The sequence below is a fragment of the Dermacentor andersoni genome, chromosome 8 (genome assembly GCF_023375885.2).
Source record: "Dermacentor andersoni chromosome 8, qqDerAnde1_hic_scaffold, whole genome shotgun sequence".
In the NCBI taxonomy this organism is placed as follows: domain Eukaryota; kingdom Metazoa; phylum Arthropoda; class Arachnida; order Ixodida; family Ixodidae; genus Dermacentor; species Dermacentor andersoni.
In genome coordinates, this window is record NC_092821.1 from 99,672,556 (window position 1) to 99,816,734 (window position 144,179).

At 45.9% G+C, this 144,179-nt stretch overlaps 6 protein-coding genes across 7 annotated transcripts; 3 read left to right on the forward strand and 3 right to left on the reverse strand.

The window, feature by feature from the left end:
- Window positions 1–6,433: 6,433 nt before the first annotated feature.
- LOC126529281 (uncharacterized) lies at window positions 6,434–11,001 on the forward strand. The gene has a single exon (XM_050176882.3). It carries the CDS (start codon window positions 6,686–6,688, stop codon window positions 8,702–8,704), a length of 2,019 nt encoding a protein of 672 aa, XP_050032839.1. The 5' UTR covers window positions 6,434–6,685; the 3' UTR covers window positions 8,705–11,001.
- Window positions 11,002–12,781: 1,780 nt separating this feature from the next.
- On the reverse strand, window positions 12,782–44,389 carry ecd (ecdysoneless cell cycle regulator). The gene is made up of 13 exons (XM_050176881.2): window positions 44,102–44,389; window positions 43,893–44,010; window positions 41,651–41,738; window positions 38,426–38,550; window positions 35,444–35,647; window positions 30,572–30,734; window positions 27,367–27,501; window positions 26,852–27,059; window positions 24,981–25,077; window positions 22,396–22,610; window positions 21,715–21,789; window positions 17,884–18,122; window positions 12,782–14,931 (listed from the first exon to the last, which is right to left on the reverse strand). Exons 1-13 carry the CDS (start codon window positions 44,292–44,294, stop codon window positions 14,707–14,709), a joined length of 2,085 nt encoding a protein of 694 aa, XP_050032838.1. The 5' UTR covers window positions 44,295–44,389; the 3' UTR covers window positions 12,782–14,706.
- A 162-nt stretch (window positions 44,390–44,551) lies between these two features.
- Window positions 44,552–51,684, forward strand: Lamtor2 (Late endosomal/lysosomal adaptor, MAPK and MTOR activator 2). 2 transcript variants are annotated; one of them, XM_050176901.3, is made up of 3 exons: window positions 44,552–44,726; window positions 46,557–46,719; window positions 48,302–51,684. In XM_050176901.3, the coding sequence occupies exons 1-3, from the start codon at window positions 44,659–44,661 to the stop codon at window positions 48,449–48,451; spliced, it is 381 nt and encodes a 126-aa protein (XP_050032858.1). In that variant the 5' UTR covers window positions 44,552–44,658; the 3' UTR covers window positions 48,452–51,684. The 2 variants fall into 2 exon arrangements, with proteins under 2 accessions (XP_050032858.1, XP_050032859.1); XM_050176902.3 differs by having other exon boundaries at window positions 44,559–44,726; window positions 48,305–51,684.
- A 5,373-nt stretch (window positions 51,685–57,057) lies between these two features.
- Window positions 57,058–73,583, reverse strand: Amun (protein amun). Its single transcript, XM_050176887.3, has 4 exons — window positions 73,334–73,583; window positions 66,220–66,313; window positions 64,756–65,071; window positions 57,058–60,076 (listed from the first exon to the last, which is right to left on the reverse strand). Exons 1-4 carry the CDS (start codon window positions 73,489–73,491, stop codon window positions 59,589–59,591), a joined length of 1,056 nt encoding a protein of 351 aa, XP_050032844.1. The 5' UTR covers window positions 73,492–73,583; the 3' UTR covers window positions 57,058–59,588.
- Window positions 73,584–73,836: 253 nt separating this feature from the next.
- Window positions 73,837–117,531, forward strand: LOC126529284 (uncharacterized). Its single transcript, XM_050176884.3, has 11 exons — window positions 73,837–74,263; window positions 81,459–81,590; window positions 82,133–82,402; window positions 83,776–84,242; window positions 85,349–85,403; window positions 93,766–93,849; window positions 101,423–101,652; window positions 107,343–107,495; window positions 112,060–112,193; window positions 113,928–114,012; window positions 117,180–117,531. Exons 1-11 carry the CDS (start codon window positions 74,239–74,241, stop codon window positions 117,321–117,323), a joined length of 1,779 nt encoding a protein of 592 aa, XP_050032841.1. The 5' UTR covers window positions 73,837–74,238; the 3' UTR covers window positions 117,324–117,531.
- A 9,745-nt stretch (window positions 117,532–127,276) lies between these two features.
- On the reverse strand, window positions 127,277–130,624 carry LOC126529283 (nucleolar complex protein 4 homolog). The gene has a single exon (XM_050176883.2). The coding sequence runs from the start codon at window positions 130,501–130,503 to the stop codon at window positions 128,644–128,646; it is 1,860 nt and encodes a 619-aa protein (XP_050032840.1). The 5' UTR covers window positions 130,504–130,624; the 3' UTR covers window positions 127,277–128,643.
- Window positions 130,625–144,179: the final 13,555 nt, after the last annotated feature.

Below are 144,179 nucleotides of genomic sequence, written 5' to 3' on the forward strand. Positions count from 1 at the left end.
AACCAAATAATGATCGTCACCCACTCATGCTTGCGTGGCAGCGCAATTCAAAGCAAATTCAAGAAATTAAAAATAATGCAGGAACTGCGCTGGACTTTTCTAAATACGCGTAAGCATACCCCCAAATTTAAATCAGCGTACCCCTAGATTTCGAGTTGGCCCACCCCCAAGCTTTAGTTGATCCCCCTCCCCCAAACGTTAGGTTGACCCACGCCAGAATTTAAGTTGGAACACGTCCAAATTTCAAGTTGCCCCCCCCCCCCCCCAGATTTTAACTTGGCTTATCCCCAAATTATGTTGGCCCTACCCGAAATTTCAAGTTGGCCCACGTCCAAATTTCAAGTTGGTCCACGCCCATATTTCAACTTGGCTTGTGCCCGTATTTAAGTTGGCCAACACCCAAATTAAAGTTGGCCCTAGAATGGTGTCATTATTACTTACAGCGGGCACTAAAAACACGGATGAAGAAGAGAAACGGAACACGGGCGTGTTTTTAGAGCGCGCTGTAAACAATATTAATGCAGATGTACCGACTCACCCAGCTATAGCTACCGTGCTCTTGGGCTAGTTGGTTTGACATGATCTTGAGTTGGCCTGCCCCCAAATTTAGGTGGGCCCTTCCCCAGAGTTCAACTTGGCTGATCCCCAAGTTTAAGCAGGCCAACCCCCAAATTTAGGTTGCCCCCCCCCCCCCCCCCCACAAATTTAAGTTGCCCCACCCATACCATACGCTTTCCCACGCATTTTCTAAGGAGCACTGTGTATCTATCTCTATGGGTACCCTCCTTTCATATTTTTTGGCGGGGGGGGGGGGGGCTAAATTGTTGCTTATCGCTTATAAAACCACCAATCAGCTACAGTTACACTATTATAACAATTAAATGTCTTAAGTTTGAAAATTACGCACTTTTGTGCAGATACAAGGCATTACACTTTCCGCGTGACGGGGCTGGGGTACTTGCCAAAGAATGCTTACGCATTAAACACTCAACGTATAGAGTAGCTAGCGCTCATCACATGCAATGCCCCGGGCATGCTTGCCACTGATTCTTTGAGGGTCTGCATTCATTGTGTCTAAGTGACTGATGCACACATCTAAGTAAGCTGGAAAGAAAGCTCCTCTGCAAGCCTCTATATCGATTTTCAGTGAAACCGGCAACGGATCTTAACAAACACGAAAAGTGCGATCGAGAGGCTGTATCTTCGCGCATAATCGTTCGTAGCGGAAAGCAGAACCTATAGTGTTGCATTTGCGACTGAAAATCAGTTGACAACGTGCCGGGTGGTGAGTCCCAGCAGAATATTCAGCGTACTGTTGAAAACCCCATGTCGAGAAGTCGACTCTGCATTTCAATCATTCTCGTTTCAGAGATAGCCGGATTTGCCTGAACCTCGGCGATTCTCGACAGGACCTCTTTCTGGTTCGGGATAAAATTTGCAAACATCGCTTCCGTTACTAGTCCGGGATTTCCCTCTACGTCACCCGACAACTTAAGCAGCAAACCCGTTTAATGATATACACTCTGAAAAGCGGCGTAACACAGTGTGTGGGCACGGCAACACTATAAGACAAAGGTCGTCACTACGCAAGCAGCATTTTGTTTGACTAACCTGCACAAAGAGCGGTACGTGGGTGACATAGTCACGGCTGTGTTGCCGTGCCCATTCATGCCTCCGTCGCGCCAGAACGTACCTGAAGTCAACAATGGGACAAGCGTGGTTAATTCACATAGCGGTTCTCCACGGGCACAAAGGGCTCGCCCGCAAAGTAAATCTAAGTGATATCGCGGATGAGTTCATTCAGAGATGAACTGTGCGTAGAAACACATTCTCGATTGTGCGGTAGCGTTTGTGTAAAAGAAAAGTGAACTTCATCACAGTATAATGCGCCAGTTAAATTTATTCAAGCTGTCACAGCACCTGACCTTATTTTATGCCCTCCCATAAAATCTACGTTTTGCCGCTTCGTTATTACGACCTCTGCCTTTTGAGTACTGTTGTTGCCTTTTTGTGTTGTATAAAGTTTGGTAATTCATTTACTTTTTCTGAAAGGCGAATAGTTTATGACCTCTCTTTAGATATTATACCGTTAGCTTATTGTGGAAATGTTTGTAGTGCCCAGTGTTTCTTATAAACGAAGAGTTTAAAATCTCTTTTTAATTTTTGCATTGTTAGCTTATTGTGGAAACGTTTGTATAATGCAGTGGTTCTTACAAACGAAGGGTTTGTAATGAGTTTGTAGTATTTGAATTGTTAGGAATGGTTAGCTTGTTGAGAAAATGTTCGTGTTGCCCAGTTTCTTTCTCTCACTGACTACAAGGGCATTATGAACGTCTACCAAGAGCCTACGTCATTTTCAGTTTCTTTCTTCATTTATTTATTTAGTATCTCAAGAATCATGCGGTCATTCTTCTTAGCATATTCGCTCGACTTTAGAAACAAATAAAACTGATGTTTACATATATTACCTCTCTGCCATATCTCTTGCCAAGGAGCATGCGCGAGGGGGGGGGCGAATGAAAACAAAGAAAGGGTGCGAATTGGGCCCCAGCGTCCCCCCCACCCCAAGGCAGATTGAGAACTCGGCGTCAATGCCATCTGCAATCACGTCCAGTGACCTGCTTCATGTCAGCAGGCTCAAAGCCTACCACCTTCTCTCTGCTCAACATCTCTAGCTTACTCAGTGCTTACTCTTTCCCTTTTCCCCTTTCTATTCTCCTTTCCCCACGCCCAGTGTGGGGTAGCAAACCGGGTGCTCTTCTGGTTGACCTCCCTGCCTTTCCTGCCCTTGCTTTCTCTCTCTATATATATAGCTGCACAGGGACTGTGCTCCCTCCGCCTGGAGCCAAGCTACGCGTCTACTGAAGGCGAAAGGAAAGAGTCGTCGCTGGGAAAAGCCGACGAAGAGGATAGTGTGGTTCTGCTATGCTAGCTGTCCGCCATTTTGTTGAGGGCCTTGCATCTCAGTGTAAGTATATACCCTGTACGTAGATATACCCCGTCTTTTCTTTACGTAACAATATTGTGTTGCAGCGCAAAATTATGTACATTTTCGGCAGGAGTCATCGATGCGCCGATTGGCACCACACCTTGTCCGTGATCATTTTAATGTAAAAATAAAAATGAAATAGGCTTTAAACAAGTTCTTAAGAGTATTCAAACATAGTGTTGGTAAATAAATTTTGGAATATTCATCAACAAATTCATTTGCGAGTTAAGGCATTGTGAAAATCGCTACTGGTTTCCGTTATTTTTCTTCACTATTTGTTCAAGCGAGTTGAATATTCTGCCGTAGTTTATCGCACAATTAGTCTAACTAATTAAACTTAGACTTTCAAGTGTCCATTATTCTTAGAGAAACGCTTCAAGCCTACGCGGATGCTGCAGCAACTTTAGTGAGAGGGATGTGAAAACGAAAACTGAAAGCACAAAATTGTATTCTCTCAGTGCACGTTTCTTCTTCATGTTATTTTGACACCTTAATTGGCTCAACTCTCGTGTTCACTGTCTTTTACGTGTCTTTCCAGCATTAGGTGGGTTCCCTGCAAATTTGCATGGACAATCAATCATATCGGATTCCAATCTGACGAAAAAGAAAACCAAGTTGCCTACGCTGTACATGTACCATGCTTAATGCCCTATACGTCATACAACAGCAGTAGACAGCGTCCCAATGAGCTCATATTGCGAAACAATAATGCTTAAATCGTCGACTGAAAAACTGAGACCGTCATGATGAAGTTGACTGAAGGAATAATAAAAATCGCACGTTCCGTGGGACAATATGATTTCACATGAGTGTTACCCTTGCGGGTCACCAATTTCTGGTTAATGAAAAAGAGAGCTTGTAGTGGCTGTGTATTATGGTCCTTCTGAAACCCAATAGACCAACATATTTAAATTTACATTCGAGCCGAGTTTAAAGTCTTGAGTTCCATCACTGCGCATCGCAATAATTATATGCGATTCAAAAGTGAGATGAAGTGGCTGTGAAGGGTACAGGAGTGTTCTGATATATATGCCTTTGCTTTATGTATTGCCACAAAACTACTTGGAAAGCCTTGCACGGTCGTTCATATCACACTTTAAAGTACAAGGGTGGTGATCAAGGGATGTACTTTTCCTTTATTTTTTAAGCAGTGTCTTCAGCCGAGAACCTGCTGCCACGCTAAAATCTGCCTCTTGCAAATAATCTTCAACTTCTTTTTAACATTTTAGGTGGATGCGCGCGAATCCTGCACCTCAACCAATGAAATTACTTGAAATACAGACAGAAGGCCATTTACAAGGTATATTTACAGTGTTAGAGCAAGTAGGATCAAAATGGCGATCGACAGAGGTCGGTACCACTTTGTCTTACTCCTCCTCGCTGCAGCCATGCTAAGGCGGAATTTATCTGCGGCGGTCCCGTATATCGTCCTTCCTAAAGAGTAAGCAGGCGTTGTGCCACTCTTCGTGGCATTCGCCAGCCTGATATATCCCTGTTTTCCTCACCGTCTATTGGATATGTGTGTTTGCGCATGGAATAATCGAATAATAATCGGCGCATGTTTGGCTAGAAATAGAATGAAATGAAATTAAATGTTTTTGGCTCTCTCAGAGTAGCCAGGAAGAGGGGACGCAGGGAAAAAAAAAAAGCAAGAAGCTGCTCGGCGCAGCTTGAAGGCGGCCCAACGCCAGTTGACCACATGACAGTATTTTTCACAATAACCCAGAACTTGGCTTCTTACAGGCTCAAGGGCTAATGAATCGATTAGAACTGGGCCGAGCATGGGCCAGGTTTGAAATCCCGGGCCGGGCTGGGCCCGGGCCCGAAGGAACTGAAGAAACACACTTACAGTGCTTTAGTGTGTCTCAACTTATGTCCGTTCTGTCCCACTTTTGAGCGCTAAACACTACAAACCATATGATAAGTGCATTTTAAGGAAGTCCCATGTCATTTTTCATTGCCGAGTTAAAGTAAACTTAATAGTATCGTTTTCTGATTTTTGAAATATTTCGACAATTTTTATTCAAAACAAAAATGTCGAGTTAAATATATATAATCGCAGTTTCACCCGAAAAGCCAAGCACTGACTGCGATAGCTCACCATTTGACAGCTGTGCGAAGTAAGGTTGGTGGTTTTATGGTTTGTATAAATTGCGGTAAACATTCGCTTGCTAACTGAATAACAAGCATTGTGTCACGTTCGCACAGGCAAACACGAACAGACCTCACTCGATGGCTGCGTACGCGCGCTGTCAGAACAGTGGCGCGAAGAGGAGCCGCAGCCGGCGGCTAGCCAACGATTCGAGCGGCGTCTATAGCTTCTGCACATCTTGGAAACTTGAGATTACGCGACCTCCAACAACAAAATATAGAATATCTTCAAAATATCTGCTGTTTTTGCTCCTGCTAGAAAACTCATTTATTTTTATTAAATTGTGGGGTTTTACGTACCAAAACCGCGGTGTGAACATGAGGCACGCCGTAGAGGGTGGGTCTCCGCAAATTTGGACCACCAGGGGTTCGTTAACGTGCACCTAAATCTAAGTACACGCGTGCCTTCGCATTTCGCCCCCATCGAAATGCGGCCGCCGCGTGGCCGGAATTCGATCCCGCGACCTCGTTCTTAGCAGCCCAACGCCACAGCCACTAAGCAACCTGCCAGAAAACAAGTTATGGCGTAAATCTTATTTAGAAATAGCCTGAAAATTAAATGGACAATGTCGGAAGTGACACATGCCCTCCGAAAAGAATACTCTGCCTTCCCCCCCTCCCCAAACACACACATTAGACAGTGAGGGAGGGCAAGTGCTCCCCTGCACCCACCCCCTCCCAGTAACTACGCCACTGTGACTACTGGGTCACCAAAAAAAAAAATAAAAAAATAACCCGAGGACTTCTGTGTCACTACTTCTTTAAATTAATTACGGCGCCCTGACGCTTGTCACTGTTTCTTCTAAGGTTTAGAGCTTTAGGACCTTCATATACATAACGCAAAAAAATAACAATTGCCAAAAATAGTATGTCAGTGCTGCTTTAAAACTCTTATCAAATTTTGTATCAGTGACCTATTTAGACCAAGCTTTTTGCTTTCCGTTAGAGATCGAAATAGCGCATTACGCTTGAAATCTTTTTCCAATCATCATTTGAGCCCGTCGACAAGTCACAAGTAGATTTGTAGCTGCGCTTTCAATGGTTTATGGAATTGTGCAGTCAACCGTACTGCCACCGAGAGTTTTGAAGTAGCGCTGGCAATTAGACATTGAGACCAAATTTACGCCGCACAAGGTACTCACAGGTAAACATCGGTAGCTCCCTACTTGCCTGCAAACTTCGAAAAAGCCACATTTCCGTCTCAGCTTCTTACGTGTACTCTGGTCTGTTCTGTTGGTTTCTCTCCCATATTTTTAAGGTGGGTTGGAGGCAAGGTTAACGCTTGACGAAGAACCGAAACCGAAAGCAAATGATTTTTAACCCCGACTGGCGCGGCATCATGCGGTAAACATCGAGTAATCAGACCAGTCACGTGATTCCAAATTGTAACTTGCAACGCCCGTGGAAGAAGCCGCCGTTTACGAAAAGTAGCTGCCGCGTGTGGACTCGTAAACAAGTGACAACCGTTCGCGATGTTTGCAGATTTCACAGTGCCTGCCGCATACATTCCGTGTGAGGATTAGCGTCCATGATTAGCGTCCTGCCATGAGCCCGCCAAGACCAGGCGCCGGCGAAGGTTGCATCTTGCTGCGGAGCGACATCGTCTTCAAAGCCCTGCAACGGAAAGATTCGGTGCTGTTCGACAAGCTGGTGCGACATGGCTCGCTTTCCGGCTTCGTGCTGCCCGACTCGGACGACGACATGACCCTGCTGCACCTCGTCGTCAGCGTGGACGAGTTCTCGTTGGAGTTTCTCGACAAGCTGCTGAACAGTGGGGCCGACCCGAACGCGGCGAACGCGGACGGTGTAACCGCCCTGCACATCGCCGCGGCGTCGGGCAACGTGCACGCCCTGGAACGGCTCGTCGAGCGTGGTGGCGATCCTTCGCGTCGCGACCCCACCGGTAAGGACGTGTTCGAAATCCTCATCGAGAGCGAGCACTGGGACTGCCTCAGGAGAGTGAAGGAGCTGCTCGGCCCCACCGCCGAAGACCGCGACGATCCAGAGGGGGCTACTCAGGTGAACGGGTCGCCGCATCCCGCGCAGGACTCGAACGCTTCCATTATTTCCGACGTGGCGGGCGCCGGCGATGATGTGGACGTTTCGCCGCGCCTCTCTACTCCGTCCGACGGAAGCAGCGATACTGAGTGCCTTCTGAACACAGCTTACGTGTTCCCGCACCCTTACCTGTCCCCCGTGTACGTCGACGACAGGCGGGCCCGGGCCAGAAGACGTCAGCGAGGCAGCGACGGCTCTGATAGTGCAGCAGACGGCTGCGAGGCCAGCCATACGGACGAGTCCGCGTGGCCGCGGACGTCTGAATCTTCCTTTAATGGCGGCAGCAGGAGCTACGACGACGACGACGACGCCGACGTCGCCCCCACCGATTCCTCGTGGGCGTCTTCGAACTTGTCGCAGGAGCTGTTGCGACTTAGCGATGAGGAACTGCGCGAGCAGCTCGCCGCCTACTGCGGTCACGACGTCGGGCCGGTGCTCGACTCTAACCGCAACGTCCACCGGCACGCGCTGGCCCACTACCGTCTCGGCGCCCGTGCGCGCGTCAAGCTCGCGTCGACCGACTCGTCGTACGGTTCCGCGACGAAAGGAAACAAGGCCGTCTTAGTGCAGACTTGCGACTTCTGCGAGGTGGTCCACAGGGACCCCGAGTCCGGCGTCGTGCTCAAGGAAGAGCACTACCACTCGTCCTCGGAGGCCGATTCGAGCGCCACCGCAGGAGTGAGCAGCAGCGGTCCCGAGAACGACACCGTTGACGTGCCGCCGGAACTCGGGTGCCTCACGAACGAACAGATACTCGCGAAGCTGAGGAGCCTGGGCGACGCGCCTGGACCGGTGACCGACGGTACGCGGTTGGTATATTTGAACCGGCTCGCCAGACTGCACTTGGGCCTGGTGACCCTCCACAAGTCCCGCGACGTCTTGTCGCCGGACGTCCACACCCTGGTGCTCAACGCGGGCAACTTGGATGCCTACAGGGACTTGGAGGTCGCCATGATGAGCGATTTCGACACTCCCCATCCCAACAGCTACTGGAGAGAGGGCAACACAAAGGGTTCCTTCACGTATCTCCTCCTGGACACCAGAGTAACTCGAAACCTGCCTCTGAGGGCCCCCGGCTTGACACTGGCAGAGCGCATGTCTGACTTCCTGAAGGCAGTCTTTTACGTCGGTAAGGGCAAGAGGTCTAGGCCGTTCAGTCACCTCTGTGAGGCATTGCTCGTCCGTAAGGGTCTGGACAAGTCATTGCCGAAGAAGGAGGCTGAGAAGACCCGCAAGATCCTGCAGATCTGGGACTCCAGGCACGGCGTGGTCTCGCTGCACGTCTTCCAGAACACACTGGCCGTCGAAGCGTACACAAGGGAAGCATGCATGATCGACGCAATTGGCCTACGCCGACTGACAAATCAAAAGAAAGGAGACGTGTACGGCGTCGTTCGATCGTGGCATGAGAAGAAACGGCGAAAGCTAGGAGCGTACCTTGTGTACAAGGCACTGAACATATTCCTTAGCGAAGGTGAGCGGCATCTGGGACCGCTGGACCTGTGATGTATACTTTTTGGCAATCAGCTGGCATTCAGATGCAGGCTCCAGTACCAAGCTGAGAACACCAGTGCCTTTTAAATTCTCATGTGACTGTTGAAAACAACATGACGTATAACTTTGTGTTGGACGTGATTGTGTGCAACAGCACGAAGCAAGCTGCTGTCTTGGCATAGTTTTTTTTTTTTCTTGTTGCTTTGCGATTTTACCCTGGCATAGTTGTGAAGAAAAATATTTAAGCTTTATAATTCTTTTAGATTTTTATACTGATTTTAACATGGTTTGCTACTAGAAGGTGCAAATTCTGGCTGTTGTAGTCACATTAGCGCAAAATACCTTCGTCATGCCGTCCATTGTACAGTTTATCGCTGTTGTGGGATTTTTGAAGCCCATAGATGTGCACGCTGTAATGTGATCATCCTACCATGAACGTTTCGTGGCTGTTTCTGCAAGTCAGTTGCCATCAAGTGTTTTACTGTGGCCAACACACATTAAAGATTCATTTTACATGTTACCGGTTCATTGTATTGCTAAGTATGAGTTACAGCGCTACATTCTTTTAGTCTCAAACTTGGCAGATAAAAGTACTTATCAAATTAACTGCTAGTCGTTTGTGGTGTCTCCCAGGAGCTACTGTGAGAGTTACGCATCTTTTTGCATTGTTTCGCTTTTATTTAATGACCAAGACACAAAGCTTGTGCTTTGCACGGTGATTGTACATTAAAGAATTTCATTTTACATGTTACCGGTTCATTGTATTGCTAAGTATGAGTTGCATCGCTAACCTTAATATGGAGTTAGTAATTTTCGAAATCATATTGAAGTCAACTACGTATCAAACAGTGGTTGCACTGTATCTGCTTTCAAATGAGTTCATAATGGAAATCTAAGATTTACGCAATTACAGCAACTAGTCTACACCAAGCCATCTCTGATTTAACATAAAAAAACTCCCATTTGTTTCATATCTGCTGAAGGTCTGCACAGGACATACAGGAGTATTTGGGACACTAAAATAGCGGCTACCATTTGGGGGACTCAGAAGAATAGCACAATACTTGGTTCATCATTTGAAATCTTTCAATGTTCGCACGCCTACTCTGAATGTTTTAATATCTATGAATGCACAGTCCTCAATGAATGAGGTGAGACCCTAAAGACAGTTTCCTACAAAAATTACTGGAAGGAAACTTGGTGCTAATGTCTATGGGTAGCCATAAGTGTGGCACTTATTTTATATCTTATAAATACTGCAACCACCGTGCAGTATTATTAGCAGGGCGGTACAGGCTTAATACAATGGTATGTGCAGAAAATGCTCAGATTAATAAACTATTATATGGATAAGTACAAAGCATACAGGTAGGGCACACATAAGGTTGCAGCAAATAATAAACAGAATGGGAATAAAGGGTAGTATTACGTGGATTTGTCTTAACATCATCCTTCTGGCTTGAAGCGACTTTTGTGGCTTTATGAATTGTGAGAATTTTCAACAAACAATTCACGATGAATATGCATGCACACAGAGACTTGTTGCCTTGCTATGTTTAGAAAACCATAGTTTCTTGGAAATTTAGAAAGAGAAAACGTAATAAACTCAAGAATGTCTGAAGCCACCAGTGCGAATGTTAGGCAAATCCATCTCCTACCTGCCATTCCCCCGTTAGCTGAATGACCGCCAGCACCAGATCTTGTAACACGTAACTCTAAGCTTAATGGGACATTCATACGGAATACTAAGTTCAACTGTATTAGTAAATTCCGCTTACATAATAGCAAAACAGCAGATAGTACGGCAAGAGGAGGCTTTGTTAAGCAGAAAATACAAAATGTGGGGAGGGGGCACCTTTGTTGCTCGGGAGAGCTTGCCATATTTTTTTTCTTGATGCTTTACTTCCAATTACAATTGAGCCTTCAGAGAGTGTTTTCATGAAGGACTCCTATGTTACCTATATGCTATCGCCTTCTTCCCGATCTAAAACCTTATATTTGCTCATAAACAAGAAGCTGCTTCTCCTCAATGCCTTTCAACCTTTCTATGTTCAGCGGGACATATCAGCTTCACTTTTCATGGCATCTTCATTGCGTGGCAACAGTAAAATATAACAATGGCAACCGACCTTTTCTGTGCATCTTCGCTTGCAGACTTGATCAGAAAGCTTTCCTTTTTAGTTTTATATTTATCAACAAGGTGGAATGGTTGCTACGATTGTTTACTTCCTTTATTGCTGTGTTTCAACTTCCTTCAAGCCACCACAGTGATAAATGTGGACTCTGGAGCAAAATACTTGTAAGGCATATTTCCGTGGAAGTGCTTCTATGATTTTTGGCGAGGCTAGGCATCTGAATTTGCCGGGCCCACACCCACCAATAACAGATTGTCTATTTATTAGCCTCATACACACACACATCATAGCATTATGAGAAATATTATGAGAAATCATTATGAGAAATACAGAGCCTTCGATGCTTCCTATAGAGCACCTGATTTCTGAGAATTGTTGTGATAATGGGAATCCTTGAACGATGATGCTAGTGTAAAGGGTGTCCATGTTCAGTAAACATGATAGAAACATGCTACGAGGCATGCGGGTGCTGTGACGTTGCACTATACCCACAAGATTGGCTTGCATTACAAACCACATTAAGAGCCTTCCAAGAGCACATTTTGCGCACTGGTACGAGGATCGAGTCGTCACATCTGATTACGGTGTTCCCAGGGTCGGCCCAGCTCGATTACACTGTCTTCAAGATTGGCCCAGTTTAATCAGCCAGACAGCGGTTCGAGCAAGGTGGAGGTAGAGCCACAGAAAGTTCTGCATTAAAAGCACAGGGTGTTACAACTAGGTTAGCTTCAAAAAGCAGTGGTCGATACATGGTTTCAGCGAATGCGCGCTAAGTATTGCAAAAATCACATGCAGAGTACAAAAATACGACCACTTGGTATTGCACACAGTCCTCTTGAGTAACTCGGTCCATTTCTATAATTGGACAATGTAATACAGATTATTTACCCAACTTTATTTCGGTGCCAACTTAAATGCAAAAACCTTCAGTTATATGGCTTATTAAGAAAAGTTCCAACTTGCTTGTTTCTATGAAGATAGCTATTGCAGGTTTAATTGCTTGGGGCATCTAAGAAAGTGCGTGAAATAAGAAAAAATAGCATGTGGCAAGTCACATCTGCACACCAACGCTAGCGCTTTTTTGAGAACACTAGCACATGGTTCATTGGATGTGCAGTCAATATAACACACAAACAGAACATTACGAAAATTATACAGTTAAACCTCGATATAATGAACTTCAATATAACAAAATTCTCCATATAACAAAGTATTGACTTTTAATAACTTTTTGTCCATAGAAGACCATGTATTTTGAAGCTCAATATAACGAAGTGCATTTCCACACGATTTCAATATAACGAAATTTCACTGCTGCCATGGAGGAATACCGATACAATAAATGGAAACTTCCTTGGACACAGATGGGCAAACAGTTACATTGCATGCGGCTGTTTGCAAACGCACTTCTCAAACGGCATGCCGCATGACCAAAAGCGGAGCGGCATCATCTTCTGTATTAAGTCCAAGTGCAATAAGATCTTATTGCACCCTGCTGGCTGTATGCTTTAGGTGCGAGTGAAAGTGCGAGAGGGTGAGCCGAGAAGGATGATGGCTTGATGAGTGCGTCTTCCTACGTGAGCAAGAAGGGGAGAGGGGTGTGCTCATGGTAACGGCGATCACGCATGCAATCTCGAGTTTTGGAGAAGCGTTGAAGCGAGAGGTAGATGAAGCATTCGCTCCCTGCTGCCGCTCATTTTCACGATAACGTCGTCCCACTGCAGGCGACACTAGCAGCTGCGGGGGCAGAGCAGACGCAAAGGCGTGGCTGGCTTTGCTTAATGGCATAACATTGTTTGCATCGCCGACTATTCTACAAAATTTTTTCTCATTCAAATTTGTTCATTTCTGATTGCCCATTCGTTCGGAATACCTTATGGCCCCTTCCGTGTGCACAAATTGCACTCTTTCTGTGTAGACGAACCAGTCACCCAAGAGAGAACTCGCACGCACATACTATGTCATGTTTTTATTCAGACAGGAAAAAGCCCTATTATCCCCGTGTGCCAACACACACTTGGGTTGGGACAGATGTGGTGAACACTGCACATAATAACACAGCCGCTTGATGTAAAACAAATACTGACAGTTCCTTCCGTTCTCTTCGGAATTGCATAACTTTATACAAAACATTTCGAATGGGAAGAGCCAAAATTTGTAAGACCGCACAGCATAAATAATAATGTGGTTTCTCCACCAACGAATTTACTACCGGCAACGAATGTTAATAAATGTGTGACAATCCCCAATTATCTAATTACTTAAACAATAAGTGACAAGCAACATTTTAAACCATATCAGAACACATGTATTGGCAGAATTGAAGCCAGTCAATTGTAGAGCAAGTCAGAGCAAAGTGTACAACTTAGTAGGAATCCCAAGGCTAGCTTTAATATCAAGATGTCCCTCCTAAAACTTGTGAAAAAAGAACACTGACATTCCAGTTAACATTATTTTCTAAAGTATCTTGCATGCAAAGCAGGGCAAAGCTAGGCAAGACGGCAACATATTTTCTGACACAGTCTGAGGACGACTATATAAGAATCGTTGCCAGGTTGGACTCAAGAGTTCCAACTAAGTGGAGATTCGTTGTGCCCTAACAAAAATAATTAAACAAGAACATGAATAAAACATTTTCTTAAAACTGATAGAACTTGTGACTCTCTTACATTTGACGATGTAGATGTATTACCCTTCATGGAGTACCGTGTTACCAGGGAAGCAGACAGCAGTAACACATTGTAGTAAAGTTTTGCCCGACCACAATGCATTACACTTGTTTTGTGTGCATGGGTATTCTCACTGATCGAATCTTCTTTTTTTCAAAATGAAAGAACTGCACGTTAATTGCTTTTGTCACTGCTGACACTTTAGACCAGCCACCAAGTAGAATGTGCCTGGTCAGTAAAATAATAGCTACACGTTCACTCCGGTTAAGCTCTTAACCACAAGATGGCACCACCAATGCGGCTGCTCACGTCTACCTCTCAAGGAACCGGGTATTCTGTTAACAGTAATGCATATATGGACAAGGAAGAACTCTCTATTTAATACCCTTGTCAAACGGGCAAGTTAAGTGCACTTACGGAGAGTGCAATTGGTTTTGAGTGCACTTTCCCAAATCTAAACGTTGCAAGTGGAGTGTACTCGCAGAAGAGTGCACTCCGGTTGGAGTGCATTCACGGAACGCACTTTGGTGGTCGAGTGTGTAGCCTCACTGCTAGGGGTTTCAACGATGCAAAATGTAATGCGTAGAAAAAGGACAATGAAGTTCATTCTAGCTGTCGAACAGCTTTTTACAAAATAATCAGAACAGAACTCGCTGATATTCTGTTCTAGCAGGATCAAGTGCCACCTCGTCGCAGGCCACCATCTTGTTGTGGATTGGCTAGGCATTCGTCTTGGCCGGCCTTGACTTGTAACACTTGTAATGACTTGTAATGATAAAAGTATTGTTGTTTTTTGTTGAGTAAACATAGATTAAGATTGTTTTTTATTTATGATACAACTAAAGCAATCGCTTTTTAGAAGGTTTTTTTATTTTAATCTACATCTTCAAAAAACATTATTTGAGTCTGTCACCATTTTTCTTAGTGCAAGTGCACTCTGTTTTCCCGTTTAACACCGCGTAACCTGAAGTGTCACTTGAGGTCCCGAACTGCACTCCCCGTAAGTGCACTTAACTTGCCCGCTTGACAGGGGTATAATATGTCCACTTGAACATCTTCCAAAAAAACTTTGGCTCTTCCCATTTGAAATGCCCTGTACATCTCGCGTAGGTCGTAGCAGCTGGACTGGAAGCAATGGATAAAGCTGGACCACTTGTAGCATGTGACACGTAGCACAAATAGTCACTGATAAGTCACAACGATGCAATGTTCACTGATCGTCCTCGTTGCGTGGAACACTGATCCCCATGGCTGATAGCAGGTTACCGGCGGGACCCGGCAGCCCTTCCTGGGAGCTGTACGACTCGAGAATGTTCTTGAGTGCCGTCAAGTTGACGTCGACCGGCCGGTACCCATCGCCGCCCGCCGCCTCATCATCGTCATCGGAGTCGAGTTCATCGAGGCTCTCGGCTGTGGCTCGTGGTGCTTCTTTTTCCTGAAAAAGCGCATATACTCTACTATTTCTGCAGGCTGCTTATAAATGGCAGTGGTGTCGAATTCAACCCTGTAATGAATGAATGAGTTTTCAGGTTTTGCGTGCCAAAACCACGATTTGATTATGAGGCACCGCAGTAGTGGGGGGCTCCAGATTAATTTTGACCCCCTTGGGATCTTTAAAGTGCCCCCAACACAAGATGCCACAGGCGTTCTTGCATTTCGCCCCGACTGAAATGCGGCCGCCGGGGCTGGGATTCGATCCCACGACCTTGTGCTTAGCAGCGCAACACCAAAGCTGCTAATCCACCACGGCGGGTGCCCTGTAATGCCCAAACAATGACCAAGAAAAGCCGAAACAAATTGTTCACCTTTGTACATTAGTACAAAAGAAAAACACTTAGATCTCGTTTCTGTTACAACTTAATTAGTACATCAATTACAATTATTATTAAGTGGTTTCATGGAGCATCCACAGCTGAAACTTCCCTACAGCATATTAAAAACGCAACTGTGAGTTTTGCATTAGGTTAACTAAGCATAAATAGACATTTTGAGACATCAAGCTCAGTGTAGCATCCATGATATGTTGGGCATTGTGAATTTCCCGCCTGAACCACAGCTCTAGTATGTTACTATGACATCATGAATCTATAGTATTTTCCCACATTTAAAAATTTTTTTCAAAGGTATTCAAAGCTCAATGACGTTAAGCTACTGGTTCCTTCAGAATGCAATGTAATCTTTGTTTATTGATAAACTATTATTCTATAAACTAGCCCCCCAACAGATGCTGTCCAAATCTCAGCATCACGAGTAGCTGGCGCAGGAACTTGAGAATTAGGAATTAGGACTTTTATATCCTTAGTTTTTAGCTGACTTAGTTACCGAGTTGTAAGTGGCATGAACAAAATCAGGACGTGTGAGTGACCTGGAATTTACAGAGGGTGTGCTGAAGCAAAAATGGAAGTTTCAGACCAATTTGGACTAGTGTTAGAAAGCTCTTGAAGGGAATAACTTCTTTCTAGGTCTTTAGGAAACTATTTTTAATCTTGTCGTAATAAATATTCTAGTAGAAACCATTTCACAATGAATGTTGACATAAGTGTGATTAGCACTGAAGCAACGTAACAACACATCGTATTGCCAAACTGCTTACTCATACCCATACACATACCAATCAAAGGAATGTTAAAGGAATTTTTTGCCAGTGAAAAACAGCACATACTCAAGTCGCACATACCACGTGACCGAAATTGCCACGACAGGAAAAATGTTACATGCAGGCACAAACACTGGAAAGCACGTGACATATCTTAAGAGGGCTAATGGGATTAATATTTAGAAATATTTGGCCTGTTATACAGTCACCAACTGATTTTTCGAACTCCAAAAATTTGGACATGCTCGATTATTCGGTCTGCTTCGCGGTACTGCCATTCACCCCATAGACCACAATGTATAACAACTACCGAAAGTTCGGGCACCTTGCAACCTCTCGTCTGATTTTTTTAACACTCCTTGAGCCAACTCGATCTAGAGCACCATGCACCAATTGACCGGTGCGTGGTTCGACTTGCTGAACGCCATTTTTCTTTTGAACGGAGCCTCCTTGCTGCCCCACCAAGTGATGCTACTGGAAATCCCCGCTCATCATCGTTTCTGCCTGGCTTGATAGAGTTGCTACAGCAGTTCCGGTCTCAGCTTAGTAAGCCATGCCAAGACAATCCAGCAGCTGATTTGTTTGTTTCTTCGTGCACGACGCTGCGAGTAGGCCACATTTTTCGTTTGTGCGACTGGTGACGCCGTGGTGGTGTCTGCTTTGTGCGCTGTGTCGAGGTTGCAGTGATCCAACGCAGCATACGTAAGCATAGCGTCAAGTGTATAATGGCGACGACAGTGCCCGCGCAGACTGCGCTCAGGAATGCCGGCAAGCGAGTGCCGGGAGGCCTAGGATTTGTCGCCTTCCAACGTGCTCCCTACTGACGCCGAAAATGTCCTGCCAATACCTGCGCAGTGGTTGCATTGCGATTCCAGACACCGTCTCATTTGACAGTTTCACAGGTGCTGACACTGCTGTACTGACACGCGCAGAACTCAACGACGGCGAGATTATTCGTCAGGTTTCTGCTGCACCGCCGGACGATGACTCCGAGTCGGAAGATGACACACCATGTGCTACGCTGCCGTCGCATGCCGAGTGTGTACAAGCAGTGACTGTGCTTTCAGCCACCTATAGTGGCCTTACGACCCTCTCCGGGGTTCAGGCTTATCTGATTGCACGTAAACGGAACAGCGTGCAATGGCGCATTCACGATTTCTTCAAACCTACTGCCGAGCCTGAATAAATGCAGGGAAATAAAGATTTTCTTTTTTTCTTAATCTGCTTTTTTGGACACCTGTTTATTCGGAGATTTCCGCAGTCCCCATGAGGTCCGAATAAACAATCGGCGACTGTATTCTAAAAAGAGTCTGTGAAAAAAAAAAGACGATCCACTTTGGTGATAGTATCACCGAAGTGCATCGTTTCAGAATACGGCCCCTAATCACGGAGGTCACGCCTCGGCACCACTGCACTGGTTTTTAACGTTTTGGATCCTGTGTCATTTCTGGCAAGCGGCAATGGTGGCTTTTCCTTTAGTTTCGATATTAAAACATCTACTTATGCTAACTTTGCGAAATGCATCCACTCATAGTTGAAACTTTGCATAAAGGCTGCTCTATCTGCGCTATCTGAAACAACTTATTACACATGACAACATTTCACTGCAGTTGGCCCTTGAAAACTGACTGACACAGGGCACAGCAAATAGAACAAGAAGCTACGAGTGAAATGCCACCAATAAGCCTTGACATGAGCATGATCAGAGATTATACCAACACGATCAGGTAGCCCGTTGTGCATTCGTATTAAATCATTTCTTACAACAGCAACGAGTACTAGTCCCCTCACCTTGGACGGTGACGATGCGGCATCTGGACTGGCTTCCTTCTTGGCCGCCGTCGACTTGGCTGCTGGCTGCCGTTCGAAGCTCAGCCCAACATTGGTACCTGCCAGCTCCTGATCCATCAGCTCCATGTAGCTCTTCATGTCCAAGGCCAGGCGCGACAGGTCCACCCCGGGCCCGTCCAAATCGTCATCGTCACTGCCAAAGCTGTCGGTGCCACCATTGATGACGTCAGCCAGGCGATCTGACAGAGACGAGTTGCAGAAAAAAAAATCGTGTAGATCCCACGCACTGCGCAAATCGGTGTAACTGAAGCATTGTTTCATCCCACGCTACCACTAAACTTGTTGCTGCTTACTGCGTTACTAATGCTAGTGAGCATTTCAATCGTCTCAGCGGTAGCTGCCACAAGTGAAAAGTGTTAAAGCCGAGAACCAAGAGTGGCATTAAGAGCCTACACCTGCGGTCTAATGGTTGGAGTGTCGGCATACTATACTGCACCTGGAGACCCTGGTTCAAACAACCTCATCAGGCATGCAGTGCTTTTATTGCGTGACAGCTGACCCCACTGAGCCTCATTGACAGGAACCCAACCATTCGACCGACTCATGCTGAACCACGAGTAAGTAGGCAAATAAAGCTTCGCTTTAAAAGGAAAAGAATGCCGGGAGATCTGAGGTTACATGTTCTGAAAATGATTCTTTTTGCCCTTTGTCATTGGCTCGCACAAAGTTGTGCCTCCACTATCGCTGGGGTCGGCCACTTGGTAGGACAGCTGATAAGGAGTGAATAGAATTCCACAAACACAATCCTCACAAAATACAGCCCCTGTGCACTTTTCAGTAGCTGCACATCGCAGACAGCAAACAAATGTTATGCCATAGCCGATGTGATGACACAATGGAAATTAAACATTTGCACATGTGTGACAACTTACGCACAATTCCATGCTGTCAAGGGCTGAGCACTGAGAATACAGAGGCCCGGAAGTGTCGAGCAAAAAAGGAATGTGGGCACATATGCTGCCTCATATAATACGGTCACCATCGTCAACATCAGCCTATTTATGTATACTGCACAGCAAAGGACTCTCTTTCTTTCTTGAGCCAGCTGACACCATCCCATGCCTGCAAATTTCCTCATTTCACCACACCACCTAATTTGCTGTCATGCCAAATTACACTCTTCTTGTCTTGGCACGCATTCAACAACTCCTAATGGAATGTCACCTATCTACCCTGCATATTGCACGGCTCGTCCAGCTCCATTTCTTTAGGAAACTTCAGCTCGCCCCCCCCCCCCCCCAAAAAAAATGCAATGAATAAAATTTGTTGCATTTGAGAAAGAAAGTCATATTCCAGCAAATCTAAAAAGCAGAATCTTGATTTAGGACCTTGAATTTCTTTTTACGAAGGTTCCCATAAATTTGAAAGTTAAAAAAAAATAAAAGCATAAACCATGCAACTTCATAAGTCTGCACCAAAACCAGATACACGTCAAAGTTCTTTAAGGTGCATCTAGCAGATCATCTCAAATGGACGAATGTGAGAGTATGGATTTACAGTTTAGATGAATTTGTTACAGTGTTTACGAGAGTTTTGCAGAGGTCTTACAAATTAGCGATATACATGGTCATAGACTGATCCTTCAGACAGGCCTGATAATTTGGACACCTCCACGGCACCATCACGTACCCCATAGAGTCAATGTTTCAGCATCTGAAATTTCAGATGCTGAAACCCTTTGTGTCCCGATTTCTCCGACTTTCTGTCATTACTGCAGGTCTGGAATAGCATTACTCAAAGCTACCGCTGCCGCCATTTTGATTATCTAACAGCCTCAAACCAACATCCTCACACACCAATCCACTGGCAGCCATAGCCACCGCAATCACCGCAGCCATTTGTGTTTGGGCACATGGTGTTTTTTGCATGGTCGTTTTGTGCCATCGTGCCTTCTGCAACACTCGGCCTAGGTGCTCTGACATTTACTATCAAGCTTCCTGATGCTCAGTGCCATGTTTTTCATTGAATGGATTTACCACTGTCAGCAATGGTGCCGACTTCACCTTCATCATCGTCGCCGAGAGCTTCGAAGCACAGAAAGCATGTCAAGGATCTAAGTGTTGCACAGTGTCCAATTCCCAAAAGTCAGCCTCGCCACAGTACAGCGGTGTTACGCGGTCAAGCATACGCAATGTATTGCGGTGAAGCATACCAAAAGTGCAAAGGGAGCACTGTCACAGGACATAGTATGTGTTCCTCAATTATACAGGCACACACATGCTCTCTCCTGTCACAGTAAGAGCACCGAAGCACTTAATAATTGTACTGGTCGGCCTTCAGAGCTATTTAAGACGTGGCTGTGCCAATTTGAGACCTTGAGGGCAGTACAGCCTACGCTCGTTACAACGGACCCACGTACAACAGACTTTCGGATATAACAGACCATATTTCAGCCTTAGTTTGTTCCACTTATTTTATTAATGCACCGGAATTCACTTTTAATGGACTGCGCTACAACAGATTATCGGCTACAGTGTACGTAACTAGCGGCAGCTTTTCTAAATCGGGCGGGTAAAACATTCTTTTGCCGTGTCAATACGGGTGACAACTGACTTGCGAGGGTCAGCCGACGATTGCGGCTCAATATCGCATGCGCAAGGGAGGAACGAGGGGCAGAAACGCGCCATCTTCTTTCTCACGCGAGGCGGCGGCGAGAGAAAGGGGGTTCTACTCTGGCGGCTGCTGCTTACGGCGTGGTCACCATATCTTCAAAGCAATCTGTGATGTGGACAACGTGAACCCACTGCCGGTAGCTTCGTATGCACTGTGCGTGTGGTTGTGTTGAGCTGGTGAGAGACAGCATCAAGGTCAATTTGCTCGCTGCTGCGGCCGCGCTTATCTTGCTTAATTTGCCATCACAATCGATGCTTCCCCTTCCAGGCGAAACTGCGACTTCTTTAATTTGTTTCTTATTTTGGACGTTCTTTACTCACTCTTTGCAATTAAGTTTTTAGATGTCGCGATGAAAGTTTTGGAAGTGAGGTGTTTTGGATATTACAGATTTCGGGTAAAACAGAAGTTTTCTTGCCACATTATCACGGTACATTGTAACAAGAGTCAACTGTAAAAGGCACGCACTTTTTTTTTTTTCGACTACTCGATTTTGTCTGCATGGTGATTGAAAAATCCGACATTGACTGTTTGTATTTCAGAGCTGTGTATAATACATCAATTTTGCCAGTTTTAGATGCATTATTAGGTGCTGTTTATAGAATTGTGATTTCATATTTTATTGCTGAGCTGTAAATTGCTGGGCTGATTCAAATTTTACAATATTCAAGAATCTATCAAAAATAATTGACAAAAAGAATTGAAAATCTACTTGCAACTGTTCCTAGATTTTAACTTTTCTTTTTCAATTAAAATTTAATTATGGGGTTTGTGCCAAAATCAGATCCAATTATGAGGCACGCCATAGTGGGGGCTTCCGGATTAGTTTTGACCACCCAGGGTTCTTTATTGTGCACCTAAATCTAAGTATACAGGTGTCTTTGCATTTCACCCCCATCAAAATGCAGCCGCCGTGGCTGGGATTTGATCCCACCACCTCCAGGCTTAGCAACGCAACACTAAAAAACTTTTCTTTTTAAATGCAACAAACCACATCAATCTTGGTGCAGTAGTTGCCGAGAAAAACTATTTCTCCATTCCCACATACAGATGACTTCAGTTATTTCCACCCTTGCGGTACCGACGAAATTTTGTCAATTTATCTAGCGGGTCGAACTACCACGCGCTGCCTACCTCCTGCTTCCTCTGGATTCAACTCACCGTGAGAGTCAACTTCATCCCCGTAGCTGCTCATCGACGAGCTTGACTCATCATCTGATGTCGGAAGCTTGAAATCTAAGAAAAAAGAAAACAAACGGAGCAAGTGAATGAGCCACAATTATTGCTCGACCTCTAAAATTGGGCGCACATCAAGCCACCATCCTTCTCAGCTCACCCTCACACGCTTCCCATCGCACCCACAGCATACGATGTGTGGGGCACGATAAGATCTTATCGCACTTGCACTTTATACGGAGCCTCAAGGTGACGGCAACGCTGGCAATGAAAATATGCCTGAGCTGCCATGTAATTACTATCACAATAACATTCGATGTAATGAAGTTATTTTGGCTTCAGACCTAACTCCCATTATAACGAGGTTCAACTGTACTGTTTGAAACATTGCACTGCTTAACTGTACATGTCTGCTTCCCTAAGAAACGTTTCTTGTTCAACAAAAAAATTATGGGGTTAACATCACAATGCAGGTTTAATTGCATTGTATGTGGCCTTAGTAGGAGGGCCTCAAGATTATTTTGACCATCTGAACTTTAGCATGCGCCAAAAGCACAGCACATGAATGTTATTGCATTGTGGCCCCCTCACTGTGGCACCGAAACCAGGCACAGTAACAGTACGACACACAGCCACCGAGTCACAATGGCGGGCAACCGAACTCACCAAGAATGGCCCCGAGTGCCTCGACGAAACGGTCAGGATCAAAGTCAATTCCATCGCCCTTGGCTTGACTATTGGCTTCACTCGGCTGCAACTTCACTTTGGGTGCTGCATTCGATGGCACTTCTGCTCCTTCATAGTCCGAGACGTGACGCACAAACCGATCCAGGCTCTCTGCAATGGTCTTGCCAAGGGTTTCTTCATCCTTGTGCATGGCTCTGGCAAGAAAAATGTTCAAATTGCCAACTTTAAGAAAAGTGTCAAGGTGTCAACATAAATAACGACACTAAAGGCCCAACTTTAACCCCTTAAAGGAAGAGGCATATACAGTAAGACCTGGCTTAAACTGAACTCAAAGGGACAGAAAAATGTGTTCTGTTTATCCGAAGTTTAATTTACGCGACGGACGAAAAGATTACGAACACTGGTTTCATTTGAAAAGCGTCCAAGTGTTTTGACACTACAGTCTAACCCGACTAATCGACGGTCGACGAGTTTGCAAGTGCAGATGATGGTGTCGCAACCACGGGAGAGCCCGAAAACGAAGACTACAGGGCTTTTAGCAGGCGTACTGCCTGCAAAAAAGCGGGCAGTACACTTATGACGGCACTATGCCCCACGCGCCATGAAACAGATAAGTCAAGATGCTTATCACAATAGGGTTGGTGGCAATAGCTGTGAATGCAGCGTGCAACAACCCAGGAGGAGATTTACTGGCACCGGAATAGGATACTGAGTGCGCACCGGAGTTTTCGCATGAGACGATCGGGCAAGTATTGCAGGGAAGCTGCCGTGGCAGGTGGCTACTTTCCTCGATTGTGCACACCTCGTGCCTTTTCATATTTACGTGAAATCTAGCAGCAAGAAAATGTGTCATACGATTGCAGTTTGGTGACGTGCTGAACGTAGTGTTAACCAGGAACACATGAACTGGTAAAGAAGAAGCACAGTTGTAATGGGTCATTTTTTGTGTTCTCAGTCATGAATGTAGGCGCCGGGAAATTATACCTAACGGGATTGTATCAACAAGGTTCTACTGTACACGCAAAAAAGACGTTTATTTCCCATCTAAATGTGCAAAATACACCAAGAATAAGCATATTCAAATAAAAGAAATATTTTGTTTATGAACTTTCAGTTTTTCAGTAATAGGGTAAACACACCTATGGTGAGCTTCAACAGTAGCGGACTTCAATACAGCCCCCCTATGGCTTCATTTGCAGCTTCTAAAGATAGTACTTGTAATATGTGAACCATAGGAGTAGATTGCATTTGCTTTACATTACTTGTTATGACACCACACTGCCTGTGCGACACACCAAGTGAACAGAAACGGATATTCAACAATTTAAAATAGTCAATTTTTGAGCCAAATACAAATCGTACAGGAAGTACTACCGTAAAAACCGGACTATAGGCCGGACAGGAATATAGGTCGACCCCCCAACTAACCAATTCTAAAAATGAAAAAAAAAATCTTTTTCAATGCCAACAGTACCGAAAGACACCCTTACCTTGAAACAAATACGACTCCGCCGGTTGCACAATGGTGACAGTATTTATTTAAATGCTGGTCGCATGTGCACCCGGCCAAGTTTTTAACAGTATCGTGCGACCATCGACCCGCATGCTTGTCAGCACCTTATTAACGGTGCTGAGCGGCGAAACAAACGAGATACGCGCATGTGTACCCATGCACTCACTTTCGCTATTTCGCCGCTCCGTATCGTGAAGATAAGGTGCTGACAAAGACGCGGGTCGACGGTCGCACGATACTGCTAAAATTTGGCTGGGTGTACAGTACACAGAAGGGCAAAAAGTGCGCAAGTGCTACTCTGAATCAGAGCAACGCCTTTGATCAGAGTCGTCCGAACTAGAGTCGGATGACGAGTGCTTCTCGCTGCCCAGTCCAGAGGCAAGCGCGATCTCTACCGCTTTCACACGGCTGCATTCGACAGTCACAGGCAGCGATCTTACACGCAGCTCCCGGACGAACTCCGAAACCTTGTCTTCCAGTTCTGCGGTCCGCTGCGGAATGCCCACAAAGTGACGTTTTCTTTTGGTTACTGCAAGTTTTAATACACTGCTTCTGCCTCCGCCAGTACTGAATGCTCTTTTCGGATACTCCAAATTCGTGCTGTTCCGCCAGGTTGCCGTGGGCTTTCACATACTCATTGCCTTTTTCTTGAAGGCGATGGTGAATTGCCATCGGCTTCCGCTCATTTTAAAACAAAATGTGAAAAAGCAGCCTTTAACCAATATAACTTTGTGACAATGGAAACGCAAAATAGCGGTGCCACAATGTTGCCACGCCGCCATAGAATAAAGAACGCCGCGCTGCTGCTGATGGCGATGGCGGCTGTTTACTTCGTGCACCCATTGTTGCAAGACTTCCGTAGCTTTTCCGCCAATGTCCTGTATATAAGACGAGGGTCGACTTTTCACAAGGGTATCTTGAAAAAAAGTTCGACCTATATTCCGGTTTTTACGGTATTCTATTTGTATTAGAAATTTGTAATAATCTTTGTATGATGCTTTGTTACTGGAACCGACATCCCACAACCGACCATTTGAAAATGAGGACTCACCCTGTGTCTTTGCGCTTCTGCTCGCCAGGACCCCGCGACGAGTAGTCCTCGAGCAGGCGGTCCAAATCCTGCGGCGTGACCTCCATCCACTTTTCATCTGCCCCCGAGAAACGAGGCATTCGAGATATTTCCTCTCAATCCTACACACTCCAGGAATGGTATGACAAGTATTACATCAGGCAAGCCTTCATCAGAGGTCGCCTAAAACAGCCTGGCTGACGTGCACAAGATGCACACTTCCCGAAGCGATTACAGCGTGTCATGCTCTTGCAGCCCACCAGGGGGCATTTTGCTACATTATAAGACTGCCACTGGAAAGCAGGACTTCCACTCCTGGATGCTTTTGCTCCGCACTTAGTGGTTCTCATAACGAAGTCACATCTTGCAGGCGGTGGAAATGAGCGCAAGAAGAACAGGGATGAGAAAGGACACCAGACAGGCACTCACTTTCTGAGACATATAGTCCAAGGAATCGTGCAAGATGGGAAGTGACAGCAATAAGACTGAGAAGAAGTGAATGCTGGGGCACTGATGTGGAATAACACATAACAGGGCCCCACTGGTTGAGAAATGCATCTTAGCGACGTACGTTGTTGGGCAGGTTGGCCCATATTTTAGACGGTGAGAACAAACACAATATTGATAGGGACGAGCGAGGACAACAGACAAAGGCGATACCCATGGAATGAACTTCAAGGATGCGATCAGTTTCGGGATGTTGATTCCCAAAGTGCGGGACAAAAATCTTGAACGTTCCAGTTACTTTTCCACTTCAATGTGCAAAACAGCATTTCGTTAAAAAAGTAAGTGGAATAACAGTACATTTTTATGGCGAGCCTGATGCCACGTTTCTCGAAGCTGGTGTCATCCTGTAAATTCATTCCAAGTGAACACGCCATGCAAGCTCACTGGCTACAATTTGTAGACTGCAATATGTGCCATAAATAAGAACTTAATCAGTATTTTTGTTATTTAGTTGAATATGTGTCTTGATTTCTCATGCAAGTAACGTCTGCCTCTGAATAACACCGCTCAAGAACTAGAATGATGCTATCTGCCAAAGGCGATTTTGAAAAATTATGTAAACCTTAAAAACAATCACCCCGAATAAGTGACCGCATGTGTGGAGCAAAGTTCGGGATAAAAACCAGAATGGTACATTGTTACTTACTCGTGAAGAAACCCGCAAACTTAAAAAGCCAAACACACACGTGTGCTAACAATCGAGAAACTCAAATTGCTTATGATGCACCGTGACAGGAGGATGGTGAAAGGGGAAATTGTCATCCACCTGAAGGTAGCACGAAGCTACAAAGGAAACGCATACAGGTTCCACAGACAGAACACTTTGCAGCTAAGAAAAAATTCATCCTGGCCTGGAATTTGAACCCGAGACCAGCGCCTTTCCAGGGCTTGCCTGATGCAAGCATCCCCTCTTTTCTGATGCAAGGCCTCTGCTAATTCTCACAGGATACTTTGTAAAACCATCCGTTTCACTGAAAACGGGGTAGCAGCCACGGCTTCTGCAAAAAGCTGCCAGGTGCAACGGGCCAGATGATTTTGGTGACAGCCAATGCTCCCCTCAGATGTACGCCAATGCAACAGTAGGATAGTAAAAGACACCATAGTGCAGGAAGGGGGGGAGGAGATTAATTCTGACCCCTTGGTAAATCTTTAGCATGCACTCTAAGCTTGCTGCATAAGCCTGTATGGGCCACCTTGGTTGGAAAATGAACCCTTGACCTCACTCCGCCCGGAAGAATGCCACAGTGCCCTACTGTGCCACTGCAACTGCAGTGGGTGGGTATTCGTAGGAGTTCAGGGTCACATATTCAAGCACGCTTGTGGCCACGCAAGATGCGAAGGCTCACCATCTGGCTCTCCCAGCTTCTCGCCCTCTTCCCGGAGTTTCTCAATGTTGACATCGAGCTGCCGCAGAAGGCGTGACACCCGTGCGCGGGCTGAGCACCTTCCCTGGCGCTCGCTCTCGCCGTCAGCCCCCGCGCCGACCGTCTGCGCAAAGTACTCGCGTGCACGCTGAAGCAGGCTGTGGTACAACTTGGACCCTTCCAGTTCGCCCTGCAAAGGAAAGTGATCCTGTCAAAGTTGTTCGGTAACCATTCAGGCTTCTTGAGCACGAGGCTAGCTACATTCACAGCAAGTGTAACAGCTCAGAGAGAGAACGGTGCAAATGATTTTGGTGCCCAGACAACCTGCCAGTGGAGATACAGCCACTGATCGATAATTCTGAAAGTTACTATAGCCTCAAAGGTACTATTGATCAGCCACTGTTTCTCTTGCTAAGGGTGCAAAGAAGCTGGTGATAATAATGGTGACAGCAATGCCGGTGATCCCAATAATAATGACAATGATGACAATGAATTACCTGAAAGTAGCCCTTGGTGCTGAGGCTCTTGAGGAAGCGCTTCCACCGAACATCATCGCCAAGCTCAGCTAAGTCAGGTTCACCATTGGAGGCCATCTTGTCCGACCCGGCGGCCAGAATCTCCAGGCCACAAGCCTAACAAGGCAAAGGAAAGCATCCAGCACAGACATCTGTGAATCCTCTTCAATTATATAAAAACTTATCAAGTCATGAGACCGTTGGTCACAAGGCAGGTAAAGATGTAATGTATAGGTAGCAGGGTTCACAGCAATCGTCTTGCAAAAAGAATGCAAGAGCTTTTTAAGGATTGGCAAGGATGTGACAAAGCACTTTCCAAGGGCATTAGCAACGTCACGTTTGACAGCTTGAGAATAAGGCACTGTCTTCGTAAGCAAGCAACATTTTGTCTTATTGAACACAAAGCAAAATAAAAGGCACATAAGAAAGACTTAGTGTGCACACCTGCAGCAACCACCACAAAGCTGCCTAACCTAGATTTCACTTTTCAACCATACCAAACCTCTCAACGCAAGTCCAAACTACATCCGCTAAACCTTAGCAATGCCTCCAGCTGCTCTGAGCTCGTATTTACTGCAACAACAGTTATTTGTCCAACTTCCTCTGATGCACCCAACTTTGTGCAAAACCCCTGCAGTTCCACGTCAACTCCTCCAACCTACCCAACATTGACACAACTATCACAGACGTGGTGGCATGATGATCGTCACCAGCAAGAAGCAATATCACCATGATGGTGGCGATGACAAAGTGCAGACACCGTGGGCCTAACGATTGCACATTGACAAATCTTGCGTGCCGCTGATGCATAGATATTATGACATTGTAGTGACAAGGAAGAATCACAGCGGCACAACTGCAAGTTGGTGACGTAATCTAACTCATTATCGGGCAAACCTGTGCCCAGAAAAGCAAGTGTCGACTTCTGTAAGTTCAACCCTTATGGGATTGACAAAATAGATCAAATTATCCAGCAGGTCAAATTAAACAAGACGCAGAAAAAATGTAACGCTGATATTTTTTTCTACGCAGCCAAAGTAGAAAACTAATGCAGAAATGACATTAAACCTCCTTAAAAAGGCATAAATCTAACGCGCACCCGATCTTCTTGCAAAAACAAGAAAATTGGGCAAGGGTCTTACATGTGTTGCGCAAGGGCAGCCGGTTTCCAAAAGTCAGCTTTGCCGCAATGCACGTGTCATGCAGTAAAGTATTTACACGCCACGAATCCAGTGTCGGTATCATGTCCGACTGGCACCATGCAAGAAATATACGGCCCAACTTTCTTGAATAAAAAAGGTGCATGTTAGGATCGGGCAAGTACCATAATTAGCTATTGTGAGCTACGGTTCTCACAGCATTTAGCCATGCACGATCACTTAGGGGTCAGGCGCGTGCGTGCTGACTGGTCAAGTTCGAACCTTTCGGCAAAGGCCACGTTCAGGACCAAAATAACTAAGCTTTGGGACCACAGAAATGCATGGGTGCTGGCCGGAACCTTCGGTCTGGATCGAATTAACCGAAAGATTGAATTAACTGGAGTCGAATTAACGCAAGTGCAACTCAAGGGCAGCGAAAGCAGTGAGCGCAGTCATCGACCGTCAAAATCTGATCCAAGGGTTAGACATGTCGACTATTTATACATGACTTGCCACAGATTCCAGCATTATCGGTGGTGCTTGCGTGCATTCTAGAATTCACAACAATATCGCATAGTGCATGCACTCTGAATACACAAGGTTAGGTGACAACATCGACAACAGATGAAACCAGCAACAACATTCGAGAAAGTTCAGATATAGAAAGGCATTTATTGCACTCAGCGATAACTTTTAACATTTGTTAGATGGTGAGAAATGGTCACCGTAAGAAATAAATAAGCATGCATGTCAATATCTTGCAAAGACTATTGAAGTGCGGATGTGGCGCAGTGGCTTTGTTAAATCCAAAATGCAATGCAAAACTTGCCATGGTTATCGATTAAATGAATGGGAACAAACAAGTTCCCCAATTCTGCATTTTGGGTTAGATTGAGAGCCTCCGATCTATTAGTGAAGTTCAGAAAGAACTTAACATTTGATTCCTAATCTCATTTTGAATTGAAAGGGATACAATGAAACACCACTGCCTTCAATATGCAAACCTAGAATATTACAGTGTCTTCATGCAACACATAAACCATGTAATAACACTGATTAGAAGAGTGCCAGAGTTTAGAAAGGAGTATGAAAATATAAAGCATAAACGCTCACAATAAATTATCAGGACAATAAATTCAAGCTTCAAGTTTGGGCCGCTCTCATGGTGGCCATTTCCTCCGGCGACCATTAGGTGGGGACACACTGACGTTGATGGCAAACACCCATTTGTAGGTGCTGAAGTCCCATGATGGCCGAGCACCTGGCCGGGAGCACACTTGCACCTACTTTACCGGTAGGCATCCGGCAACAGCTCTAGTCTGCCTCCCACAAACCCAGCAGCTTCTCTGCACCAAGGCCACCAACCGAGGTTGCACAAAGGTCACCCAGAGATCGTGCGCGTAAACCCTGTGGGCCCCCTTGCGAGATGATAACTCCCACGAGTACCCAAGCCCCAGATCGGGGGACATCTCTACCAATTAGAAAAACCGGTGGGTTTCTGGCAGCACCGGGATTTGAACCCAGTACATCCCACATACGAGGCAGATGCTCTGCCACTAGGCCACTGATTTAGTTACCAATCTTTTTATTTATCAGCCTACACTGCTACACTGCACGAAGAGGCATTACAGCAGCTGCTATACCTAAGACGAAAGAAATGACAAAGGCATACCACAACTCGTTTTGTTTTCACCTGCATAAAAACATGGCTTACTGCCCGAAAGTGTCAAAACAAAGTCATTGGTAAGCTGCATCTTTTTGAACAGAGTTGCTGCGCAGGAAAAAAGAGCAGACAATCGCGCAGACACTTCTTTTCTTCGCTCTTTGTCCCTTTCAACAATTTATATCAATGAATCTTTTAAAGCATGGTCACATCCATCAATGTTCCCTTCTAATAAAATCCGCCCTAGTAGATTCTGGCAAAAAAATTTTTGCTTGCATGGAATGTGACAGCAGCACCCCTGCGCCTCTCCAACATCATGCTCTCCAGCTCGTCTGTAGGTGAAAACTCAAAACAACAAGTGTTGCCAATTGTGGCCACCACTTACCAGTTTAAGGCCAAGGTCGTGGGCGACGAATTCGGGAGCGTGAGGGGGCGGCATGTTCCAGCCTACGCGTCGATCAGGCATGAAGCGCTGCTGCCTCAGCTGTGCGTACAGGCAGCGGGTGAAGCGCACCTCCGCCATGACACGAGTCTCGGGTGGGAAGTGCCTGCATCGCAGATGAGAAAACGGAAAAGATGAAGCTTTTGCTCCATGCAAGCAATTGCGGTGGCAGTCAGTGGACACTGCAGTTTTTAGAGCAACGCACTGAGTCACAGCCTCCAAATCTGGGCAGTGATAGACGTTGCGCATCTCTGCAGTGCTGTCAAATCAAATCAAACTAGGGGTGTGCCATCCTAGAAAGATGCCCCATGAGGAATAATTTCAAGCATCCAAGTAGACCAGCATTTTTCAATTCCGTTACCATTGTTAGACAACCAGTGCAGCCACAAATCAAACCCACAACTTCATGGTGAGCAGAATGCAATGGCCACGGAACCACTGGAAAGGGTACCCTGTAAACCACTTCAAGGAATGCGGGGGAATGGAATGATTAATAAAAAATCCTTCATTCAAATGTGCTTGGACACACTTGGGAAGGGAGGGCAAAAGGTGGGAATGACTAATGAGGCACAGCCCCATTACAGGCACATTTTTTTTCCACATCAACAGAAAGCACTGAAACAGAATATCAATGCAAATCTTGCATGCAATTGGTGTTGCTTTATGCTACTTTCAAATACACTTAAAAGCTCGTTAATTCGCATATCATTAAAGGGACCCTGAAACGATTGTGACGATTTTCTACAAACATACTGAGTCGTTAAGAGTAGGTCCTTCTGATCATTAATTGACACATCTAAGTGCTCCGCGTAAAGCGTGTAATTTATTATAAGGTTTTAAAAATGCACATTGCTGCCGATCGCAGCACGCTGCTCGGCGGAATTTTAAGCCGCCCCTACCCATATGACGGAAATCACCCATATGACGTCAGTGGGGCGAGCTATCCGATTGGCTGACCAGGGCGCGTGATTGATAATTGTTCCAACGTTATGGTAAACAAATGATCTTCGTAATAGTTGGAATGTTAGTTAATTTGTTTTTATAAAAAGAAAGTAACATACAGGGAAGGCACAAGAACAATTTTTTAGTACACTTAAGCACTTCCGGCACACAGCAAGCGTCGTCTGCTTGTGTTACAACGTACTCCATTTTGACGAGAGCTCCGCGGTCAGAGTCGGTCTCAGTCTTTTCGCGAGCACTATGATTCGACTTTGTTGCCTTGTGGACTGCAAACCTAGCGACTGGCAATATGTCAAGCTGCGACATCGTGTCCCTCTACAAGGCAGCATACGAGCGAACTGGCTGCTGCGCATCGGACTGCCGCTATCCGATCGACGCCAGGATTTGCGCGTTTGTGGCCGTCACTTTACACCGGAAGATTACTAGCGCAATAGTGTTTCGCGAGCCCGGTATTAGGGCAAACGCAAGCCCAAGGGGACAGTGGGACAGGGTCTGGCCGGCCTGACTGTGCCGGGATGAGCCATGAGATGAGCAGAAGGGCAAATGTGAATGGTCTGCACGGTGCAGCCACCTGGTGGCACAGAGCTCAACCATACACAGTAGCAGCAACAAAGTGTATTCTTCTTTGCTGCTGGTGTGTATTTTTCGCAGGAGTAATCATCAACACGTTGTTTTTATAAATGTTTAGAATGTTTTACACTTGGTTAGAGCAATATTAGCGCTTTGTTTGACTGGTTAAGCGCTGCGCCAACAAGTGTCTGGACTGTACTGACCGATCAGGCTGCTCACGCACGTCTACGCTAAAGTTCCTTCATCCGCTTGAGTTTATGCCTCCAGTCATTTGCCGAAAAGACCAGCGTGCCTGTGGTTACCGGAATACCGGAAACGTTCGGCGCTACGACAGAATGCTCGCAATGCACGCTACTTCGATAGCTCTTGGTCGACGGCCAAGCGGCTAGCGGAGAGGTCTCGCGCGGGAGGGGGCGTGCTCCAAAACAACCAGAAGTGGACAATGTGACGTCGCATCGTGACGCAGTACCAGTGAAGGCGGAGCTTAGCGCCGCTCGCTCGGCGAGCGAGTTGAGGAGGAAAAGCATGGCTAGGGAGGAGGGTAACTTCTAATCGCTTGTAGCTCCATTAATATGTAACACTTCACTTAAATTGTGGTGCGAATGTTCTAGTGAAGCTGTACCCTACGCGCCTACAAAATTTGTCCGAACCGTTTCAGGGGCCCTTTAATTTGATGTTTTGCATGATTCAAGCTAACCGGCACAGTCCCAAGCTCCATATAACTCCGTGCATTGAAAGGTTGTTAATTCACACGCATATCGCGTCCGCCACAAATAGCAAACTGTGCGCCGCCGCGGCCGGCTCCTGGCTCAGGTTGGTGGTCACTTTCCCAGCTCAGCAACAGGCAGAGCAACATGCTTATCACCGTCGTCATTAATCCACACCGCAGACACAGTGCCCCCGAATCTCAAAGGTTATGCTTTCGTGGACTGCATACACCAGAAGAGGAGCCGGAATCACTTCATGTCCGCCATGTTCTTGCGTTCAATATTTTTAAATACACCGACAGTGCGACATCAAGCATGCGACCAATGTGGCACATCGGGAAGCTTGCCAGTCGCAGAGGTTAAGCAAGCAAGATAAGCTGCACCGTTTTTTATCATCTCTGCAGTGTCGGCACACCGCTGTGCGCACTGTGGGACGTTTCCGTCGCAGCGACCAGACCTATACTGTGCACGTGCCGCAGTGTTTCCATCGCTTCGGAACGCCAGTTCAGTACAGACCTCAGATCTGTTGACAACTTGCGAGTGCGTGGCCTGGGGCTACCATCCATGCCTTCTATTGGCACACTTGCATAATCAGCGAGATTACACACCTCGTGCTTAATAAACTGCTCGGTAACAAATAAATAGAGTTGTGTACACCGGTGAGCGGAAACACAGTTTCAAATGACTTTGGAGAACCCCATAGACGGCAGTAGCTCTCAACAACCAGTGGTGCCGAATGCGCGCAAAATATCGAACATAATATCGGCACCGTAGATCACAATTTTCGACTATGAATCGAATATGAATACTTAGCATTGAATATAGAATTGAATATCGTTTAATGACACGCACATGCCTTTATTAGCAAGTTGGTTTATTTTAACATGCTGGAACATTGGAATTACATTGTGATTGGTAGAAAAAATTGAACTAGTAAGGCATCATACTAAAAGATTGAGTATTTGGCTCATGTCAGCTTTGGAAAATTGAATTTCTGCTGGTTGTCTCTTCTCACCAGCCTGTGCCTTATTATACCGCATAAGTTTCCCGCAAGCTCAGAGGCATTTGAACCCATACCAGCCATCACTCATCGTATTTGCTGTCGAGCAATAAGCTCCAGAGTGGAGGTGGAACCTGCGAGGAGTGCACCCTCATTCACAAACCCGTGCCCCTTCCTACTGAGAGGCTGGCTTTCCTGCAAGGCATGACGTCCAGTGGCTAAGTGTGTTTTACAGGCACAATTTCGAAAGCGGCATGGAATTATTGCAAAATTCAGAACAAAATCAGACACGCTTTCTTAGATTAGATAGAAATAAATTCTAAGAACCATGTTTGCTCCCACATGGCCAGCAACATATTCGATTCTGTTGCCATCGTCATTCGAATCTTCGTTGCCAGGAAGAACACTGATTTTTCCACTTTTCGAATACTGTATTTGTACCCAATCAAATATTCGAAGATTTTCAAATGCCTAGTTTTCGAATCGAATACAAATAATGTAATATTCGATAATACTCAAAATTTTCATATATTTGCACGCCCTACCTAACCGTCTTCGTAGCCAGGAAGAACATCGATTTTTCCACATTGTCCAAGGAGTCGGAGCAGTTAGGCAGCAGCCTTCCACATTCAAACAGAAGCACCAGTATAGGACGAGCGCATGCATCATGAAGTAGCAGGTGGGCACAGGATCTAATTTGTGCCAACTGTTCCCTTCATTTGTGCCCTGACACACAACTTCCGCGATGAAGTGCTTGTTCTGCACCTTTGTCCGCGGATACAAACTTCTTGACCGTGGACCTGTCAACGGCTTCTGGAAATGCCGACGACTTGCTCCAAAGCTTCATGGAAAGCTGCACGACGGAATCAATTTTGAATTGTTTCCTTGTTACTGTCAGCCCAGATGCTGGGGCGACGTCAGATTTAGTTTTTGCATGTTCGACTCGATAATCTCCAACTTCATGGTGAATGGTAGGTTCTCCAGCTTCATGCTAGAAATCCCGCAAAAGAAAAAAAGAACACGTGGGGAAAACACAGGAAAAAGGATGGCCCAAATCTCAATTAGCCACAAATGAGCAGGAAAAGCAGGAAATTCTAATTGGCTGTGAAAGCGAGCATTGCAGGGCAGGCCAGGATCGTTTCTTGTAAAGCGGTGTCCATCCAGAGTGCAGTTGCATTGCGGTTACCAGATTTTTTGCCCAGCTTTCCCTCTAGAGTTGGTTTAATAACTCTATGTGTAACAATGCGCATCTGCTCCTTCCAGATCACAAATGGCATGCGTGTTATCAGTGTGACATAGCATTCTTGACAGGCAAGTAGCGAGCACAAAGTTTTTGAGAAAGGCAGCACAAGCACTGAACATGACAATTATTGTGGTGAGACAAGGTCCCAAGGCGTGTAACCTGTTTGTAGAATGCGAAAGGCTGTAGCTCTACACCACTTATATATACGTAATAATACAATACGTTTTTACTCACACCCCGTTGCGAGCAATTGGTGCATCTTCTGTGTGCCCAAGGGGAGCATTTACTTTTTCTCACAAGCAAGTGCTTTCCAAGGAGAAAGAATCTCCACACACCTCATGGCTCTGAGTGCCCTCAGGTCGAGGGGGTCCCGTGACACAAACGCCCCCACCGCAGGTCCCAGCAGGGCGGGGTCCCGTTGGAGCAAGGCCACGGCTGCCGCCGGAAGGTAGCAGTGTGCCCGGTGATGGCTCGTGCGGTGCCGGGCTGGTGCATCATGGAAGCGGGCCGCTAGCGACTTCTGCACTCCCGGTGCTGCCCTGCAAGCAACAAAAAGAGCACCATTTCATTCAAAAATGATATCCGTGAAGACAAGGGAAATCAGATGTTCTTGTGAAATGTCACAGCTCGCCCTTTCTTACAGGTGATGCAATGAAGGCATAGCTACGAGGCAAAGTACATGGGTGACAGTGCTCCTGATAGTAACAGCCTAACGGTATTACTCATGTTTAAGCTGGGAAAAAGAAAACACAAACATCTTGTTTACTATTACAGCACTTATACTAATATAACGCATAAAACACACCAATCAGTATTACACTTGAATTTATATTTTATTGCTTTGCTCTATCACTATTCGGCAAATGTGAAACCGTTGAAAATATCTAAGAATGCTTGACTCGGTTTTTCGCTCCGAGAAATCGAAAGTGTACTAAAACAGATGCTGCTGTGGAACTGAGCCGCACTATTTGCTTCAATAACACACGTGCAAAAGCTGTACCCCTGTAGTTTCCTCTTCACTGTCATAGAAATTTGTTTGCAAGTACAATATACAGTCAAACCTCATTATAGAAGAGTTGCATCTGACATTAAAATACCTTCACTATATCCGACATTTGATATAATGAATTATAGTGAATGTTACACTGATATCGGCAATAAACATTCTGACTTAACCTTGTTGCATTAGATAAATCATTATAACCATGTTCGTCCAATCAAGGTCAGGCTGTATAGTTTAGCAAACAAGAAGCAAGGGCAATTGACTGAATGAAGTACTTGATGGTTTATGAAACAGATCTTTTTATCAGGAATATTTGACAGTCTTCACGAAAACACTATATTGGCGGCGAGGAGTTACGGAGTCGTCATCTATCGGAAGTGCCTCGCTGGCGTAGTATGAGGGATCACGCGGCACGCTCCTCATAGGTTTTGCTGTCAGCGCTCACTGAAAATACCACGCACGAGCTCTCCCGGACATTTCTGTACGTACTTTCGAAATGAGAGAAGTTTTTTATTGTCTAAATAATAATCTTGGGCAAACTGAAAGCACAGAATCGTTTACAGACACTATCTCTTTACCGATTACGTACAGTGAACGCCACTGCGCGCTGTCGCCGCGATGGAGTCTCCCGAACTGGCTTGTTGCGTGAAAGGTAGGTAAACGGTGAGAGCAAACTATGTGAAATACATTCTTATAGTGTTTGTATAACTAAATGGAGCGTAATAGAATGAAGCCTCAATGCAGCGGTCGCACAGATTCGCGGCGACCGACTGCGCGTCTGCATGCTTGTTCGCGCACCATTTCGCTTTCGCCGCGTGCACATTTTCGCACTGTGTCATGAGCTTTAGGCAGCAGAATATCAGCATTTCACAGTACACAAGCAACCATTGTTGCGTGGGCGCTATCAGAGCTGTTCAAAAATAATTTCATTGTAGAGACTTCGACGCCTACGGGGAGACTGTGATGTGCCGTCGCGACGATTCAATCTTTTCTTTTTCTTCTAAATTCTTAGACGTTTCAATATTATTTCTAGAGTTGCGTCGCACTGTATGTTTATCGGTGTTCTCAGCATGCGATTTCGCGCAGCTGCATTTTTGTAATCCAGTGCATTAGTTCGTAACACAAACATGACCATATGCCATGCTTTTTTTTTAATGTGCTTCTTACCGCTCCCTTTCCACTCCAGTGAACTTGCCAGTATCTATAGCATCGACAAGTTCATAGACAAAACCGTCATGACATTAGTCAGGCAGTGGACTCGAGCGAGTGTCTCAATGCGCGTTTGGAGACCCGGCGCCGTAGCAGATATCTTCCTTGCGTCTGTGCTTGCTGCATACCCGAGTTGTAGCCGACGACTGTTTGTAGGTTTTATGTTTCGCGAGCCAAGCTTCACGCAGCTTCTTGTCCTGCGGCTACATGTGAATAAGGCTGACACCTGGCTCCGTTGCGTACATCCAGCACTGCAGCACCGAGCAGTAGTCTACCATGTTGCACGCCTTCAAAGGCAGCCACTACCTATTGTAGTGCTTTCAAGCGTTGTAAAGGAGACACTTGAAGCGGGAAAATCTCGCCACTAAATGAGGACCGCAGCGTACGAGGGAATTTAAACTCTCGTTTTCAGCTCACTTCAGCGCTCCCAAAGCAGCCGACGCGGCCGCTATGTCCACGTGATCCCTAAGAGGACGCCACGCTGACGGTGGCACCAGCTTTTCTAGTGGTGGAGCTCGAGGCTAATATCGTGGGGTCACTCAACTCATGTGTCCCCTGATGTTTTTCCTGCATGGCTCTCGAATCTCCTGTAATCAGGCTTTGCCACATAGCCAAGCGCCACCAGCGGTCATAGTACGAGAGATTGCGCAAGCATGCTAATGCTACTATTGGCAGGATTACTCGACACAAGAGGAAGTTGCCGCTTCCTCTTTGGCTTGGGTTCGGCAGAGCGTGTGGATTTGTTGCATGCCTGTCGGCACGCTCTGTGGGACCGCCTCGCGAGAGGCTTCAGAGCAGGCCACCGCAATGGACAAACATGACTGTTTGAATGCGCTACACAGTTCATGTGAATGTACATGCAAATGATAAGACGTTAGCGTTTAGCATGAGGGCGAACATATTCAGTCGATATCTTGTTGCGGTGAGTTAGACTTCCTCGGTTCGTCAGCGACCATCAGCATGTTTTATTGGCTATCTGGCATTCGTGTATGAGGGGTGCAATAAATGCTCTTCTGATTGTCTGCACTACTGCATTGTCGCTCCTTTGTCCTAAGAGCACGTTCGAGACCCCACAATATATACGAAATGAAAACAGCCCACTAACTTCGTCTTTGTAATTGGAGACCTGATCTGCGTGATGGCATCATCGATTCTAGGTGCCGGGACACATTCTGAGGCCTTGCCATTCTCCAGGGGGACCACATGCAGGCTGTTACGATAAATGTACACCTGTAAAAGAAAAAGTGGGGTGAGGATAACGTAACAGCATGTTAACAGACAACATTTAAAAGATCATGCAGATCTCGTGCACTGTAGGAAGCGTAAGAAAAGTTTCAATGAGCCAGCAAGATGACACAGTGCATCACGATAAGAAATGTGCATCAGATCTTGGTCATAACTACGTCCCATAATGTCATCAGCCACAGTGGCGCACCTTGCAGAGCAAAGCCAAATTTTATGCAGAGGGTGATAGTCTCGAGCAATCCTTTTCAGTCATGCTATCACCTTCACAACGGTGAGTGCGACTCGGCACCAGATGCAATGAAGTAGATGGCCGAAAGCATTTCTAGCACTGTATGAAGATAGAGAGTTTGGCACTGCACCAGATATGCTGCCAGCCATATATGCTGATGCGTCCGGTGCCAAGTCGTGCTAAACCTTGCAAAAGTGACTGTATCGCCGACAGTTACAGCTTCTAGTCGCCGAGGCAGTCGGCGATGACATGCCAAATTACAGCGGGGTAGGTAGAGAAAGCTTCGCTTTAAAGAAACAGTAAACAGCAGCTAAATGAACACAGCAAGGCCATTTTCTAGCGTTTTAACTGCTGTCGCAATAATACAGCACTGCTTTATTTTGCTTCATACCTCTGCGCAGTCTGCGGCCACTAGTGTGAATATTCCGGCACTTTCTGTTATGGTGTGGATATCTCATTTGCAGTAAATAAGAGCATGCGCTCGCTTGCAAGTAGTGCAACTACAAGCCTGTGTTCCACGTTTTGGTGGCAAAAGCAGCCAGCCTTCTGTTAGTCATGTGACACAGAAGATCACACCTGGTGTTCGGCCAGCATACCGGCTGAAGATTGGGACGCCACATCTCGCTACCACTTGCTTTCCTTCCGACTGGATGTCCGAGCCACATAAACATGCCTCAATTAAACTTCTGCGTCACTGCTGTGCCACCGACAAGTCACTCCTCGTTAAAGATGTTGCATCAAAGTCACAGGACGTCCTCTCCTTTCTGCGTGGTTCAATTACTCACACACCCCTTTCCCTGAATCATAGTGTATCATATGCATGCGACGCTACAAACGTGAACCTAAGTTAGTTAACTCTAGAAAAGTAAGTAGGGCACGATGAGCCTGATCACGTTTAGACGCACAACCACTGGGGTATAAACATTCGTCGAGTGTCGTGCACCGCAGGCCAAGGAGATGATAGTTTCTCACTAGCGACATGCGCTGCCCACTGAAAGCGGAACACTCAAATATAAGGTGCTGAAGTGTCTCGCAGCAGCCACAAGACATACATAATGAACTTGCCACATGCCCTTGTCTGTATAAACGTTCGTGCATGTTCATGCAGCCAACCCTCAGCTTGAGTAGTTGTGCTCTAGCACGATGAGGCAAGCCTCGACCACGAATGCGGGGCAGGAACGTTCCATTTGCGATGCGCTGGTCTGGATGCTGCTTGAGTAGGTGGCGAAGAACCAGCAGACGAGTGTCGTCAAGCTTGCACAAAATTTCTGGGCAGTCACAGTTGCTATGAGCGCAAGTTGAAGCGAGCTGATCAGCCAACGAGGGATACACCACGTGATGAAATTTTGCTCGCAGAGTCAGTAATGCTGGGCACAAGTGGACAATCAATCTCACTACGTTGTAACCTGCTAAGGGCAGCACGGGAGTCCATAAAGATGGCAACGTTCGATGTAGTTAACTCCTCTTGCACATATTTCAGTGCAACATTAATCGCTGCTAGCTCCGTAGTTGTTGACAAAGTTGGATGAGGTATTTGAAAGATATGCCGTACTTGAGTTGAAGGGCAGAAAAAAGCTGCACAGGCACCTTGACCGTCGCTGTGTACAGATGCATCTGTGAATACTTGAAGATAATCTGGAAACTTTTCGAACATGTGAGAGTGAGCCAATTGGAATATTGCCAAAACAGGCATATCAGACTTTTTGTGCATGTCAGGGATTGTGAGGTAAATGGGGAATACGTCTTTCGTGATATCTTTTGAAGGCGGAGGCGTATCTGAAGCAGCATGTTTAGAAATGTTAGTGATATTGATAAATAATGCCACCATTTTTCCCATGTGAGATAATGGGCGGTGAATGAGACGATCAAGGAGCGATTGACCATTAGATGCACGGTGCAGACGCTCAATATGATATAGAACTCTCTGGTCTGCTTGCAGCCTCAGGGGTAACTGATGCGCTTCAGTGAGTAATGCAATAGATTGCGCCTCACGAGGTAATCCAAGCATTAGTCGAAGGGCAACGTGATGATCTCGCTCCAGTTGGGCCATCAAACTAGGTGGTATGTTCAGGACTGGTAATGCGTACATCATGCCTGAGAGTACAGATGATTGGTACACCTGAAGAGCCGTTGTTTGGTCGCAGCCAGCACCTCTAGCAGTCAAGGCGGCCACATAATTAAGGAGGGAGTACGATTTGCGTCGTACAGATTTAACGGCAGGACACTAAGAGATGCAATCATCCACAATTAACACCAAATAACGGTGTTGTCACACCCAGTTTATAGGCGTTTCGTCAAGATACAGCCGGCTCATTGTTCGACGAGTGCATTGTTTAGGGTGATATGCTATTGCAGCCGACTTAGCAGCTGATATGAGCAGGCCAACTTCACCCAAGTACTCTGAAGTAGCGTTTAGAGCTCTCTGCAAGCTTGCACGAAGCCGCAGACCAAGGTGCGAAGGGCCGCTTATCCACAGAGCAATGTCATCTGCGTAGACAGCTATGCTCACAGGGAAGTCACTGTCCCGAGGCAAACGACTTGGAAGTGCGGCGAGTACGGCGTTGAACGAAAGCAGCGATAATACGCTGCCCTGTGGGACACCGCAGTTCACATTTCGGTATTCACTAGTTACTCCTCCGACAGGCACTTTCATCCGGCACTCCGATAGAAAATTATGCACACACACAAAGGGACAAATGAACAATGCCATGCTGCATCAACTGCTGCCCACTATGCATACCCATTTGATTTGATCGCGACTCCACACCAGCTGCTCATGTTCATCTTACAAAGTGTTCCCCATCTCTTAAGGGCATGCTAACCAACAGGCTTGGGCCACAGGCTCCACGCACTCACTCGGTTTTCACTCGTCTCCGGGTTCAACCACTTCGGAAGGTGCTCGGCAGCCTCTATGAGCAGGAACTCTCCGTCCGTGTCCTCGACCCTGGGCGCAGACAGTGAAAAAGTCAAGGCTTACACTCAAAGCCATTTTCATTGCGATGTTTCTTAACCCTTTATTCTGCAGCCAGTTTACATACAATGTGACCGCATCTGGAAATTCTTCTTGTACAAACAACAAATGTGAGATGTGGCCACGCAGTTTACAATTACGCAGATCCAATGCACATCTTGGAACCTATGTAAAAGTGGAGCTTTTGTGAGGCAGTTAATTAAATGCTGCAAAACTGCTCATCTTCTGTGAAGCGTTTTGCAGCATAGCGGTTACATGCCTTACTGGCCAACCTGCAAGACACAAAAACAACAATCATACAACAAACTCCTGCCACACAACCCACGTGACCGTGGAATACACAACCTCCAAGATATGACGACTTTTCATCGCGCCATCTCCGGGATCAGCCCAGTTTACGATTGCCCTCTCCCCAGAGCAAGAAGCCGACCGAGCAGACACACAAAAACCTAATAAGAAAAAAGGCATGAAAAGCACCACTTTAATAAAGGAATTATGCACTTCAAGGGGTACATTTGTTGTACTGAGGATGTTTAAAAAAAAATTAAATTATGGGGTTTTACGTGCCAAAACCACTTTCTGATTATGAGGCATGCCGTAGTGGAGGACTCCGGAAATTTCGACCACTTGGGGTTCTTTAACGTGCACCTAAATCTAAGTACACGGGTGTTTTCGCATTTCGCCCCCATCGAAATGCGGCCGCCATGGCCGGGATTCGATCCCGCGACCTCGTGCTCAGCAGCCTAACACCATAGCCACTGAGCAACCACGGCGGGTACTGAGGATGTTTATGCACTTTGTTGTTTCATGGCAGAATACTGTAGGGAATAGAGCAGGCCACTAGCACATCTGTAGGGGCAGTACATATAATTTGGATCGTTGTACAAGTGCTGTCCTGTGTATAAGCTACTCGGCAGGATAGCAGCAGCAGCCATTGTCAGCAAAGTCTTGGAGGGTTCGCTTAGAAAGCTTCACTTTATAAAATAAAATATGCCAATCTTCATGCAGACACCGACCGAAACCTCACACAAGGAGTTTCAAGTGCAGTCACATCTTAGCTGATTGCTATAACAATGCATGCCAGCTACTGGATGCAGTGACAAATTAGGAAAGGTGTCTATGGTGGATGGAAGCCTCCTGTAACATCTGGGCCCACAGCTCAACTGGCCGATCCTCCCATTTCTGGATCACCATAGGCTGCTCATCGCCACTAAGTCAATAACATTGATGCTGCGTTAATCTAAACAGTTTCCACATGAAACGTCGCCCTTGTTTATCTCCTGCCGTGATGAGTGTTTCTTGTCCGTGCAAACTGGTTCAATATTCTTGTGCATTTTCACAAACTATTGGCTCAGTGTGAATTTTTCCCATTAAGTTGAGCATTAAGTGCAGTGAGTGCCTCCTGTATCTCTGCTGAAAATTGTACTTGTATGTGCTTGTTCAAAATGGTCTGTGTAAGCGAGTGTGCGTCATCATTCCTCATTACTTATCAAACATTGTGTTCTTGAGACTAACAAAAGTGCAACCCGAGTTCAGTTAAATACAGTAAAGCAGTGCAAGAATTCGAACGTTGAAGTGTAAATCCGATCATTTAACGACTTCCAGCATCGATGCAAGAATGTCGGTCTATACCTAATTGTGAGCAACTCTTTAAAAGAGGTTGAATACGTTTAACCCATTTTAGCACTCCGCTCCTTCTAGGTAGCACATGCGCAGACTTGGACTCGCGGAACGGAGCGGGCTCAATTAAACGTGCTGACACAAGCTTATAACTTGATCGGTTACATGTCTGCTGTCAAAGAGCATCAACGGCCGGCAACTTAATTTCGCGAAGTTATTTACTCGGAGACTATTCCCACGGAGATTATCCAACTTGCCGCCCGCTCCCGTCTAGTTAGATGATGAAGAGCTGTGCAGGGAAACGCGTTTGTTCGGTCGCTCTTCATCTGTTGCTATGGCAACGACGTCATTCCACCAGGTGAGTCAGCCACGCCTAATCGATGACAGTGCGCCACAGAATGCCAACTCGCTGCGTGGACTACAAATGACCACATTCGTACCGGAGCACAACTTGAGGACATCAAAAAAGCTCTCCACTGTGCGATAAATAAGAGTGCTCGAGCTTACTTCACGACCAAGTCCTTGTCATCCTTGGTGAGCTCGTACAGCAGATACACGATAAACCACTCGTCCTCGACGTTGTCGCCGAAGTACGTGCTACCTTCCAGATGGGGTGGAACACTGTCTGCACATGCATGACAAGAGAAGAAAACAAAGAAACGTCCTTCGATGACTTCGATCGAAACTGACGCGCCCCGCGGGAACGCTCTGCTCACCTCTTTGTGCGTCAACGACGCACAGGTTGAACTGCTCGTCCTGCCAGATGTAGCTGGTGATTAGCGGGAGGAGCTTGGCTGTGTACAGCTCGACCCTCTTTTCGAGCTCAAGTCTCGCCTTTGCGGGGTTTTCGAGCCTTGGAAACAAATAATAGCGGACCGTGTCGTCCGCAACTCGCCTGGCCGCCGCCATGTTTGAATGCGAAACCGTTACTCGTCTGCTTTCGCGTGTTTGCGCAAAACAAAAGATCAATAAATAATTGTCCTCTCTTGTACAGCCTTCTGGGCGTTAAATGTAGAATCAATTATTTTGGCCGTCAGATGGTTGTAGGGACCTTGTTAGTTAGTTTTTTTTTTTACTTTTACAATTTTTTTGAAAGTTGCGAGTGATAAGAGGCTGAATCAGTTTCTCTTCACAGAGGTCGCTCGTTCACTCGTCATATGATTTTGTGTTGACGCCTTTGCCTCCTCGCTCTGACGGCCCTTGACATTTTTACGGTTCTCGGCGGTTCGTAGCATCAGCCACCTTCCGAGTGTCGTGAAGCCGTGCGAAGAAAATGCTCAAGCCACGGGCGCTGACTCAAGTATTGTCGCAGGCCAACACAAGTGGCGTGCTTTGCACCTTGTAAGCTTGTGGGTGGTTGTGTTGTGTTTGCCGTTCCAGTGGTGGAGCTAAGTTCTTACGGGCGTCTTTTGCGATTGATGCGCTGGAATCTTCTGATGTGGCTCGCTTGACAGCACATCGTGTGTTCGGCTTTGTTCAAATGTAACTTTTTTGGGCGTCGGGTATATCACCGCACGCGAAGTATTTTGGTCACCGTAGCCATTTCCTCTGCCCCGATGTACTCTCATTTCTTGATGTTCGACCGGACGTACACATGGTGACAGATGTAGTCTTTCTGTGCACATAGCGTGCGAACGTCCAGCTGTGCTTAGCTGCCGATTACTTATAAGCGGTATTGTCACGCACAAATATATCAGCTACAACTATCAGCTAATCTGGTGTTCAAATACACGCGTGCCACTTCGCAACAACTGAACACATGGGTTGGCTCAGTCTTGACCGTTCACTTGATACGCATTCGCAGTCGTTGATAAGAACATTCTGGACATTATGATTGCTGCGCTGATCGAGCTTAGCCATTTTAAATAAAAAAAGGACCCTAGTAGTTTTGCCGGAGCTAATACATATTACATTTCAAAAACTGCCACTTGTAAACATAAGCTACATTTTGCAACTCTTTAAGGACGCTGTGTGGCAGGAACCGGCAACACAATACTTGCAATACCCTCTATACATACTGCATTGGCTGCCCCCACAAGGTCGTGTGTCAAAGCTCTACAGACTGCTGTCAGGCTAGATGATTTAGGGGCAATGATTAAGAGGCCCGAGGGTGTAAAGTCTGAAACTCGCTTATTATTGAGAGCGTATCAAAATGTCATGCAAGCAAAAGTCACTAAGAAACATTAAATGTTTACACTGTGACGTGCTACGAGGAAGTAGTTGTACGTGCCACTTCTTTAGAGGGAGAGCAGGCTTCACACTCGACAAAAGCCTCATGCATTCGCTGTGCCCAAATACGCATTGTCACAGCGCCTGTCGCGACACCTCAGTAGTTATGGCATTCTGCCGTTGAGCAGGAGGCCATGGATTCAATTCCTGGCCGCCACGGATACATTCTTATGAGGGTAGAATGCAAAAGGCACTTATTTCCCCATCTTTGGGTGCACATAAAAGATGGCCATGTTGTCAGAACTAATCCAGGGCCTTCCTCCACTATAGCGTCCGTTGTAGACCCTGTGTTGCTTTGGAATATCAAACACCATAAAAAAAAATATGAAGATTTCATACTTTACCTTGGAGGATGCATTTTGTTGGCCGCTGTGAAATTTGCGTTGCATAATGATTGCGAAAAATCTGAGGGCACCCAAGCGCTTCTTATGAGTTGTGAATGCGAAAGCATTAATGTCCAATTGGAGGCCGCTGAGCGGTCCCTCGAATTGAGCTCTTCGCGGGCAAGCGAGCACATTGAGATATTTCGCACGTTTCGATTTGACCTTACCAAAGCACAATTAGAACGCAGGCAAGAGCTTGCGCGGACAAGGAACGGGGGGATAACTCAGGCTTTCGAGCGGGAGGGTGAGAAGCTGTTGCAGCGATACCTGTCCCCTCATGCAACACCTGGCGCGCTACCAGTGCAGAAGGTGTTCCCTTTCGCCCGCTGTGCTACACTGAGGCATGCTTGTGATATGGCATCGCAGCCAGTGGGAATTTACCTGCCGTTTCGCTGCTGCAGATGACAGACGCCAGCTTTTTCGCTCAGTGAGCCGTTTGACACTCTCACATCAAAATCCACACTGGCATCCTGGAAAGAAGAATAAGTGTAGTCTTTTAGAGCCCTCAAAACATTCAGTATTTAATTTCCAACCTCATTCAAATGTGTCTTCCCTGTAGGCTGCTGAACCGCGAGGGCACCCTGCTGGCCTACTCTGGTTACGCAGACAAGGACGCCAAGATGACGGCAGCCATTGCCAGCAGTATTTGGCTCGCCAACGAAAAGAACGCACATGCTGCCATCAATGAGGGGCAGCTCCGGCTCGTCATTGTCGAGTGCGAGGTAACGATTTTGCCTCCTCTGGTAACCTCAAAACGCATATCCCGCACCCACCGCGGTTGCATAGTGGCTTTGGCATTGTGCTGCTAAGCATGAGGTCGCGTGATGAAATCTCGACCGCCGCAGCTGCATTTCGATGGGGGTGAAAGGCTAAAACGCCTCCTGCTTACGATGCATTGGGTGCATGGTAACGAATCCCAGGTAGGCAAAATTAATCTGGAGTCCAACACTACGGCGTGCCTCATAATCCGATCGTGGTTTTGGCTGGTAAAACCTTAGAATTCTTAATTTAACATGTCACTTGCAGCATTGCATTCACTGTTTAAGTAGGGTGTGTGACACAAGATTAAAATGAACAGAACAAATAGGAAGAGACAAAAAGAGCTCCAAACTTCCCAACTAATTTTGTTCCAGGAAGCACTCAATATATAGGCAGAGAACATACATGTGCATACAACCATTACATTTGCCGCACTTGCATGAATGCTGACAAAATAGCTGAAATCGTAAGACAGCTATCACAAGCCAAGGAAACATGGGCAAACGGAAACTAAAATATTAAATTCGCTTTTGTGAAGTAAAATCAACGAAATGCTAATGCAAGGAATCACCTTCTTTCTTTATGTGAAAGGCTTTAACACAGCATTCTAGCATTTGTTTTGAACACTAGAGGCCATGTTCCGACTTCATTTGTGGAAGACAGTGCTTCACAAACAAGACAAGGCAGGTCACAGACACAAAGGCAATAAGCAGTAATATGAAAACAGAATTGCACACATGGCCTAGATAACCTTGAATTACCGTTACATGTGGAAACAAGGTGATTATAGGAGCGGCCACAGTGCCCGTATGTCGTGTTCATGAAGTGCTATGTATGGCTTACTTATGCACATTGGCCCTAGCTTACGGATGTAAAATGCTCCTATTAATGTGTGATTTCATCACTATGCCTTAAAAAACTTTGCTTGCTTCCTAGTCGTATGTACAGGCAGGCAGGTAACTATGCTCATATTGGCACGTGTACTTGTTTCTCTTTCTCGGGTGACCGCTTCTTCACCGGCTAACAAAGATAAAACGTTATTGCTCGGCGCAGGACACGACTGCATGTAACGGAAGTTTCTCAAATGTTATTGATGGTTGTATCCATTGTCTGTTGGCTCCGAATCTTGTGTAATCTGATTGTATGTGCACCACGAATTGTGTAGTACTTTCTGAAAGACATGCGGGCACCAGCAATTATTCTGGAACCTTCTATGACTCATGTATAAAAACCGCACTTGTCCCGCAGATCACATTTCGGCGATCACTGACTGTGTTCGCCACTATTGTTGTGCTTTGAGTGTAGCTTGCTTTTGTGGGAACAGGTTCGCCCACTAAAAAAGTTAGCTTTGTCATTCACAGTTCTGCGACTGTTTTCTTCATCACTACAATGTGATATCTCTTGGAGGTGTAGGGTATCGATCCCCTACCTCCCAGGGATCGAATGTATAGTCTGCATACATATAGCAAGTTTCATACTACTGCTCAGAGTAATCAGAGATCAAAAGGTTACTAGAAGCCTTTTTTTTTTCTTCTCCACTCTAAGCAGGATGGCCAGGTGGCCATCACCCAGGTTGCCAACCTGCTTCTGTGCCTACATGCCAAGACCAGCGTGGGACAGGGTCTGCTCAGGGCCAAGGCGCGCGCCCTTGTCGAGTACCTCGAGGGCCCCCTGCTCCAAGTTGCCGTCTCATAGCCAAAAAGAGCCATCCTGAGTCTTTGCCTGTCAACAATGAAGTAGGCCCCTTGTGTAGAGAACTTTTCACATTGTGTGACTGTCAAATTTAGGTTGGTTGCCGGGGCAATGGAGGAGAGTGAGCCATTGTTTCATAGTACGAAGATAGAAGACATGAGAACTTGTTCAGAAGGCACAGTGATAGCTGTGAAAGAAGGCGGGTGTAGTTCCACTGCTTCATCACAATTCATTTTTCAACGGTGCTAAAAGCAGATGGAATGCAGGGAGGTTGCAGACGAAGCAAACACCCATCCCCTGTGCATCTTCTGCAGCATCTCCTCTGTTTCTACCACTATTAAATCGTAAATTGCAGTGCTTATGAAGCTGGATTCACATGACGAATCAAATTGTTCATTCAGATCGCAGATGAGTGTGAAGTGGCTGAACTGCAACAAGTTGCAGTGCTAGCAGTTCTTGTGTGAACTGCTAGCAAGTCAGTTCGTCATGTGAATCCAAGTTAACTATCTAGCCAACTATCTGCTTGATTTCAATGCTAAAACACAGGGAATGATATGCCATGATGGTTTACATAAATTTTGTCTTTTCCTTGCCACAGAACACAGGAGACAAGTCACTCAACTCTTTTACTTTTGCATAAAATTGTTTCTATCTACATATGGTGTGCTTGTGTATGTCTGTTCCTAAAGGAAGTCATATTTCTTTTCTGAACCATATATCACTCAGCTTGAGGCAGTTCAACGTTAGGTTAAATGAAATGAAAATGTGTCGTCCCCAAAGGTTTCAGTTGACTGTAGATGCTCTGCATGATCTTGTCTTCATCATGTCGGATTCCAACTCATCCTGTCAGCTATGAATTATTTGTTCTGAGAGAGAAAAGTGACAAGTTGGCTCAGTACATAAGTGTTAAGCCAGGTTATCGGTAAGTTGCCTTTGGAATATCAGAGGTCGGCCATATCGTGAGCTGATGCTTGGTAAGCTAGAAATGATATGAAATAAGAGACGTAGAGACACCATCTGCTAATTCTTTTACCAGCCCCTGCCCATTCATGACATTGCAGATTACTATGGCATTTGCTTTGGCCTAGGTACTACCTTACTGAACAATGAAAATGGCATTGTGTTTGGAAATAGCACAGACTGGACTTTGTAGTTTGAGGAAGCCTTTATTGCACCAAAGCAGCCAGAAAATGCAAATATACATATTGAGAAATTTGTCATGTCACAGTGAGGCCGCGGGACATGATTTTGGCATACATCTCAAAAACGGGAGTGTCCTTACTTCCGCTAATAATGAACCCTTCACAGCCAAACGAAAGTTCAGCCTCGATATAATGAAGTTGGGAAAATTGTTTCATTACATTGAAGTACCATAGATCTTTGTGTAGGAGCAACAAGTGGGGTGCATCCTGCAGAAAAATGTGTGCATCATTCAACCACTTGACAACTGGAGATTTCTCTGCAACAGTTGAAATTTTGTTGCATCTAACTTCCAGATATAAATACATTTTATTGTTTGAGGCTAAATATACATGGTCTTCTATGGACAGTACAATTCATTATGTTGAAGATTCCGTTACATTAAAGTTTAACTGTACAATTTTCTGAGTGCTTTAGCAGTCTAACCTGATGTAGTGTTTTGCCTTGGTGTTCCTGGATCTAGAAGATAGGCTAGCATTAGGGTGAGGTTGTCTAGAAACCAAAACAAAGAGCAGGGCATAATGGTAGTGTCATGCCTTTGTTACAACAAAACATCAGACTCAAAAATATGTTTTTATATCCAATATTTGTTATGGGGATGTATTAGTTTCAAGTTAATATTAGCAAGAAACAGTTTAAGCTTACTGCATTATATTCAGGTTGGACTGTACTGCTGTTGCATGGGAACTCTCAAGCACGCTTGAGTCTTTTCAAATCAAAACTTGATTCTAACCGATCGCTGTGACATGCCACTTTCTATCATGCTTCGCTTGACGCTGCTGTGCCCACACCCACTTCAGGCTTCAATCGCACTGAAAAAGTTCAACGCAGATCAACTTCAGTGAGAATCAAAGGTGGCCACGGGGCAGGCATTTCAGTTTCAGTGGCGTGATGCGCAGAATAGTGTGCCCATACTTTAGAGATGTTTGTGTGTTGCTGTCTCTGCAACACCTGCATTTAAGGACTTCTCTGTGCATGTTTCAACTTTTACAAAATGACGGCCCTGTTGAGGATGTTTCTATCTAAACCAAAGACAATGAAGCCAGAAAGCTTAGAAGCTTGTGGTTGCATGTGGCAATTCAGTCATCCAGCGGGCTGGCATATTTGTCATGCTCTTTGAATGAATGCGTATTCGAAAGTAATTTGTGGAAGCAGTTAGAAATGAAATGAAGATGTGTAGGAAATGATTAAGTAAGGAAAACAGAATCGCGTGGAAAGTGCAATAGCATAGAATAGTACCCTCTTTGTGTGTGTGGCTGAACATGAAAGTTGTGGGTTCCCGAGAATGTATGTTTCTGATCAGTCACATACTTGCTGCTGTCGGATGAGCTTAGAAGAGGTCACTGTTCCAGGCAGGTGGAGATGGTGGCCTGTTTGTACACCTATTTTAAATTTGGCAATACAGGCTAGAACATTATGTTTCTTAAATTCTGTTACAGCATCTCGCCACGATTGCTGTCATTTGCAATCCACTTAGCAGTTTTATGGTTGGTCGAAGAGGTAGTTCAGTCACTAAGCCTTTTTGATGTGCCTGCCTTGTGCACAGTACAGGAAGGTTTGCTCATTGTTTACAACGGCGTTTTGTGTTCAGCCCGTCAAACATATCTCTTTAGTCCTCCAAAATGCTGCGCCAGGTCCTTTGAAGTCCTTGCGAATTCTTGACTTTTTTGCACAATATACTGCTACAAACCCTGCGGTAACTGCAACACCAGATTTCACATCCATCATCTTGCTATTGAATTCCACATCTGAGGTGCCTTGATGCGACACTCATGCTTTGGCATCCCGCACTAGAAGTACTAATGCCTAATACCCAATGGATAGAGAGCGCAACCTTGCAAGTGTTTTGCCTGAACACAAGACTGCTGCTGGAATGCTGTCCATCGGTGCCCCAAAGAAGGGAGCAACCTCAAATTACTGCCACGGACAGGCACGCTTGCGAGGTTGCATGTGGCTGCCACTGAGTGTGTACAGGAGTGTTTTGTTGAAGCAAGATGTTGCTTTGCATGTTAGGAATAAAGTTTACATTGTCTTGACTTCTGTTTACTGTTTGCATAGCTTGGATGCAGAACCTTGCTGTGTGAGACAATCTAATCTATGTTGTGGTATGCGAGTGCACATCTAGAGGTTGTGTTGCATAGGTCCGGCAGAATAAGCGAGTTCTCACTCACCAATATTTTTGCAGGCTATATATGGGGCGATCGTATTTAAGTCTTATGTAATTTAAGAAATTTGCCTATTGCAGATAACATAATTCTAGTATTTGAGCAGGATTATTCAAAGCTTGAAAACATTTCTTATGTCCCATCAAAGTTCTACCGATGCCATGTGTGTATATACCTATGCCACGCGTGTATAAGGCGAAAACAGTTGTACGAAAAGAGAATGTAAAACAAGTGTGGTATGTATTTGCTTTGTCACAAGCATGCAGATTACACTTAGCCTGCAGAAAACAATGGACGAGATTTTATACTAAAAATTGTAGCACATAATTCCCGCGGCGGATATACTTGCTAGAGAAATCTAAACTAATTTTCAACTAATTAACTTGCTATTAATTACTTTACGGCACATGTCGTAATTTACGGATTGTAGCCAGTGAGCTTGAAAAGCATATCCACTTGAAATGAATTTGCAGAATGACACTGGTTTGGAGATATGCGCTATCACTCTCCCTAATGTACACTGTTGTTCTGCTTACATTATTTAACAAAATGCTCTTTTATGCATTTAAGCACAAAAGTAACTAGAATTACCATGTATTTCGTCCCAGACTTGGTGAAATATCTAAACTGGTGTCTTCCTGGAAATTAATTTCAAATGAATACGTCTGGCAATCTCACCGGCTGCAATTCATAAATTGCAATATGTGCCATAAAGGAACTAAGTTATTAGTGAATTTCTGTTAGTCACCATTTCTTGTGCTAGTAATGTCTGGCTCTGAATAATAGTTTTAGGCTGCCATCGACGATTTTTTTTAAATTCTGTAAAACTCTCATTTCATTGGCACACACGTCAACTGCAACTTTTCCTTTTTCAAGCGAAGCTTGGATTGGCTCACAAGTTTCGGTGGCGATGTAGTCACGCGAAAACCCAGTTGCATCCAGAGTAGCTGCGGGAAAGGGCGGTTTGTTGAGTTGACAGCTGCGGCCGGAGCGCGAGTCATAAGCAAGGATTCCAGCTGCATAGGCGCGCGCTATCGGAGTCATTTCACGCGTGCGCTGCGTCGGTTTCGTTTCCGTTCAGCTCATTCTCGGAAAACGGATGGGACGGCCACACGTTGTGCGTTCCCCCGAGGAACTGGCAGCCTCTGACGAGTGGCGGCGAGAACTCGCGCCCGTGCAAGGGCGTGCGTATCCAACCGTTAAAGCTTAAATATAGCCCGACATAGCGTGAGTGCGCGCCCACGTTACGTCACGTTGGCGAGAACAGCGTTTATATAAAGCTCAACCGATGGTTCGACGCATGCACTGGCTTCGCCAACGTAACCGGACGCGCCCAGCGTCTAACCACGCTCGCCCGCACGCCGATAACGTCGGACTATATAGGCGCCTTTAGAGCCGCCCGAACCCAGGCAATCCGACAGCAACGAGAAGAGGATACCGAGCTGAGCAAGCAGGAGACCGAAGCAATCCGGCACCGTTACTGGTGGGTTATTTAACCGTGACGAAGGTATACGATGCACGCAGGACAAGCTTCGCTTACCCCCATTTTTCTGGTAGGGAAGCCGTAGGCCATAATAAAAATAAATATGGGATTTTAATACCAAAACCCCGATCTGATTACGAAACGCACCGTAGTGGTCGACCGATCTGATTACTGTTGAAAACCTAAATGTTCTTTAACCCAATACACGGCACATGAGCGTTTTCTCATTCCGCCCCCATCGGAATACGGCCGCCGGGGCCGGCATTCGACCCGCTACTCGAGCGCGGCAACGCAAATGACGCGGTCTACCGCGACACCACTAGGCCACCATCGTGTTTATTGAACGCGCAGTGGACCGTACGGAGAACGATATATGTTGTGGTACAGAGACGGCAATGAAGTGCTGTATGAGATCTGGGACGACGATGTGCATTAAAGGGCAACTCCGGCGTTTTTTTTAAACTTATAAGGATATTGTCATTTTCAAATGACATTGACAGTCCTGTCACCGGTAGGGTGATTCAGTTTGCTTAAATGTTCATCAATAATTTTAAATGACCAATAAACGAGATACCGAAACGGGTAGCTCATTAAAGCCCCTTAAACTTCGTAAAGTAGTGCCACGCTTTGAAGAATGCTGCCTCCTCCTCGCGTGCTGAGGCCGACGCCGCGTCGCTATTGGCCTAATTATAGCATCACGTGGGCCCTCGCGCCGCGCATCAGCGCCATTTTTGCTCGAGAAGCGTCTACGGAGTGGCGAGGAGCGCATGTTGGCGCCGTTGCTACGCTCGAGCAGTGTAGGCGGCGCCACGGTCGAGGAGGGAGCGTGAAAGATAGAAGCGAGGAGGAGAGTGTCGCTACATTACGAAGTTTAAGGGGTTTTATAGCTCATGAGTCGATCACGTCAGACCCTGCACTACCATAATGTAAACACACAGAACGCGTGCTAAACACGCAGTACACTTGGCGCAAACGCCAACGAAGCGAAGCTGATATGTCTCCTGACGACAAAGGGCCCATTTACAGAGTTTCATAATTAGACAGCGGCGATTTAAGCAACGATATCAGTGGCGGTGTAGTCTCTGATGGCACCTCCATGTATGGCACAAACACAGGGTGGCCAGTAAAGTCAAAGTCATGAGTCGGGAACGCAACCAATCTCTAAAATTCGTTTTCAGAAAAACTAAATGACTTGCAGCCATATAGTTTAATTCGCACAGGTAATTAGAGTGCAAAAGAGAACATATAAGCTAGATCAGTGGACATAGAAAAATCGCCGGAGCTGCCTTAAGTGTCAATAAATTTTCATTCCGTGAACGCAAGATTTGCTGGTTTCATCTTTTAAAGCGAAGAGCTTGTTTTGGCTCGTTCGCCCGTTTATCAGGTTCGCTGCAGTGGAACAAAGGTGAATTTCGCCGCAGGACAAGCATGCGTTCGTTGACGACTGCCAACGGCCTTCAAGTTGAGATGCACGTGATGCCTAGCGCTATATACTACCGCTAGAGATGGGCCTGGTTAGAACAGTTCTGTTCTCCGCGGCATTGCGAAATGAAAGAAGAAACGATGCGTATATAATATCCTCTCTGCAACAAATACGTATGTCGTTCAACGCACCATTCCTTTAATAAGTCTACTAGCTTTTTTGAAGCGTTCGGCTATATTCGCTTACGTTTTACGACTATTCTCGAAGGTTCCCACGCAATATCGTTTCTCTTGTTACGAGAGCCGGGGGCTTCCGCATGCAGGCTTTTCTCGCTGAAACGCCGGGAGCATGCTAAACTGCTCTAAAAAAAGTTTACACCCTTTGGGGCTTATCCCCAAACGATAATCGTCATCTGCCTTGCTTGTGCTTCCTCTCTTGAAAACTCGGCGCTCGATATTTTCCTGCCGAGAATGCTGTGTCAAGCTGATAACGCGCAAGCAAGAAAGGAAGTGCGGCTAAGACAGATGACGATTATTGTTTGGGGACAAAATACAACCCAAAAGGGTGTAAACGTTTTTAGAGTGTTAATATCCTAATGAAGGGAGTCAATAAGCAGCATGGGAGTCCTTTATTTCATACGTGAGGGCTGACCTCCTTTTGGGACTACCAATGGAAAAAGAAGAGTCGAGGTAGCCGCGACTCCTTTTTGACTCCCTTTTAAGTGCTGCTTTGTTCAGGATCACTATAATGTCATTTCTATTTTAATTTTCTGGTTTGATACCATAAAGAGTGGATGCATGTTCGATTTGGGGCCACGTTAGTCTGGCAAAGAGCGCCAAATGAATTGGCGGTGTCCTGGCGTTTTTCTTTATCTGCCGTTTTTTTTTTTTTGCTTAATTCGACCCGCGGGATAACTCCATAACTTTTTACGATCCCATCAAGTTCGAATTAACGGAAGTCCACTACAACATGCATCTATTGCTACAATACCTTGATTTTGGAATGCCATACCGCTGGACAGAACCAAGGTAATGTTGTTTACTGTCGCTTGAAGATACTTGATTTTTTTCCATTCCGCCTGATTGGGTAATTAGTCTTAATTAATCAACTTCTCAATCATAATTGGTTGAAAAGTGTCAATGAGAAAGTTATGGAGCGACATGAAAAACTCCCGATACAGCTTTCTGTCACTCGATACGTGCTACATAAAATGTTTTTCAGAGCGTGAAATAAACCCGCAAATGCACGCAAAATTGCCGCGCGACTGACCGCTCGAGGCACTTTGAGTGTATTCGCAGGCTTCTTTCACGCTCAGAAAAACACTACGTAGCATGTATTGAGCGAGAAAGCTGTATCGGGAGTTTATGAGTTGGTCTAGTTTTTTTGACGCTTTTCATCTTGCATTTCAGAAGTTAATTAGGACTAATGTAATAAGGTAGAAAGAAAAAAATAATCCGGAGCATCTTCAAGCGATAGCAAACATTACCTTGGTTGTCCATCTACATGGCATTTGCATATTTTTAAACTCTGGCTAAAGTTAGCTGGGACAGCCTGTATATCATCAATGTTGAAAATGTGCGTCAAGGCCTCCCTTAACACAGCTAGCCATGATCAACTTTCATCATGGATCCATGTTGAATTCTTATGGTTGCCAAGAAATGCCAAGTATGGTAGCTCGACATGTGCGAAAAAGCAGATTCTACATAGCACGTTTGGCTAACATAGCGCCAGTTTGTCTGCATTATGTGAGACTTTGTAGTCTCCAAAAGGCAGTTTTTCTCCGATTATTGAAGGGATCCAAAATTCAACATGTTTTTTGAGCAGCAGGTGAGAAGGTAAGCTCCTGATGCGAGAGGGACATCTGATGGTAGGCCATTGTCGTGGTGCATTAATGTCACATGGGAAAGCCGTACAAGGTGGGCTACCAGCGAGGTAGTGAAATCAAGGTCACATAAAGGGGGCAAGCTCGATGGACTACCAGTGTAGCGATGTCAGGGTCACGTTAGTGTGCAGTCAGCACAGGGGAGGGAGGGAGGACCCGCAGTAGGGGCAGACAATCATGGGATAGGGAGGTTCCCTCTCCTGACGCATTTGTCACACTCCAAGTATAGCATAAGGACTTAATGAATATAGATTTGGCATAAGCATTCGCGACAAGAAACCATGCAGGTGCATGCGCATCTGGCACATTGGTGTACATTTTCCTTGGATGGCGAGTAAACCCAGCTGCAAGTTGCTTATTCCCGTTTGGACTACTTGCAATTTGGCCCACTTACGTGGTACACGCTAACTTGAGGACGTCGAGCTGCTTGCAATACAAAGATTGACAAAGGAAGACTGAAGATGCAGAATGCACACTTCCTGCCTGCTTTTCATTTATTGTAAAAAGTGAGCAAAAAAAAAGTAATCACTCCAACCTGAATGTAATTATCAATACACTTGTAAATTGGGAGGGGAGGGAGTTTCAAAAGAACAGTTGGAAGTGTGTAAAAATGTGTGCTAGAGAATACAGTCCTGGGGAGGGAAAGAAATCAAGTGGACAATTCATTCCCTGCCAGCTTGCAAAAAAAGTCCTTTTCAACAACACTAAGGCCCTAAGGCAAGATCACGCTCCCACAATTTTACAGCAATAGGGAAATATCGGGAACTGGTGTGTGGGTTATCCCGGAGTAACAGGAAACTGTTGCGCCCGAACAAGCTGCCCGTGCTGACGCAAGGGACGTGGCAGTCGGGATTACAAGAGAAAGACAAAGACGTTTACGTCATGTGACCAGGCTTCAGTGCCTCACTGCTGCTCTAGGAGAGCCGCAGCCGCAGACGTCAGCAGCCTAGGGACCCGAGTTGACGCATGGCCCATGCTTTTCTATAGTAAGCCAAAGCGTTAAGTAAGAAAGTACTGTGCACTTCTCAGGTGGTGAGCCCTTCCAGCTACCTTGAAGAAAGCAGGAAGAAGCCTAGCTGAGTAAACAGTGCCAAAATAGCCTTAATAGCCTCTGGACCATGTACATAAATCTGGCCAATTTTGTCGCAGGGTCAAAATGGAAATAACTTTACAGCACCTACTGTCAAAAGAGTGCTCGGAAAAAGCCCTATGAGGAAGCGCAACATCAACACTACCAAATCCGACGTGCTGCCAGTTTGCCAAGCAACAAATGCAGACCTCCTATGTGCCACTTTCTCAAGTTACAATGGGAAAATACAACAGGGAAACACAAAAGGGCAATTTTCTTGAATCAAACAGAGCCTAGAAGCAGTTTCACGATATTGACATTATTCATGCTACCATCACACACGCGACTAGGTTTTTAACAGTTTGGTCACATCAGTCTTGTGCGTAGCAACATAAGTGGCTGCAGATACCAGCTTTCCCACTTAGGCAAAACTGCGGAATGCCACAAGCTTTAGGGAACATCGCTTAATTCACAAGCTAGGTTAAGGCACTGCAACCCACCTTCAATTACCCATTTTTTCAATGGGATGCAGCACTCGTTGCACCACTGCGAAAAAAAGACTGCCCGAACAAGTCTGTGGGAAGGGTTTCTTCCCCAAGAGCTACTTATAATTACACAAAGTGGCAACCCATTGCATGAAAGTGAATGCTGGTGTGTGCAGGGTTTGGAAAGACGTCTTTCCAAGACAGCCAACACACATTGTATATACATCTTGTGGCCATGATGGACTACACAAGAACTCACCAACAACAATTGAAGAAAGAAAGTCTCAAGTCAGAGCCAACCGTTTCAAAAAGGGGACTTGTCTTTTGTCAGGTCATACAAGTGTCCTTGTCGAAACGGCTTTTATCTTCCACAAGTGTTGATCAGTTAATTCAAATCTTGATCCATCTTCCCGTGACCACTTGTACTCGTTTGTAAAGAATTTGTTTATATAAAATGTCAGCAGAACCAAGGATGAGGTTTGTGATCATTGTATGGTGATATAAACTGTTTTCATTTTCTTCCTTTACTTATATTGGAAGTCAGCAGGCATACATGCAGTAAATAGAACTACGACTTGTTACGAAGACTTCATTCCGAGAAAGCATTTTTTTGCAGGCGTTACCGCATTTCAAGCCAAGTGACATTCCAAGATATAGTTGAACCTTCCATATCGCAGCATTCTCGTACTGCAATGGTGCCCTTTAAATAAAGCTCTCTGGCAGCAGCATAACATTTCCCTCTAGGAGGCACAGTAAGAAACTACACGTCCCGAAAGTCTGCAGACTATGCACCAGAGGCAGTAACGAGCCAAGAGCATTGCTGGTTTCCCAATTTCATTTTTTTATATTGACCAACTCTTCGAGATGGTAGTGACATACAACAAGGAAAAAAGCCATCTGCACAGTGCTCGACAGTTCTGAACAAGGAAGAGCCTGGGCGGAGGACTAAGGTCCCTAGGGTTGACATCCCGGCGATAAAACAGACGCGGCGCAGCTGTGTGGGGCATCCCGATGCCTGTGGCAAACGTTTCACACGGCGAGGTCAGGACAAGTTCTAAAAGCGGTGATGGAAAGAAAAAAAAAAGGGGAGGAGGGGGCAAAGGTGAATGAAGGGCGAAGGAAAGAATAAATGAAAGTGAGCTTCTTGCCAGAATGAGGGAAAGAAGACTGAAGTAATGAGGTAACTAGACGGTAAATACAGAGTCGGTAGAAGACACCTAATCACAATTACACATAAGTTTAACAAAACGAAAAGGAAAACGGTGAAGAAGTCAGAAGAGTTAGAAAACAAAATGAAGAAAAAGAAAGCACATAAGGAGTGACATGGGGAAAGGGAAGTGTGGGAGGTGAGAAATAAACAAGTCCTCTTTCTCTCTTCATCGAAAGATGGTGTCGGCGAGGAGGTGGGTGGGACGGGGCACGATGGCGAAGTCTCACGCTCGCGCCTTTTTCTTGTCGCTCTCAGCAGACTCCTCCTCCTCTTCTTCAAGGTCCCGCTTAGCGCCTTTCCCTGTCACATCTGGCACGACTGCGTCATCTGTGGCGATGATGGCCGATGAGGAACTGTCATCTTCTGCCGATTCGCCAGCTCGCTCCGTTGTCACCGTCCCGTTGTTCTCCGCTGGCCCGTCCTGGCTACAGCTTTCATCATTCGTGACCTGACCCAGGTCTGCGCTGGACCGCGAATCTGACGGCGATGACAAGGGCGCGTCCTCAGCTGCGCCATTGGAGGCAACGTTGTGGTGGTCATCTGCTGCGTCGCTCGAGGTGGTGGTGGCCGAGGGTCCATTGCCGTTGGCGGATGGCAGGGGCTCTTTGTACTTGGAAAGGTCATCTAGAAGTGATGGCTTCAGCTCCCGTGCCACATAGTGTGCCCAGAGAACCAGCTCTACCTTGTGCGGTGTCCACGTGCTGTTAGGATCTGCAGAAGAGAGCAAGGCAAAAGCAGGGTTTGAGTGACAAAGCAATCCTCGACCCTGAAAAGCGTGGCTTTTTGTGGAGCGTAGGAACATGGAGACAATTTTACAGCACGAAACAATGAAGGACAAGTTGGACAAGAAAGCACGCATTAGTAGTGTCAGCACTCGTATGCTTTACCTTCTTTGCCCAGTTTGCCCTTCGTATTTTTGTAATGCAAGATGTTCACCACAACCAACAAGGCGAACAAGCACACCTGTAGGGGTGTTGAATACATAAGACAAGTATGGAGTCTCCAGCTTTTTTTGCACCTTCTCAATTGTTGAGCCTGTGGCACTGCCACTCATCACATAGGACCAATATATAACAGCAACCAAAGTTTCAGATGCCATAAGGTGGGTCCCAGACATGGTGGCCACAAAGTTGCCACCATTCAGCATGATGTATGCCTGCTGCCAAAGCAAATGCAGATTTAAAATTTTCAGTGTGCCCAGCGCTTGACATGCTGTTTAGGTATGAGGGCAAGTTAGAAAAATATTTGCCCCTATTTTTTTTTATTGAAACCGAAACTGGCTGGAAAAGAGTGCCTGTGGCATCGATTAGCCAAAATAAGGTACACACAGGTAATTACAGATATACATAATATTGTATGCACCTTACACCATTTTTCCACAGTCCCCACACCGATCCAAAAATTTGTCCCATCGCAGCACCAAATTCGATATGCCCCCGTGGTAGAATTCGTCCGGCTGACTGCTGTCTTGGCTTCATCGTTGCACGTGAATTGCTGTCCTGCCAGGAACTTGCTTCAGTAGACTGAAAACACCTTTTCCCACATGTGGGCTGTGAATATTGATGGGCGTTCGTCCCCTGCTCCATAAAAAACGAATCGCACTTTGTTGCTTGTATGATGTGGAACTACTGGCAGATAAGGCTGGGCTGGCCCAAGAAATGCCCACCATTGGGAATAGTATTTACACTGCATTTGCAGCCATAATTTGGCTAAAAAAAGGGGCAAGGACTTTCTGATTCGCCTTCATATAAATAAACCTCACAGCCTGCCTTTTACATCTATTTTTTACCGCAAGTGGCAAATTTCGTTTTGGAGCTACAAAGGTAGGTTGGGTAGCTTTTCTTTATAGCAGTCCACATACAGTCGCCGACCGAGAAATACAGGTGTACTTGGTTGCACGTAAGCGGAAGTGCGTGTGGCAACGAATATACTTATTCCTTGCACAGGGGCCTTAAAATGTAAATGAAATTGTATTTTTTTTATACATTCACTTTTTCGGACATCCGATAGTTCGGACTTATTTACATTCCCTGTGGAGTCAGAATTATTGGTCGTCAACTGTATAGTGATGATAGGTTATAACGACTGGATTTTTCGTTTTTCTTGACAGCGTTATAGGTGGACTGCACTGTACTGTGAATGCCTACTAAGCTCATGTGCACACTTACTAGATGGAACAGCATAAGCTCGCAGTGTGGATATAAAGCCAATACAGCTTGAAACTACTTTTGCACAACCCACAGCCTGACCTGACAGTATCATGTGTGTGGTAGTTTCACTTTATCACGACACACATCAGGCTGCATCAGGACGGAGAGTGCAAAACGCATCCAAGGCCTCCACCATCACGAAAGCTTCAGTAGATATTTTACTGAAGCACAACATTAATCAAAAGTGAAACGAGAAAGAATTTTTTTTCTCAGGCTATACGATCATTCTGACAATTTTGCGAACCTCTAGCTCTAGCTCCTTCATTCTCAACATCCGAACATATGACATCATGGACAGTGTAAATGTTGTAGGGATGCTCACCTCTCACGCGTCCCCCAGTATCGTTTTCCCCGCATGCGCCTCCTGTAATCCAACTTCTCTGCGTAGCTAACACTGGCAGCAATCAGTGTGGTTGCAGCATATTACGAGATGGTGCAAGTGTTGCGCTGCTAACACTACCTCCTAATGGAGGGTTACTGGGGTGTGAAAGGGAGTGGGCTCTCCCTCTTTAGCTTGGGAGCTGCACGGACATTTCACGCGCTCGCACACCATTCGTGGAACCATTGTGTGAAAGGCTTAGGAGCAGACTTCGGAATGGATGAACACAATTGTTCGAACATGCCACCACTCGCGTGACTGTACATGCGAATGATTAGGCGTTGGCATACAGCATAGGGGTGAACATAGTCACTTGCTATCTGGTTGCGGTGAGTCCGACGCCCTCGATTTGTTGCGTGCCCATCGGCATGTTTTATGGGTAATAATTTGGCCAGCAGACATTAGTGTATGAAAGGTGCAATAAATTCCCTTTTGATTGTTTGCACTACTGTGTTGTCGTTCCTTTGTCCCTAGAGAAAGTTTGAGACCCCACAACGTACTTCACATATTCAGCAATATGATTACTGCTCAATGCTTTTCCAGTGACTAAAAGTGCTAATTTAACTCCCTAGTGGATAAATGTTGCTTCTGCAGCAGCAGGAACTACTCTCCCCATTGTATTTGCTTTGTACTACACACTGCAGGCTGCTTGCATTATCTGCTAATGGGCTCTTTAATGCTATTAAAGAACAATGCATTTACCAGCACAGTGGATTACACAGGACCACTTAACAGTACATACCATTAATGGACACTAGTCAGACTTAGCTTAACACTGTTGCAGCCCGGCTTCTATAACTGGAACACTCTCAATATCGTATTTGCACGAATATAACATGCACCATTCTTTTTTTAAAGAAAACAGAAGATCTGAAAGTTGTCTGCACATTACAATTAGGTAACAAACCAAAACTGTGTTCATGGTGTTGACAACAGCCTATCGTTAAAGCTCTCATATGCAGCGTCTTCGCCATCATGAGATGGCGGCAGAGATTGTTTTCTTGAAGGTAGCTATGGGTTTATTTTGTACTTGACTACGATCACATTGGAGATACTATCCCTTTCATAAGATTTTGCACGACTCTGCAACAGATGCGTCGCTGTATACGACCACCAGCGTTTCTGGCACTGTGCTAAGCTCACTATCTACGCAGAGTGCCACACACTCCAGGCTGCACATTTGGACTAATCTGAGGCCGAGTCATGTCGAATCTCGTCATAGTGATAGCAGCATCTCTAAATGTGATCGCTCAAGAATAGTGCCACTGTGTGCTTGGAATCTGTGGCTAATGAAGCGCAAATGGCGGTGACAACAAACTGCCTTTAGTATGAAAGTTCACAAAAAACAGTTCCCCTTTGAAAATTCTGTCTCGTTTTTCCGATTGTGAACGTGGGGACAAACTACTGTCTATGCTCAGTACAATGGACTTTCGGATATAACGGAGCATAGTTAGTTTGCTCTACCTATTTCGTTAATGCAACGAAGTTCACTTTTAACGGACCGCGCTACAACAGACTATTAGCTACAGCGGACAAAATTATCGGCAATTTTTATCAAAATTGGGCATATAAAACGGACTTTGGCCGTGTCGACACAGGCTGACAACCGACTTGAGAGAAGCAGCTGACGATCAGGGCTCAATATCGTGCGCGCAAGAGGAAGGCAGGGCGGAAGCCACTGTGACCAAAGTTTTGGAAATGAAGCGTTTCGGATATTACAGAGTTAGGACAAAACAGACATGTTTTGTCGGATTATCAGGGTCCGTTGTAATGAGTCGGCTGTATATTTTTCTTCTGTAAGTTGGGCGCATGTTACATTCAGGTGCACATTAGATTTGGGGGTGTTAAACCATGTAAATACGGTACCATCCGCACATCAATGCATCATCCATGCATTTCACAGCTTCAAGAGGTTGCCAGTGTAATGCAGGGCTCCTGCATTGCATTGGCAGCATCGGGCACCGTCTTTGGTTATTACCAGTCAAATTGACCCAGCTTTTAATTTGGCTGTGCTTGAATGTGCTGAAAGGCCTCAATGCACGTTACAAATGCTTCTTTCAATCTTAACAGTGTCAAGTTAAAACTTAATTTGCAAGCCCCACCAGGGTAGAATTCAACAATCAGCTGCCTGGTTGCAAAAGTTACATCAGCCTAGTTACGTCAACTGCAGAATAAAGGCGTCTTAGCTATCTTCAGTTACGCTCGTCTTGCGTCATCTGACGCCATCCTATCCCCCAAAATTTCCTCATCACTTCACCTAATCATCTGCCATCCTCGACCGAGTTCCCTCTACTTGGCAACCATTCCGTTACTTTAATAGACAACTCGTTACCTGGCTCCATCCATTACATAACTTCCCAGTTCCAATCCTGCTTATTCTTCAGCTGGTACACCAGCTACGCACCTTCGCTCTCCAATCCACGCTGCAGTCTTTGTCTCTCTTCACATAGTGTTGCAAGTATCGCTTTTATTCCATCACAACAACCGTTATCACTGTCAGCCTAATTTATGTCTACTGCAGTGTGAAGGCCTCTGCCGATGATCACCAATTACACGCTTGTCCAAGTGTGGTACATTTTTTCCGCTGCTCATTCTTGTAGCTCAGTGGTACAGTTACCTTTAACATGCTCAACCAACTAGACCTCCAATTACCCATCTTGCACCAGCAGAGACCATCCTATATTACCTGCAAAATTTCCCAATTTCATCACATCTGCCTACTTCTCCGGCGTCTTGTACTGTGCTTCCCTTCCCTTGGCAACCATCTCATTGCATTGCAACAGCAGATGCACACAACTGACCTTTCTCTGCTAGCTGCTCGGTGCAGGTCTTGATGCGCTCGGCATAGTTGAGGTACTCAGCCAGGGTGTAGTCAGTGGCCTCGACACCTGGTGTGCTCAGCATGCTCTCGTCAGCCATGTAGGGCGCCTGCTCAGGGAAGGCTGCAGCGAGGATGGCCGATGCCGTGGCTGGCCCGATGCCCTTCAGGTTGGTCAGTGCTGTGATGGCGCCCGACAGGTTGGGCAACTTGCGGAATGCTTTCTTGCTCGTAGACTTCACTGCCAGCTCTGTGTTGATGCGCACCAGGTCCAGCAGTTGTGGCCGGTACTTGCCCCGCTATAACAGAGCAAAGATGGCAGTTTGTGAGCCATCAAGAGCAGAGCAAGCACCTGCAGCGACTGAAATTTTCGCATCACAAGGCTGCAACATGATGTGTGTTGTAATGTATTAGAACCACAGTCATTGTGATGTGCATATGTCAACAATCTTGCTTAGTGCCCTCGAGTACTGGGCTGCAGTGCAAATAGAAGTACTAATACCAAGGCAACTGTAGGTTCAGGATACTGTTCACAAAGTTGTGAAGCGTACTTGGTCAGGGTGACCACCACTGCACACAAACATCTTTCGTCACAAACGTCTTTACAACTCAAGAATATCACCTTCACCTTGCAGTGCTTGGGTGCTCTAGGCAAGAGTAGATGTCTGTACAGCATAGGCTAGAGAGATAACACCCCTTTGGAATTTAAATGGAAGTTCCTTCACACTACTTTACTGGAGAAAAAGCGACCAGCATTACCTGTCAAGCAATCCTCTGTCAAAGAAAGTTCTAATGGCAAGGCCTTTAATGTTACCTGAGCTGTATTAAGTGGTTGAAAGCACTCAAACTCATGACTGTGATGTTAACGTGAAAATTGTTATATCAGCAAGTTATCATGGCTTACCTTACTGTACCCAACAAATGTGATCCTTATGACAAGAAGATATTTATAAAGGGGTTTGACAGCACTGGTTCTGCGTTCAGATTAAGTTTGGCCGACACTGTTACATACTCAGTGATTCGGGAAGCTGGTGTGCATGAGACCTACAAACCCTAAAGTGAGAAAAAATTACTACAGCCAAGGACAAAAATTACCAATGTTTGGTGCAAAATATTCAGACTGCTTTGTGGGGACTGTACACAAGCACTTTGGTCTATAGTTGCTGATAGATGAAACGACATGCTCCACAGACAAATGGACATGTTCGTTAAGTTCATGAAACATTTACTTAACGGCAGTTGAAATGTTATTTGCCATTATATGTTACTCCAAAGGAGCAGGTGGTGGTGCTGTGGATAAGATCCAATAATTGAGCAGGTTTGAGATATCTTTCTCGGGAAAAAAAAAAGGTCAGCAACTGCATTTGCATTATTTTGCAAACAAGCACTAAAAAAATCGAGCATGTTACAATGAATTTGTAAAAATCTGCAGGCATGCCAAACTCACCATTAGTTTCCATTTCATTATTTTAACAAGCTCTTCGTGAACGAGATGCTTGTCTTTGCGTGCCTGTATGGTTTTAGGAAGCTGCTCCTGGTACCTGCACAACAGCAGAGGAACGAGAAAAGTTAAACATGATGCTTCCATTAGCCAGAATGACTATGCAAATCAAATCACAAGGTTCAACATCCCAAAGTGATGCATAGACTGTGGAGCTATTTCAGTTGGTGATGAGTTTTGATCACTTGGGGTTGCTTGACACGCACATAAATTTATACACACAAGCCCTTTGGCATTCCGTGCCTACTGGAATGCACTCCACTCCTCCCAGGAGCCTAAAGATACACGTTAGAGAGACTAAATATGCTTAATTTGGCAAAATATTTTTTTCTAGGCAAGAAATAGGTTGACTTCAAAAAATGCATTGCCACAAGGTACATTAATCCCGTAAAGTTGATGTAGTCCGTACAAGAGCAATGGAATCCCTTCTGGTAAGGTAAAAACCATGTTAAGCGCAAAACTTATTGACTAAGCCAAAATGAAGGTTTGACACGAGTTCTTCAAACAGAGCCCTTGTTCGGAGGACGATGGGGGCATTAAACGGTGCTTACGCAGGGTTTGTGCAGTACATTCGACTCAAAAGTAAGGGACAATTAAGAGATTTCAAAGATGCCAAAAGACAAAATTCAAGGAGGGGAAAACAAGCGTTATCCATACACATGCACTGAAAAGTAGTGAAACTTATGACTTATTAGCTGCAATTTTTTGCAGCTAAGCAGGTGCCCAGTTGGACACATGCTTCAAGCTCTTCAGGTCACTTTTCTAAGCTGACTTTCCCATAGTCACGATGTCAATCGTCTTTTGGTCTGATGGCTAGTAGCAGCTGACTTCAGCTAAACTTGACATACTCTTGCTAAAGCCAAATTGCTTGAATTTACTTTCAACCAGGCACTTCTACGTACTGCCTAAGGCTGAAAAGTGGACCCAGGATAGGTGCAGCATAAACAATCTGACTAAACAACAACATGGTGGCACGGCTTGGTTCCTTTATCTGGCTTTGCCGATCTCCGCGATGGTGATTAAAACAAGCTGTAGAAAAAGCTGGCTGTAGAAATATGCCACAATGCAATTGTTAAGCAACATTCAAAATAAATATAAAAGATTGTTTACCGAGAGACAGTGTGCATGGCATAGCCCCCGTGTGGAGTTGTTATGAATGTTCGAAAGCCCCCCCTCCCCCCAACCACAGTTTTCAAGAATTTTAAGGAGCTTTAAGGGCCTCTGAATCTGTTTTCCTTTTTTTTAATTGAAGGGTTGTCATCACTTCATCACATGCGTAAACGTATATCTACTGATATTGGTTCTGTGAACTAAACATGAGAAATTTCAATTTTCACTTAGTTAATAACCCAATTTTATGCACAACCCAGCATGTAGTGTAGAGTACTTGCACAGACAGGAGGCAATCAAAACATTTAAGCCAAAGGTAAATTTTTTTGCATTCTGCTTTCAAACATTGAGTCTTGCACACAGCTGCACACTTCTTTTGATGCAAGTGAATGGGCTATGAACCCTGAAGTGCACAATGAACCAATGAAAGCACGAGCGGCCGTGTAAATCAAGAAGTGGTATAAATGCCACTTCCGTATTTACGCTACACACTGCTCTTAGCAAGGCACAGTGACGCAGCTGTGCGATACGACAAAAGGTGAGGAGCAAACTGTAAGCCACTTACTACTTCTAACAAAGTTACACACAGAATGCTTCAAAACATGGCAGAAAAAAAAAAGGAATATGCCCACAAGCTTTTCTGTTTAACAATAATCACTGCTGCAACAGCTGCTTGCAATAAGCGTTGCGAAATGACTGAAAGGTCAGGTGCTGTGTTTCCCTCTTCACACTGCTTGCCCGAAGTTCCCGCACGTCAGCCGTTCTCAACAAAAGGCAAAGAAAAGTTGCGAAAGTACTCGCAGCATATAAATACGGTGCGAGCCCTTGTTACACACACATGCTGTGCACGCAAATTTCCATTCAATTCGTTTACACAATCGCACAATGTACTCGGCAAGTTGTGCACAAGTTCCCCAGAATATTTAAGCCACTGTTAAGCGTGAGAATGCCGAAGCAGGGCTCGAAGCTTTCAATCACTTTAAGACAACTTGACGCACCTCATTTTTCGTTTGTTTGTTTATGCACTGCGCATGTATGCAGTGCGGCACAACTGCCAGCAACAAATGCAGCCACCAGACTAAAAATGAAGCATTTTGTACTTGCACTGAAATCTTGCTACCAGATGGTTTTCAGGTTATTACGAATGAGAGCCATTATTTAAGATATCACTACCTGTGCCAAGTAAATTACAAAAATTTCAGCTAATTTAACAACACAGCTGAAACAGGTGCAATTTATACAGTGTAAATTAAATATGAAATGAATTCTAAATGTGATGTACTTAACTGCTTTAAGTAACATTAGATTAGCATAGATGCCCCACTAAATTTACTATAAGGAACTATGGTGCTGTAATAGCTAAGCTTGCAAAGGAATGATTGTTAGTACACATGTGGAATCATTGTGCTTGTGGCTTAACTTTTTTAAACTGTATTTGCCTTTACTGGCCCAAATTGCGAAAAGACACTTTTCTAAACTTGGAAGGCAATCAGACTGCATACATGCATAATCACTACGAACTGTTGCATTTAACGCAATATTTTGCGGAAAATGTTCGGTTCGCAAAGTCACAATACGTTTGAAGCAAGGACAAACAATAGGCAAATCAATGCAGAGGTGTGGTAATTGAAAGTAATTAAGATATTGGAGGCGATGGCCAAATTGCATTCCCATACCCTCTAGCAGCGTTTCCACAGTGTCCCATGCTTGAGGCCACTAGAGCTCACTGGGATTGAACTCCTACAATTGCCGCCATACGTGGATGCATAGTATAACTTCTTGATTCCCCTTGAGGCTGCTAGAGGTCATTTGGGGATGCAGTTCAATCACAGATGCAACGTTCCAGTTACTTTTGTCTGCACCTGTACTGTCAATCATTCCCATACTAGCAGAACAGCTGTGCTTGCAGCTCCCATAGACAATAGCGCCACATTTCCCTCTGGCGATTTTTGCAGGAAACTGTCATGGATATTTGCGCACAACTTCCCCAAACTTGCCTCTTTTCCAGTCATTAGAGCTGTTGTTTGTGCAAATTCTTCCCTGCATTGATCACGTCCTAGGTCAAGGGAATCTCCTTGACCTAGGACCTTTCTGAATGCGACAATATGGAGCAGAGTCTGCCGATGCTAAATCAAAACCTGGCTTGCTCTTGCATCAGTAATCTATTTTCACTAAACCCCCCACTAAATCCGCCTTTCTGTGTGATTGGCTCAGAAGAGTATTCACAAATGCACACCCTGCCCCATCAGCCAACATTAGTTAAAATATCTGCTAGAAGTTGTCCAGTCTTTTCCCCAGGGCAGCATCCGCACTTTAAGCCACTTATCCATCAGGGAGAACACTTTACAAGGTGGAATGGCCACAGGCATTTGTTCGGCCAAGGTCCTCAGACACCACCGAACTTTTATCTTGCAAAAAAGAGAAAAGGCGATTCAACAGTTGACATAAAAAAAAAGGACAAGGCCTTCCGGGTCATTTCGTGCTCAATGTTTTTCCACTTTGTTTATTTGGGAGGGAACAGAGAATACCCCAGAATACGCTTTCTTCTTTCTATGTCAACCACTGCTGAGTCATGTTATCTTCACTGTCACCTTACCCTGCTTCACAGGATCATCTTACGTGCTTAATGGCCCTTTTGCTTAACCATTGCTTTACTGCCTTTTTTTTAGACTTCACTATCTCGGATATCGGCCAGCATTTTTTGCTGAGTAGACACACATTCTGTTCCAACTTTATACAAGTGCATTGGGATTAATTTTGGCTTTCTTGCACTAATTATTATTGCTCTGCACATAGTTCTTCGCTAATATGGTGCATCTTGATTATACTAAGCTTCATTTTGATGCCGTTCTCGTTGTTCTATGTGTGCCAGAAGGCTTCAAATTTTATAATTTGACGAGACGAAAGTGGTTAAGCGCTAGATCCTATGAACCACAAATCGATCTAAACACGCCGACGAAAACATGGGTGGAGATTCCACAGGTCTTTTGAGTACAGAGTTATCTAGCGGAAGTCTAGACAGCACATACAGAGTAGCAGATATGTTTGAACTTGTCGCACTAAACCCGAATTTCTTTCTCAGACAGACGAACAAAGCGACAGCCTGCTGTGTTCGTTTGTTTTGCCTAACCAGGTCCAGCAAGCATAACGGATGCGGATTTGTAACCAGATATACAGCAGTGCAAGAACATGGAACACAAGCTGCGGTTTCGTTTTCAAAATCGCTACCGCTAGACATAGAACCCTCTCGAACACCTTTTGTAGCAGCACGTAGCAGAAATTGTAGCCCTTTGTAGCAGTTTTTGGGCAATACAGCAGTCCCACCACTGCACTTAAAACTTAAACTGTCACAGGCTGCAAGATGGACAAGCAAGCTAGTTGGCTGACATCTATCTGCCTGTGGAACTTCTTTATAAAGTGCACAGAAAACACGAGTCTTTTCTCTGTATTTCGTCTTCTTGCTGTGCGGTAAAAAGTTACAGAAATGAAGGTCAGAGGCTTTATTTACATGGAAAGCTTTAAAAGATAGCTCAACCTTTCGCCAGATGCTTCTCCTGTCAGGACCCTTACATCTAAAACTGGCTAATATTTTTCTGAATCCAGAAGAATCTCCTGCAATGCCTGCTGCTGCGGCAGTTCATTGCCCACCACAAGTCGAATTTACAATTTTGAACTGCCTTCCCAACCAATTGAAAAGCAATACTAAATGTGGTGAATCTGGGGTCCTTCTTGATAAAAAGAAAGCACATTTTTCTCCCGGACTCGATTTCGTAACGATCCGTTCGTTAGCGCTCGGCAAACGATCGCATCGATTTTTCCCCCCCTAGGATTCGCAGACAGCGCGTGACAGTACGGTGTAACTGCAGGAAAAATAAAAGCTAAATGGCAAATCGAGACATTTTTAGGCTTAGAGCGGCGTCGACGTATTTGATTTTTTGGCCGCAGGGACACCGCGGGCGCGGAAAAGAAAATTCGCCGGACGGCGAGCGATTTTTTTTCGCCCGTGCGACGAAAAGAAAACGAAAATCGCCAGGCAGCGCGCCGGGCGACGAGTGGACAGGACTGAACTAGATTAAGAGGCATGACAGAAAAGAAAGGTAAGCAAGTGACGTAAAAAAGTGAGAGAGAGAGAGGGAGCCACTGAGCGGAGAGGACTCGCTTGAACCGCCAGCGAATCGCTTTTTATCCGCCGACCCAGCAGCACAGCGCGCCGGTCCGCTCAAAGCGAACGACGGCCGCGCCGGTAAAAATGAGAAAGAGGGGGGTGGAAAGAAACAGCGTCCCCCCCATCGAACCTCTCACCGCGGCAGCAGCCCCGGAGCGAAATCTTCCCCCTCCCCCTTTGCCGGCGAGCGCCTCGCTTCAGCTGCGCCGGATGTTGAAAAAGAAAAAAATTTCCACAACAACAACAAAAATGTTGAAGCAGCAGCAGCAGCATCGAGCGGGGGAAAAAACCTCCGGGCAAAGCCGGCTCTGCCCGTGCCAGCCTCGGCTTTCAGAGGACAGGCGGCGCTCGGCGCGCTCTCTGGAGTAGTGAGTGCGGGCGCGCTGTTTTGCACGTTCTTCAGCAGCACCACCGAGCCGCCGTCGCTGCTGCTGCGACTTTGTTGCTTCGGTTTTCTTCCTTGTCACAAGCCCGGTCCCCCTCGCTCTCCTCGTTACCCTCGCCCTCTCCGCCACGGTCACCGCACGCGGCCCGCCTGCAGACAGACTGCATGCACCCTCGCCTATTCCCCCCTCCCGCTGGCAGGCGCGCTATCATCCACACGCACACACCAGCCGGGTCGAGCTGCATGAAACACCGGCCGCGCGAACTGTCAGCGAGCGGCCGTGCCGCGAACGTTCCGAGCCAGCAGAGACGGCAGGGGAGCGAGAGGAAAAGAGGAGGAGAGACGCTGCTGGCTTTTTCGTGACGCACGCAGCGTCGATTTTTTTCTTTCTTCCTTTGCCGACTGCCCCTTCTTTTTCGCGTTCCCGGCGCGGGGAAAGCTCTCCCTTCGCCGGTTCGTATTCATTTCTTTTTCCCCAGCCTCGATCTCTTTCTTTCCCTGCGGCGGCGGCGGCCGCGTGAACCCAGCGTTCCTGCTGCTGCTGCTGGCTAGGCCTAGCGCAGTCCCAGCGCGAATCGATGTGCCGTGCAGCAGGCACGCAGGGTGGCATGCCCGTGCCCGTTTCCTCTTTCCCTCGCCTCACACGCCACCCACGTATTTCCTTCTCACTCTGGACGCGGCTCGACGCCAGCGAAGCAGGCAAACAAGAAAAGGAAAAGCACAGAATACAATGCCGGGAGCAAATAAAGCAAGAAACGCGTGCGGGATTGCGTCCCAAAACAAAAGCGGGTTGATTCGGAAGCGATTGGTGGAAAGGAAGTGTCGACGACGACAACGTCGAAGATGGGGAAGGGGGAAAGAACGAAGAAAGGAGGGGGGGGGCGAACAGGGCAATCCGTCCGCCGCCGCCGCACACTTGAACAAAACAAAACGCGCACAGCGGCCGCTAAGAAAAAAATAAAATAAAAACGAAGCGCCGCGCGTTGGGCAAGAGGCTGTTCGCCGCACGCGACGAACGGGCCAGCAGTAGAGACGGTTTCGCGCGAGCAGTGGGTTCGGAACGGCGTCCGCTCGCCCCGCTGTCAAAAGCCGCGGCGGGCAGACCGTGCGTGCGAGATCGCGGGCGCCGTTTCGTTCGCTCGCTCGCTTCGGTGGAAGAGGCAAGCCACGGCTCGACGCTGGCATCGGACACGGCAACGCGCACACGTATACTGTTCGAGCAGGGAATTAAAACATCGCTGGACACCGTGCGCCGGCTTGTAAACGCGCGACACGCGTTCGCCTTTTGCCAACAAAGAAGAGCTTCTTTGGCCCGGACGGCCTTGGTGCTGGCTTTTTTCTGCACCATCGCGACAACAAGGGGAGGGAGGAAAGCGAATAAAAAGTTTTTTTCCACTTGCCAGGCGTCGAGCTTGATGAGTTCCTCGGGGCCTCCCTTCTTGGTGCGCAGCGCGGCCTTCTGCTTGAGGACTTCTTTGTACAGGGACAGGACATAACTCCATTGACTCGGCGTCGCCTTGGTGAAGAAAGTTAAAGTCGTGTCGCTCGGTTCGGCCATGGTGTGTAGCTTGAACACGTACACTTCTCTGTGACTTGGCTGCGGCCTTTCCGGGAACAATGAGGCAGTCGGCGCGCCTCGGTTTTCGTGGCCCAACAACAGATGGCGCCACCATACTTTCTGTCGCGTTCCATTGGCCAGCTTGGTGCATGGCGTCAGTTCTCCAGAGGGCGCAAACACACGCAGCCTGGTTTCTCATATCCGTGACGTAGATCTACGTCAGCACTCGCCGCAAACGTCTCACGTGGCGTAGACAAACGGAACATTTGCGCCGTTTGGCAACCGGAAAAATGGTTTCGGTTTATTTTTAGTTGGAGACACGCAGCGCCCAGGTATGCGGTGGCCGAAAAGCGAAGCTCGCGTCAGGCCAGGCCAGCCCCTGCGTGACCCTTGCGCGTCTTCGGTAGGTGCGCTGTGTTGGGCCCGCGCAGAGCTCAAAAGTCGTAGTTTACGTCGAAACTCACGTTTCGGCTCGGGTACATCGCCTCCGCAGCGAAGTACGGGACGTGGAAACGCCCGTAGACGCCGAAACGTGCAGTGGAAAAGCACCGCAGCGTGGGATTACGTCAACGCCGAGAGGGCGGAGCGGTCGACAGGCCACGGCAGCGCGCGATGGCTCGGCGATCGTGGAGGGAAGCTTGAAATCGCTAGCGACGACCTAGCGAATTTATTCTTCACCTTAGTTAGCCGTGGATCCCTGCATTGCTTCGAGCTGGCACGCCAATCGTCGCCGATCGCTTCAGCGGTATGAGTGACTTGAAGGCGGAAATAGGTGCGATTGGTTGCTTTGCATTTTTCTTGCGGTTCTACGTCCGTGCGTTGAAAGCGTCATCAAACGACGCCTACGTGTGTTTGCGTTGTGCTTGGCCGTGACATTTTGCCAGCTGCGACATGCCTCCGCGGTCCGTCTGATGAATGGTGTATTGAACGACGGCGTGTTTACAGTTTGGAAAGCGCGCGTGCTCGCAGTTTCAGACTTCATTTCACTTTCAAACAGAGCGACACTGAAAATGCGAGGATAACGCCAGGAATGTTTTCTTTTGCTTCGTGCCACTTCCCCAAGGGTATAGTCTCCTCCCGTTGCATCGTGTGATCATTTGTGCCATTTTGTTTTGTACTTCCGTAAATGAGAAAAGGCCACTGCTTAGATTGCGGTTCCTTCCACCTGCAAGGTGCGCGACCATCATACTTCGCAGATGGCTAGCACTTTTCTCAGTTTACTGCAAGGCATCAAACACATCTTTTTCGTATAGGATTGATTCTTTTCATCCTGACGGTGAGATTAAATAATCCACTTTGTCATGAGAGCATGCAATAACTTCCAACGTTTATTTGTAACTGTATGCAAGTTTAGTTTTGAATACAGTTCTGCGCCTGTGGTCAAATGTAAAGCGTTTGCTCAGCATAGTTTTTTATGTGTAGACAAACCTGTCCTTCATATGCACTAGCAAGTTCTGACTTGAGCATGTAGGCTGCCAGCATTGGCATTTCAGCAATGAACTTTAACTTTTATGACATAAGCTGGCACGCTGTTGTATAGGTTGACATAACTTCATTCTTTATCGACCCGTCATTGTGGCTGAGTGGCTATAGCATTCTGCTGCTGCGCGTAAAGTCGAGGGTTCAATTCCCAGCCACATTAAAATGGGGGCGCAATGCAAGGACACTTGTGTACTCAGATTCAGTGGTACTTTAGAGAAACCTCGGTGGTTGAAATTCATTGAGAGCCCCTCTACGAAGGCTTTTTAGGATCTTTCTGTTGTGCTGCATCATGAGCATATCATGACATTGCCTGCCTGCTAACATGTCACTGCTAGTCATTCATGTCGCAGAATCTGTGGGAATGTAATGTTTCTCCTTTCTATAGCACAATATCTTAAGACTATACTCCTGCTTGAAGGAGCACTGACACGAAAATTTCTTGCTTGCCTTAGTAGATAGCTGCTGACCTCGTAACCACGGTACAGTACCTCAGTTCCTCTAATGTGCACAGAATTACTAATTATATTTTGATATGAACAGTTCAAGACATGCACATGGCTTTGCGGCATAGGTTGTTCTGTGCCAAACTTCTCTCTAGATCACGAAAATCTGAAGTGGTGGTTGCATGTCAGTCAGCCTGCTACAGTTGTTTCAAGCCTCACCATGACTGTTGTGCTGTATGTCAGGCATGCACCACATCGACCATTCTTTCATCCTTTACGCACAGGATAAATGTTGTTTATTTGTTATTTTATTTACAAAATACTGCTGGCCAATTTTGCATGGGCAAATCAGGACTGGGAGGGAGCATTGTATCCAGGCAAACAAGATATAGTGCTTGTTAACAGTAAATACATAATACCCACATAGTACTATTATACATAATACTCAGGGGAAAGGAATCAAAGCACACGTGTGCTTGTAGGCAGATAAATGAGTGAAAACAACCAGAGGTCGCTTAAGCAATAAATGCTACAGGTAAAAAGAATATCAAGCAATGCCCATACACTCTTTGATAAAAATGTGTGGTAAATGATTCCAATCTGTTACTGTTCTGGGAAAGAAAAGTGCTTGCAAGTATTTGTGCGTGTGAATACAGGGGCTAAAATTTGAAAATGCCTATGCCTGGTATTCTCAGTTTGCAACAGTTGCAGATAAGCAGTGGGATTGAGCCGAAGGGCATGGTGCTGTAGGTATAAAAGAAATTTCACTCTGGCAAGTTTTCTGCTTGTTTCAAGAGTGACTATGTTATCAGTTTTTGCCAGGTGTCTCAGGTATCAAGCGCCAGTTGTAATGCAAATATGTTTGCGTTCTGCTGTGCTGTCGCTTCTCTCAAATAGCAGTGCACCTTTCTCACCTTCTCTCGCCTACTTTCTTGGTGGGTACCTAATGTGCTCGGATTGTGGTGGACTTGATCTCTGCGTGACCGGCTTGTGACCCCGCATGACCACGACCTCTGGTTTTCGTGACGTATGATGGACTATAGCTCAGCATGCCCGAGGTCATTCTCCATTTGGTACACTTTTGGAGTAGGTTGCATTCAAAGATGGTGTAATCAGTTGGTTGCTGCACATGTGAGGAAATGAGCCCTCGTGCCATGATACCCTGTTCATATTACAAAAGGCACACAATACAAAAGGCACACAATACAAAGGACTACAGCTGAACATTTACTGAAACTTGTACGCAAAGAAAAAAACAGTAGTGGGACATTGAAAATCACACCTGTGTCAGCTGGGCTACGATATTGTAGCGATGCCTTTTCCGATACGGCGCTTTTCGCATTAGTGAGTGGTCAGGAGACGTTTCGCCCAGGGCGGAATGTTGAATGCTGCCTCCCACGAACGTGAAGAGCGCCAGAAGGCATTAGCATAGAGAAAAGGCATCACTAAAAAATCATGGCCCTGGATGTTCCCACTCTATCACCCTTAGAAAGCGCTTATGAACCATGAAAGCAACATGACTAAAACGGGTTGAAGCTTCGTGTGGCTTACAGCTTGAATTCGCTGTCATGCTGCACTAGAAAGGCATGCCTAGCATACAAGTTACCTTACGCTACCATAGTTACTTGAAAGTAGCTTAAACGCAAATGTAGGTTGACCTCTGTATGTTGAAAAATTATGCAGTCGAAACCGAATATATCGAATCTGAAGGGAATCACAAAAAAGTTTGATATATAGGTAACTGATATATAAAAAAAACAATATTATACAGAAATTTTCAAGAGGATTTTACAGCTGTTTGTTCTACACAATATATCCGGGTTTGACTGTAATGTGAATATAGGTCGACCCATATTTTTTTAGAAAAGCTTTGAACATGGCGCACATTTATTTGCCGTAAGCTCGGCTACTAAATCTCACTAGTTGATGCCACAAGCTGCATCCTTGTTGGAAGTGCCAGAGAAGTTGTCGGTTGCTTTGCAGGCGTCCTTGCCACTCTAAACGGTGTCGTCATTGGTGCTGTCAAGTGCATTGAATATGCAGCATTGCATAAAGCCAGACTGGCTTTATGGCAGGCACTAAGGAAGAACTTTGTTAAGCTGGCAACTTTGCTAGCTTTGGTCATGAATATAAGTAGATGGCTAATCTTGCGTAACATTTATGAAAAAGTTTACCTATATTCGAATAAATACGGTGGTTGAATACGATAGACCTCAGGCTCATGTTCTGTGATTATGGTTACACCAAATAACTTGTATTTCTGTCAGCTTCGAAACTCTTGCTTCATAATTATGGTCGCGCTAAATAAGTTGAATTTCTGTCAGCTTCAAAGTACATCTGAAATGTTTACAAGGCAGGATCACTTTAAACTTACTATGCTCATGCAGCCTAGTGTTGAGGCTGGGACTCGTTTGGCCCGAGTAATATTCGACACCAAAAGACTTGTCCTTTCTTTTATGCACTTTCTCCAAAAAAATGGGATGGTGGGGGGTTCTTGAGCTTAGTGCACTCTGCAAGGATATGTGCTAGAGTGCCTTTTGACCGTCTGCAAAATGGGCACGAAGTGTCATGCTCTGTTGGGAACATCTTGTGCAAGAGCACGGGATGCGCTAGCGACCCCGCTTGCGTGCGTCGCACGATCATTTGCTGCATTCGGCTGAGTTGCGGATGCAGACGGGGAAGCCTACATCTGTCGCTTCTGTACATTTGCGTGATTTCTTTGTAACTTGTCACGGGGTGCGGTAGCTCTGGCTCGTCCTCAGCCCGAATTGACAGTTCTCGGGCGTAGTGGTCGGCGAGTGCGTTGCCTTCCACTTGCAAGTGAGCCGGGACCCACATGAGCTCAACGGCCCGTCCCGGTGATTTGCTTTTGGTGAGGATCGCTAGTGCCGCGGGAGAGATGTTCCCCTTGCGGTAGCTTGCGTAGGCGGTCTGTGACCACGGTCCTCACTCTTGGTTGTGCGAGGGCCACGGCCACTTCTTCTGCTTCGGCTGTATTCGTCGTCCGTATCGACGCGCCTGTGACCAGTTTATCGATGGTGGTGACGACCGCCGTTGCTCTGGTTCCGTGCTTGGGAAGCGAGGCGTACGCGTAGAGAACCTCGGGGTCCTCTTCCAGCTGTCGAGCCAGTGCCTTGGCCCGCGCAGAGCATCTCTCGTCGTTCCTCCCTGGCTGCATGTTCCGGGGGAGGGGCTTGGTCTTAATAATGTCTCTCCACGTTGTGGGGAGCGGCTCCGTTGTCGGTTTCTGTTCAATTTGCCATCCTATCTTGCGTAGGACGGCCCGACCATGCTCTGTCCGGCTCAGCCTTACTCTCTGGTGGGATAGGTGTGCTTCCACCAGCTCTTCCAACGTGTTGTGGGCACCCATTTCCAGCAGCTTTTGCGTTGACGAGTAGACTGGGATGCCCATGGCGTGTTTGACTGCTTTCCTTATCGTCGTGTTCAGCGTCTCGCGGTTCACCTTCGCAAGCTGGAGGTACGGGGCGGAGTATGTTACGCATGACACGACGAATGCCTGCACCAGGCGCAGTGTGTCTTCTTCTTTGATTCCTCTGTTCCGGTTGGTGACTCTCCGGATCATGCTCAGGACTTGCTCTGATGTGGTCTTGATTTTGTTGACGGCTGCGTGTGCCTTGCCGTCACTGCGCAACAGCAGGCCCAGTATCCGGATCTGCTGCGTTGGCTTGATCTCTGTGCCATCGATGGTGAGGGTTATGTTTGGCGGCGGCTCTTTCTTTGGTCTTCCGGGCTGTACCATGAGCAGCTCCGATTTCTGTGGAGCGCAGCTCAGGTCGCAGGTCGTGGCATACTCGTGGACGGTCGTTGCTGCTCTCTGCAGGGCTTCCTCCTCCCAGGCATCGGACACCGCGCGGTTCGTCCACACCGTTATTTCATCACCATAGAACGCGTGGTCCACGCCCTCGATCTGATTGAGTAGTTTAGGCAGGGCCAGGAGTGCTAGGTTGAAAAGCAGAGGCGACAGGACAGACCCTTGTGGGGTACTCCTGTCTCCGAGCTCCACAGGCTCTGCCTGTTAATTTCCTATCCGGATAGTTGCTGTTCTATTGGTTAGGAAATCTTTAATATAGCCGTAGGTCTTGTGGCCACACCCCGTCTTGCGCAGGTTCTCGAGCACGCTGGCGTGGGACACGTTGTCGAAGGCCCCCTTGAGGTCCAAAGCCAGTATACCCCGGGGCGCGTGCCTCGTTGCTCTTTTAATCACAAGTTCGTGTAATTGGATCAGGACGTCTTGGGTGCTCAGGTGCTGGCGGAATCCATACATGGTCGCCGGCATCTGATTTGTCTCGTCCAGGTGTGCTTGAAGTCTTCTGAGAACCATGCGTTCCATGACCTTGCCCACACAGGACGTGAGCGAGATAGGGCGGATGTTCTCGATCGTCAGAGGTTTGCCGGGTTTAGGTATGAACCGTACCTCGGCCTCTTTTCATTCTGCGGGCAACTTCGAGCTTTCCCAGGTTCTGTTGATGTGACCCAGGAGCCCGCGTGCCGCCGCATCACTCATGTTATTGAGCAGCTTGTATATAATGGTATCCGTTCCGGGTGCGCTCGTCTTATTACTTTCGTCTATGGCTGTTAATAACTCCGTGATGGTGAACGGTTCATCCAATGCCGGATTTTCCGGTCCCCCATACTCCTCCGGTATCGGAAATCGCCCTCTCTCCGTCTTGAGGTAGATCGCCTTGAGGTCTTCAATGAGCCTTTGGCTGTTGCCATCGTAAGCGTTCAGAACTTTGGTGAGGTTGCGGTTGGTTGCGGTCTTGCTGCTCAACGGGTCGATCATGTGTCTGAGCAGGCACCAGGTCTTGCGTGCCGACAGCTTTCCCTGCAGACCGTCGCACGTACTCATCCAGTTCTCTCGGCACAGCCTTGTTCCGTATTCAGCGATCTGTTTGTTGAGGAACGCGATGCGTTTGACGAGCTTCTTGTTTCGACATTGACGCTTCCATCTTTGCGTGAGCGAGTGCCGTGCCGGCCACATGTGTGCTAGTTCGGCGTCGACGAAGGGCGTCTGCATTGTTGTCACAACTTCTTGAGTAAATCTGTCGAGCGCGATCTTTTGTTCTTGCGCCCATTCTGCGTACGTTTGATGTCTGCCCTCCTCCGCGTTTTTTCCGGAGGTCTCGTTTTCTTCGTCTGTGTGCTTGCGCTTTCGGTCCCAGTCGGCGATCCGGGCTTTGCTGAGGGCTGCCCGGAACCTTGGTCCCTTGATCGTTACACTTATGATGCTGTGGTCGGAGCCCAGGTCTACGTCTTCGTTCCGCCAGGCCACTTCTAGGGAGCCCGCCATCCACGACAGGTCCGGGGTGGTGTCCCTGTTGATGCTGTTTCCCTTTCGGGTGACGACGCCCGGTTCATTAAGGAGCGCCATTTCTTGGTCCTCCATTGCCTTTGCTAGAGCCTTGCCTCGTTTAGATTGGCTTAGATTGGACAGCGAACATCCATACAAGCATCCATACATCTTCACTAAAACTGTTTGCACATTGGTAGCAGAGGTCCAAGCAAAAGTGTCTCTAGATGTATGTGGCACTTTTTAAGCATCATTATTATCAGTGCTTTTGCTCTCCTGCTTTTATTGGGCGAACTTAGGGCCCAGAAAGACAGGCAATGCTCAAATCAGAACATTAGACATGCCTAAGTTTCCAGTCACAGAATCTAATCCTGCAGGTCGAGTTCGTCTGCAGTTCGCACGTCTTACCACACGTTGCCGACTAATCATTGCTGCTCACATATTTTAGAGAATGCAAAGCACTAATCGCGATGTGTGCACAATCTGATCGGGCATTGCTCGGCTGGAAAATGGGCAAAAACGTTCGAGAAATTTCTCACACTGTAGGCGAGTCTTTTGCCGTGCGACACCATGACAACAGTTGTACTAAGGTGGGCTTCATGATCAGATTGTGGTTTAGGCATGCAATAACTCCTCCCAGTTATTGGGTGGAGTTATTCAATAAAATTTCTATTACCCGAGTTTCTGAAGTCCCTTCTTTGTACTCACGTTCCTCGTTCTTCAAAATGCAGCGTGCCTGGAACTTGTCAATAAGATCATCGTACAATGCCAGCTACCTCACCCTCGGATTGGCAAGCTCTCGGCCCTCTCCCATCAGCTGGTTCTCATGCTGTTCAGGGCCTGCTGTGGCCTCGAAGTGCCAGGTGGGAATACACGCCACCGAAAGCCGAGAGGGTTGGCTGGTTGGTTGGCAGGGACTCTGAAAGGAAACGCGGAGTTAACCTGGATTGTTAGGTTATCTTCCTAGAAACTGTGCTGTGTTTGTTCTAAGCAGAGGTGACTTGCATTTGCACTGTAATACGAATATTCAAATAGAAGGCCACTGGAGCAAGGTGATTGTGTCAGGAAGTAAAATGTTGCATGTATGTCTTCTTAAAACATGTATCTGAGCACATCACATTTTTCACCACTTCTGAAAGCACCTTTTTATGTGCACTTGAGTACAACTAACAATAACAAACGGGACAGGTCCAAGAAGCTCCGCGTACGTACATGCAGCGGCTACAATAACTGTTTCAAAGAAGGGCTAAAAAAAAGTAGCTGCTTTCCTGAAACCAAACCAAACAATACAGTACTCTGAAAAAGGTTGTTCACAGTAGCGATTCCCGGTCACTAATCAAGAGCGGTGAAACACCAACAAAATCAAGCCGGGCCATACAGTTGGGGTGACGAAATATTTTTGCAGGGCTCATCGAAAACCCACGGACTCGTGAGGAAGAAGCGTTGAACGTGCAGGCAGCTCTCAACATACTTGTGGATCGCGTGCTGCTGACATCTCTGCCACACATCGACGGCCGCGATGTCGTTGCGTGCAACCCGCACGTCGTGTTGGACCTGCTCGAGATTCTCGTTGGATGTCTCGACATGCAGGGAGCCTCCTCGTCGTCTATGTCTTCGACGCTTTCGTCACCGGACTCGTCACTTCCTGCATCCTCCTCAGAACGGGGTGTACGCCGTACGTTTTCTTCTGCTCCAATTTTTGCTTTGCCCTTTGAGCTCCCAGGCCTGACACATACAGCATGCCACAAAAGTGTGTGGGACGTTGGGTTTGTGAAAAAGCTGAATTCCCGTGGAGCGGGAGTGGCATAGCCTCGAACTTAAATGTGTCGATCTGTAGTAACTTTTGTCATCTGCCCAGTTATCCATCAGTGAGTCAAATGAAATCGGATGCCTGTTGAGGTAGTTAACGTGGGTATTGTGGACACATTTAAGTCTAGAATTGAATGTATGTATTCATGATAGCAGATACAGTGACGATCATTGCTTTTTGATTGTTGTCTGCCTTCTGTTCTTTTCCCCCCAGTGTCTCATTTTGGCTTCATTACTATGTACTTGTTATACTCATTCACTATTGTTCACTATACTCACTCACTATAATTATGTTTTTCAATGCTAATCTTGTATCGATTCTCGCTTTCATTGAGACAGCTTTGGTGACAGTTTTTTATTCTGTTATATTATGTAACAATGCAACGGTTGCCTTGGCCCCTGCGCATGTGGCCGGTCATTTCTGCTTTTTAGCAAGTAAATTAGAAGTACTGTTCTTTAACAGAGCATAAATTCAACCCACGTCCCGTAAACCTTTCTGGCCAGCTGTACTCGTCCTCGTGGCTTGTTTAAGGGTCACCAGAGTTGTGTTGTAGTGCTCGTCCAGAGGGCGCCACTTTCCTTTTTTGCCGGCGCACGGTTTTTTTAATTATCACACACGGGAATATCTGGTGCCACTATCTAGCCAAGTTTCTCAGTGGGCACTGTGTCGCCATAAGAATGCTGGGGTGTGGGTGGCTTGGCTTGTCTTGAAGGTGACTTGGGGCTAAAACATAGTCATGACTGTGCAAATAAAGTTTTCTTAGAATTAAATTTCAGGAAAAATTCATACTTAACCTGTAATACATCTTCAATTAATGTTTAATGTTTACTTTTGTACAGTACTAGTGATGACAACAAATATGTGCTATTGAAACCGACGCATATTGAATGCGCACTTTGTCATCTTTCCTCCAGCTCCAGCAGCCCACTGACGCTGTGTAGTCGTGTAGCTACACAACCAGACACGAGTGCCTCATGTTCTGAGAGAAGCTTTCTTTCATAATAATACGGAAGAAAACAGCATTTTACATATTGTTTTGGTAGACACTAGCACCATTGTAGGAGGGAGCGACATGGTGCACCCCCCCCATGCTTCCCGCTGGTGCTATGGGCTGGGAGAAATGAGTGCGGCATGCTCCCTACGGGCAGCAAGAAATGCATCTGACGCCGGATGTTCTGGTGGAAGCTTGCTTTCGCATATCTCTCCAACCTTGCCTGTGCTCTACCTTTTCTATCCAGGTAAAGCTTGCCACCATTGCGGTGCCAACGGCACCGTAATGAGCCACTCGACGCCTCAAGAGTCGTACTCGGAGGATTCAGAGTCCCTTTACAGTGAGGCCTCCTGCTTCCTCTGCGACTACGTCGCTGCCAAAGCACGCAGTGCGGCTGCTCGTTCCACGTCACGTGCCTTTCCCGAGTGCCCGCCACGAAATCTGCCCAGCTCAGATACGCCATCTCCCCCATTGAGCTATGTGACGACGGAATCCGGTCTAGATGACGTCGACGCGAAGAGGTTTGCAGACGGTGCCTCGGGTTACGGTAGGCCGAAGACCGCTTTGGAGGGTAGGAGGCAGGGAAGTCCGTACTGGCTTCGTGGCACACCAAAGCTGGAAAACTCGGAGTCGACGGAATCCGACACCAGCGTGGAGGAGAGGCTGAAGGCTACTCTGGCAGAGCTGAGGCGGCGGTTGGCGGAAGTCGACAAGGTGTGTGTCTTTTTTCTTGAGTAGAAATTATTTAATGTAAACAGCACACCAATGGAAAGGACAACATAGAGAAAACATAAAACAAGCACTGTCTTTCAAGTGGAAGTTTATGTAGAAAAACATGCTAATATACAAATGGCAAACTTAGAACAAATAAAGAAAAGGCCTCCTAAAGTGACATGAACAAAAACAAAAACATAAAAGGCTCAAGTGCCATCCAATAAAAATTGGTTCTTTCGTAGAAATCAAAGCTTGGCATTGTTGAAGCCTGGTTTGGACACAAGTTCTCGTGTTTTACTTAAGTCGTTCTCTTTTGTTTCTGTGCTGCTTAAAATGCATAACCTTTAGTTTTCTCACTTCACCATGCTTCTACTGTTAATTGAAATTGTGCATTTCGGGAAAGACTTTGTGCTTACATGACAAAGGGGTTACTGACTGGGGCATCTGTTGACTGTGATGTCTTGCTGGTCACAAAGTTACAAGTGTGTTTCGCAGCAACATTTTGTTGGGGGCAGAATGCAAGAGTGTTTGTGCACTCAAATTTAGGCACACGTTAGAGGACTTTGGGCGATCAAAATTTTGCCTGGGATGTAAAGCCCCGTAAATCAATAATCTGCCAACAAAAAGGTCAGTCCCACGATGATGCATACTTGATTTAAAGGGGCACTGCATAAATTTTTGAGCGCGGTAAGAAAACGTTTTCAATCTCTAGACAATGTTGCCGCGAACATGCGAGCCAAGATTTATACCGCTGCATGTAGCCCGCATTCTTGCATGACCAGCTAAGATTGCAGTACTTGCATATGCACGCTAAAGGCATGAATCAAAAGAATAATTAGTATAACCTCGTAATTAAGGAGCACATTGGCAACTCTCCTGCAATTTCAGCTCTCTGCCACTGCCACTTTAGGCCAGCAAAAATAATTTTATTTAAAGCTCTCTGCTTTTACCAATCTGAGGATGTTGTTGCTAGAACACCCATTTTCTCTTTGTGTGTGTTTGCGAGTGGTGGGTATGAACAGGAATTCAAGGTATACTGGAGTATAACTCTTCATTTGTTGCAATGAGATTTCCTCTATTTTTTTTTTTCTTTTTCTCTTTACTAGCGCGCTGATGAAGACAGGCCACTGCGCAAGCGATCACGTCCGGTAAAGAAGTCAGGTACAGTTCTTTTGCTACTTCCTCAGTGCTTTACATCCTTCAGGATGGTGCCATTACCTTGAACATGCAGTCAGTAGTAGACAAGATACGATAAGGCAAAAATGCCATCTTTTCTTATGTGCTGCGGTTGACGCATGCAGCACGAGTGGGGATAGTTTCGACACCAAGGCAAGGGGAACATCAAAAAGAGTGTTGATTGATTATCAAGTAAAACAGATGCTGTTCATAATCATCATCATGACAGGCCTAATGATGATAATAGTGATGATGGGGACAGCTTAAGTATCCAAGCAAGGAATGTTTCCTTTCTGCAATGCTTTCTATGGAATAACTGTTTCATGTATTACAACCAAAACTTGTGAAGGTAAGGTTGTGTCAAATTTGCACATTTATATGCGCACCTTTGCGGGCATCCAGTGTGGGGCACACCATGTTCTGGTTGTGAGCGCAATAGGTGCACTGCAGCTGCTGGTTGCAGAAACCTGTCACATTGCTTGTACTGTGGTAAATAGGTCAGGACCTGCGGCATCTTTTGTGTCCCTGACATAAATGTTTGCCTTGTGGTCGCCTTCTCGCGGTGCTGCACCGGTAGTCACCTTGACCACCGCACTGTTCCGAGGATACAAGCCCCTCAGGGGGACGATCAATTCAGCCGCATGTGTTGCGTGTATCCGAAAGCGGACGCTCATTCAGGCTCCACTGGGAGATAGACAGAGCACCGCAGGGGAAGGCCCAGAGTACAAAGAAGGCATTTATTTACGACTAGTTTGGCATTGACTACCATAAAAACCGGACTATAGGTCAGACTGGAATATAGGTCAATCCCCCAACTAACGAATTCTAAAAATGAAAAAAATCTTTTTCAATGGAAACAGTACCGAAAGACGTGACACCCTTACCTTGAAACAAATGTGACTCAGCGGGTTGCACAATTGTGACAGTATTTATTTAAATGCTGCTCGCATGTGGGGCAGAGTTCTGACTGGTGTGGTTTAAGTTTGTTGCAGATCTTTGCAGGTCAGTGTTGCCAGGCTGCCTGCCAAATTTGACGGGGAAAAACACCGTAAAATGTAGCAAATACAACGACGCCGTTTCCGAGGCTGCAAGGGCTGCAGTTTCAGATCCAGCGAAAGCCTCATCCCGCGTGGACCAGCCACAGCGTGTGCAGCGAAAGAAAGCGCTTCGTACCGTCGGAGAACAGACCCCACAACAAGCAAGTGATTCGAAAGCGCGCGCATTATGCAGCAACTTTCCGGTATTATCGGGAGCTGGGAGCCTGCGCGCGTGTGATCTGGCAACTCTTTGCGCTTTGGAAACGGCGTCGTTGCATTCGCTACATTTGACCGTGTTTTTCCCCATCAAATTTGGCAGGCAGTCTGGCAGCAATGACCCGCAAAGCTGGCAACAAACTTAAACCACACCAGTCAGAACTCTGCCCGCATGTGCATCTGGCCAAGTCTTTAGCGGTATCGCGCGACCATCGACCCGCGTGCTTGTCAACGCCTTATTAACGGCGCTGAGCAGTGAAACAAACGAGATACGCACATGTGTACACATGCCCTTACTTTCGCTATTTCGCCGCTCCGTGCTGTGATGATAAGGTGCTGAAAAACATGCGGGTCGATGGTCGCGCGATACTGTTAAAAATTCGTTGGGTGTACAGTACACAGAAAGGCACGAAGTGCGCAAGCGCTACTCCGAATCAGAGCAACGCCTTTGATCAGAGTTGGATGACGAGTGCTTCTCGCTGCCCAGTCCATAGGCGCGTGCGATCTCTACCGCTATCAAACGGATGCACTCGGCAGTAACAGGCAGCGATCTTACACACAGCTATCGGACGGACTCCGCAACCTTGCCTTCCAGTTCTGCAGTCCGCTGCTATCTGGCCACGAAATGACGTTTTCTTTTGGTTGCTGCAAGTTGTAATACGTTGCTTTTGCCTCCGCCACTACCGAATGCTCTTTTCGGATACTCCAAGTTTGCGCTGTGCCGCCAGGTTGCCGTGGGCTTCCGCGTACTCAATCGCCTTGTTCTTGAAGGTGACGGTGAATTGATGTCGGCTTCCACTCATTTTGAAACAAAATGAAAATGCAGCCTTTAATTAATATAACTTTGCGACAATGGAAACGCATAATGCCGGTGCCACAATGTCGCCACGCTGCGCTGCTGCTGATGGCGATGGCGAAGGCGGCTGTTTACTTCATCCGCCCATTGTTGCACGACTTCCATAGTTTTTCTGCCAATGTCCAGTATATAAGTTGAGGGTCCACTTTTCGCGATGGTTTTTTGAAAAAAAGTTCGACCTATATCCCGGTTTTTACGGTAACTGTTACACCCCATCTGCTCCGCGCGCATGAGCTGAAGCTCCCGCAAGTCAAGGGTGCCAGTTCAGTATTAGAGAATGCTGTAACACGCTGCTATACAGGAAGATGGCTCCCAACGACCGTGCTACCAGGGCAACGTACCTTCAGCTCGGTATAGCCTCCGAGGGTGACCCGGCACAGTACAGCTGCCCATGTGAGCTGCATCTCTGGCGTAGCTTCCAGAACAGGAGCAGCGAATAAGTGCGCACCCGCCTCTGGTTGAGGTCCTTCGGCAAGGCCGACCAACAAAAGGGGTGACCGGGAGAGTCAGAATTCAGTACGCACCGTTTCGCCGTGCGAGAGCTTCTCCCTGTGCCTCTGCTCCCTGGATGGCTCTAGCCACCAGTAGAGAGGGGACATGAGTTCCCACCCAAACAGACCAATCGAGTGAGCCCCTGGTCAATTTGGAGATGGAACAGCAGCAAGTGCTTTATGGTCCCACTGCTGTACGGTGCCCTCAGAGGAAAGAGAAAGGGAAAGCGTTGGCCCGCTTGCGTGAAGTTTGAAAGTGACTTCGCTGCACTGCGGCCCCTATGCCCAAAACGTGCTGTGCTATGATGCTGCGACAAAATGGACAAACGGAATCCCCACACTCTCACTTCCTAAAGTGCCTTCCTAACGGTCTGACGTGGGCAGACTAGCGGAGCGCGTGCTCAGCCCAACCTAATCTTTAATTATTACCAATAAACACTGTCATGCAACATATAAACAAAGTAACAATATTATGGGCAATGTAAACAAACTAAATGAAATTAACAATTACATTATACAGTTGAATCTCAATATAATGAACTTCAATATAACGAAATTCTCGATATAACAAAGTATTTAACTTTTCGTAATCTCTTGTCCTTAGAACACCATGTAATTAGAACCTCAGTATAACAAAGTGTGTCTGTATCCGATTTCAATATAACGAAATCTCACTTTCGCAGCAAAGGAATGCAGAGGCAATAAATGGAAACTTCTGTGGACACAGATGGTCAAATGATTGAATTACGAGAGGCTGCTTGCAAATGCACCTCTCAAATTGCGAGGGGCATGACAAGAGTGACCACTGAAGTGAAGCTGCAACGTGTTCCGTATGAAGTATAAGTACGATAAGGTCTTATCACGCCCCGCGCACTTTGTGCATTAGGTGCGAGGGAAAGTGTGCGAGGGTGAGAAAGATGGTGGCTTCGTGAGTGCTGTCTCCTCATGCGAGTTAGGGGAAAGAGGGGGAGGAGAGCGAGCTTGTGGTCACACGATCAAGCGTACTCAAGGAGCTAGGTAAGTTGGTGCACGTCTCGGCCATGGCTGCACAGGGCTGTAAGCGCAATTGAGCACATCCACAGCCTCGCACCCTGCTTTAGAGGTAATCTGTCGCATGTGCAAAGAGCGGGTGTGCCGAGAGGGCATGGCATCATGTAAGCTGTCTTCCTGTGCATTTAGTATTGAAGGTTGCGTAAGCTCAAGTTTCCGTGACCCGTTGGGAGTGAGAGGCAGATGAAGCATTCGCTCCCCGCTGCTGGCGCCTTTTATGATAGCGTCGTCCCAGTGCGGCCGACGCTATCAGTCGTGGGGGCGTAGTGCACGTGAAAGTGTGACTGGCTTTGCTTCATTCTTACCGCCTATGTGAAGATATCGTCAACGTGGCATGAAACTGTATCATACGTCGTCAACTCCCAAATTCATCAAAATGAATTGTTTTCTCATTCAAAGTTGTCTTTTTCGATTGCCCAATAATTTGGAAAGTTCTGCGGCCCCTTTCCATGTAAGAAAAATTTATTGGTGACTGAACTTATTTGTATAAAAGGTTGAATTTCACAACAACGAAATTTTGATATAACAAAGCAAATTGTCAATTTTACCTACTTCGTTGTATTGAGGTCTAGCTGTACAGGGTAGGCCGATACGAACACAAAATGCAGAACTGTCCTGATAGTGGAGCACAGTGTGCAGAGTGGGGAGCTTACATGCTCTGCTTGCCCGTGCTGGACAGCCACAGCGGGTTTGAGCACTCCGAGCCGCGATGTATTCTGGGCACCACATTCACACCGGCTCCGACCTGCTCCGTGTGCTGACGCGCCGCTGCGCATGCACGTGCCACACCAGCCCCAGCTAGGGGAAGGCAAGACCACCTGCGTGGCAAGGGAGACCCTAGGCGAAGCTCTTTGGAAAGAACAAATCACATTTATTAAGCCGGAATTCGATACAGCATGGTTTAAACAATATGTCCAAATCTACGTCTAACTGCGGCACAAAACATGGCCAAGTGGTTGCGGGTGGCTTCTAATAGTGCACCGCGACAGAGGAAACAAGAAACATAGCAAAGAGAGGCCACGTATCCTTCAGCCAGCACCTGCCATCGCACATCCTCATGGCAGAGAAAATGAAAACAGAAGACAAACGGGGGCACGATCTGAAGGCGCTGCCGCAGGATGTCGAGATGACGGAAGTGTGCGTGCACCCGCTGAGGCCAAGACCCGACTAGCTGAAGTAACCATCGGCCTGCAGCGGACGAAAGGGCCGCTGCCGGCAGAGAGGAACACGTACGCACCTTCTGATGCCCTGATGTGGTCTCCTCAGACCTCGCCTTGCGCACGCATACCTTGAGCGCATGCAAGCAGGGGCCCAAATCCCGCCAAAAAGTCGGCCACTGGGTGAAAAGCCCATTGACCTTCCCATGGGCGGGATGTCAGCTCAGTGACAGTGTTTTATGACCTGCTGCCAATCCTATCTAGAACATGCCATCCCGTCCAGGAGAGGACATGGAGCTCTCAGAAACGCAACGGAGCAGTGTCGCACAACTATTGCAAGTGCCCGATACCCCACAGCCTTGATGTTACATCCAAAGCAAGAGGGAAGCTTACAGAAAGAGGGGGGCCTAAAGTGATTAGCAGTGGTACAATGAGGAATGTTGCTGGAACCAGCATTTCGACAAGGACACTCATCAGCAAGTTTCCTTGTTGGCAGCGTTCCTTGTTCTACCACTGTTAATGTTACGTAAAATCACACGAAGCATACCTATATCTAAGCTTCCTTCATGGGGTGCACTGTTTCTTGGTTGCAAGTGCGACCAGTGCGAGGAGCCTCCCTAGCCTTTGTAGTACTGCTCGCTATGTATGAAATAGAGCAAAGTTGCTAAAAATTGTGCAGAGGTCACATTTTGTAACTTATTATATTTGTCTGGTTCTGTAGTCATCCCTTATTACCTGTCCTGTTGAGTGGATGATGGCAGCGATAGTGGAGATGCAGCTACATGCAAGCCAATGACAGTGGGCAAAACGAATGGGGAATTTGAAAAAAATTATTGCAGAATATGTTCCCAGATCTACAAGGGCCACGATTTTGTAGTCATGCCTTTTTCTATGCTAATGCCTTTCGGCGCTTTTCATGTTCGTGAGTGGTCAAGAGACGCTCTGCCCCGGATGGAGCGTCGAACGTGGCCACTAACAAATGCAAAAAGTGCCAAGAGGCGTTAGCATCTGGAAAAGGCATCGCTACAAAATTGCGGCCCTGAATTTACAAAAAAAAGGAATGTTAACTAGCCCCAAGCAGATGGTCACATCACTGTCACGTCCAACAAGCATGCCAGAGATGTGACTGGGCAGTTTTTAAACAGGTTATGACTGTGCTGATGCTGTCTGTGGCACATATTGGTACAGTGTTGTCTGACTGGCACCACATTCTTCAAAAACTTAACTAGTGCCATGTAACTTTTGTTGTATGATGGTTAAATAATGTTTCCTTCATGAAACCTCAGCATGGGATAAAAATAATGGAATATAATGTTCAGGACAAAACTTCTATATCTTTGAAATGTGACAGCTGTGCACAGCCATTGAGCTAGCCACTAGTAAGATCTTGATGAGGGCTAGTTGGTTCATACTTAGAACTGAGGTGAAACAGCGCGAAAAAGACAAGGACACAAGGAAACAAATACCACAGACAAGCGCTGACTGCCAACTGGAAGTTTATTTGAAATTCACCGGACATTTATACCTTTTTCAGCATAGGCATGTGCACATCAGTCGTAAAAACATCTGCAAATCAACAACATTTTGATCTTTCTTCCAAAAATGAAAGAGCTCTTCAATGAAAGAGCTCGTCAGCACAGCACTAACCTAAAGAATGGCTATGGGAGTCATTGTCACTGTAACAAGTGTCAATGCACCCCCATATTTGAAAAGACAAAATTCATAGGGAAAGGAAAGGGTAAGAAGGAAAGGGAAATAGTAGAGACCTTTCATATAAGAAAGGAAGGAGATAAATGTATAAGCTCTCCCTCTCTTTCCTTGTCGGAAAAAGAAATCACATTTTTGGAAGAAAGATCAAAACGCTAGCCACGGTGGTTACCAGCACCCGATTTGGATAATCACCAAATTTAGCAACTGCTTTTGATTTTCTGATTGGTTGGTTTTGTACACGGCAGTGCTTCGTCACCCTACCGGTGCCGGTGATGTGCTAGAGCACTGACCAGCGTCACTGGGCATCCTACTTTTAAGGAGAGACCTTCGAGGAAATGCTCTGCCCTGATGGAAATCAGTTGCTGTGACAGCGGTACACGGTGTGGGGGATGGCTGGATCAGTGAGGCTTTGTACCTTGGTCACAGTGGCAAATTGAATGACACTTAGAACAATTGAATTTTGCCACAGCAAACCTCACCTTGGCGGTGCATATATTCGTGGGGAAGGAGAGTGTCATGTGGAATTAATGGTAGCACTGATGGGCGAATCAGTAGACACAATACATATTTGAGCCAATGCCTACAAATTAACATTGTGTTGTAGTTATGATCAGATTATAGCGTGAATTTTAGTGTTAGTGAATTAATACTGTACAAAGCATTCAAGCTAAGCAGAGGAAGAAGGGAAGTTTTCATTGCAGATGGCACAGATGTGCTTATGAGATGCGAAATCTTGAAAAAGGTGGTACCCAGAGTAATGCTGACCCTGCATTGCATGTTCTACTATTTTTGAAACGCTGCTATCAAGGCTACACACTTCAATGCAACGAAGTGAGTTTGATGAGCCCACTACAGTAAACTCAGTTGTACGAACATTGGTTTAATGAGTAACTCAGAATAACAAACTTTTAGAAAATCCTTGGAAGTTTTTCTATGCATTCAATGCAAAAGTCTTTCAGTGAAATGAATTTCTGGAGAGCGAATATTTCATTTGATTGAACTTGATCAGTGGATCTGGGATCATTTTTGAAATAAGCTCAACGAAGTTTTTTCTGCTCTGCAGCACTGGCGTAGCTGATAGCCCCCACCCCCAAATCACTCCTCCAGCGGCGGCTACGTGCAGTGTGACAGGGTGCTGGTTACCTGTGCTGAACTATCAGATCTGGAAATTGCTTCCAGTAATCGTCCTGACGAAGAGGAGTGTGACGAGGAAAATGCAATGGCAGAGGCAGATTCAAATCCTGTAATTCTAGCCGAGGCTGTAGGATGCCTTGGAAAGTTGCGAGACTTCGTGTCTCAGCAACAAGCTGTGTCAGAGGAAGCGCACAAAAACATAAACTCTCTGGACAGCTCTGTTACCGCTTGTGCTTTAAGAGTACCAGTGTAAATAAAAATTACAGATTTTTTTTGTATTTATTGATTGTATTTCACACTTTTCACCTGATGTCTGCTGTGCCGTATGCTGTTCCACACTCTAGTGAATATTCAGTTTAGTGAACTTTCTGCCAAGTCCTTGGGTCTTTGGACTCTCACTCGAGTGAGAGTTCATTGTATTTGGCAAGTGCGTTCTACGGTGAGTGTCACTGATCCCTTCAGTGTGACAGCCTGTGAATGACACAAATGACGAAGTTCACTTGCTGAAAGTGACACTAAATTTGCCCGTCAGCCAGGGATATGAAAAGGAGCAACGCTGTACTTATTCATTATCAGCACAGACCAGCACAAGATTTGTGTCGAAGTAGATGTTATCAGTGTTTTGGCTCCACTTGTTGCTGTTTCTGTGCATTTATTTCTTGGCTGCAACATTATTTTTCTTGTTTCCTGCTCCAGTGCTCCTGTCGCCTGGTGTTCGTGGCCTCAAGCGTGCTGGCAGCAGTGGTACCTCCAGAAAGCGGCTTCGATCCGAAACTGAAGGTAAGTTCTTTCCAAGGTGTCGAATCCAAAAAATACCAGTTCGGTTCGGGTTGAGCTCACTCCGATTTTGTTCCAGGTCACTTCCAATTCAAAGAAATAACTATTTATAATGGTTTGCGAACTGATTCAGCACAGTAACCTTATCCTGCCCTATATTGTGAAATGCTGTTCAGTGCTATCGACTTGTTCGCATGGCGCATTTGCAGTCTTTGCCAGGAGATGCAAGAAATGGTAAAACTTAAATGTGGGAAGCAGAAACCAATGTTCTTACATGAATATCTATGAAGTTTTAATGTTATACAGCTGTACAGCAGCCATACACATAAGGACAGTCATCTTAGGCAGTGTCGTTGCAAAAGTGTGCAGCACGCAATGAGGTGCCCTGATGCGTCCTCCCCCTTTCCGACGTTTTCTTTTATTGTCATCCATATTGTGCAGGGGGAAAGGTTTTCGAATCGAATACGAGTATTAGAGAAAAACGAATATTGAATAGAATTTTGATTCGTTCTCATTTCTAAAAACGTGAAATTAAGAATTTCGCATAGCCTGTTCAGCAACAAAGGGCTTGTTTACATTATTTGATACATATCCACCATGATAGAGTACTATCACGTCTGGTGCACGATGACATTGAAAATTAAAAAAGAAAGCAACAGGAGGTCCCAGGTGAATGTATAGTCGATTTTCGTTAATTCGATCCTGATGGGATTGATGAAACTGGTCGAATTATCCGGTGGGCTGAATTAAACAAAAGGCAGAAAAAACGCTGAAACTCCACCAATTCATTTGGCAGTATTTGCCTTTCAAGTTAGCTTCGCCGCAATATGGTCCTGTCGTGCGGTGAAGCATACCAAGCGGGGAAAGGTGCCATTGTTACGAGACGTAGCATGTGTTCCTCAATTTACACTTGCACACGTGCCATCTCTGGTCACAGTACGAGCACCGAGACGTCTAAGCTTTCTGGCAGGCTTTAGAGCTTTAGATAGAGCCCCGCTCTTTTGTTGGCCTTAAATATCCCCTCGACTTTCTGGGTTTTTCATTTTACTGCCTTCTTTTTCGCTAGCTTTCCCTAAACACAGCTGGTTTTTCTCCGCTTCTCCACGCATGTGTACTGGGCCCCGTTAATGGTCTCATATAAAAGACATGCATGGCGTGTGATACGAGGGCTCAAATCACCACAGTAATGTCAGAAACATCTCTGAATGGCTGCCAGTATGGTTATTAGGTGTCTAGCTACTTGTACTGTGACCGCAGACAGTGTGCGCCCACTTCAATAAATAAAAATTGCATACTTTTCCAGTGACAGTAGCCCCGTTCCAGTGTTGGTATGCTTCACTGCATGACATTACTGTATTGCTGCGAAGCTTACCAATCAAGTTTGAATTATCTGGGGGTAAATAAATTTTGCGATAGAACTAACAGAAATTTGAGCCCATAAATATGTGTAGGCACTGGCCAAGACCTGCAGTCAAGATTGAATTAACCAGAAAATTGAATTAGCTAGAGACGTATAATGGAAGTCTACTGTAGTATGCAGTATAGTGCTCATGGAAAGAGGAAAGGGCAATACTACAGCACCACACATTGTTTTGAAAAAATCCGAACATGATGAGATCGGTAAAATAATAAGTTTATTTGTGGAAATCGAAGCAGCAAATTCATAGGTTGCCTAAGACAAGACATGCTTACTCAACGGTGTTACATTTCGCCTACGACGCGCGGTATAGCCGGCGTGGATGCAACGGACGCCGGGGCTTCGTTCAAAGTGGCGGACATTTTGGCCCGTTCAGCGCTGCCGCAACGCCTCCCCGCCAAGCGCGTCCAGGCATGTTTCAATGCCACGTGTCTTTGTGTGTGCGTGTGTGTGTGTGTGCATGTTGGTGCCCACGCTTGTCAAAGCGCGGCAGCCGGGGAAAGGAGCTCCCCAACTGTGAAGCGAGGAGGTCTGACTGGCGCCGGCCCGGCGGATGCATCACTACTCGTCTCAACGTGCCCGAGCGGCGCCGTCACGTGCGCCCCATCCAGAGCCGTTCCTTCTTGCCCTCAACTCCGAGAGTATAAAAGCAGCTGCCCCCAGACGCCAAGAGAGAGGCTCCGATTTCTTCTGTCGAGTAACGTGCTCTCCCGACTCTCCACTTCGATCGACCTGACCAGCCGCTCTTTTGCGATGCTATAATAAACAAGTTGTTCTGTTAGCAATCGGCTCATCCTTTGCCAGGACCTTCGGATGCTTCCAGTTGTGCCCCAGGCCGCCAGGCCAACGCTACCCTTGGGGCTTGCGACCCAGATGCAACAACGGCTGGTGACATTGTGCATAAGTCCCTCATAGTATTTGAACGGAACAAATATTCAACAACGTTGAATAGGAAGTTCTCGTATCGAGACTATTCAATTCATGTTCGAAATTTCAAGTATTCACACACACACACCTTGTGGAAAATGCTAGTTCTCCAAGACGTTAAAGGGCACCACACCAGGTATTGCCATTCTGAGTTTACAAGTTCCATGCATACATTGCGCGTTAATGATTGTGTATGTTAAGTATTACATTGCTACACGCCTTGGAAAGAGATGAAATTTCAAACTGAATGCCATTTGCCCTTCTCCTCGTGGGCGCCGTGCTCCAAGCCAGAGAGTTGACGTATATCACACAAGTGCGGCTACGTACATTGCACTGCTGTGACGTCGCTTGTGGTGACACGTGACTTTGAGAATTATTGAAGGCAACATCTGTTATTTGTGTAATCTGTTGTTTCAATAGACTAATTAAAGTTTAGAGAAATACTAAAACACACAAACCGAATGTCTGCACGTTCTTGTTTTAGTTTGCACTGCAGCAAGAGTGATATACTTTTGTTTTGTCTGCTTGTTCCCACGTCATGTAGTTGTGCACGCAGTCAACGAAAGTATGCCATTTTTTACTGCGTTTTAGTGCACAATCATGCCCTATGAACTGCTTGTGTCTGCATCAGTATTCGCATAGCATTGGCTTGTACCGCTATTCAGGTGGTCTCGTGCACAGCACGCAAAGTCGTGTGCTGTGGGAAGCAAAGCGCAACAGCTCACGCTCGGCGTATTCAGTGGCGCCACGCAGCAAAAAAGCTAGAGGTGAATAAAAAAAAAGTAGAAGGCAGGGCCCGTGACGTATACTTCACGCGATCCTCGAGTTCAGGTATGGGAGAACGCAGGGAAGGAATTTTGCTTGCGGGGGCGGGACGGGGCGAGTGGAGAGAGTGTCTCGCTTGGCAGTGAAGCTCACCTCCTGAAATTATGGGTTTGTGGCACTGAAATATTTCTATCTCGGCTATTAAAGAAACAATTTGAAAAGTCCTTGTGGCAGAATGCTCCCTAGACAGCATATAACAACTTCCAGCGTATAACTGAAATTTGCTGTGTGGCCTGATGAGGCGCCCTTTAAGCACATGGACTTTAAACACAAATTCTCACGGTCAAGGCTGAACCAGCGTAAGGTTTCTTTTCTTCATAAATGGCACATTGCAATTTAGCGAGTGCAGATGTTTAAAAAAAAGAAAAAAAAGCTTTGTCGTGAATATATTAAAAAATAAAAGGCACCATTAAATCTGCACAGGGATTACAGGTGACAGTCATGAAGTTAAATGACAAACTGGTATGAGACATACAACAAAGCACTTTATTTTCTGTGCATCACAATGTCCACAGATGAATGATAAAAATGAGCATAAAATGAGCAAGCCGTGCAATCATGGAAGTGCACAGCTCAAAGTACTTCTCAGAAGAATAAAATTTGTCTGAAAGAAAAAGAATAAGGGAAGAAGCACCATATGAATAGTTGCTATCACTCGCTTTTACAAATATCTTGCCGACGCTGTGTGGCACGCTCCCAAGTTTGCCTCGTTTCATTAAGCGATGCAATGCATGAAAAAAGCCAATAGTAACATGATACCTTACTTAACTACGATACAAGAAAGTACCAGTGAATGTCTGAATCGCATGGTCATTCTCGAAAGTAGCATTGGACACAGGGCATTCCAAAGGGCAGGATGCTTCGTACGTGCAAAAGCAGTACCAATCGTCATACAAGTTGCAGCAAGCATAGATACGCAGCACGGCTAGTCCGCAGCCATGACATTGGGTAAAGCAGTAGTAGCACCCACGCTCAGTCCGGACAGCAAGTGTGTTACAAAGAAACAAGAGAAGAAAAGGAAGGGTTGACCGAATGCCGAGCAGAAGTTCTAACTGTTAAATGGACCAGCCAAACCCAGTGGTCGATTCAGGGTCGATCTGCCATGCTTTTCCTGACCCCACCGATGTTGTAGGGTCGTTGACCTTGAGGGTACAGCTTAGGTGCCGACAACGTGAACAGCGGCCATGTGGTTCCATGCTGAATCTTTTTTCTTTATTTATATACTCGTTCAAAGCATGATGTGCGCCACCTGGATAAACTTTTTGCATTGGCGTCATCGCCGCGATTTTAGCAATGGCTTTTTCAAAAACAAGTTATCGGAAAATAGCAGCCGAGACACCTTGATAAGAATGAGTAACAACATTTTTCTTTACAAAGTGCAGTTTACACATGGATTGGTTGGTTTGTGAGAATGAGTGAGAAATGGACAGAGTTTATTAATGAGAATGTCTTTGTCTGCACGGGGTAGGCTTAGCTTCCACACCTTGACAGCGGCATGGCAACGTTTTGACATGGCAAGGCATGGGTTGACAGCAGCGACTGTTATGGCTGAGCTCAGAAGTTCAAGCATCTCTGCTGAGGTGGCCGTATATGCACATACCTATCGTCTAGCCCCATTCTTGCACATAACACAACTCGTAAGTGGTAACAATGCTTTGTGGGGTGTGCTGACTGAAAAGTAATTACAGTAGAACAGTAGAACCTTGTTCACACTTCTTGGGAAAAGAATGATGCAGACAGCACACCAACTGGGAAAACGTACGATCTGAAGTCGCCAAATAATTTGGCAGACTTAACTGTAGTTTAGTACATCTACGTAATGTGAAGTGTTGCACGAATCGTTGCAGCACAAGATGCCAACGTGGGCTGAGTGGCCCGATACACACATTGTCATGGCAAACTTCATGTCATGTCAACCTGACATGTCAACCTGACCATGTCAACTGTCATGGTCAGGCGTTCCTTGAATTCGGCCTGGGTCTGCAGCTTCTTCGAGCGGGGCATTTTGGCAGGAAGTTTCGACGTGCCCACTCAGCGGGAATCGTGGCACGAGGCGCGGATGTGTGTGGAGCAGGTGGTGCCCGAGCTACCGTTGTAATTTAGTTGCATGTTTTTGTTTTTCTTTGTGAAACCGAAGCAAAATCAAGCTGGTGGGCAACGCCGGAATACGATGCCTATGATTCCTCCTGAGCGAAACGTGACGCTCACTTTGCACCACCTGCAGCCGACAATGGCAGTGCCTTTGAGTTATCACCTGTTCAAAGCGTACGGTACGCTTACAATCGCACTACGTCGCGCGATGTGGAACAGATAAGTGATGATGCTTCTTGCAATAGATTGGCAGCAATAGCTATGAATGAACAATGAGCTGGGAGGAGATTTGCTGGTACTACTGGAATAGCACACTTTCTGGAGGAGCGCATGAAGTGTTGGGCACAATATCTGGGTATACCCAATTGGCATTGCGGAATCAGGGTGTAGACGAGCCGTATGTAAAAATACTGAAAGATATCTATAGCGGCTCCACAGCCACTGTACTCCTCCATAAAGAAAGCAACAAAATCCCAATAAAGAAAGGCGTCAGGCAGGGAGATACGATCTCTCCAATGCTATTCACAGCGTGTTTACAGGAGGTATTCAGAGACCTGGATTGGGAAGAATTGGGGATAAGAGTAAATGGAGAATACCTTAGTAACTTGCGCTTCGCTGATGATATTGCCTTGCTTAGTAACTCAGGGGACCAACTGCAATGCATGCTCACTGATCTGGAGAGGCAGAGCAGAAGGGTGGGACTAAAAATGAATCTGCAGAAAACTAAAGTAATGTTTAACAGTCTCGGAAGGGAACAGCAGTTTACGATAGGTAGCGAGGCACTGGAAGTGGTAAGAGAATACATCTACTTAGGACAGGTAGTGACTGCTGATCCAGATCATGAGAGTGAAATAATCAGAAGAATAAGAATGGGCTGGGGTGCGTTTGGCAGGCATTCGCAGATCATGAACAGCAGGTTGCCATTATCCCTCAAGAGAAAAGTGTATAACAGCTGTGTCTTACCAGTACTCACGTACGGGGCAGAAACCTGGAGGCTTACGAAAAGGGTTCTACTTAAATTGAGGACGACGCAACGAGCTATGGAAAGAAAAATGATAGGTGTAACGTTAAGGGATAAGAAAAGAGCAGATTGGGTGAGGGAACAAACGCGCGTTAATGACATCTTAGTTGAAATCAAGAAAAAGAAATGGGCATGGGCAGGACATGTAATGAGGAGGGAAGATAACCGATGGTCATTAAGGGTTACGGACTGGATTCCGAGGGAAGGGAAGCGTAGCAGGGGGCGACAGAAAGTTAGGTGGGCAGATGAGATTAGGAAGTTTGGAGGGTCAACATGGCCACAATTAGTACATGACCGGGGTAGTTGGAGAAGTATGGGAGAGGCCTTTGCCCTGCAGTGGGCGTAATCAGGCTGATGATGATGATGATGATGATGAATTGGGATTTATAGGCACCAGCCCCCACATTCACGGGCTACTTGTGGTACTTTGGCAACCAAAAAAATGCTACAGAGATTCTGAGTATTGTTAACTCATGCGTAAGCATTCTCTGGCTCGCCTGTTACTTTGCTTTTGCTAACTTATGTCATTTGCTTATGCATGTCTACCCATCACTGTTTCCAGAGCCAGAGAACGCATACACATTAGTAGACAATTCTCAGAATTTCTGTAGCAGTATTTTTTATCAAGTGCTGCCCTATAAAGTCGTTTCCAATGCGCTTCTGAATACCTCCTTTACTCTTCCTTCTGTTGATTATCTCCTAGTTCCTGTCGCTGTTCTCCGTGTTCCTTCTGCTGACTATGATATCCCGTTGTCGTTCAGCGTTCCTATGCTGCTTCTCCATTTCGCCAAGCTTACGTTTCATTGTTGCCTTTGCAAGAACATGTCTCTGCATATCTGACCCCTTCAAGGCAGTCGTATAAACTGAGCCTAACCACTATTACAATGCATCTACCAGTTAGTTATTGTTATCATATTATACTCTTCTATTGCATCAAATGATTATGTCGAGGTGAAGGCAACTTGATCCTTTTTCAAAAATCAGTTCTAAAGCTACTATTCATATACAGTTACACTATTGTAATGATTAAATGCATTAACTTGACCAGTTATGCATTTATTTCTCAGTTACAAGGGGCTACAGGACAGACACGGTTTTGTCGGGGTACTCACCAAAGAATGCTTATGCATCAAACAGAACTGGACAACCTGCTGATTGATCAGTTCAAAATAACAAGTGTTTTTTCGTATGTGTAAACACTTAAAAATGTTTCATCTAGTCCAAAAAACTTTCTGTGATAATTTTGATAATTTGCATTGAGCTGCTTGAGCAGAAATGCTATGAACTCTTTTCAGTGGCCCCAGAAGATGAGTCTTCACCCGATGTCAACATGTCTCCGCACGCTGAACGTGTGCTTCGGCGCTTGCACGAGCAGCATGTGCGGTTCGCCGTGCAATCTAGCTCATCGGCTTCGGATGTGGCTGTGGATGCAGAGCGGCTGCAGCGGAAGTATGAGGAGCTTCAAGAGCGGCATGCCCGCATGATGGATGCACTACAGAAGGACCTGGCTCGCTCCCGCCGCCTGGTGAGAAATGCTGCGGTTGTCTGTTGTCACGAATTAATACCCCCATCGCTTTTGTTTGATCCAGCTCATAGTACATTCGCTGCAGAATCTGGATCACTGTGCAGGCCAACTTTTTAAGGTCTAAGGTTTTAAGGCCCAGGCCTGACTGGTGACCCATCCCAGGCCTGATCTGGTGAAAAGTGGCTCTACCTATGCCTAGTCTGGGCCTGCCCCGGATTCTCAATACTGAGCCCGAGCCCAGCGGCTGCATATGATGGGAAAAGGGAAAGGTTCAGAAAGTTGCTACCAGTTCTATGAGGCAAGGGTCAGAATGGAAAGGTTCACTAATGTTTATTAAAATGATATATACTTAGTTTCAAACATAGCAGGCAACCCTATGAATGCTAGAAGGACTTCTCTTGTGCTTGCACTTGCACCAAAAACAGTGCACCACATATGAATTGAATGTATAGAATAGGTATGCGTCATATAATTTAGTGAACATAAAGTTTCATACTTTTGTATAGCTAAATATGATGTAATTATTATGTGAATGGCATCATAGATCTAAGCCTGTTTGCCACCAAATGAGTGGAGTGAGATGTTTCTGTGACCGGCGGCCACAATTCACCCCTTGCGCTTGCGACCAAAGCATAATACGTGGCATATAGAAGACACAAAGTGGCAAAATCAATGCAGCATAGACTGCTTATAACGCAAGTTGCCAGAGTCACGAATTTCTGCACTATAAGCAGTGCCACACTATTATTAAAACAAAATTTTTAAAGGTATGTATGTGCAAAACATGTAGACCAAACAGCCGCTTGTGTCCGGGAATCGTAGCGTATGACTGGAAGGTGCCCTCACTTTTGTTAGCAGGATCGTTCCTCCATTTTCCGAGTGCTGTACCGCCACTGCGAAGCGTTTTATTGGCTCTGGACCAAATCACAACTTTGACCACCAATTCCTGACTGACGAGATGGGCTGGTTAGGCCCACGGTTAGGCGTCGGGTGGCATGCCTTCATGGGAGGCATGCCCTTGATATATTGTAACATAGGTTGAAGACAGAGGCTGGAAAAATAGACACCGTCTCTTTAATGGCGGGCAAGAAGAAGAACGGGCATACAATGTGCTTCATCGTCTTTCATGGCGTCAACCTTTGCGTGCGCCTTCCTTCAGTGCGGAGGCCCCACATCAGTGTTTCAATTGCCCCCCATGCGAAAAGCAACCGTCTCGGCCGCATCAAAAAGTTCTTTCAACGGAGTTGACGGCCAAAAATAGAGCTCCTGAGGTGCAATGTTCACATACGCACATAATACAGCTTCATGTGCACTACATGAACAACTTCAGGGCGAGGACAACAACAGAGCGAACCGGCGTCAGAACTATAGGGTACGACTTTGTAGGTTACGTGACTGAGGCGGCGTGTAACCTTGCAGGGACCAAAATACTAGCGCAGCAACTTTTCCGAGAGTCCCCGGTGACGGATGGGCATCCAGACCCACACGCAGTCTCTGTGATTGTAATGGACATCGCGTCGACCCTGGTTGTATCGAAGGGTATCGGTACGCTTTTGGCTCTGAATACGATGCTGAGGAAGCTAGCATGCTTCTTTGGCTCTTTGTATGAACTCTTCCACGTGTTCGTTGGTCAGGCTATCATCAGCCGCAGGTAGCAAGGTGTCAATATGTCTGCACCCATAAAAGAATACACGTTGATCTGGTGTGAAATCACGGGCACTGGCTGCATTAACGGCAGCGCACATGAATCAAAGTTCACGGCTGATTGGCTGGCAACTGGCGTGAATGTGTATCGCAAAAAAGTTTGGTATACGTGCGCATACTCCATAGTCGAAATAGCAAAAGCTCATGTGGGGACAACATTCAAAACCGATGAATTTGTGGAGCACAGTTTGCATTGGCAATGTCGTAGAGTCAAGGTCGCACTTTGACGACGCACATCGTGATGGGCCAATGTGAAATGCACTCATGGCCTCGACCGATTTTTCCTGCGGTGCTGGAGTTGTATTCCAGCACCGTGGGAAGAAAACAGCCAGTTGATTTTATCGTCAAAATTAGTTTTCCGGCCTGCTTTATAATTGAGACTTTTTTGACACCCTGTTCGTATCCATAAACATTAGTCAGTGACTGTATTTAAAATACTTTCTGCACACAAAGTGAAGAGCCAGAGAGAGGCAATGCATGGGAGTTCAGTGCAGACACCCTGCCACTGACAAACGGTCGGAACCAAAGGCTTCTCCATTGCCTAGGTAACCCTTGCACACCTGCTGAGTCGGCATGCTGCCGCCACATTTCTTCTTTTCTCTCCGTTCCTTGTTCGCTCGCTCCTCGTCTACTCCTCCTCCTCTTTCGTATCGCCCTTGTCGCTCTCCCCTCAGCCGGCACGCCTATTCGAGAAGTGTACTCACTGCCTTGCTTGTCTGCGGGATTTTTTGGCAACCTCATTATAATCGATATTTCATCTTGCGCAGCTATACTATAAGTGTTATGTGGATACATTGAGTTCTTTGGGAAGAGAAATGGGAGTCGTGAAAGATCACATCACATCCGGTTCAGCACTGTAAGTGGTTATGTTATAAGTAGTCTGAGTTGTACAGTTGAGCCTCAATATATAACGAACACAAATATTTATTAACAGTACTTCGGAAGCTCGAACAAGTGGGGTTTTATGTGATGGTGGGCAGGTTACAATAATTTTCATTGATGCAAATGTAATCAAAACTCTATATATTTATAAAGAAAACAACACAAGTTGGCAAAACAAAGATTACCTAACAGTTGTAGTTTGTAAATGGAAATAACAAGTAAAAAGCAAGTAATTCGTAAATGGCGCTCACAGCTAAAATGTTAAATGGCACTGACCCTAAAAATGAACAGAATGTGCAATTTACATTCTAGAAACGTTAATAAAGCAGACAGCTCCAGTGTGGTGCAAATGAGTAGAAGAACCCTCAACAATCGCAAGTGGTACAGCTGTGCCAAAGTGCTACATACCCAAAATTCATTACGAGTTATGCATTAGTTCGAATTTTCAAGTTTCAACAATTGGGACTTCACTAGCTGTATCTGGTAATCGCTAAAAAGCGCAACACATCGATTGGGCCTTTGAAGTCGGATCTGTGACAAGTGTAGGCAGTTTTTAAATATACAGTCAACTTCCGTTAATTCCACCCTGAAAGGGCTGACAAAATCGATCGAGTTATCTGGCAGGTCGAATTAAACGAGATGCAGAAAAATTCCAAAACACACCACCGATTCATCTGGCAATATGTGCACAAATCTAGCACGCCTCCAAATCAAACACACGCAAACTTTCTATGGGTCCAAAGTAGTAAACTAACATACAAATCACCCGCCGTGGTTGCTCAGTGGCTATGGTGTTAGGCTGCTGAGCACGAGGTCGCGGGATCAAATCCCGGCCACGGCGGCCGCATTTCGATGGGGGCGAAATGCGAAAACACCCGTGTACTTAGATTTAGGTGCACGTTAAAGAACCCCAGGTGGTCAAAATTTCCGGAGTCCTCCACTACGGCGTGCCTCATAATCAGAAAGTGGTTTTGGCACGTAAAACCCCATAATCTAATTTAATTTAATTTTAACATACAAATGACATTTCTGCGACCCTATTATTTAGCAAGGAAAATGTTGCACAACTGCGGCCAGTTGCCTGACGTTAGCTTCCCCACACGTTTTTAATTTAGGAAATCAGCTTTGCCGCAGTACATACGTTTTACGCGGCAAAGCATGCAAACGTTGTGAAGGTGGTTTTGGTTTTGTGTCCGACTGCACCACGCAGGCAATTCTTGGCCCAATAATCTTTCAAAAGAAAAGTGTGCTTTAGAATAGGGTCAATACTGTAATCAAACATTATGAGCTAAGTTATTGCTTGAAAATCTTCCTAAGGTGGTCCAAAAATAGACATTTTTAAGGAGAGATGACGTGTGCTCAAAGCATTCACTATCCCCTAAGCTCCTCCAAGAAAGACGGTGCCACTAAAGGGGTCGCCATTGGGGTCATCACAAGGGTCAGATGCGTGCATGCTGACAGGTCTAGTTCGAATCACCCAGTGAAAGCCAGTTTTAGGATCAAGATAGCGAAAGTTTGGGCCTATACAAATGTACAGATGCTAGCCGGGTCCTTCGCCCGGGTTCTAATTAACAAAAAGATCAAATGAACCCCACTCGAATTAATGGAAGTCTACTGTACTGCAGCAGTTAATACAAAAAGAAAGGACTAGTGTGAAAATTGCAATTACTTCATTAAGCTGCTCCAGATCTGTAATTTGAAGCTCTGGAAATGACTTTCTTCCCCCTTAATCCACTCCAAATTAAAGATAGTATTCTTCAAAATCAAGACTTTGCTGCTTTAAAGATTACTCCAAAAGCTGTTTCAACAGTCCCACTCTTGAACAATAATAAAGCTCAATGTTGGTTTTGAATTAGAAGATAAGTAGATAATGCTAGAAGGGCTGGCATTTCATTTAGCAACTGTCTACAGAAGCAGAATGAGGACTATCAGTGGGGTTCATATGACAGTAATGTGTTAGCATTAGTTTTCCGCCGTCAAAGACAGGGTGTCCTTCGCTACTTTTAACTGTACAGAACACACATTGCAACTGCTAAAATGGCTATCAGAACGCGTGACACTTGTCGGGACTGAAGTGGATCTGCTGACAGCCGAGCACCAACTGTGCGACGCTGCATTTCAGCAAGCTTCATGCTCCACTTTAGTCACGTGCCTCCTCCCCTTCCACCTGTGTCGGCCTCGTCTCCACTCATCTTTTGCTGTGCACAAGCCAGCAGGTGGGTTTTCGTTCGCATTACCATTATGGTGCTGCTGCACTTAAAATGAACATGGATGTGATATAGCCTGCACGCATCACAGGTAAACAGCTTTATGGTAATGGGTACGTCCTGAGATGCGGGGCATACATGAGATAATGGGGTTGTTAGACGGCAGACTCTGGTGTAGCTTATGAAACAGACAAAGCCTATCTATATATCATTCTGCGTTTACAGGTTAGGTAAGTTACTTTTCAATTTTAGGCTAGTGGCACTTGCGTGGCATGACTTTCACTTCATCCTGTGAAAGTAAATCTGGCCCTGTGGTTTTAAATGGATTCAAGAGTTTTACACAGATTAATGTGGTGTAGGGCCCATATGGCGGGACTGAATTATTGCTTACAGTCAAACCTTGCTATAATGAACCTCGAATTAACAAGATTCGTGATTTAACAAAGTTTTTCGCTGTGAGTACAACTTTGCTGTAGTGAGGTTCGACTGTATAACCAAGTGATTCTAAAATGTTTCTCGCCAAAGTCAGCCTGTTATGAATCTGTGCTTATAATGAATAACTGATTTAACAAACATATTTTTGTTTTAGATAGGGCTTCATTATAATGAAGTTCAACTGTCTTTCTTTTACTGGTCTTCATTTTACTGGAGCAGTTCATAAAAATAAATTTTAAAATTTCATTTGCGAGGACAGCACCTGTCCTGTAAGTTACTTTTATAATTTTCCTTGTCTTGTTGCACTGTTCAAATCAGCTGTGATCCTTCGTTTATTTTTTTCCCTACAAGCAGGCCGACAGTCAGTGCAGTCAGTCGAAAGAAACTATTTTACCTTGATGACCTACCCTGTGATCAAGTGCACACTTTCTACACATCGCAGCATTTCTTTATTGTTTGCAGAATGAGCTAGACGCACAGAGGCAACTGCACCAGGCCATCGATGCACTGGAGAACGACCGGCGGCAGCAAGCGGCACAGCTCAAGCGTCACCACGATGAGCGCAACCGGATCATGCGCTCACGGCGGCTCTCCTACAAGCACCGGCAGCAGCAGGTTAGTCAGCCTGCTTATGGGTAGGGATGCCACAGGGGAAGGAAGAAAAAATTTCACGTGACAATGACAATGTGGAAGCCTTGTCACGAGATGCATAAATGAAAGGCTCGTGGGAAATAGGCCCTCACCATGTGATAGGCAAGCAGAAATTTCTGGCTGCCGAGTGCAGTGAGAGTATGGGAGAGAGTCGACCGGAGAGCAGGTGGCAAGGGCGTCACGAGGGCGTCACTGAAAGGGGGTACGAACCAAACAACGCCTTGAAAGGTCCGGCAACCTTGGGGGGGGGGGCCTTCTTCCTAACAGCCAAGACGCTGATAGACCTCCAAAGGGGCGAGGGAAAGGGGGCTTCAGAGGAGGCTGGCTTGCCGAGGCTAGCTGCCTGACATCATGCTCCCTCCTAGTGGTTGTTTCCTTTTTCTTTCTCATGGTAACCAGGGCTAGGTTCTGGTTGTCATCATCTTCGACCTGCCTACATCTACTGCGAAAAAAATTCCTCTATCAGCCTTAGAGTTCCCATTAAGGATCACGAGAGGGAAATCTGGTGCCAGCAGCTATGGGAGCTGCAAGCATGATGATTAGTGATGAAGAATTTGGAAGGATTACACATGCATGCAGAAACTCGTTGCCTTCATACGTTTAGGAAAATATGTTTGCTTGAAAATTGAGGAAGATAAAGTGTAATGCGTAATTCCACGAGAGCTCCTGAAGCCATAAACACAAATGTTAGACAAATGCATGCATGTCAGCCATTATTCCCATAGTAGCTGGACGATTGCACTGCTAGAGTTCCCTGTAGTAAGTTTTGTGCAGCATTCTGCATGCCCAGCGATTTCCAGTTACCCCTGTTTTGCATCAGTTTTCTTCACACCACCAGTTGGCAATCTGTGTCACTTGCTTAACTGGTTCCCTACCGTAGAGAAAATGACCGCCTTTTCAACGTCACACTAGATTTTTTTTCTGAAGGAACTATTCAACTCGAAATTGTGTGCAATACAGGAAAGGAAAGCAGAACGTTCTTTCCAGGCACAGAAAGTTTATTAACGAGTTCTATGCGGTAACATAATATCATAATTGCCAAAAACAAGATTGTTGACTAAAACTTAAAATATTCTTGTACATGAAAAGAAAAAAAATTCTATAAAGATTGTGAAATACACAAAATGTTTCACCTTCCAGTTGCCAGTATCTGTGAAAAAATTTAAATTTTTGTCATGAACAGTACTGCTGCTACAAAAAATTAGCTGGCAACCCTGTAGTTGTGCATGCCATGTTGCAAAGTGGTTCCTTAATGCAAAACACAGGGGAACACTGCAAGTCTTGCGGTAAATGTTATTTTTTGCATGGTTTTTATTGACTTGGCATTTTTTGAAATTCTTTTATGAGCTCATTTAACTGGCCGGTATTGAATGGCTTGAAATGGTGGGAGAGCACAAACTTGCGGTGCACCCGACGTCATTGCACTCCGAATTTATTTCAGATAAAACGGCAGCATCCTCTGACTCACTGCTGCTCGGGCCGTTGAAAAAGAAACAAAAAACAATCAACTGCAGACACTGCGGAAGCGCAATGTTCGCAATTTCTTTGAGCGTGCGCAGTGTTTGCGGGGCTGCATATTTTCGATCAACTTCCACGTCTCTCAAGCCCGTTGGGAAATCTCCACCACGCGAAAAGAAAGCTAACTGTATTGAAAACGAAACTGTAGTTTTTACACTACAAGCTAGATGGTGCAGTGGGATCAGGAGGGCCACGGAAGGTCTCGAAAATGGCGCTCAAAAGCTTGGTTAGTGGGCTAATAATGCTGAATGGGCATGGTAGGGAAAAAGTTAATGCAGTTGGACCATTTGTTAAATGTAGGCATCCTGCTGTTGCTGTATCTCTTCCCCTTGTTTATAACTTTTAGCAGCCTTAGCGATGTGCAACATGCTTGCCTAACATTTATCTCTATGGCACTGTACGCAGCTGCACATCAGTTAACCCTTTGAGGGCTGTATTCTTTTAAAAAAATGCGTCATCCAGGAGCCACATTTTTAAACGGCAGATAGAAATTTTTCAGTGACTTATTTCGAGAAAAAAAAAAAGAAACGCTGAATTTTTTTTTGTGACAATGAAGTAAATTTTTTTGAAGTGTGTAGTTTTATACACAGTTTATTGTTGAATGCATACATAGATAAACTAGGTTGTGACCACATATGATTTGTATCCGCCAGCTTACATGTATGGCGGTGACCATAAAAGGGGTGACCATTAAAGGGGCAAACTAAAAACAAAAAAAAAATGTGCTGTTCTCCCTCTGCTATCTTGGTGTAGTAGCTGCAGGATTTTTATGATTTTTAAGGTTCATGGGTTGGAAGACATTCAAGTGCCAGCATGCCCTTGTCAGACTAGATCCATCTGCAGCCAACACCACTGTCCTCTTCTTGCCTCCTGATGCTTTTTTTCTCTCTCAGGGTGTCTACCAAACGGGAAAACCGGCAAAACCGGGAAGTCCCAGGGAATTTGAATAGTCTGGAAAAACTCAGGGAATTTGTGCTTTTATCGGGGAAAATTAGCTGTAACTTTATTGAAAGGGAACGAAAGTCATGTTAATGCTGGCTCCAGTAACAGAGGAATTGCAACGTATCGTCATTGACACCGTGTCATCGGTACGAGGTATTGCCAGAGTAGTTAACGACCGATTTTCCAGACGCCGGATTTTTCTAACATGCCCGATAATTCGCACGGCTTTGCGGCACCACCACGTACTCCATATAGTCGATGTATATTGCCCTGACTGCAGGTCTCAAATAGCATTAATTAAAGCCACCACCGCCGCCATTTTGATTATCTCGCCGCCTCGAACCGGCACTCTCGCACGCAGATCCGCTGGCAGCCGTAGCCATCACCGCGGCAACGTTAGGCCTATCTGCCTCTACGTTCGCTATTAAGCTTCTTGCCGTGTGGTGCTGTGTTTTTCATTGAAAGAATTCGCCGTTGTCAGCAATGGTACCGCCTCCGCCTTTGTAATCCTCGCGATTGGCTTTGAAGCTCGCAGAGCACAGCGCGTTGCGCAATGCGTCTCCGAAAGTTAGCTTTGCCTTAGTACAGCAGTGTTACGCGGTGAAGGATAACAAGCGTGGGAACGGGCAATTCTCAAGGGACACATTATGTATTCCTTAATTATACACGCGTGCACCCCCTCTCCTGTCACAGTACGAGCGCCGATGTGCCTAATGAGTGTACTGGCAGGCCTTAAGAGCTTTTTCGGGTGTGCCTGTGGCAATTTTAGCCCTTAAGGGCAGTTAAAGACATGCATTCATTTTTTTCGGACTGCCCGATTTTTCGGATGTTCTTGCGCCCCCTAGGGAGTCCGAAAAATCGGACGTTGACTGTGCAACTGACCAAGACGATGCTTCAAATGATCCACGGGGTGAACGCGTGGCAGAAGGAGGATGAGAACAGAAAGGACCGACGCACCATGCAAGGAATTAAGGGGAAGGAAGCGTGCCGCCGTCTCTTTGAAGGAGCTTGAGATCAAAAAACAAAGTGTTGGCTGACACCGAGATGTAGGTGTCCCTCATTCAAACCAAAATGAACTCTTTAAAGCAGTGAAACCCAACACTGAGATGTTGTGTTCAAGCAATCACTTTCGAACTCCAGGAAAATCACTGATCGGAGCCGAAAGCTGTTGCGCGGCCTCCAGACCCTGCTCCCTCAACTGCTATGTGTGTGTTTGCAGGATTAAATAGGTTATACTGGTTTGAGAGAGTTGGCATCTGTATTCTGTGACGGCAGGCATTGCACATAAACTAGAGGACAATAACAGGTAAACAGACGCTTCATGCTTCTGTGTCATCACATGTTTGTCACCTAGATTGTGCGCAAAACCTGCCACCATGTAGAAGCCTGAGAAGTGTCCTCAAACACTTCTCAGGCTTACACTTTGTAGCGTTTTTATGTGAAGGTGTTATACGTGCCCCATGAAGCAGAAAATGCAGTGTCCGTCCGGCTCTCATCCGTAAAACATCCGCAAAATCCGATGGTACCAAAACCCACGTGACCAAGTGATGCCGTCAAATTCCCGGCGCTGGACCTGCTGCGGCTCCGAAATCCCACGGTGAACAGCCATGGCGCGGACAGACGCTGTGGCCCACACCCGAAAAATTTACTTTGACCAATTCGAAAATTGACTTGGCCCACCCCCAAAAGTGACATTGCTGAAGTCGAAAATTTAGTTGACTCACATTCAAAACCAACCTGCCCTACTCCGAAAATTGACTTTGCCCACCCTCAAAATTGACTTTGCCCATCAAGCACAAAACCAAGTGAAAAGTTTCGTGCTGAAGAGTCATACTGCTTTCTTATTCAGCGCACTTAAGGAGGCTTAAGTGCCTCTGGAAGTTTTTTCTGTGAGGTCCCTTCCCCTCCTGTGCTTTGTGGGGACTAACAAACTTTCAATTATGGATTGCAGTGCTGCATTTTTGTTGACATTTGTGTTGACTTACCAAGGATGAGCACTTTGGGAGAGCATTAAAAAAAGCGGATGCTTTGTCTTGCCCATCTGTTTTGTTTCTTGTCTGTTTCGTAGATGCTGCAAGAAACGTTCAAGGAGAGCATCCGTGCACGGAAACAGGACCTTGTTGACATCCAAGCCGCCGTGCGTGAGCGACAGGTCCGGGAGCAGGACAGGCACCAAGTCTACCTGGCTTCACTCGAAAACTTGTATCCTTGATGCAATGAACTGTTTGCTTGCTTGTTAGTTTATTCATTATATATATATATATATATATATATATATATATATATACTTACTTGCGCGTACAAGTAAGAGAACTCTTTAAAAGGAATCGCATATTTTGCCCGTGTTAGTTTGAGCTGGGGAAGAGAAAACAGATATGCAAATATTGGGCAGCTGAGTGTGCAGAGGAGCATGGCAACTGCAGTTTCACAGACAGGCACGGTGCACGATTGAATGCTACACTTTGTCGTTCTTGTTGTCTCTGTTGCGTTAGGACCCATCGAGGAAACACATTGCACACCAGTATCGGAATCAGCCTCAGCCATGCCTTTGATTACACTTCCTCTGGGACTGGCTCACAAGGAGCTTCGTGCGAATGTTGCCACTGAGGGCTGGCAAGTGTCCTGTGCAATGCTATTGAATTAAGAATGCTTGTCAGGCGTGGGCATTGTTGGCGAGCTCCACACAATGTCGCTAGCGTTACGTTGCATTGAAACTTGATGATCGGCAACCCTTGTCTTGCACTAGGTGATTCTAAGTCGTTCCTGCAGATTTCCTCATTTCGTCACACCACGTAGTTTTCTACCCTCCTCAACTGCACTTCCCTTCCCATGGCACCTATTCTGCGACTCTAATGAACCACTGTTTATCTGTCCTCGGACATTATATGGCATGCCCAGCTTCATTTCTTCCTGTTAGTGTCCACCGGAATACTGGCTACCACATTTTGCTGTGTAATCCACGCTGCTGTCTTCCCGCCTCCTAATGTCACGCCTAAAATTTTTTGTTCCATCGCTCGTGGCATGATCCTTAACTTCTTCAAATGCTCCTTTGTTAACCCTCCCCAAGCTTTCTGCCCCATCTGTTGGCACCGGTGGAATGCAATGTTTGTGCACTTTCTTTTCAAGGACAGCAGTAAGGCGCTGGTCATTTCTTGGGCAGGCCTGCCATATGTGCTCCAACCGATTTTTCCTACCCAATCTCATCCTCATGGTGCCGGTTCTCTTTGAGCAATTGGCTTAGATAAACGCATGCTTGCACAGATTTTAGAAGTCGACTGCCCATCCTGAATGCTCATTTTCTTGCCAAGCTATCAAGTATTACTGTTGCACTGAAACTTACGAGAAGATGTATGGTGCACTATACTTGCGGACAACTTTCCATGGTATAGAAGGGAAAGCTACGGAGAGAAAATGCGCACAAGTAAGATAACTCTTTAAAAGAAATCCCATATTCTGTCCGTGTTAGTTTGAGCTGGGGAAGAGAAAACATGAACATCTCATTTACAGCAACAAAATAAGAGAAATCACACTACTGAGTGGTAAATATTACTTGTTCTGCTTCCTTTTTCTTTTTTTGCATTTGGGCAAATGCGAAACCGTTGCTTGTGGAAGCTACACTGACTCAGTATCTGTTTAAAAAAATTGAAGGCGCTTTCAAACTCTTCCGGCGTTCTTGGCACAGTAATACATCTGCAGTAATACAGTAATACATGTCCCTTCATTGGCAGTGAAAGTTGTCACTGAGTTTGCACCTGCAGGATCAACCTGCTGGGAGTTCCGTGTGGGCAACAAGAACAAAGATCAGTGACTGTCCTTTGTAATCCTATTTATGATTAATTAAAGTAGTCATTAGATGTGCGTATCGTTGGGGGTCTCCACGGGATGTTGCCAATGTATTGAGTGCCTCCTTGACCTCTAATGTCACGCACACCACAGCTACCAGACGCAGCTCTCTCTGCTCACGGAGTCGCTGGCCAAGGAGAAGGTGGAGATGAAGCAGCGAGCCGCAGCTCAGAGCAGGGTGAGTGAGACTGACTGAACGCCTTGCCTCAAAGGTTGGCATTGAGGCTGCTGCTTGGACAGTGTGTACTGAAGCTTGGCAGTGTGTTGATTTGGGGCTAATTGCAAGAGAGTCGTAGTTCAAACATGGCTATAAAGAAGATTGCATCCAACGCGAAAATGCCATCATTATAATATATCCAATATTTATTTTAAGGGAATGTACGGTGCTCAGCGATTCACATGCAATACTCAAATTGTGTGGCGACCAACGCTTGTGCCGCTGAGGAGCACTGGAGGGGCCAACTGCAGTGATCGTGCATCACAAATACTCTCCCTGTTGATGCAAACTATTCTGTATCAGCTCAGTTTCCCAGTGCCCACCAGTGGCACAAGGGCTGGCAGCCAAGTGCTCCGAGTATTGAGCACGTTAATGTGCTGAAAACTGAGAAAAAAAAAAAAAAGAAACAAAGGGGAAAAAAAGATGTGACTGATCCTATGCGAAAGAGATTCAAGTGGAATGCCTCAAAATTGGGTGCAATAGGTGTCCTGTCAATTTTGATGGCCCATTAGCAGCTTCCCATGCCAATACATGACAAACGAAGAGCACTAATTGCAAATGTGGTTCGTTCCATCAATAATTAACCATGAATAACAATTAAATGAAGCTTGAAAATGTCGATGAAGTCAACAGTGATAGAGAGCCTCCAGATGAACCAAGAATTTTCACAAGAGAGATGTTAAACAGCTCTAGTAGTACAGTCAAACGCCTCTACAGTGAAATGACCTGTAGAAGGAAGGATTGACTATGGGGTCCTAGTAGTATTCCTATCTTTCACATGTATTGTGAGTGCCTCCACAACAAAGACCACTACAACAAATTGGCCTGTACAACGAAGCAATTTAGGCGTCCCCGACGGCTGGTTTGTTGCTTTACAATGAACGACACGTGGCAGTGGCACCACTGCCCTCTGCAGAAATCACCAAGGTGCACTCTACACATGTACTAATGGCAGCGCTAGCGATGCACTTGATGAGCGTGCCAATGTCAGGAGTAGTCCTGCTGCACTGCTCCAGGAATACCCAAACTTCTGCGGTGCGTGTTGTGATGCATCCGCGGGTGCAATGGCTGACGAATACGTCGCAGTTGAAGACAACGGGAAGCAGTCGTTACTGACGACCGACATCTTCAAAGCCGTCTAGGGCAGAAACAATGCGAATGTCACCAAAGGCAACATTGGTAAAGATCCTGTAAATGAACCAAGTTTAGCATTTTGATGGCAAGAGAGGCGATAGCAGCATTCGCCGCTCTGCCGCTCTGCTTTGCGCAGCTTCTGTGTTTTGCCGCAGAGCATGCTGCGAACTTTGGTGCAATAAGGTTGACTGTAGTCGCACACTCTGTCAGACAAAGTGTGCGCACAGAAATTAGTGACATAATTCACTTAGTCTCACCTTAATTCATGAAGGGTTTTCTTGTGTTGAATGTGCTTACAGACTGCAGTGGTGGAACAGCTGTGCAAGATTATTCCAAGAGTGAACCTTTGCGCCATCGTGCTCCAAAATGGCATTTTAGTGGCAAGTTGCGCCAAGCCTGTGCCAAAGAAGCATAAAAGCTGCCTCGCTACTAAAACTGGAACAAATACCTATAGCACATGACCCTCTGTGTCATGAGGTTGGCTGCAGTTGTACATTTTGCCAAATGAAATGGGTAGAAATAAATTGATGACGTATTTCACTGTTGAATTAAAGTTTTGTTTTGCTATGAATGTGCTTAGCCTGCTTTATTGTGAGCTGTTGCAGTCAGTGCTTAAGGTTTCTCTTTGCTCGAGGGGGGAGGGGGGCGAAGGGGGCTCCCACACATATGCGGGATGCTTGCATGTGTATTTGTGTGTAGGCGGGAGAGTGGTGTGTACGTGTGCATATGTTACTGATCACCGTGTAAGGTATGGCTGGGCCCTCCATTAAACGTTCCTTGTGGGCTGGGGGGGCCTGCCATCCCCTCCCCCATCGAGTCCCCCTGACTTTAAGCCCTGATTATGGTGCTTGATCTTTACAGTGAATTGTCCTTGGAACAAAAGATTTTGAAGATCCCAAGGATTTTGTTGCAAAAGCGGTTGTCTCTGATGGACTTTAATGGGCAGTCGTATAATAAGATATAGCTGCAGCCTAGTTGGATATCTCATTTAGTATTCAGGTGACTGGTGCTAAAACAAGACAGGAAAGGAAGAGAGAGGTGTCTGTGGAGCATTTGGCTACATCTGTCATGCTTTAGTGCTGGTCACGTCTCTTCAAAGCTGTTTTGAGGCGTTTTATACTGCGGCGACCATTATAAGCTTGAAACTGCTTGCCATTTCCACCCATGCATCCTTTTCATTGGGCAGTTGTTGTCGTCAGGCCACCTTCTCATTTTCAGCTTCACCCTCATCATGTGAAGACATGTCGCGTTAACCCTGTGCCTATGGCGTTGTGCCCCTGGACTTGAGGTCGTGGGTTCAGTGCTGGCCGCATTTTGATGGGGAAAAATTTTAAACATGCTCCTGTACTTAGATTTGGGTGCATCTGAAGGAACCCCAGGTGGTCAAAATTAATCCACTATAGCGTGCTTCATAACCAGGTTGTGACTTTGGCACGTGAAGCCCGAGAATTTAATTTTTTCGCCATGCATTGAAGAAAAGTGAAGCCTTGCCCACCACTGCCAATGAAAATTTAGATTATGCCTCTGCGGCAATGTGCAGTTGGTAGCTGGGTGCTACCAGCTGGGTAGCTGGGTAGCTGGGTGCACTGTGCTACCTCATAGCCCTGGCCCTGGCACTTTGTGCAAGTACTTGTGTTCCATGCAGACTCTAAGAGTGGTGGCAATTGTGCACATATCTTGGAAGCTACAGCAGGCAGTACTGTAGCAGACGACGAGAATGTCTACATTGCAAAGGAAGTTGTTCTTGACGAGATAGCGAGGTACGCTGCGAGAGTCCTCTGCTACCGCAGTAAACGAGTTCATAGCCAGAGGGATCGTTGGAGTCTGGCAGTTTCTTTTTTGCTTTAATTACTCACCGTTCACGTGCTGTATTTATCTGCTGTTTCTGTCAACCATGTTTCCTTAGCTTGTCATCAGTAAGGAAAAGAACAGTCGTAGCAAAACTATTGGGCGCAGCTAGTTTTCTTGCAGCTTTTCCATTTATCTCGTCCCAGGTGCTCGAGAGAATGCGGCGCGACTTCAAGGAGCAGTTGGAAGCCGAGACACAAAACCTGTACCGTCTTGTGGCCCAGCCACAGGAGGGCTGGGTGTCCACGAACCAAGCCGTGCCAAGCCAGAAGCGAAGCAGACGTGTCTGAAGCTTACAGCACCAGACTACACGACCCTTCTTTCCATTCCGAGTCATCTTTTGCTGCCATCATCACTGCCATCATCGCTGCCATCATTACACAATTCTTGGCCTTGAACAGGCCCTGTTGACTTCAGTCAGAAAATTTTTTCAACTTGAGTTCCGCGGCTTTTATCACTGGACCAAACTTAGGAAAATAAAGGTATTTAATTTCTGTCGGCTTGTCATCTTCTACATAAGCTACCTTTCAATGACCCCTTCAGGCACCACTGTATTCTAGCCTTTGAAATTTCGCCACATATTCTGCATTTTTAGAGTCATGAAAGGCATCCTGCTGCACAACAGATAAAACTTTAATTCTTCAGTGGGTTTTGTCAAGGTTACAGAATGTGGACTCCATGCGGGGACTTCAGAAAGAAATGTCAGGTGTGAGAACATAAACTATTTCATGTCTTGCATACCTGCAAAGTACCGGTCCAGCTACTTGAACTAGTGTACGCCTGATGTAAAATTGTTAAAAAACGAAAGAAGTGAACCTGTCCCATGATGACGTACTGACACTGAGAGCAAACACCGAGATCTTTCAACTCATTTTACCAAAACACCCACATATATTATTCAAACTTGCAGCACAGGTCCAATAGGAAGTGCTTCAATATGTTTGCGATAACATTTAAATATCATTTTCATCATTGCTTTTGCTTTTTACACACTATCTTGGCGTGCAAGGGCACAGTACATGAAGGGGATAAAGTGTGGAGGCTATAGGAGGCTATAGGAGGCTTAGTTGGAATCTAGTTTTTTCCTGACACTGCGGAATTTCATTACTAGAGTGCGATAACTCGGCCATCATGCATGCTTCACTGCACATAGCACAGTGCTGCTAGATCACCGTCAGCGGAAACGTTCGTGTTTGAGGAAAGATTATTTTAAAATTCATTTTGCTACTTTCTTTTTCTTTTTATCAATATTAGAGGTACTACATTGTTTTCAAATTGAGAATCACACAATGTTTGTATGCGCATGTCCTCAAAACCAAAACTGACTTGTTTCAGCACCCGTGCCGGAAGTTTACATGCTGGCCACATGATGTCGCCGCACTACTTGTCACTTTAGGCGCACGCGTTCATATTTGGAATGGCCAGATATTCATGCTGCCCACGTGTCTTCCCTCGTGAGATGTGTAGAGCAGGCGCCACAGCCTCACAGACGCGTACAATGAGCGTCGTGTGGTCGGACCTTTAGAGCAGTTAAATATTTTACGTTGGTGATAGACATCCTTTGCGCATTCTTTCTGGCACAAATCAATTTCAGCAGTTTTAGCCATGTGTGTCGCGAAGATGTAGCTGATGTTTGGCAAGTCTCTCACCGTGCCTGCCAATTTTCTTTTTATGTTCTAAATAACTGTTCTTGTTTTAAAATTAAATGTCCTGCCAGATGACAGAAATTAGAGGCTAAATGACTAATTATTGACATAAGATGATTTTGTAATGAGAAATGAGCTAGTATAAGAAGGTTAATATTGACCCTTTTTACAGTGATCCCGTGGGTGCTGCCATGTTTGATCACATGGTAATGCGCCCATTGCTTGCCTGAACTGCCTCCGTGTTTACATTGGGTGTGTATGATGCTGGTGCGGCTTAGCAAACCTGTTTCAGTAGATATTGTAGATGGTGACTAGGTGGATGACACGAAGCTTTGGCCACAGCTTCAGAAAACATCCAAAAGCGCCTTGGAGGCTGATTAAGCTATGTCCAAACGGTGGGAACAGCGTATACGGTGCTTGTTTTAAAAGTGAGGCTAAATATGTATTTCTAGCTGTCCAAACTTTCCGCTCATGAATTGAATCAGGATTGGTGTGTTTTCCTCTTTGTTCTTTATTTGGCAAATATCTTGAAATATCTTTGTGACATTTCTGACTCAGTGAATTTCCTTGGTGCAGTCACTATCTGATTATTTCTGCCTAATGGTTCGTGGGTGTGCTCAGTTCTGATAGACTTGTTCTTGCTACGTAGGAGGCTTGAAATGTAGCCGTTTTGTACATTGTAATACTTTGTAGCAAATATGTATTATTGCTAGTAACTCGTTTACTCTTATGGACCGTCACGAAACATTTAGCTTCGACCATTCATGCGCTGTTGGTGTAAAAAATTATGGGGTTTTACATGTCAGAACCACGATCTGATTATGAGGCATGCCGTAGTGGGGGACTCCGGAAATTTGGACCACCTGGGGTTCTTTAACGTGCAACTAAACTCAAGTACACTGGCGTTTTCGCTTTTCGCCTCCATCGAAATGTTGCCGCTGTGGGCTATTGGTGCAGTCAATTATTTACTGTGCGTATAAGGTGCACATATGTTCACGTGTGCACCCATTAACTTATTGACACATTGGTGATAGAGTAGGCGTATGATTCCATGCCAGTTCGGGTAGATGTGTGTAGATATTAGTCTGCTGTGCGTGAAATGTACTATGACAGGAAGCGGTGCTACTCCCTTTGTTACTGTTTAACAAACGGTACTCCCACTTGCCATCGTTACAGGGCTGAAGCACATTCTTTGAAGGTTAGCGATACAACGCTGGAGGATGAACAAATTTCTGTATCCTCGAAGAAAACTGTACATCTAGAAGATTCAGTAACACGTGCGGACAGTTGCAGCAACAGTCCACGAACTTGGCTACACAGATTCATTTCCTTCCTTAATATGCCAGTCACTATTTTTGAAGCCAACTACTGCACAAGTCTTCAATCCACATTATTCAATCCGGCATGATTGGAGCACAGTGCATTAGCGATAATGGTTTTGTTTTTGAGCGCTGTTGCTGAGGCGACGTGTGGCGCGCTGCCGAAAGCACCATCTTGTTTCTCTTGAACAAACTGCTCTGCGAAAAGGCTCGATAGGAATCCACAGTGTAATTTGAAGCCAAAACGATGAAGTTTAGGCATATACGTGTGCTTCCCGTCATTCCCGTTGAAGAAACTTTCGTAGACTGTAGCATCAGATTTCTGCAAGAACGCCATAAAACAATGTGCAGTTGTGGTCAAATGGAATTTGAATGGAAATGTATAAAAAACTGCTGTTGTGATTAGTGGCTTCATGATGTGCACTGCTAGGCTAGCCGGTTCCTACTTTAGAAATTGTATTGCACTTATAAAAAGAACTCTTTTAGTTTTTCGTTAACGGGTCTTGTTTGCTATGGTGTTGTCCTAGTTAGCTAGATACAAATAGAAAAATTGAATATGTGAGTTTGGAGAACCATGTGTCCAGTTGGGGCCAAAGGCAGTGAGGCACCAGGCTGAGCATACAAGCGTACACGAACACATTGTAGCTAGCTTCAACTTTTTCGTATTTCATGTTTGTCTGTGATAGTACTTGCTAGTTCAGTTGCGGAAACCACTTTTCATGAACACATAGTTTTCAGGATACAGTAAGGGTATCGGACAAGAAGCATGGGCCATTGAGCCACAGGTATTGGGGAACATGATTTTACCGGTGCCAAATTTGCGCGAGACAAAGCAGACTGTGCACAAGAGAAACTTCAGGGTTTGTACTAAAGAGCAGTACTGATAACGCGGCACGTAACTTATACATGAAAGAAGGCAGTTTTAAGATAACCAATTGTCTGACGTGATGAGCGAGTAGCTCAAGTAGTATTTTAACACATTAAGTGTTTTGGAGGAGGTCAGCTTGTCAACGAAATCCTGGTTAATTTTTCTTTGGATGAGCACAGCTCTTCAATGGCAATAATCCTGTTTTCAAAGCGACTTGGATGAACTCGGCACTGCTGCTTAGTTTTATTTCTACTACGTAGATGGCTACTGTGCCAGTGTTTGAAATCCGTGGTTATTCTCCCCCGCCCCCTTTTTTTTACTTGAGATGATTGCACTTTTTCAATGCTTAGACGGCCGCGTTAATTTAGTCTTCGTGTTCTACAGCGTATATGGCAGCCAAATTTTGTCAGCACTGGAGGGGTGCGTTTATTTTAGTGTGTTTTCAAATATATAAAGGCAGTACTTTGCAAGTGCTCAAAGACTAAGTTTTTGGAATCTAGCACTTTCTATGTTTTTTGGCAGATTTTGAATGATAGCATTCGTACTGTGCGGCAATCACAAGTGAATGTATATGGCATGGTGAAGAGATAAAATGAGGTTTTCTCACTTGAAACATGGAGCTAATTGATTGAAAAAGCTACAGAATGGTTTTCAATGTAGTGAAATTGGGAAGTAAGCCTTAAAGGGGTCCTGAACCACCCCTCCGACTTGGTGAAAAACCATAGTCTGCGGATAGCATGTGCTGCTGTGAACCTTTCGGCCAAGTTTTGCTGTCATACACAGCTCGTGGAGCTTGCAAGCGGAGTGCAAAATCGCCTTTCTCTCAAATGCTCTCTTTTCAACAGAAGCTTACTCCTCATTCTCTTCTGGACGCTTTATCTTCTAATAAAGTGGATTTCAATACGCGGCTGCTATTGGCCAATCGCTGGCGTTGGTCAAGAAGGTTGTTTCTATCAGTGCGCTTCTTCCTGCTGTTACTGTGCCTATTGACGAAGTTGTATATTGACGAAGTTCAATAAAGAGGCTGAAGTAAGCTAAAATGTGCTTTCGAATTTCGGTAATAATTACCTACATATGGAAGAAGCCGACTATCATCTGCGCAAGCACGCTCGACCGCGGCCGCCGGCACAGGAATGGCCACTCTGCTTATCGGTGTCGCGAGTCCACTGGCTAAGGGTATTGCGGCTCACTGAGGACAACTGTATTTGGCCTACATTTGGTGCAAGGTAGGCACGAAAATGGGAAGCTGTGGCGTCTATGTTAACATGCAAAGTAAACATGAACTGCATGCCACGGTGACATTTAGTAGGCGGAGCGTTGTGGGCACGCCCCACTCCGCTGTAGTCTTCACAGTGCAAGCCATTGAAGAAGGAATGGGAGCACAGTGAAGAGGGTCTTTTATTGCCACGCTGCTTCTGCTGAACACATTGAAGTGCTTTTTATGGCAAAGTATTTCTAAAATAGCCTATTTTAACTTCAAATGCATTTCTCCTCATCGATAAAATGTGGTTCAGACCCCCCCCCCCCCCTCCAAAAAAATAAGATAAGCAAAATAAGGTCACTTTTGGTCAAAGTAATAAGATGCTTGAAGGGTTAAAGTGCCCCTTACCAAGCCCCATTGGAAATTTCGGTCATATGCTAGAAGTTGTGAAGCACTGTTTGAGGAGCATTCTACTGAGACAATTTTATAGCGAAGTGGTGAAATATGCGACTCACAAGTATATTTGTGCAGCAGTGGCATGTGGCAACCTGGTCGGTATTAAGTGTGAGCCAGTGAACTGCCAGCGGCGCAGCCTTACCAGGCCATTGCAATGCACAGCTCGACGCTGGCATCAGTAGTGAACAATTGGCAAATTTTTTGACAGATTTTGAGCAATGGCAAATCAAACTCTTAGGAATTGTGATAGGAGCAAGAACACCCACCCAAGTAGAAATAAATGTTTTCTTTCTCCATCTCTCTCCCTCGTACATCTTCACTGTCTTTTATGTGTGAGTTGCTTGGGTTTGCATAACATTTTCGAAAGTTTCTTTGAGAAACGGTTCACTAGTAGCAAATATAAAAGCAAAAGAAATAGTGTCACATAGTAGTGAGTATAGTGAAGAACACAGCAACAAAACTATGAATGCAGGAACTAAGTTGTTATTTGGCGAACCTGTGGCAGCAAAACGAGGCTGTACTCGAAGCACAACGCTAGCGGTGAATACAGTCGTCGATCGTCGAAATCTGATCATTGGGCCAAGCACGTCGGCTTTTATACATTGATCGTCGAAGGTTCTAGTGCAACCGCTGGTGCCCTGTGGTTCCCAGAAACTATTACACAATTCGTGTTGCCCATGCAATCTGATAATACAAGTAATACAAGAGGACGTAACATTTACACAAGTTCCAAATTCATGCAGGCAGGTCTTGCTCTGAGTGATAACGTTTAATATTTGTTAGCCGGTGAACAACGGACACCTGAGAAAGATAAACAAGTACACATGTCAATATAATTGTAAGCCCATCATGCAATGAGGCAAGCTATCATCCCCTTACACAGTGCCTAACAGCAATGTTCCTCTTGCATTGGAGCAAAGTGCCCACCTCCATTTTCATAACCCCTACGTCAGGCACTTCCCGCCTCCTCTTGTCTCGTTTCTTGTTTTAGCTGCATAACATACTTTTAGAGGCAGTTCTGCACACACTACATGTGTGAATCTCCGAGTTGCTCTCGCTGCTGCTGGCAATTTTTGCAGTACAGGCACTGTGAATAAGGTAGAAGTGCCTTTGTACGTGATGTCGTCCTGCTCATGGCCGATGCTGCTCCTTCAAGGAGAAAACTTCGCAGGCTTTTTTTCTGAATTTTCAGCAGTTTTTGTGGCACACATGGGTGCAACACTTTGCTTCATGATTATTCATCATGATGCTTCATCGTTATTGCATGATCTACGCACGGTGCTTGTCTTTTTGCGCTGCCCTTAGCAGATTATAATGAATTCTTATTCAATACCCAGTTGTGCGCAGCATTACTGACTCTGCCAACAAAATTGCATCACATGGGGTACATATCTCTCGTTGCCCAATGGATCCCTTTACACGTAGGGATTGCCAGAAATGATGAGGCTGATCCACTGGCTCCAACTTGCGCCCATACTGACTGTGTCTGCCCTAATATTGTTTGCAAGCTTCACGACGCTCGTCTGCTAGTTCGTCGACACCTACTCAAGCGGCATACAGACCAACTTGTCACAAATGGAGCGTTCCTGCCCCGTGATCACGGTCGAGGCTTGCCTTGTCACGTTAGAGCACAACTATTCGAGCTAAGGCTTGGTTGTGTGTGAACGTGTGTGAAGGTCTATACAGACAAGGACGTGTGTGGCCGGTCCATCGTGTACGTCCTGTGGTTGCTGCGAGACACTTCAGCACCTGATACTGGAGTGTCCCGCCTTCATTGCACAGTGCACGTAGTTAGTGAGGGACTAGGACCTCCTTGGCCTGCGGTGTGCGACAGACATGTTTGTACCACAGTGGTTGTACGTCTCGACACGATCAGGCGCTTTGCGCTCTTCTTACTTTTCTGAATGTGACTAACTTAGGTTCATGTTTGTAGCCTATTTCTGTTTTCGGGTGATGGGACCTCGGACACTGTTTATTCTATGTCGACATTCTTTAGTGGCGTGACCTGCAGTGGCCAGCCCTACTGTATGTGGCCTGTACCGTGCGAGTTCTGCTTAATTCTTTGAGATTTGTCATCTTGCTCTTTCTTTAAGCTTCCCTCCCCTTCTTCCTATCTACCATTTCTATGTTTCTGTCTCCTCCTTTCTGAAGAGTAGGCAGGCGTTGTGCTCTTCTGGTGGCAGTTGCCAGCCTGGTCCTCTTTGCCATTTCTGTCTTGTGTATATGTTTTCAAAACAAATAATGATAATAACCTGGTGAGGGGTCGTTTAAGTGTGCCTTGTGTTTCCACAACGCAAAACAGAAGACAAGTTTCGTGCGGTCCGAGTGTGTAGCACAGAAGTGGCAATTGCACTACTTGAAGGAATACTGAAACTTATTTTTCAAGTTCTGGAAATTCTACCACGTGTTTCTCGCATCTAAAAAGATGATACCCATGAATAGAGCCGGCTAGGAAATGTTTCACATATACTTTAATTCGATACTAAAGAGCAAATTTCTCTGGCATTGTGTAGAGATAAGGTTTCGTAGGATGCCTGCTCACAATTAAGTGGAGCGCCAGATGTGTTTCTTCAGGTTGTGCTTGCATGTTGCAATAGCAGCGTTCACACAAGTGGATTGAGCCAGTGTGTCGCAACGCTGGGAACATAGGTCGGCAGAATAAGTGGATACCCGATCACCGACGTTTTTTTAGGCCATGTATTCATTCATACTCCTGTGCACTCACACTCGCTGGCACTAACTCCCGTTCCTACTTACGCTCACCAAGACTCGCTCGCAATTGCGGTCGCTTCTATTCACAGTTGCTGGCACGCACTCACACTCACACTGAGAGAGAGAGAATAAACTTTATGCAAAACAGCTAGTGAGCATAAGCAGCTCCTCCGCTCTGCAGTGGGTGGTTTCCTCAGTCAAGGAGTCCAGTGGCTTTAGTTTTCCTTCTTGCCCGGTTGACCAGGTCGAGCTGGTCCATTGAGTCAGTGCTGAACAATGCTGCCTCCCATTGCTGTGTGGTGGGCGAGGTCTGGCGTGCTTGCGCAAGCCCATACCATGTGGTAAAGCGTTGCACATTGATTGCAGTGCGGGTATTTATAGGAATACAGCGCAGGGTGTAAGGCGTGGTAGTGACTGAAGCGTGGATGTGTGTTTGTTTGGAGTTTCTGCCATATTACAGCTTCCTCTCGCATTGGGGCATTATGAGACGGTGGTAGTGCTCTTCGTGAAAGGCGATAGTGTTGTAGGATATGCATGCAGGTAAATGGTAGCGGCTCGGGGTGGAACTGCTCAGCGCGACCTTCTCGCAGCTCCTGGTGTGTGTGCACTTGGGCATAGGCGTGCGCCTGTTGATTGCCACGTAAGGACTCACGCCCCGGAGTCCACGCGACTTGTATGTATGGTGGGAGCTGGTGCGCTCCACTCTGAATGCGATGTGCGGCCCTAGAAATTTTGGCCATGGAAAAATTTCGCCATGCCCACTGACAGTCATTCTCGTTGCTACCTAACGTTCACTCAAGCTTTCATGAAAGTCAGAGACTTTTGCTTGAAGTCGCGCCAATCGGTACTCACTCCTGTTCACAATCGCGTCCACTCAAGGCCACTAGCACTCACTCATGTTTGTGAAATGAGTTTGGAGCAAGTAAAGCCGGTATACTTGCGAGTGAGTGTGCTGACATATGGTTGTGACACATCGACTTCCCGTGTACCGCAAACGAAACTGGTTTGTAGCAATAAGCAGCACAGTAAATTATTCAGGGTGCTCCGACGCTTGCCGCATTTTTGCCAAGGTTTACAGGTAATTCTTTAAAGGTGTACTAAAGAGCAGCACTAAACCAGTTTAGAATTGTGAAGTATTCTTTCACGACTGTTTTCATTTATGTGGTGAGGAAACATTGATTGTTAGTGGGGAAAACGGAGCCCCCCGTCGTTCACGAACCCGGGTTGATTGTGACAGTTCCTCTTTTGAATTTTATGGGCAAACTAAAGCAGTGGTACATCTGCATTATGTCTTTCATTTCTGTACGCGCAAATTTCTCAGAACCCCTTAGGTTGAGTGCAATGTTGACCTCAGTAGTGGAATGTTGAACTTTTTGTTTGTCGACAAAGCATCACTTAGCCTGGAGCTGGTGCCGTCCGAATCCATGACATCATGAGCAGCTAGTAGGGGAACTTTAAAGAGGCATTACTACCTGCCTTTCGTTTGTACAAGGATGTGTAGAATGAAAGTATGTAGGCGTTATTGCAATCTGCAGCAATTCTGGTCATGTGTGTTTTAGGAAACTAATCGCCAGTGTCCTCAATCACTATAGATGAGATTCTGATGTATTTTTTAAATGGTAAAGTAAAAGAAATACTTTTTGAACTTATTTGCAATTATTTGTCTATAAGGAGCAACACAGGCTATTTCCCCATGCCTGGTATGAAGCTCAAACCTTGTACAAGAGACCCTACTTTTCATACTTCCAGGGAGCACGGAAAAATTGGCAAATAAGATATTTAGAAACTAAAATCATATTCGAAATTAGGAGAATAATATATATATTGGGCATAAATTCCACTAATTAGCTATAGTGTTGATCTCAAGGATGCCGTAAGTCACATGCTTATGGCCTCTTCAACTGGTGGTCTCGAGGCACTACAAAGGTTGGATCAAGGGTTTGAGAAAATTTTCAACGAGGACCCGTGCAGGCTTTGAAATGTCTCTACTTTTTCGTGTTTGACTTGGTCATTGAGTAAAACTTCAACTTCACCACAAATGTGCAAGACAGAAAGCAAACTTTGTTTTGAGAATAAGCGAACAACAATAATGACCACAGAACGTGCTCTTGCAGGTTTTATCTTGCCACACCTTCGTAGTGCCACTTAGGCACTAAAAGATGATCAGCTAATGTCATTGCATAGCAAGGAAATTTACTTGTGTTGCTGCACTCATATGCAATAACCTTAGATGAGCACACAGTTGCATTATTTTAGTAACATACATACTAAATTCAACATGTGCCAGCATGACTGAGCAGGTTACAGTTCTTTGTAGCCTACCGATAATAGAGAGTTTTAGAATAGGGGCCCCAAAGAAATAGCGTCGAAGCCACTGCGCATGCGTGAGACACAAACTGCGTTTGGGTTTTGCGTTGGGAACGCTATTTCACCGATTTAGGGGGAGCCCAAATAGCGGTCCCAAAAGCTTTGCGTCAACAAACATAGCGGTACCCATCGAAGCGACGGCTCTAACCTAGTTCGCGGTAACGCATGAAGTTCGCAAGCTAGGAGAAGTGACTGCGGTTATTGCTTTCTCTCAACTAGCGTGTGTTATGAAGATTGATTCATTAGACACCGCTGATTCCGAATTCTAGTGTGGATTTTATGGCTCGTAGGCCTAACACGGCTAAGCTTGGCTGGTGAAGGCACGTAAAGTTGGTTTTGTTGCTCAAAACTAAGCGCAACTAATTGTTTGCTGCTTGAAGAATAACCTCTAAATTGTAATTAAACGCGAATACACGCAAGTCAAAATTACTATTCCTATCATAAAATGGTATATTTTATTTAATTATTTCTAATAGTTCTTCTTAGACACCGTAGTGGCGCTGTCAGTGCAAGACGCTATCCGCAAACGCAAAGCCCTATTCTAAAACTCTTCACTCCTGCGTGCCCCAACGCTAACACCCGCAAAGCTCTTTGGGGCCCCAAAATATTGGGGCCCCTATTTTAAGACTCTCTAATATTTGCAGGATTTTTACAAACATGACTTCCAACTGAGTAATTTCTAGCGCAGCTTCAGTGTATTTCTAGCACAAAAAATTTTGTAATTTGGGAATTTTTTCTGCAATGTTTAATGCAAGCACTTTGTAGCTGAGTAGGTACAGCAGACCTCCTGATGTGCAGATGTATTTGAGTTGCAGGAGCAGTGAAAAATTCCAGATCTCCAAACAATGTTACACGACAAAATGTCCCTAGACATCCATGGTTTCACAGGATGAAAAGGCACAGCAATGGCCCATAGGCACCACTACTCTTTAAGGACACATGCGAGAACAGATTTTGAACACACAATGTGTCAACACTGTCATCTATGCACAAAGGAATGGTCTTCCTCATGCCAAGTTCATGAAAGCCTAAGAATCAATCTCACTCCAAAGTCCACAACTCACTCAAAAGCTCTTCCTTTTGCTTCAAGAGTCCTTCAACCTTGTGGAAGTTTGTCGGTGCCTCCTTGTGCTTAGCAGACTTGGCGCGCTTCATCATTTCAGCATATCCCTCCTCGAGTCGTTCGGAGAAGTCCCACTCCATTCGTGGCAGGTTGTCATCGATGAACTTCGCCTTCTTAGCCACAGTCGGGTACCAATGACTCTGCAGCGTCTTCAGCTCCCAGAGGGAACTGTCCACAGCCTGCGACTTGCTCGGGTCCATCTGTTCTGCTTCGTACGGGTCTATGGAAGCATCGCGGTCCGAGGAGTCGTTGATCATGGTGACTAGACTGCGATGCCTTATCAGGAGGTTGCCGATGAACGGGATGACATAAAGAAGGGCGTAAGGGGGCGCCGCTAGAGCCATGCGGGCCAGCTTCTTGGCAAACGAGGCGACAAGGTATGCCGGAAGGTGGGACGACGACAAGAACAGGTCGGTGAGGAAGAAGAACCGGGCCCGGTACTTCTCGTAGAAGACGCCCGGCTCCAGCAGGGCGTACAGCTTCTCGTAGAAGTTGGGGTAGTCCAGGTGGTACCGGTGGATGAGCAGGAAGAGACCATTGAGGGCCAGCAGACTGTAGGAGCCGCCGCGGTTGTACGACTCAATGAAGAAGTCGGTGACCAGGAGAGGGTTGTGCATGTACGGCACCACTTTATCGGGGAGCAGGATGAGCAGCTCGCGGTACAGCTTCACGGGAAGCTTCTGTCGCAAGAAGGTTATCCACACGGCCGACAGGCGCTTGACCTCTTGTTCGTGGTTGACGATGTAGTTCGTGCTCTCGCCTCCCAAAACGGGAACGGGCTCTCCCGGCTTGTGCGGTTCCGCCGTCATGTCGAAACCCAGGAGAAGGTTGTAGAGGTTCGACAAGTATCGATCGGTCATTTCCGGCTTCTTCGTCGACTGCGATGCTTTCACCTCCTCCTCTTCTTCCTCTTTCGACGTCGCCTTGTCCTCATCGCCATCTTGTTTCGTAGCCGTCTGCGCGTCGATCCTCCTCCAGGTCCGAGCCACTTTGCCCAGCGCGCGGAGCGCGTACGTCTTGACGTCGGCCAGGTCGAGGAACTGGTTGAACTTGGAGATGACGCTTTTCATGTCGCGCTCGGGGTCCAGCAGCGCTTCGACGACGGCTGCTACTTTGGCGCTGGGGACGTGGTGCTCTCCCTGCTTCTTGTGCACCGTCTCCACCTCGATCCACTTCATGGCGACCTGGAGCGCGAGGCTCTGCACGCGGCCGGAGGACGAGGCGCCCGAAAGCATCGCGACGACGCTACGCCACGCGTCGGCGTACCGCTGCCGAAGCCAGGCGTTGAACTTTTCGAGCGCGTTTTGCGATTCGGCGGGTTTTGCGGCTTCGCTCTCGTACAGGGCCGCGCTCGTCTTGAGGAAGTGACAGAACACCTTGTTGGCCGCCTGGGCGGCAGCGACCACGACGTCCTCGGAGTCGGAAGACAGGCAGTCGACGATGTCGAGGAGGAGGTTGACGTTCTTTCTGTCTTGGACGATCAGCGCGGCGTTTTTCTTTATTTCGCTGGCCGACAGATCCGCACGCTTGCGGTTCGCCACGGTTTGTTGAACGATTCGCGGTTGCTCAGGTGCGTCCGAATTTCTCTCGTCTTCGACGACACTGTTTATGTCAGTTTTGCCTACTGAGTCATGCGTCGTCTTACCTTCTGCTAACGTATCTTCGCTTGGTGACGGATGTTCGACAGCATCGGAAATGTATGCATCTTCGGTATAGGAGCCGTTATTGACCTTGCTGGCCGCACTCCGACTATTCTTGCCTCTCTTCCGCTTAGCCATGGTCCCTCAGCTCAGTGGAGGATATTTGAGAGCACAAAAATAGGCTAATGAACCACTATCGGGAAAGCACACGCGGAACTGCACGCCGTTTTGGTTTTTGAATGGAGGCAGCCATGTTTGTTCCTTGCGTGGCGTCCTCTAGTGCGTAAGACTCAAGTTTTTCAACTTTTGTTTTTTGAAATAACCAATAGCAATCAATTAACGCAATACTTACCATCTAAAGGTTACTAAATTTATTAAATTTCATTTGATAATGATCCTTTAGTGGGTAGCTTATTGCGCTGCAACGCCGCTTTTGTGACGTCACGTCAAGTTCTTTCACTGGTTTCGCATTTGTCGTCTGCTCACAATGTGTCCGGTGAGGCTCGCCGCACCATGGCAGCACTTTCAGCAGCGTTTTGCTCGCTTAGTGCGGACAAGTACAATTCTGCAAAATTTTGCACATTGCATGGAGTAAGGAAACGTAACCGTGCGTTATGTGCACCTCCTCCGTTGCCCGAGTGGCTACGGCCGTTCGGCTCAACGTTACTAGATTATTTTCAGTTGTCAAACTCCGCCGCGGCACCTGGCCCCTTTCTGTCGCGCCCGCGGGGCGGCGCGCGCGACACTGTCGGCCTAGAGTCACTGGAAAAAATTTCAGAGTACCGCAAAGGTCGGGATTTGACTGGCAACACTGAACGGCCACCGCCATATACCTTCCAAGCCGACTGCGTCGCGGGAAGGCCGCCGTGTTGGAAGAGCTTGATATTCGGTGACACGTCGGGTTGAGTGTTTACTGAAGCACAAATACTTTGTGCCCGGAGATGATGGTTGCTAAGAACGAAAATAAAATGTTATGTTGTGCGAAGTAATGCAGCCGGTGGTTGTTTTGCACGCCGATCGTGTTTACTGCTGGAACTGTGCTACGATTGTTGGCAGCAGCTTAGCGCTGCTATCGGGAGCTTATGCACGCGTTTTTTTTTCCCCTTCCGCGGAGCGAGCTACGAAGGAAACATTTCGTCACTTCGAGCCGGAATGAGGCAAGCTTGTGCTTTTGGGCATGAACATCGTGGACCGCCGTCGGCTTCTATTGAATGTTTCCAAGCAGGACGAAAGTAACACCTGACAGTGTCACAGGCACGTACGTTCATTGTAAATTTCCCAAGCTAAATCGGATACATCTAATTTAGTTTGTAAACGGATACCGCGCGTTCTCGATTCTCCAGGGCGACTTTGTCCGCCGTACACGCACGACACACTGCGACTGCCATGTGCGCACCGGTGTTTGGGCGTGAACGTAAGACGATCTGTGCACAGCAGGCGTAAAAACAACTTCGATGACCATTTTGCGCACTAAAGCTTGTGGAAGGCCAATATGAGCCATTTGCATGATTACAGCAACGTATATGTACTTCTGTACACTGATAATGAGCGAGAGTTTGCTACATTGCGATTTATGAACGCGGCTGTCTAGTGCGTTCATGAGCGACTACTCTTCTCAACTTATTTATGACTGTTTTCTTAGACTGCCAAGATTTGCTGCCTGTGTAAAAAAAAAAAAGCACGAACGCCCGCTGGTGACGCAGCACTTTCTTTTTCTCAGTTACATAGGCGATGTATAAAATTCTTGTGCTTTTAGAGTGGCTTATGTAACATGCATAGTGACAGAGCGAAACTAAAGCTACTGGTTGTTCTGTTGTTTTGTATTTCTTGTTTTGCATCAAGCACAACATTATTTGGGTATGCACCGTAGCATTTCCACATAAAACATAATATGTATGCTGACTTCAGTTCATTGCATGTGCTCGGCTTACAAGCTCAAAATTTGAAGCATGTGTTGTGAATATCACCTGGCCATTGGTTTCAAGCTCGAAATGCGTATGTATGCGTATGCATGCGTAAGTGGCCAAAAGGAACTATCATGGGCCTCGTATTGACCATGTTTTTATTGACTGCGATCGTCACGATCTGCGAAAAACAAGCGCCATATGGGTCGAGTGACTCGAGGCGAGAGCGCGCTCACGTGCGTGGAGAAATCATGCGAGTACCTGGTGCACGTGAGGACGCGGAATTCTCGCGCGACAAGTGTGCCTTCGCGGGCCACGAGCAGGGAATAACCGCATGTGTTGAGCAACAAACGCGTACACGTGTACCCGCGTCAATTAAGAGTGCAAGACGCGAACGATCCCTGCAATGAACTCCTATTTTCGTAGCATCTCTAACACCGCGTGCACTTCGCTTAAATATCTTCTATAACAGTGCCGAAAAGCACAAGCAAGGTGTACTTATACCTCGCACACGCGGGTGTTTTTTGTAGGCTTGAAGTTCTCCCGGCCGATTCTGTGCAACCACGCAGAACGGCGCTCTCGGTCATTTTACCCGGTCGGAATCTAGAAAAAAGTCTTTCCAGACTCAGTTCGGTTGCTGCATCCAAAAGCGCAGTAGCCAGGCACGATTTCCTTGCAGTCAACTGCGAGGGCGACAATCGGAACACGCACACACAAAAAAAAAAAAAACGTAGGGAGCCTGCGCTGCCTGCGCTCTAGCTCAGCCGGCCCGTCCGGCGCTTGGAAGGTATATGGCACCCCAGAGGTCACATGGTACGGTTGGGCCAATGAACGCGTCGGCGGCGCGGGGAAAACGAATGCGGTACTCTGAAATTTTTTCCAGTGACTCTATGTCGGCCTCACGACCTCACAGTAGGTCGTGGTCGGCCTAGAGTTATACCCCTGTCACACTGGGAGTTTTAATGTCATTCGAATCGAATGGCATTCGGTGCAAGAAATGTCATTCGCCCGCGGAGGTGCTACACTAGAAAAATTAATGTCATTCGGTGGCGATATCAATGGCGATCATCCCGAAAAAACGTGGCGACTAAAATAGAACAAGGTAGCTATCAAGTGCTTGCATAAGCAATCCATATATTTAATCATAATTTTGGGACGTTGCTTTACTGAAAAAAAAAATTATTTTAGTAATGCGTACAAAAAAGTTGTTCTATTTCGGACTATGTGGCCATTATAAACCAAAACAAGGCTTAGCCACCTGAGTAGCCGATGAATTGAAAACAAACAAAATGGCTGACATGGCGACAATAGACGACGACGCTAAGTTGCAGCAGGTGAAGCGATTAGTTGCTGCGTATTCTGCATTATGAGCAAGGCGTAATAATCAAAGGAAACGATTAGACGTTCTATGGCCGACGAGCAGAGTGGCGGCGGCCAGACGCTGCTGAGCTGGAGAGTTAACAACATTTTGCGACAGCCTGCCGCACAGATTTTGTCTCTTTAATGTAACAAGTCCATTAAAACACGCAAAAGTTATTATTTCTTCAAGAGTACGGCTTTCAATTTACAAACGCTCTGTCGTGTTTTGCTTTGTTTCTGGGGTTGAGAGTACACATTCGCTCCGAGTGCGAAGCCGAATGAGTTTCTCGAACTCATTCGATTGCGGAAGTCATTCGGTGCTAATGACATTAAATATCGCTGTGTAGCAACTGAATAATGTCATTTGATGCTAATGCCATTCGGTTCGAATGACATTAAAACTCCCAGTGTGACAGGGGTATTACTGTATATGCTACCTGTGGTAGCATATACAGTAACTCTATGTCGGCCCGAAGGCGGGCGGTGCGAGCAACGTTTGTGCGGGCGGGCAGAGACGCTGATGCGTGCAGCAACATGGCACGTTTTGCTCGTGTTTCTTATCTAGTATCTAGAAGCGGTGGTTCGGCTGGTGAGCACAAGGCTACAAAGTCGCGGATTCGATTCCTATCGGCGGCGGCCGCATCGCGATGACGATGGAATCTAAAAGCGCACGTTTATCATACTTTGCATGGGCCCTGAAGAACCTCGGATGATCTAACTCATTCAGGCGCAATTAAAGAAAATAATTACGAGGTTTTACGTGCCAAAACCACGATTTGATTATGAGGCACGCCGTAGTGGGGGACTCCGGATTAATTTTGGCCACCTGGGGTTCTTTAAGGTGCACCTTTGCATTTTTGCCTCCATCTAAATTTGGTCCCGCGACCTCGTGCTGAGCAGCGAAACACCAAAGCTACTAAGCAACCACGGCGGGTATTCAGGCGCAGTCCATTACGGCATCTTTCAAAGCATTTGCGTTGCTTTAATTTGGACCATCAAAACCACTACTAGTATATTTAATGAATCAATCATTAATTAGTCGCAACGACTGAGCCGCTGTAACTGGTGGAGAAACGCAGCCCTTGCAAAAATTAACAGTTCGAATTCGTAATCTTGAAGTCAAGTAGCGATAGTCAAACACACCGCGCATCATTTATAATATACATCAAAAGTGTCGCATCAAAATACAGATTTGTAAGTAAAGTAAAAAAAATCTGCCATTTCTGGCAGGTTTCAGCGACACGTTGCAAGGATACTAAACAGGGACAGACTGAGAACACAGAGAGAGAGAGAGAGCAAATGATAAATGAAAGGCAGGTAGGTTACCAGGACTGAGCCCGGTTGGCTACCCTACACTAGGGAAAGGGAAAAGGGGAAGGAAAGATTAAAATAAGAAGAGAATGGGTTTGCTAATTAAACAAAGGGAGCACAGCAAGGACCCTGCCTTTGTTTACTCAAAGTCAACGGCGCCGCGTTGAATTAGTTTGTGATAAGTGTGGGGCTCTTCATACGGCCCCTTTCATCTTAATTAATACAGCCCTTAACAGCACGAAGAAGTGTTTGGTTTTTCAAAACAGCAAATTTCTTTGCGTTACGATCGCACATTACGGGTGAGGATCAATATTAAAATTGTGCGCACTGAGTGGCAAGCTATGATCGAAAATAATAATAAAAAAAAATGGCACTCCTCTTAGACAAATTTGGGCAGGACGGGGTATTCTGACGTTGCTTCTATTGCAATGGCAATTATATGGACATTCCAGACAAATTTGTGCCGTCGTCATCGGCATCACGAATCTACGAAAATTACACGTTCAGCAGAAAAGAATGCTCAAATAATATACAATGTAGCATATGACCACCCATCAAAACCGCTCTTTATGAAAGACAACATAATGCCGATTCATGATCTGTACGCATACCCCTTAATTTCTAAATACATTACCGAGCTCAAAAACAATGTCTCGTTCATTGCACAACTGGCTTCACTGGAAATAAGAAATATCACGTATGCAAGCGGAAACACCGATATTTGGCACATACATTCATTCAGAACAGGTTACGGACAACATATGCTCAGAAACACTCTTCCATATTTCTTAAACCTGTGCCGAAATTACAATGTAAATCTTCAACGCATTCGGCCAAAAAATTTACGTCATTTTGTTTCAGTTACATGCGAAAGGGTGCCACTTTTCGTTTGAAATGTGCGACATGATATTAAGCACATCGCTTTGTTGTCATGGATTTGTACATTTAGGTAAAAATTGGAGTTAGTCTGTACATTCTGATGTTCCTTTTTGTCTTTGCTCATATGCTTGTACTGTTTGCCTTTTTTTCCCCCAAAAGTCAGTATTTGTATCGGGGAGGCGAGAGCCCGTCAAGCTGGAAACCTAGCTTTTTCTCTCTGCCTCCCACATCCTTAAAATTATGGGGTTTTACGTGCCAAAACCACGATCTGATTATGAGGCATGCCGTAGTGGAGGACTCCGGAAATTTGTACCAACTGGGGTTCTTTAATGTGCACCTAAATCTAAGTACACGGGTGTCTTCTCATTTGGCCCCCATCCAAATGCGGCCGACGTGGCCGGGATTCGATCCCGCGACCTCTTGCCTAGCAGCTTAACACCATAGCCACTTAGCAACCACGGCAGGTTCCCACATCCCAATGATGGAAAATAAAGGCATTATTATTATTATTATCATCATCATCACATTATTATTATTATTATTATTATTATTATTATTATTATTATTATTATTATTATTATTATTATTATTATTATTATTATTATTATTATTATTAAACGCTGGCGGCAAGCGCTATGCACGAAGGTGAGCTTTCTGATAGAAACGCGGCCTCTTGCGTGGTTCTCGATGCGGCGGAGGCGAGCGCCATCTGGAAGGTATTACAAGGAACCGGGCGGGCCGCTGTATGAATGGTACAAACGCTGGAAAAGGGGTTTGTGTTTGGGTTTCCGCGTAACAGAATTATGTTTTCTCGTATATTCAAATTACAATCTGACGCTATCATGTCTGTAGGTTGTGTGTAAGCCGTATTTACAATATTTTGTGACGTATTTTACTTTGAGAAATTTAATTAGCTCAGTAACGCTTTTGCGCTGCAGGGAGGGCCTGCGTGGTTGGGTATGCGTGGTTCAGAAGGATTTTTCGCTAAGAAGACGGTCGACGCTGGACGTGGGGAGCTGGCCTTAGCGTTAACGCGTTAAAAAAGTACTACATACGTAGATTGTAGGCTCAACTGCATGTTGGTGCCAGTAATCGTACTCGCGGTCTATAACGAAAGCATTTGTTTCTTCTGATCACGACGTTTGTTTCACTAGTAGACATTTTATTAAGGTGTATTTCTAGCCTGGGATTTTGTTTGAATTCGGATGAATAAGGAACGCAAAAGAATCAAAACAATGACATCTGAACGAAAAAAAAAAAATTGCCAGCTCAAGCACTTCGTACAGATAGTTAACCAGCAAAGCTGAAACGTGCGGTCCCGGTGTTTATCACTGGGTAAATCCCGATGGCTCATTAAAGTATTTCTCAATTATGTGTTACTTCTTTGTGTTTTCTTAATTAATCACTTCATTAATTAATTAACGGGCACGAGCGCGAACATGTGCATTTCGGCATGTTCTCCGCCTGGCCTTGCGCGGCAATTTTGCATGTATTCGCGGGCTTCTTTAACGTTCGGAAAAAACCATTTTACGTAGCTAGTATTGAGCAACAGAAAGCTGTATTGGGTGTTTTTCATGTTGCTCTATAATTTTCTCATTGGCACTTTTAATCTGGTTAGGCGGTATGAAAAAAATAATAATCTGAGTATCTGCAAACGACGGCAAACATCACCTTGGTTCGGTCCAGCAGCGTGACATTTGCACATTTTTTAAAGTTTGGCTATAGCTAAGTGAAACCACAGATTTGGCACTCATACATCTAACTGACCAATTAAAGAATAATTGACGCTGGTCTATTTGCAGGTTCAGTTTTCATTGATCTAACAAAGGCATTCGAGTGCTTAAACCATATTATCCTTTTTGCTAAGCTTGAGGCTATTGGTGTTCGTGGTCCTGCGCTCTCACTACTAAAAAGTTACTTATCAAACAGAGTTCAGATAGTGTCTGTGTCTAATGTCTATTCCAGAGAACAAACCACTGACATTGGCGTCCCTCAAGGATCCATCTTAGGACCACTACTGTTTTTGATTTATATCAATGACCTACCTAACTGTTTGTCGTCTACTAAGTGCATTCTGTACGCTGATGATACTACCATATTTGCCTCTGATAAAAACATCTAACTTCTTATTAACAAGCTAAATACTGATCCAGAAAATATTTTAAGTTGGTGTAATGCTAACCTACTATCTAATAATGCCACCAAGACTAAATTGGTTGTATTTTCCTCACATCAACAACATTCGGCATCCTCCCCTTCTTTCTTCAACTTTTGGCTCACACTCTATCTCTCCCAGTCCATGCTCATCTTTTCTTGGGATTTCTCTTGACTGCAACTTGAAATATAAAGATCACATTTCTCACATCAAAAAGAAAATAGCATACGGTATTCGCGTTCTAATTAAAACTCGTCCCTACTTTACACAAAATACATCAATCTCGCTATACCACTCATTCATTTGCTCTCATATTAACTACGGCATAATATGCTGGGGTAACACTTATAACACTCACTTGGCTTCCCTCCAGGTAATACAGAACCAATCCATAAGAATTATTACAAGCAGTTCACGCTTTGCAAATGGAAAATCCCTACTACATGAAAACAACATCCTGACCATTTCAGAACTCACCAAATATAATCTAGGAATTTTATTCTACAAATATATGACTAAGGAACTACCATCAATCTGCTTCTCACCTTGTGACCTGATAGCTCATAGTCACACTAGATTTGCATTCAATAATAATTTCTGTCTACTTAAAGTGCGAACTAACTATAGTAAACAGACTGCGGAATTTTCCTCGATATCGCTTTGGAATACTCTGCCACCTATAATAAAAAAATGCAGAAACTTTATACCAATTTAAAAGAGAACTAAAATCATTCATAATAAATACTTATTGAAATTGTCCACTTTCTTTTATACTTTTATTTTCCTTTTTTTATATTGTCATGCTGTTAACAAGTGTTCTTATTACTCATATACCATAAACATGTTTTGATATTACTCTTAGCTCTCATCTGTACTACTGTTGCTTTAAACATTGTATAACGTCATAAGTGTCTTTAACAGGAAGTCCCGATACAGTCTTTGACTATGGGACCTGCTTATGTATACTACGCACATGTAATTATCTGTACTTTTACTAATAAATAAATTATGAAATTATGAAATGATGAAACATGTGTAGGCAGTAACGTCTACCGTGCTTTCAGAAGCTAAATGCGGATATTTTGCACTGATAGAACGCGGCTAAATACTGTAATGCTCCCTGGTTAGTGCGTCATGGGATAAAAACAAACCAGAGTTCCGTTTGTGACACGTGGGATAAGGTCGTCTGGTTCCGGCGACTGGCCGCTTGTATGTGCTCGCAGTACGCAGTGTTCGAGGTGAGGGCCGTGGTTATAGGAACACAGCAGACACCTGCCGCTCGTAGGAGTTCTCACACCCTGGTGAAACGTGAAAAGTGAATAACCAGTCGGACCGAGCTGAGTGTGTTCCAACAGGTTTCCAAAATTTTAGCGTTCTTTCGGAACAAGTCGCTTGTGTTAGTGTATAGATGCATAACTTGGAAACGAACTCAACCAACTGTAATGGAATTTACCCGTGAGCACAGTCACGGAAAGCAAACTAGCTGCGTTGTGCGCGGGTACATCGCTCCAAAGCTGCAACGAGCTCGGTTTGCAGTTGTTTCTGAATTACTTGCGAGCAAATGAACTGACAACTCACCGCGCGCGATGAGAAAACAGCATGTTCTGCTTGCACCGCTAAACTAAGGCGTGCTATCAAAACGATATGTCGCCCCGCGCCATAACACGTGTCATGTTCAACTTGAGACTTTCCTAGGTAGTTATCATTCTTGTTATACCGTGCCTGTGGACAAAACTGCATTAGCGAGACTATTACTGCTGCCCAAAGCATTAGTAACGCTAATGCTCGGGCAGAAAACTAGAAAGGAACAAGACCAAATGAAGCCTAAGTGTTACATCGCTGTAGTTTATTGACGTGTCTGCTTATACACAAAGTACATTCCGCGATTTGAAACGCCAGCAAGATAATTAATATAAATAAAAATAAAGCAATGGTCTACTGGCCGGAAAGAAAAGATTCGTCCTGAGTGAAGTGTTTCAAACAAACCAGCACAGTTTGTCACCTTTTCCCAATGCGGAAGTTTATCAAAGTAGCTCTCCGATGCGCATCCTCTGCTTCTTTCCGGGAAAAATGAAATCGTACATTGCTGTCTTTTCTCACCGCGATGACGCGTATAACGGTACACAAAGTATTTCGAGATCCGTCCTTTTATTTTCGGGCTTGTGCGTGGGGGCACCACGACTATTTGAGAACTACGAGGCATTCAGCGCATGACCGTCATAGGAGACCCTATTTCGCTTCAAGGTTGAACCTCTGAACCTGGATCGGCTGTTTCACGGCACAGCCACTAGGTGGCGAACGTTTACTTGGAGTCGCGAATTACAAGGTTATTTACAAGTACAAGTAAACGAAAATTTACGTGGATGATCCACTTTCACTTATTTTACTTACTTACCCGACGTCAAGCGAATTCGCGAGTTTGAAACAACTGTTTTCTCCGAACAAAACCGTATTTGTGTCACTCGTTCCGGGATGAAACCTGAACGTCTAGGTGTATCTTTTATAGGTCATCCCGATGCCGCTTCTCAGCTAGAGGTAATTAATATTTTAGCTTGAAACAACTAGCTTTTATTTTCAAATTGGCTTACATTAGCCGACCAAAGTCATAAATCTGCGAGCAGACTCCAGCTGGTTCAGCTTTCTTGCAGACGTGAAGAGCAGGTCCGCTGTGTGTTTGCGGGTGGTTGCCAACCGCAAATTGCCAACCGCAATTCTTAGGTTGCCAACCGTGCACCACCTCCTACGAGTGCAGGCAATGCAGTGAACTCACCCTCCACGAAACCCGCACGATGCGAAACGAATGACTACGTGCCACATTGTGAAGCGAATATGGCTATAAGTGCAGCAACAGCAGCTCCTGAACTAGTTCACGAAATGCACGCGCATCGAACGGACCTCGTAATGATTGGACAAAGCTGTTTCGCTCGTCTCCGTGAATGTTACTATGACATCGGGTGCATGAAATTGGAAACCACACCCGGCGTAGTGGCTGTAAGCGGCTGTATGACGCCCTGCTGGCCACGAGGTGGCAGCTTCGATTCACTGCCTCGGCGGTTGCATCCCAACGGAGGCAGCATGCAGAAATGCTTGTTGACAATGGCATCACTAATTGACAATGGCGCCAGTAAGGTGGTGGTTGTGGTACCACTATAGGCAGTTGACCTTGCTTGCAGGAGCCCACTCACAGCACTGCTCCTGCCTGCAAGCGAAACGCGCTTAATTTCTGATTACACTTCCTGTATGTATCACTTATTTGTTCCTGCTCCGCTGGCTCGCAACGCTACCACGATCATACTTAGCTCGATATAACGAGAGCACACTTTGCCAAGTGAAGTGCGAGTAAACATGGTCTACTTCAGAAGCGAAGCAGGAGTTGTCATGGCTCCCTTGAACAGTCTTATCATTGCTTATAAAGACAGCAGAATGTCAAGTACTCTTCATTAAGTTCCAGCGGTCTCCAATTGAATTCGTCGTTTGCGATAAAGGTCGCTGTTCGAGATTTTAAACCGCTCTATCATGTCGTCAGAGTAATCGAAGCACGCTCCATCACGTACGCGCGGCCTGTTTTCATCCTCGTACAGGCCTATACTGGTGCTTTGCCTGCGTAGCAGTGGTCTACTATCAAAGCCCGCAGCCGAGACATGCGTGCGTTGGCACGCAAGCCCGTATTTGAATGTAAATTGCGTCTCATTGTAAGCGCGGGTGAAGCCGTGAGGGCGCGGCGTTGGTTACGGGTAGTCGGCACGCTGGACTCGCGAGCACAATGAAATGAATGCGGCGAGAGAAAGGGGTTTTCGCACGCGTTGAAAGAGGCACAAGGGCGAGGTGGCAATTACGAAAGTGCGCGCGCGCAGCTGAGACGAGAATGTGAAAATTGCCGTACGCAACGGTGGCTGGCGGCTGCAGAGGCCGCATCCAACAAAAAACGGCGCCTGCCGCCTGCACGGCGGCGGGTTTCGCAGACGACAACGGCGACATGTTGCGTTGAATTGTCGTCTGGATGCACGCCACCCTGTCGGCCTTGCGTCTCGGTCGACGCCAAGGCGACCACGCAGGGAGTTGTCCACGCGCATGCGTCTCTATTATGCAAACTGCCAGGTCATGCTTGTCGCGGGCCGGCTGGCTTGCGTTGACTTTACTGCTTTCTTCGACTGTTTCTTTTTACGCATATTGGATGAATTATTTGTCAGCAGAAGTGCAGATTGATTGACGGCCGCGCTGACATGGACGATCCAATATTTTGACGAAGTAGTCGACTGATTCGTACGTTGACGCACAGAAGACCATCTGTATACAAGAACCGAAACTGGAGCAAGGTGGCATACGTTCATCTCAAGAACAGAGCGCGGACAAGGGACCTAGTAAAGCGGGAAAAATAGGTAGGTCCCTTGTATTTTGGCACTTTGTTGTGAAGATAAATAAACACTCGTTATAATGAAGTCATCAAATGGCCTTCGTTATAACCGGTAAACTGTCAAAAACGGACCGCTTTCACAGTCACAGTAAGGCATGATGTGCATTCCAGTAGCTCGGAAGCACGCGATAGCGGCTATACGTAACTGAGGCTGAATTCTGGTCTGTGTGAGCGGCTGTATCGCCTGTCCGTCATGATCATGACCTAATATAGTTAGTTCTAAGGATTTTCCACCACGTGGCTGAGCGACTTTTGTAGTGCTCTGTGGATATACACGCTGGCCTTAGGAAACACGTGGGGTCATCGTGTATGCTGCACCTACTTATCCCGTTCGCATTCCCCATATCGAACTTCGTACTAAGTGGACATCGAATAATTCGGTGCAAAATTGACCTACTGCAGTCGGGACCACGACAAACTTCGAATAACACGATATTTCGGTTCAATCGATTTATAACGAGGGACTACTGAAATTGTTTGCTCACTTGTGTCCAGTGCCAGATTTCTTGAATCAAACCAGTTCCAAAACTTCGCGTGAAACTCCGGATATCAAGATGCGGGAGTCGATTGACCGGGACTCCAATAGTTGACAACGAATTGAAACTTCACTTTGATGTGTCGTCGCCTATCACCGGCTAAAATAGCGAGCGTTTCATTGTTCATGAATCTAATTGAGTATGCTGCTGAGGCACTAAGAAAAAGTGACGTCTTATAGTTAGTTTTGCTGTCCGTATAGATGTTGGCGACAATTAGCAGTTACCCCAGGCTTTCAAGTGATTATCCTGTCTGCATTTCGAAACACGAGGCCCAATGTTTCGTTACTTGGATGTTTGTTTTTTTTGGCACAGTCGAATGCTGCCGTATTGTCGATCTCGACATCTTGTCATAACTAATTGGCTAACAGAACGGCTACGCCCTCTCTGATTGGCTCACAACGCCAAGAAGGCGGAATTGGACAGTAAAAGTATTATAGCATCCCTGGTTTATGTGGCTGAAAAGCGTTCGGTTCGCTAGGCTTCGGGAATGAACACACACTTCGGGAATGAACTATAATTGTGGTCGCGCGCGCGCGCGCGCGCGCACACACACACACACACACACACACACACACACACACACACACACACACACACACACACACACACACACACACACACACACACACACACACACACACACACACACACACACACACACACACACGCACACACACACGCACACACACACACACACACACACACGCACACACGCGCACACACACGCACACACACGCGCACACACGCGCACACACGCGCACACACGCGCACACATGCGCACACACGCACACACACACACACACGCATGGAAAAAGAAAAAGAATGTCAATAGGTATACAGATAATAATTATTATTATTATTTGTTTTGAACATATCTACACATATACACTGTTAACAGGAAAGGGAAAGCGAGGAGCAGGCTGGCAACTGCCACCGGAAGGGGCACAACACCTGCCTACTCTTCTGAAGGGAGGTGACAGCAACACAAAAATGGAAGATGGGAAGGAGGGGAGGAAAGAGGAAAGGAAGAGCAACAGGGCAAATCTAAAGACTAAAGTAGAACACAGTACACTACGCACGTTGTTCTGCCGAGTTTCGACTCTGCAGCCGGAATTAAAGTGACGCCGCGTCAAACAGCCTACACAATTATCAATCACATCCATGGCTAGTTCGCCATACGGCTAATTGTGCTCTCCACGATGAGATGCCAAGTACAGCTGCACGCAATCACAGTTTCACCGGTAGTCAGTTCACAA

Bases quoted from the DNA above. Each gene is read 5' to 3' on its own strand.
- LOC126529283 (XM_050176883.2), bottom strand. From the start codon at position 130,503: ATGGCTAAGCGGAAGAGAGGCAAGAATAGTCGGAGTGCGGCCAGCAAG.
- Amun (XM_050176887.3), bottom strand. From the start codon at position 73,491: ATGGCCGAACCGAGCGACACGACTTTAACTTTCTTCACCAAGGCGACG. The intron at 66,314-73,333 runs GCAAGTGGAAAA...GCTGTTGTGCAG, and splicing joins CTCATCAAGCTCGACGCCTG to GTACCAGGAGCAGCTTCCTA. The intron at 60,077-64,755 runs GTCAGTTGTGTG...TCTCTTCTGCAG, and splicing joins CGAGCAGCTAGCAGAGAAAG to ATCCTAACAGCACGTGGACA.
- ecd (XM_050176881.2), bottom strand. From the start codon at position 44,294: ATGGCGGCGGCCAGGCGAGTTGCGGACGACACGGTCCGCTATTATTTG. The intron at 35,648-38,425 runs GTTAGTGGGCTG...TGTTGCTTGCAG, and splicing joins TCTCCAATTACAAAGACGAA to GGCAGCACCGGGAGTGCAGA. The intron at 21,790-22,395 runs GTGAGTTCGGTT...CTTTTTTCTTAG, and splicing joins GGCACTCGGGGCCATTCTTG to ATTTCAAGCTTCCGACATCA.
- LOC126529281 (XM_050176882.3), top strand. From the start codon at position 6,686: ATGAGCCCGCCAAGACCAGGCGCCGGCGAAGGTTGCATCTTGCTGCGG.
- Lamtor2 (XM_050176901.3), top strand. From the start codon at position 44,659: ATGCTCAAGCCACGGGCGCTGACTCAAGTATTGTCGCAGGCCAACACA. The intron at 44,727-46,556 runs GTAAGCTTGTGG...TCTTCCCTGTAG, and splicing joins AGTGGCGTGCTTTGCACCTT to GCTGCTGAACCGCGAGGGCA. The intron at 46,720-48,301 runs GTAACGATTTTG...CTCCACTCTAAG, and splicing joins TCGTCATTGTCGAGTGCGAG to CAGGATGGCCAGGTGGCCAT.
- LOC126529284 (XM_050176884.3), top strand. From the start codon at position 74,239: ATGAGTGACTTGAAGGCGGAAATAG. The intron at 85,404-93,765 runs GTACAGTTCTTT...TTCCTGCTCCAG, and splicing joins ACGTCCGGTAAAGAAGTCAG to TGCTCCTGTCGCCTGGTGTT. The intron at 112,194-113,927 runs GTATCCTTGATG...CGCACACCACAG, and splicing joins CTGGCTTCACTCGAAAACTT to CTACCAGACGCAGCTCTCTC.